This window comes from Aythya fuligula, chromosome 13 (assembly GCF_009819795.1).
Source record: "Aythya fuligula isolate bAytFul2 chromosome 13, bAytFul2.pri, whole genome shotgun sequence".
NCBI lineage: Eukaryota > Metazoa > Chordata > Aves > Anseriformes > Anatidae > Aythya > Aythya fuligula.
Genome location: NC_045571.1, coordinates 14,663,685 through 14,804,354, shown reverse-complemented (window position 1 = coordinate 14,804,354; position 140,670 = coordinate 14,663,685). Strand labels below are relative to the sequence as shown.

The 140,670-nt window shown below is 45.0% G+C and overlaps 3 protein-coding genes across 9 annotated transcripts in view; 2 read left to right on the top strand and 1 right to left on the bottom strand.

Annotated features, from left to right (window-relative positions):
* The window catches only part of ATP11C (ATPase phospholipid transporting 11C), a 58,797-nt gene extending 13,227 nt beyond the window's left edge, over positions 1–45,570 (top strand). For 2 of the 7 annotated variants that reach the window (XM_032196314.1, XM_032196312.1), the window contains exons 2-31: positions 4,860–4,979; positions 6,634–6,723; positions 11,176–11,256; positions 12,288–12,395; positions 13,113–13,241; positions 15,505–15,608; positions 16,242–16,292; positions 17,130–17,194; positions 17,776–17,857; positions 18,228–18,378; positions 19,306–19,503; positions 20,848–21,009; positions 21,216–21,373; positions 21,961–22,032; positions 22,660–22,733; positions 23,438–23,541; positions 24,212–24,393; positions 25,430–25,693; positions 26,069–26,243; positions 27,402–27,504; positions 28,857–29,002; positions 29,955–30,014; positions 31,055–31,182; positions 33,515–33,650; positions 34,860–34,875; positions 35,395–35,460; positions 36,306–36,409; positions 37,323–37,476; positions 39,679–39,769; positions 42,008–42,110. In XM_032196314.1, the coding sequence (XP_032052205.1) occupies positions 4,860–4,979; positions 6,634–6,723; positions 11,176–11,256; positions 12,288–12,395; positions 13,113–13,241; positions 15,505–15,608; positions 16,242–16,292; positions 17,130–17,194; positions 17,776–17,857; positions 18,228–18,378; positions 19,306–19,503; positions 20,848–21,009; positions 21,216–21,373; positions 21,961–22,032; positions 22,660–22,733; positions 23,438–23,541; positions 24,212–24,393; positions 25,430–25,693; positions 26,069–26,243; positions 27,402–27,504; positions 28,857–29,002; positions 29,955–30,014; positions 31,055–31,182; positions 33,515–33,650; positions 34,860–34,875; positions 35,395–35,460; positions 36,306–36,409; positions 37,323–37,476; positions 39,679–39,769; positions 42,008–42,035 (3,402 nt within the window). In that variant the 3' untranslated portion in view covers positions 42,036–42,110. Of the gene's footprint in view, positions 1–4,859; positions 4,980–6,633; positions 6,724–11,175; positions 11,257–12,287; positions 12,396–13,112; positions 13,242–15,504; positions 15,609–16,241; positions 16,293–17,129; positions 17,195–17,775; positions 17,858–18,227; positions 18,379–19,305; positions 19,504–20,847; positions 21,010–21,215; positions 21,374–21,960; positions 22,033–22,659; positions 22,734–23,437; positions 23,542–24,211; positions 24,394–25,429; positions 25,694–26,068; positions 26,244–27,401; positions 27,505–28,856; positions 29,003–29,954; positions 30,015–31,054; positions 31,183–33,514; positions 33,651–34,859; positions 34,876–35,394; positions 35,461–36,305; positions 36,410–37,322; positions 37,477–39,678; positions 39,770–40,832; positions 40,929–42,007 lie in introns of those variants that run through there. The other 5 variants (XM_032196318.1, XM_032196317.1, XM_032196316.1 and 2 more) reach the window with 5 other exon arrangements.
* Positions 45,571–49,677: 4,107 nt separating this feature from the next.
* Positions 49,678–105,823, top strand: MCF2 (MCF.2 cell line derived transforming sequence). Its single transcript, XM_032196304.1, has 30 exons — positions 49,678–49,725; positions 61,229–61,297; positions 61,858–61,972; positions 66,486–66,576; positions 73,622–73,741; positions 74,810–74,926; positions 77,091–77,240; positions 80,022–80,146; positions 80,619–80,733; positions 81,111–81,230; positions 82,411–82,602; positions 83,724–83,915; positions 84,058–84,229; positions 87,188–87,276; positions 87,861–87,949; positions 88,180–88,246; positions 90,110–90,225; positions 90,340–90,409; positions 90,782–90,874; positions 91,193–91,285; positions 91,846–91,971; positions 92,785–93,006; positions 96,600–96,692; positions 97,683–97,761; positions 98,301–98,364; positions 98,627–98,733; positions 98,810–98,922; positions 99,202–99,314; positions 100,672–100,772; positions 105,592–105,823. The coding sequence occupies exons 2-30, from the start codon at positions 61,273–61,275 to the stop codon at positions 105,630–105,632; spliced, it is 3,210 nt and encodes a 1,069-aa protein (XP_032052195.1). The 5' UTR covers positions 49,678–49,725; positions 61,229–61,272; the 3' UTR covers positions 105,633–105,823.
* Positions 105,824–108,183: 2,360 nt separating this feature from the next.
* On the bottom strand, positions 108,184–122,260 carry F9 (coagulation factor IX). Its single transcript, XM_032196524.1, has 8 exons — positions 122,194–122,260; positions 119,076–119,239; positions 118,721–118,745; positions 116,604–116,717; positions 114,686–114,814; positions 112,841–113,079; positions 111,381–111,498; positions 108,184–108,731 (listed from the first exon to the last, which is right to left on the bottom strand). Exons 1-8 carry the CDS (start codon positions 122,258–122,260, stop codon positions 108,184–108,186), a joined length of 1,404 nt encoding a protein of 467 aa, XP_032052415.1.
* Positions 122,261–140,670: the final 18,410 nt, after the last annotated feature.

The window sequence follows — 140,670 nt, the reverse complement described above, 5'->3', positions numbered from 1 at the left end:
AAAAGTTTGGATTTCCTCCCTCCGCCCTTCTTAAATCTTTCAAGTAGCCTTTTCCCCTGTTCTCTCCACCCTGTGTTGCTCTCCGGGCTTTTCATGCTGGCTTTATCTGCAAAGTTAGCTTTTCTGGGAAACTCGGCCAGTTGGGCTCTGCTGTTCTCCAGCCCGTTGTCCTTGCTGAAGGTGGCAGTGACCTACCCATGGGTGCGTGCAGCAAGGCGGCACGTCCTTGGAGCAGAGAAGAGGCAGGAACGGGCTTGCCTGGCTGGGTCCCTTTGTGTCACTTGGCTGTGCACGGACTTTCATTAAGAAAAAGGCGATTTGAGTAGGTGATGCTCTGCTAGAGCACGCCTCGTCATTCCTGGTGGGGACAAAGGGCAGGGTTTGGGAGTCAAGCCCCGTCGCAGCATGGTTACGTGTTGACCACGCTGACCTCACTCATGGTCAAGGATTGTTGGTCCTTTCTCCATGCCTTTTGCTCCTGCGTGTTGTTCTGCTTGGTCTGGTGGTTGGCGGGACGGACCCACTGAGCACCCCTCTGGAGCTGGTTTGCCCCGTGCCGTCACTGTTCTCTCCCCGCTGAAAACATCCATAGGAGCTTTAGCCTTCGTGTTGAAAGGGCACTTGTTTAAACACCAGCATTTTGCTGTCCTATGGTACTGGCCATCCCTGCTCCCCTGAAGGACACCCAGCAGAAGTCACCTCACCAACAGTGAGCCCAGGCAGGCTGTGCCCTGCTCCCCTGGGCATCAACCAGAGCAAGCCCGCCCCGAGCTTTGCTAAGCTTCAGCTGACTTTCTTCTGGACCTATGGGCTCTCAGTGTTTGAAATGCAGCATTTTTTTTCCCCCGGGGACTGTTGAGGTTATCAGCTCTCTCCCGCAGATGTAGGGGAGGGTGCGATTGATTCGGATCGATGGAGTTCTCTCCATAAATCAGGAGGGCTGCCTAACATGTGGTCCGTGTGGGTAAGCAGAGCCTTCGCTGCTGAATTATTAAGCGTTGTGTCAAAGCATGGCTTGTACTCGCAGAGAAATGACTAAGTACAAAGAGTAATATAAAAATTGGCAAGGAGAATTTCAATTAAAAATACATCGGTTGGGCACCAGGACCGAGCGGGCGGGGGAGTCGGCGTGCTGAGCGACTTTTTTCAGGCTGCCTGACGGTTTGGGGAGGTTATGTTAAATTTGTGGAAGCTTTTTAAAATCGTACGTGTGTTTTTCTTGGTTCAGCGAATAAATGAAACAGAACAGGCTGTTTTGGGAATTGTTATTTTTGCTGTTGTTTGTTTTTTTTGTAAATCAGGTTGCCTTCTCCACTACTTCTGTGGTAAATGGAACAATACAGGAGAGATTAGACTTTAAACTATTCATGAGATCTAAGCCAAGTAATGTGATTTAATCTTTCTTCTGCATATATTTAATATAAGCTGTGATTTCATTCAAATGGTTGAGCTTTGTACTTGAACAGTATAATTATCTCAGGGTTTACCAGATGACTTTTTTTTTTTAATGCCTGTGGGTTTTGTTAGATCTGTTTCTGTGAGTTATTTGTCTTTACTCTGTGGCTTGAAGATATCTCCAGCACACATGAAAGGAATTCCTTTTGATTAATTTTTTGGTTGAGGTGCTTGCTGCCACTATAGTGGGGAAAAAAAAAACAAACAACACATTTGATTTACCACTTATTTTTCTGAACATGAGGAAAGCAGGCAGCAGAGCCACTCGTTTTCCCTTCTTGTTTTCTGTAGCCCATTTCCGTGAAGCACAAGCTCATCTTGTGCTGAACTGGGTTACTCCGTTAATTTTTACCCAGGTTTGCTCATTTTTGCCAAGGTTACCGTTGCCATGCCCTGTACTGGTGCTGCAGTAATGTCCACAAGTGTGGGGGACCTGGCAAAGAAGGGGCTCTCCTGGGTGCTGCTCCCGGCTCCCCCCGAGCCCGCCTGCCCTGTCGGAGTCACGGTTTGAGTGGGAAGGGCAGAAGAGAGGTGGGAGTTGCACAGATGGAGAGGGAAAGAGGTTCCAAGGGAGGCCTGCCCAAATTCAGGCTGAGGGTTTAGGGAGCGCTGGGAGCTGCAAACCTAATCCCTCTGGCTCGAGTTTGTGTTCTGAGTGCTTCAAGTCATAAATGCCGTTTGTTAATTAGCCGCATCCACAGACTATTGTAGCCCCAGCCATGCCCTGGACCATTGCCATCAGACAGTACCTGTTTCTAACTCATCCAAAAAAAAAAAAATGTGGTAGCAAAATGCCAAGCCTCAATTGACCTGTCATGGGCTTATTGACAGATAGATAGGCTTTTAGAATTTGGACAAGGTAAGAAAACAGCTATTGTCCCTGATGCCTTTTTTTTCAGAACTGCTGCTTATGGCAATACGTGGGCTTTCCATAACGTCAGTCAATCTCGGTTAAAATAGCCACTGTAAGGTACGGGCAGGTTGTGTTACAACAATATTTAGAAGAGAGATGCCCACCCGAATTCCCTATGGTGTGCTGCTGTGTGTGCTGCCCTGCATGCATGGCCGCTGCCCCAGGGCTGACAGCAAAGGTGAGCGGCCAGCTCGTGTTTATCCTAAGCATTTTTTGGCTCCGTTTTTTGGACTTGGTTAACTTAGTTAACACACCATAACTAGGATTTTGGATCTCCTCTGCTGCGGGGCATTGCACACTCCATATTCCATGTTTTCCATAGCTAAATACCAACAATCTTGCAGAGTAACTGCATTTGTAGATTTTTCCGGGGGAGTTTTCCCAGCCTCTGCTCCTTGTGCTCAGCCATTTGTTTGGCAAATCCTCACCTCTCTTGGGTTTCCCGGTGCTCTCCCAGCAGCGTGGGGCTGCTGCTGCAGCAGGCGAGGCAGGGAGCTCCTGGCTTTTGGTGAGGTTGCTGGTCCAGACGATGTGCTGTTTCCCCCAACCCCAGCATGTGGTGAGGGGAAGCTGGGAGGCTGGAGCTGAAGGCTCGCCCTGGCTGCCAGCCTGATCCCATTTTGGGAGTCCCTCTGTGTGGCAGAGGTGGGAGGCTGCCGGCTGCTTCTGCTCCTCTGCATCCTTTGCATTTTTGGCACCTGCCCTGGTAGGGCTGCAAAACAAACAGGATCAAGGGTTGGGAATGAATGGGAGTACAGACAACATCTGCTGGTGTTTCAGCAGCCCTGCCGCCTGATAATGCCCTTGGACTATGAACAGTGACAAATTCTTTCCTGCTCATGTTTTAAAATCCCCAAACCTAATTCTAAGAAAACCTCAGCCTGGTCTAATAAGGCCCCCTTTTTTCCCCCCCATTCCATATCCTCTTAACGGGTATTTTAAATTCACTTTATAATTTTAAGTCCAACCCCGCAAAACACACCCTGGTGTCAGTCTGGTGCTACTGCTGGGAGTCAGGGTGTCGGAAGGACAAAATACTTTGCTTGTAACCTGCATAACCACAGTTATGAACTGTGGTTATAACAGAACTATTTTAATCCCATTGTGTTGAGCCGTCTTGGTTTCGGCTGAAGCTACCTGTGAGCGGCTCTCTTGTGCTGTTTGCTGCTCCTCTCTCCATCACCTTATTTTAGCAGAAGGCCTTGAAGGCAGGCGATGCCCACCTGGGCAGAGGCATCCTGAGACAGGCAGGGCTGGGAGAGATGCCCCGGGGAGGGAGAGGCTGTAGGTATCTCTTGCCTTGCTCCAGGGATGTGTGTTTGTGCCACAGCGAGTCCTGCACCCCATGCACGGACACTGAGGTTTGGCATCAAGGTGTCTGTGGTGCACAGGCACTGCTTGGTGCTTGGCTTCCACGGATTCTTCCCTCGCCTGACCCGGATCTGCCAGGCTATAAATACTTCCCTTCCTGGTATTCTCTTATCTGTCCCCTGGCCACTGCTGAGCGAAGGGCCTGTCGTTAAGCCCCTGTGACACTGTGACAACAGGTTATCATTCCCTTGTGACATCTCATTCTGCTTTAAAAGCAAACCAAAAAACAACCACAAACCCAACACCAAACGAACTTACACAGGCAAAGCAAGCAGCAGGATTGCTCCTCCTGTGCTGTGTGACCCGGCAGCAGGGTGCACCAACAGCCAGGGGTGACCTGGAGATGCCCGGGTGTGCTGAGGCTGCCTCCAGCTTTGTGCCTTAATCCATTTTTCTTTTGGCCTTCACGGGGGTGATGCACATGGGGGCTGCGTGCTTGCTTTTGCCCCTGTGCAGAACAAATGATGCTGAAGTGATCGGCCGCTTGAGGAGACGAGCCATTAATTCTCCTGACGTTCTGTTGACATGACTGGCGTGTGTATAAAAATTAAAATGTATGCTTTTTCTTATAAAATAGGCTTTCCAGGCAGTGAGCTTGTGATGTGAAACTGTCTGCTTCATTATTTGTGTTTTTACTTTGGATGCAAAACCAGCAGAAATACACCTTTTTTTAAGTTCAGTCTGAAGTCTGTATGCCCAAGGGAGGCAGGGAGATGTTTCAGGCGGGCTTGAGGGTTTGGCAGGAGAAAAGCGCAAAGGAGGGTGCAGCTCCCACCTTCTGTGGGATCTTGGGGAGAAGCCTGGAGCCTGTTGAGCCCCAGAGCTAAAACTGCTTTTGTGCAGTCTGTGCTGGCATGAGGAAGGGTTTGATGTGTGCAGGAGGGGGTCTCCACACAGCCACGGGGGCTGGGGGTGGATGGCTGGCAGCAGTGGGGTTCCTGGGCTGCTGGCTCAGCTTTGCCTTGGTGTCTCTGAATTATTCTCTCGGTCTTCCTGCTTTTGATGGGGCAGAGAAGTGGATTGAAGAGCAACATGGTGAAGCTATAAGCTGTTAATATAAATATTAGATTTTTTTTTTTGAGACAGAAGCTAAATTTTCCCTTTCCCATTGCCCCAACAGTGTGCCGGGGAGGAGAAGCGGGTTGGTACGCGCACCGTGGTGGTTGGGCACCGGACAGTTTCGGAAACAGATGCATACGTGGCACAGAAGTTCTGCGATAACAGGATCGTCTCGTCCAAGGTGAGCTGTCTCTCTGCACGGGTGGGCAGCATGCGTGTGTTCCCTACACGTGTGCATCAGCCTGATCTTACTTTCCAGTTAAGTGCAGTACAGATTGTGAGATGACAGCAATTTAGGTTTGTGAAAGAGAGTGGGGATTATTTTGTAAATGGATAGATTCATGTGATTCACCTATTTTTTGTTTTGTGGCTTTTTTTTTTCTCTTCAACCAGGACAAAAATAACCATGCTTGGCTTATTCCTTTAGAAGAAAGGGGAAACATTCATGCTGTATTAATCTAGCTTTTGTTTATTGTGGAAAACTGTGATGACACCCGTCTGCCTTCTGCTTAGCTTTTTTCCATGACATTCATGAAGCTATTTCAAAAGATTTGAAGCCAATTCAAGTAAAATATCAAGCAAGTGGCATCCAATAGTGTCAACACAGCTGGATGCATGTTATGCTGCTTAGGAGTCATGATGCTCAGCATACTGCTAGGCTTCAGTTTTACTGTAGATGAGCTGAAAGGGTTTTCTTTCACTCCTTTTTTTTTATACAACTTGGACCTTGTTTGTTTTTTAAGACTCTATGCTGTGTGCATTTATATTGCAGGCAAGTTTGAAGTCTAAACACCCTTAACGTGTGTAGCATTCCCAGTGACTTTTCCTTGACATGCAAGAGAGTCCTTTGGAAAACACTTTCCAGTACTTCAGTTCTATTTCTGATAAACTGTTTGTTTTAGCACTAATTCTGTAGCTCTTCTCTGGTTTATTTTTTAGTATTGTCTTTTTTCATTTTTATTTGCTTGTCATGGACTGTTCTTACCTGACCAGTATCATTTTTTAATTAAATGAATGTTGGCCTTGAGACTTGGCTGCTTATTATTCATTGTTTATTCAAGGCACACTGAAAGATCACATATTAGACCTGTTATTTTCCACGCTGTTCTTCAATTCCATGTTTTCCAATGCAAATGATTCAGCAGCTGTCTTAAAATGATAACGAAGCACAGCCTAATAACAGATTTGTATGGGCAGCATGACTTTTTTCTGAGCAGAACAGCAACTCCAAGATTTAATTTGGAAAAAAATCTCTGCACTGTGCCTTACTTCTTTGTTAAATTGTGTCTCTTGAAATGCCTACGTAGAAGTTGCTTCCTGAAACAAATCCCATGGTGTTTATCTTCTTTTTCCTCTACTGTCTCCAGCTGAGTGGTTTGGGATATTTTAACAAAAGAGAAGCAGTTGACTACTTTAAAACAAACAAACAAAAAAGCCCCACATTATTGCAAAACACTTTCAACTGTGTAATGAGCTGGTGGAGAGAGCCAGAGTTTGCGGTGTGATGCTGGAGGTGGGAGCTGGAGCTCGGCTGCATCGCAGCACACAGCTGCACCAGTAGCAGCAGCTGCCTGGTGATGCTGGGACCTGCTGCCTTGCCTTGCTGGGAGGAAGAGGAGGCTGTGGCCCCAGCTGCAGTTTCAGGGAGATGACGGCAGCAGTTTGTGTACCTGCTGCCACCAGTTTGTTTCAGTTTAAAGAGAAAACTCATTTCCTGCTCTGTGCAGATACCTCCCATTTTGTAGTCTGCATCAAATGCTGTGTCTTGGTCTGTTTGTGTTGGCATCTGGTAAGCTGCAACATGCCCAACAGCTTCTGTTCCTCTCTCTCCACAGTACACAATCTGGAACTTCCTCCCGAAAAACCTTTTTGAGCAGTTTAGGAGAATTGCCAACTTCTACTTCCTTATCATCTTCCTCGTGCAGGTAAGATGCTAGGGTGGTTTTATTTGTATATTGTTTGTAAGCACAGATGGAACAGCAAGAATTGAGGTTCAAAACTTACTCTCTTGGTGTTTGTTTTTTTTTTGTTTTGTTTTGTTTTTAAATTGGAAGCTGTGTTATAATTCTGGTAAGCCGTTCAGCACATACTAACAATTAAATATTTGGGCCTGGCTGAGGCAGTGTTCGAATGACTGCCGAAATGATTTAAAAACCATTTAACTCTAACCATTAAGATCAGTCAACCAGTGAAAATATGTATGTTTAATGCTGCAGAATTAAGATCTAGTTTTTTATCACCTTTATTACTTCTGCTGCATAACAACGTGCATTTTCCCAGGTTATGTGATGTTCATACATCTTATTTATAGTGACTTTCAGGGCAGCCCAGGGCAGAGAGGCAGTACTCAACAGAATTTGGAAGAGGCATAGCATGTGCTTTGGGAATTTGGAGTTTCAGGATGCTATTCTCCACAGACAAAACAACAGATTTTATACACAGATGAGCCTTATCTCTCTGCTTTGTGGCTTTGCTAAGGAACAAATTCTAAGCAAACCTGAATATTTGTTTTTTGTTCTGTCATCCAAAAAGAAAAGCAGGCTGTCCAAATGCATTTGGGGGAAGAGGTGGAAAGTTTGGAAGAGTCACCACAGTGCTTTCACTCACCTCCTAAAATCCAATACTCAGACCCAAGGCTTAGTAGACAGCTTACTCTAGGACTAGAAACAGGCATCCGAACTCCTACCCCACCAACCTCAAAAACAGCACTGTAGAGCTACTGCAAACAGCCTGATCGTAGACGGCTTCTCCAGAATTTTGTTGATTCAGGTCTCAGGGTATCACTCTCTCTCCTGGTGTGCATGTTTAAAAGACCTCATTTTTTTTAACCTGACAGTAAAGAGTTATGGTTTACAGCCATTTCAGTGCCTGCCGCAGAAATGGGGGATCCTGAGGTAACGGCTGTGCGTGGCTCCTCCTGGCAGCGCTGCAGGAAGGCCAGCTCACCCTGGCATCAGCTGGCTCTCGGCCATCGCTTGATTTCACTGGCACTGCTCCCTTTTGTCAGAGTGAATTTGTAACTCGCCTTGTACTGAAGTGATGCCCTGGAGGCAGAATGCCCTTCTTGTGGAGATGGCCATTTAGTGACGCAGCATTGCATTTTGTCTGCTGACCCTCTGGTCGGTAAGAACACTGTATTCTTGATCCTGCTTACAGAGCTCCCTGTAGTTTAGCTGCTTGCCCATTTTAGACACGGATGCATGCAGGTGAAATAAAAGCCTTGCTCTTCCTCCTCGTTGTAATCCTGTGACCTGTGACTGCCTCTAAAATAAGGAAGCAATCCTCATGCTCCATTAGAGAGGGAAAAACAAACCCAACCAAACACACTCTGGCAGCACTCACCGCCCCATGAAGTAGCTAACAGCCCTTGGTAATCATTGTCCTGGAGCTGCTGGAGACTTCACTTACCCTAAGAAAAGCACTGAAGGTAATTCCACTCACATAAAATATCAAGGGTTATACCTTAGTAAAACGGCATCTATAGCTTAAATGTTGGTGTTTAAATTACTTAAAATTATTAGAATTGTCGCAAGTGCTGCGTTAAGGGTGCAGTATGGCAGCACTTGGGCTGTTCTCTGCACGGTGGATTTGTAGCTGAGCAGTGTGTGCCCAGTAAGCCCCGCTGGGCATCGCCTGCTGCATCTCCTCTACCTGCTGTGACTCCAAATACAGCTCTTGGTAGAGAGAGAGGAAGAGAAAGTACACACATTAAACCTAAGACGCTAATGAGTGCACTAACAGGGATATGAATAACTGTTCTGTTGCTCCATCTATTGCAACACTCAAAGGAAACGAAGTCAACTCCTGGAGGAGACAGATGGTCTGAAGTAAGTGTGGTCAAGGTGTATTTGTAGAGGGACCAAGCTGATAGCAATCACCTTATTTAGGAGGTGCCAGGGATAAAAAAAAAATAATAATAAAAAAAAGTGTTCTTTTAGATAGATAATGATGAATTCTGGATTGTGGTCTTCAGTATGGTAAACAATGAATTTGGGAGAAACTGTTAAGTAACAGAAGGATTTTGTCACTCTTAAGTGGATCCAAATTAAGCTGTTGAAGTCCTAAAGCATGTCAAAAATAGCTTCAAAGGAGTCTGCCTTTGATGTTTTGGCACGCTGCTCTTGTGTCCCTCTGCTTTCCACCAGCAGTGAGAGGCAGAAGAACCGTGTTGAGCCACAGGCTGCGTACAGAGTGCAGTAGCGATCTTCAAGTGTATAAATGAGTTATTCCAGGGACTCTACCCACTACTTGTGTTCATACCTCTGTAATACAGCATTTGTGTGGACAGTAATTGTACTGTTTGTTTAAATAAATACATACAGCTGCACCTTGTCTGGTGCAGAAAACTCCCATGGGGTAGCAGTGGGAGTCTCAGGAAGCCCAGGGCAGGTATCCTTTCCCTCTGCCTTGCTCTGCTTAGCTAAAAGTTCCTCTTGTGTTTACAAGATCTGTCCACTTCTAGTAAGATAAATTTTGGTTGACTGACCTGCACTTTGTGGTGCCTCTTCTAAGAGGCCATCTGGACGTGCAGGGCTTTGTGTGATGTGTCTGTGCAATGCTTTACACCATCCTCACTTGAAGTTCTCCAAAGTCTGGTATCCATTTGAGTGAAGCAGGGTGTTGTGTTCCTGGAAGTATTTGTTGTGTTTATCTTGGTTTGCCCTCCTTCTGCTTACCTGGCTACTTGTGATGTAGCTGTTCTCAGTTTGGGTCCAGTCCTGCAGGGTAAGAATACAACGTGCAGCATTTCAAAGAGTTAAAAAATTCCACATGGCTTCCTCCCAGCTGATAAGAGCGGTTCTGTGCTTAACGTGGCTTTTAACAGAGAGCCTAAAACAACAAACACGCAGATGCTGTTTGTGAGCGTGCCAGGGAAGCGCAAACAAACAGAGCACGACAAAGTCCCTTTGTGGGGACACAAAGCCTTTCTGCTGAGCTTCCCAGTCCCTTGTCGTCATAGCTCTCCGCATCTGCCCCTTATGCTCCCATCCTCTCTGGGGATGCCAGGAAAATGGCCAAATTTTTGTGCCCTGATTTAAAGGTGCCCCAGGGGAAACCCTTGGGGTCTGCCCTAGTGGCTTTGGTCCCCGCACAGTATTTTGAGTGACGCTGCAAGCATCACTGCTGGCAGTGCCTGCTGGCAGGGAGCTATGAGATGTGCACAGATGGATGGCTGCGTCTCGGCGCAGAAATTGTTGGGGCTGAATTCTCTGTTTGCTTTTGGGCTGCTGCCCTCCTGCTGCCAGAATGATGCATGCATGGAGCAGCTGGGGCAGGCACCTGATACCTGCCCTGGGCAACACCCTTGGGCTCACCTGCCATGAGGTGAAAGGCTTTTTGTGTTGTCGTTTGGGAGAGGACACCTTCATGATGAATCTTTTCAGTGGGCAAACAGTGCAGCTTTTCCTGCTCATACGTGAATCCCTCCTAATTATGAACCTCTTCTGCTGTTCTTCCCCTTCAGGCCAAGTCATGATGCAGTCAATAGAAACAGTGGTTTCCCACAGCCCAGAGGTTGTCTGAATGTTGAAGGGGCTCTGCTGGGCTTTGGTCTTAGGGAACTGTCTTTGCCACAGCGCTAGCTCAAGATACAACAAGCACTGCACCTAGCTCAAGGACTCCAACTATTGACCTGAAGGCCCTTGCGTGGTCTTTGTGCTGTTTAAATCATGCTCTTAACTCCACGTTTCAGAGCTCGAAGGCTAAATGTTAATTTCTGTTTTACTTAAGTATTCATGTGCCATTACACAATATATTTCCTTGGTAAATTGGGCTGGTGCATGTTGCTTTTAACCTCTCGGTGTCAGTGGTTCAAGAGGACTGGTACTGCCCTTCTGCTCACAACTGCCCGTGTTTTGGGGTTTGGTTGTTCCCCCCCTTCATGGCCAAAGAGGAGAAGTGGTCTTCCTGAGGTGTTTTTCTCTTCGCGCATTGCTGCTGCCTCTGCACCATCCTCCTTCCCTGCCTTTGTCCTCTCCAGCACACCCCATGGCAGGAGGAGACTTCTTTGCCTCAACACTTGAGTGGCTGCATTTTTGTAACCCATCACCAGCAACCCTTTCATCTAGCCTTTTACTTCCCATGAGGGTGAGGTCAAACTGAGATTTTAAACTACTTCTGAAAGACTTTTTCCCACGTGAGGACATCCCATGGCCTTCAGGAGAAGGTGTATCTGTCTTGAGATGGAGGAGAGCATCCTCAGGATGCCTTTGCTAGCCCTTCCTGTGTGCCCCTTCCTTCCCTCCTTCTGTGCTGGGGTGCGATAGTACACTTTATATCCAAGTGTGCCAAGCACCCTTTTACACCAGTGGCCAGAGCTTTTGCTTCTTCTGTTGCCTGAAAGCAAGTTGTCACCAGTATGTTCCTTCTGTCCGCAGGTGATAGTGGACACCCCAACCAGTCCGATAACCAGTGGCCTTCCTCTCTTCTTTGTCATCACCGTCACAGCCATCAAACAGGTAAAAGCAGTAATTTGGGGAGAGGAAGATTGCCTTCCTGTAGGGATGTTCTTGTGCTCTTTGGGACATACGATGGAGAAAAAGATGAATGTATATTTGAATATATTCAGAATATCATCAAAATGGGCTGATAAGTTTGGTAACCCCTTCAAGAGCTCAGATGTGTGTATTGGTCCTCTTCAAGAGAGACTGCACGCTGAATATGGATGCTGGTGTGTATTCTGTTTTGGCAATGTAAAACATCTCTATATATTGTTGAAAGCAAACTGTGGTGGATAGTAAAGGTTACCACTGTGGCTGCCTCTCTAGTTCTGCCTTTACTTGAATTTTTCTTCTCTTTTTAGAAATGTTCTCTGACTCTTTGCAGAATACAGAGACGTGCTCCAAATATAGCCTGTGCTCCGCTCCCTTGTTAGTAAATGGAAAAGACAGGTTCTGTTCAAACTCAGTCTTGAAACTATGTAGTCCTCTTTCTTGCAGTGCTGAGAGACCACTTTCCTCCCATCATATGCACATGTGCCATTTTAAATTTCCTACTCAGAAGTATTAAATAATAAAGTAAGTTTCTTCTGCAGGAGCCAGAAAGGGAGAGCGAGAGTAAAATCCATCTGCTTCAAGTATGAATGTTTTATTCTTTTAGTGAAGACAGAAGAGGAAGAGTCTTGTCCTGCGTTACCATAGTAGAAAGAGTCACAGGGTGCTAAGCGTGTTATTCATATTATCAGTATGTTCTTGCCAACACTGAGAATAATAGAAACATGTTACAGTAATTTAGCTGATCGTTGCATGCACTGCATATAGATTATTTTTATGTTATTTTAATCTGTTCCGAATCTGTCAAATATGCATATGAAGTTTTTAAAATAAATTGATTCAGTTTGAGCTGCTCTGGTTGATGTTTAGTCAGGCATGAAGGAGTTTTTAGGACTGTTAAACTTTTTTTTCTCTCTCTCTCCCTCTCTCTCCATCTCCTATTTCATTCGTTTACTTGCTCTGTTACAAGTTTGTGTTGCCTGTATTTATGTGCCTAGGGATATGAGGACTGGTTGAGACACAGAGCTGACAACGAAGTGAACAAGAGTACTGTCTTCATTGTTGAAAATGCAAAGCAAGTGCAGAAGGAGAGTGAAAAAATCAAGGTAATCGTTAGTAGAGAAGTCACATGTAGTTATGAGGGAAATGGATGGGGCACTAGGGTGGGTGATAGGCACTGGTGCCCGCAGGAGGGCTGTGCTGCATTCTTGCCGAGCTGCACAAAGTCTCTGGCTTTTGCACAAGATGCTCTGAGAGCCCTTCCCTGTTAATAAGTGAAGCTTCCTTTGTTTGACTGCTTTTGAGAGGCTGTCTTACAAAAGCTGTGCCAGGGCTGACAAATGACAGATCTGTCAGCGTTCTGCGTTTGTCTGGGACAGGCAGTCCTCTTCTATTTCCAACTCTCCCAAGGACACCAGGAAAGCACACTAGCTTTGACATAAATTTATCACCCAGCACTTCAGATTAGTGCAGAGTCTCTGGCTTCATCAAGATTGAGCAGAGAAATAAATAATAACCTCACTGCACGGGCAGTCTGTGTTGGTGCTGGGTGGGATTGACCTGTTGGGCTGTGGTCCAGTGCTGGGACACATGCCCACCCCGTGGGCATCGGGGCTGCCCAGCAGGCTGCTGGGATGCTCAGAGGGGAGCCCTGGGGGAACAAGCTGGGTTGTTGGAGTCATTGCGACTCCAATCATGATCTTGAACTCCCTGATGTCCCTTTTAGCCAAGGTGATTTCTTCTAGGCTTTGAGAGAAGCTAAATCTGTGAGTATCTAATAATAACTTAGAGGGCTTTTTGTTGAAATGTTTCTTTTCTTCCAGGTTGGAGACATCGTAGAAGTGAAAGCAGATGAGACCTTCCCCTGTGACTTGATATTTTTGGCCTCAAGTAGTGTTGATGGGACCTGTTACGTCACTACAGCGAGCCTGGATGGCGAGTCGAATTTCAAGGTGATGGGGATGGCTGGGTGGCGTGCAGGACTGGGGCTCTGGTGTGCTGGGGCAGCTGTGGCTGAAGCTAGTGCCTGTATGGGGTGTGTGTGTGTGAGAGAGAGTGAGATTAACTGGAAGATGCTCCCATATAACCTGTCCCCACGGCTGTGTGGCTATATTTAACATTTCCTCCCTCCGTCTGCTCATCAGTGAGTCAGCACTGAAGTGCTCTGTGGATTGTTTATTTTTCTTTTTTTTTTTAAACAGCTATTCTTGCTGGCGCTGCTCCAAGTTGATTCCATCGTTATCAAAACAAACACCAATAAAAAACCAATATCAATAAATAATAATATGACTTTGCCACATTACCGTCCATCCTGGGCAATGTCTTACTGCTCCCTGCTCCTATTGCATGTCACGAAGTCTGGTGCGTAGGTAATGCAGCAACCACAGCTGCTTCAGCATGTAGCTCCCTTTTCAGTACCTGCCAGCACTTCTCTTACTTAACTGAGCTATTTCAGTGACATCTGGGGCTTTCTGAGGCACTGTGTGTTGAGTCGTATGATTTGGGGAATTTTTCACCAGGGAGAAAAAAAGCCCCTTTGTTTTTTGGAGGTGAGGGTGGGAAGGGGATTTTTATATATATATTTTTTTGCTTTCCCCTTTACTGAACCAAGAAGTGAAATTAGATATTATTCTTGCTAAAGATGAATTTCTTCTTTATTGTGTTTTCTTCCTTTATTTTTTTCCCCTTCTCCAAGGGAAAGAAGTAACGACAAAAAGAGAATTACATTTGTCATAAGACATGAAAATTTGTTTTCACTTGTGTTTGATAAATATTTATACAGATATTAGCAACTGCAGTAGTAAGAGTGGAAGTTACTTTAAAATTTCATGATACATTGTGGCACACTCTGAAGTCAGTGGGAATTACCAGTGTTGATCTGACTGTGTGGGGTTTGCAGCTCATATCTTTATTGGCGGCTGTTAATTGGTACTGAAAAGTTTATGTAGGAGCTGGTGCAGTATTGACGTACCAGAGTGGTTATACTAGTAAGAGCTTTGAAGTGGCATGAGGCTAAAAATAGATATCCATATTAAATGGGCAGTTGCTTAGTAGTGTCAGGTGCATTATATGCATGAGTTAATGTAACTTTTTCAGTCTTGGCTTTTACTAACTTGACTCTTTAAGTGGAATGCTAAATTTCTATATTAAGCACTATATTTTTACTGGTTTGTGGATTCCTGTAGGTAAAGGGGAGCTATCCCGAGTTTCTTGACAAGGTGAAGATGGAAAATGAATTAAAATGTGCTAGGAGGGAATAGAAAAGCAAATGCTGTTTGGGGAAATATATCTAACATTAGGAACGAGGCTGTGCTGCAAAACTAGGGTAAGGGAAGCACACCCAGGTAGTCATAAAACCTCCTCTGAACTAATAGCTGCTGCCTGCCACGTTGTATGTTTTTCTGGTGTGTATTAGGCTGTGCATATGGGAAGGATGCCTTGTTACGTGAAACTGGGGCAGGGTTATAAAATGGGTTGTGGCAGGGCTCTGTCTTTGAAGCAAGAAGCTTCTGCCATACGTTATCTGAAAGAGCATGTGTTGTCCAAATAGGCTAAGGGACTGTGGATGTGAGGATTGAGGAATTGATTAGGAGGCTGTATCGCTCAGTAATTGCACAGTGTCCATGGTGACAGGAGCGTTGGATGCCCCTGTGCGGAGTTTTGCATGATTTGATATTGGGCATTGTATGAACAGTTCTGAATGGTTTCACAGAAGCTGCGATTTATAGCAGAGGTGTGGGTGTGCTTTCAGTATGAAAGCCCAGGCAGGTTCCCAAACAGGCATTAAGGTGGGCATCTGTAACGTCACGGCTACGTATGTAGCATGGCAGCTCCTCCTGCAATGCACGATGAGAGGAATACAAAGGCAATGAGCTGAGGAAGCTTTTTAATGACTTTGTTTATGAAGACGGATTAAGGCAGCCTGTCGTACAGCCTGCAGTGGTTTGGAGCTGCCAGCAGCTCCTATAAATAGCGCTCGCAGGCAGCGAGCTGATCCTCCACGGGCTTCCCAGCTAATTGCGAGCGACGAACCTTCGCAGTGCCTAGAAACAGCTTTGAGCCTGTCGATGCTGGGGCTGGCCTCTCATTACCTCTGGTGTCCTGAGGGCACCTGCATCCCCCTGGGGAGATGCAGAGATGCTGAGTGCAGGCCCTCCTGCAGCCTGAGCTGCATTGCTGGGGCTGCTGCTGAAAAGTGTGTGCTTCTCTTGCCAGACTCACTACGCGGTGCGGGATACCACCGTGCTCTGTACGGATGAAGCCATAGATGCCCTCACAGCCACGATTGAGTGTGAACAGCCGCAGCCAGACCTCTACAAGTGAGTGTGGGCATCCTCGCTGCTCCTCCTAGCCTGCTACCAAAGCCTCAACCACTTCTGTAAATATAAGTTAAAGCTCAATAAAGCGAGGGGTGTTTTCTTGTCAGAAAATGACAGGTTTCTGGAGGCAGCAATGAGCTATGGGGCTTCTTCTGGATGAGGGTGGCAAAGTCAACGCTGGGTTGCTTCAGGTCTCAGTTCCTTTGCAGCAAAGCCTCTCCGATGAAACACTCATCATGGTATAATGAGTTATATTTTTGTCAGCTCAGCTCTAGTAGTGGTGCATGCACCTATTTTTAGGCCAGCGTACCTTCCAAGTAAAATGCATTCCAGGATTAAGCTGTCTTGGTGGTTAAATCCTTTGAAGGAGGCTTGCTGCCATGTGTTTTATGCCGTGACTGAGATGAGCTGGGGGTGCCCAGGCACAGTCAGTCCCTGCTGTGCTGGGGATGGTAGTGGGGAGGCACCTGGGGTGGTGGGCTGTGGTTTGTCCCTTCTGAAGCCTTGACCTCTCAGGTGCATGAATTACCATGTTCCCGTCTCCTGATGATGGCATTTCAGTGTGTTTGTAGTGGCTCTTTTTAATGTTCAGATGTTTGTATTTCAAGTTCCTCATGTACTTTTTAATTGCAGATTTGTTGGAAGAATTATTATCTACAGAAGTAACCAAGAGCCCATAGCCAGGTTAGTCTTGCAGCTGTCTCCCCCCTCAAAGATAAGAGGCATTTACCCCAGATTTCAAGGATCTGAACTCCTGTTGCCATCACTAGTGAATGTCTTGTTTCTCTTTAGCTGTTCCAAATATCCCCTTTATTAAAGGAGACCTGTGATTAATCCCTCTGCTTGCTTGCTTCTGCCACCTGGTGATTCATGTGAGCCCACCTAGGGACTGGGGAAGCTTTCTGTAGCTGTGAGGGAGACCTGTAGACAGTCTCCAAGTGACAGCCCGTCAAGCCCCCAGGGAATGGCCCAGGACACAGGGGCGAGCTTTCCAGCATGAGTGCTCATGTGCTGGAAGAAAACCCACGATGCTCCTTAGCCACTGTAGTCCTGCCAGCAGCCTCCTAAAGAAAGAGAAGCAGCAGAGGGTCATGGGTGAGGCGTTCAAAGAGAAATAAAAACAGGAGTGGTAGCAAAATAAGGTCTCTTTGGTGCTATTGATAGGCTTTGCTCAAATTGATAGATTTTCTAAGATTTTAAAAACTGTTTTTTTTTTTTTTTTTATATATAATTACTAGAATGTGTTACATGTGAATGTTTTGTACTTGTTCCTCCAAAACTTCACTGAGAACACACTGTTAAATTTGGGACTCTGAGCACCAAGGATGGTCTACATAAGGTGAAATGGAAATAAAAGTACATACGTGGAAAAATAAGGAAAGTCTAATTTAACATACAAATCAAGTGATCACCTCTAAAAAAATCATGAGTTTAGCTTAATAGTTTATCTTTGTGTTTAAACAGCAAAGAAGTTTGAATGTTTTTTTAGTGATGTGCTGTTATAACTTCTTTTATGTTTAGGTCTTTGGGTCCTGAAAACTTGTTGCTGAAAGGTGCTACCCTCAAAAATACCAAGAAGATCTATGGTGAACATTTTTTTTTGTCATAGTTCTGATGAACATCTTCATTTGTCATTATCACTATGTCTAGAAAGAGAAAATACTTACCTGCAGCCTGTCTGCCAGGGTTCTACAGTTGCATTTATATGCCAGCTGCTTGAAAAGCTTCTAGGGTAAAATCTGGAGGTGCTGGTTCTATCTGCAGTGCTGCCATGCTATGCAGGTTGTGTTAATACACCTAAGCAAGCTTTTCTTTGTGCCTGAGTTACAAAGAAAAGGGACTTGTTTCCAAATCCTTTGCCAAACACTTTTGCTAGAATCACAGTCCTAGACACCAGTAATTTAGAATGAAGGCTGGTAGGGAAGACTGATATTTTTTCTAACTGTGTGTGACCCTTGGGCTGCTGGTCAGTGCTCAGGGATATGTGCAATTAACATTACTTAGCAGCCACTGAGCTTTCTGCAGCTGAGCAGCCCTTGGGTAATGTCGATTTCTTGAACTGGGAGTCAGGTTCCCATGTACACGCTGATGCCTCCGATGGCTCAGTGAAAGCTGGGTCCCTTCTGGCTTGTGAGTCCCTGATGAGCTCTGCTTTAATCCTCTGTAGGTGTGGCAGTCTATACTGGTATGGAAACAAAAATGGCTTTGAACTACCAAGGGAAATCTCAGAAACGCTCTGCTGTAGAAAAGTGAGTATTTATAGTAGGCAAAAATTGGTATAAGCTGTTGGGTTTTGTCATGGATGACTTGCACAAAAATAATCCCCTAATCTGCTGCTTTTTGTTTCAGATGCTCTCTGATTTTCCATGCAATCTGTGGATTTCATTAAACATATCTTTCAAGGAGCTGCATCATTTAGTAGCTTTTTTATTTAAAAAAAAAAAAAGAAAAGAAAAAGAAATGTTAAAATGTATGAATTGACCCTGAGTATCAGCACTGTCAAAAGCACTTGTTCTGCAATTCCCTTCTTAAGATTAAGGAAGTTCTGTTCCTGCTTATTTGCATGATTTTCTTTATAGAAATAGTTGCAAGAATTCTAAAAAGAAACCTATTTTTCAGATCTATCAACGCTTTCCTGATAGTGTATTTATGCATCCTATTGAGCAAAGCTACTGTGTGCACGACTCTGAAATATGTCTGGCAGAGTAATCCATTTAATGATGAGCCTTGGTACAATGAAAAGACTAAAAAAGAGAGAGAGACGTTCAAGGTAAATGGATTTGTGTTTCAGCACCTCCTCCAGCTTTATTTATTCTGACAGTTTTATTTAATCTGATCGTGTCTGCTGCCAACCCTGTGATGCCTGTTTGCTCTTCGGAAGTGCTGCCACTTACTGCGGTCTCTCCATGTTTGTGTTTGTCTCCTGTCTCAGTTACTACCTGCATCTCTCATACTTGTGCACTGCAATGCTTGCATGGAGCGGGGCACAGTGATGCTCATATCAAGGCTTGCTGCTAACCCTGCTTGTGCACTGGCATCCCCATCACCCTGGGGACAAGTGAATACATGCAGGCTACTGGCAGCAGGCGGATAACATCATTTCCACCATGCAGAGACATTATATAAATGCAGCAGCTGATTTAACCTGGATCCTTATCTGAACTTGAGCTATCTTTCAGCTTTGAGTAGATAAATTGAGGCCACGTCAGCCAGGTTTTTAAACTTGCTGAGACACAGGCAGCCAAGCCTGAAGGAGTGAGTGGGAGTGGGTGGAAGTCATCTGATTCAGTTGATTGTTGAGTAGGACTTCAGACATGTCACTGAATTGGTTGTACCCTTGACATAGCTTGACTGGTCTCAAAGCACTTGCTCCTGGTATCTGAGATGAGAATCAGTCTGTAACAGTATGTTCTGAAAAGGAATATATACCTGAATAAAATGGAGATTTGGTCACCTTGAAACAGTAAGATGTGTTCTTCTATTATACCCTCATATAGCTGTAGAAGGCAGCAAGATTTTCTACATTGAAGGAAAATAGAATTTGGCCATACCTTAACTGCACTCAGTTATTTTCAGGATTTTTTTGTCTATTTAACCTTTAAGGAAATCCTGTCTAAAACCTCAGATTTGTTGTTGTAAACTGTCTCATCCCTGAGTTATGCACAGACTGTATCTTCCTCTTGTCTCTCCATTGCAGGTGTTGCGGATGTTCACAGACTTCTTATCATTTATGGTCCTCTTCAATTTTATTATCCCAGTCTCCATGTATGTTACAGTAGAGATGCAGAAGTTCCTGGGTTCCTTCTTCATCTCTTGGGACAAGGAAATGTACGATGAAGAAATAAAAGAGGGAGCGTTGGTGAACACCTCAGACCTGAATGAAGAGCTTGGGCAGGTCAGAACGAGCTCTGTTTGCATCTGCTATGAGGAACATCATCTGTGTTGGCAGGGGAGCAGCTGGCATGGGGAGGAGGGCCACAAGGGTCCACTTCTGCTACCAGCATGCACACCATACATCATCCCGTCCTACCGTGGTGGGGCTGTGGTGGTCTTAATGTATCTCTTGGCTTCAGTGGTTGTGCATTGCTTACTCTCTCCAACTTGATGGTTCTCCCCACCACAGCTATTACGATGTTGCATTAAAAAAAAAAAAAAAAGAGATACAAAGCATTTGGAAAGTTGACCTAAGTCGAGCATTGCAGTGTTGGTTCATTACTTCTTATCAGTGCACCTTAAACAGAAATTAAAAGCCTTGCTGTATTTAATTAAGGCAGACGAAAATCACAGGCAGGAAGAAAATTGATTGCAGTTTTTATTCCAACACCACAATTCTTGATAGCTCTGAAAAACAATTCGTGGGCCACTGCCACTGGAGCTTGTAAGATTTTCCCTAATAAGAAACCTTGTTGTGGCAGTTGCTGGCTGTCCCAGCAGGGCAGAGCTTCAGCCAGTCTGGTGACACTTTCCATTTAACATGATTCTACTCGCTGCATGAAATGGATAAGGTTATAAATAGTGTATGAAGGAGTAGGAATTGGGTCACGCCAATTGTTTCCATACTGGGGAAAATCAGGCACAGTACTCTGCATGTCAGGGTGGCTTGCTTTCTCCGCTTCAATTAAAAATGAAAAATCCTCTGTGTCTTCAAGGATTAACAGAAATGACTGCCCAGTCATCTCTCTGGGCATGTAATGTACATGCAACCAGGCTGCTGCAGGCCTTGCTGGAGCAGTTAGAGAGCTGCTAGCTTCTCTCTCTTATCTGTGTCAGGAGAGGCTGAGTGTAGGGTATGTACAGTGCCTCCTGCTTTTTATTTTGCTTAAAAAAAAATATCAGTTTGGAGTAGCAATTACCTGCCTCATATACAGCACCAAAATGGAAGTCCCCCAAAGGAGGCAGCAGACCTGCAGCAGCAGCTGTATAAGCACTGGGAGCTGCAGCAAAGTAACCAATAAAGAGGATGAGGGAAAATTTAAGTCTTCAGGAGCTGCCACTTGTTTAATGGATGGGAAAACAAGGGAGGATGGAAACAGTAAAACCATACACTGGTGTAACCCCCATGCAGCACCTGCATGTTTTTGGATGCCAGGTCAGGAAAGCAGCAAAGTACTCTTCAGAATGGGTCCAGATGTATCAAAATGCCCCAACCTTTCCATCTGTGGGGCTGCTTCCCTGGTGAGGCTTTGGTGCAGCAGTGGAGGCAGGGAGTACAGCGAGGTGGGGGTCCCCTTGCTTCTAGGTGGAGTTCGTCTTCACAGACAAAACAGGAACCCTGACGGAGAACAGCATGGAGTTCATCGAGTGCTGCATAGACGGGCACAAGTACAAAGACTGCATTTCAGAGGTTGATGGCTTCTCCCAGACCGATGGGCCCCTCAAATACTATGGCAAAGCAGAAAAGGTAAGAAATCAGCTTGTTGATTAATGCTGGGGTTTTGTTGGCAGCTCCTGCCTGGATAAATGTGATCTATTACTGCTGACGTTTCAGGGGTGGGGGTTATTTTTGGTTTTAAAATACAAATGCACAATGATGGTAAGCAGCTGCTTTGAGTTGGACTGGGTGCGTGGCATGAAGCTGGTAACGAGCCCTTTCTCCATCCTGCCTAGAGCCGAGAAGAGCTGTTCCTGCGAGCCTTGTGCCTGTGCCACACCGTTCAAATCAAGGAAGCAGACCAGGTGGATGGGCTGATAGGACATCCTGAATGCAAACACACCTACATCTCCTCTTCCCCAGATGAAATCGCTTTGGTGAAAGGCGCAGAAAAGTAAGAATGTGAAGGTGTTTTTTTTCCTCTTCTGGGAAGCCACATGAGTATTTGAGTTGGAAAGAGCTCTCCAAAAAAGCAGAAGCTTACAAAGGGTCTTTGCTGAGCAGCTTTTCAGGAGGCCAAAGTTTACATTCACTGCTGAGAGCAGCCCCTAAAGCATGGCATTGCAGCCAGTTTGCTTCCTTTCTGTGCAGTGGCAAAATAATAAGATGGGCTACTTTTTGTGAAATGTGTGTTTCAATCCTTAGAAGATGTTGTTGTCAGCCCTGAGTTTTAGACTGAGGCTACTGCAGATGTGTACTAGCTTGTGGATGGTAAATCTGCTAGAGACCCAGGGGACCGCGTCCGGAGCCTCTTGGCATCTGTGCACTGAAGTGTCCAGCTCGCTGGGTTACAGGAGTGATGACAAAATGTCACAGCTGGCTCTGCAAGGAGCAAGCAAACGTCTGGCCAGGCTTTCTAGCTTGGGCTTGATAACTTTGTCTCTCCTCTGCAGTACAGAAAGTGAAATGAGAACGCAGTTAACGATTAATTTGTGCCAACGGGTGCTCTCACTGTTGTTCTGTCCTCTTGTTTATTGACAGGTATGGTTTCACTTTTCTAGGACTTGAAAATGATTTCATGAAAATACGAAACCAAAAGAATGAAACTGAAATGTAAGTGCCGTGGGGTCTGCCAAGTAATATTGCTGCTGGTAATTGAATGGATTCTGCTCAGCACCGGCTCCCATGTGGGTTAATTAACTTTGGTCAATGTGGCAAGCCGGGCAAGGTCAAAACTGCTCAGCAAGGATTGTAAGACCAGCTACCGACCTGCACAGACACTGCTCCTTCTTGAAAAGTGCAGGCTGAGAGGCTTGCTTGCAAAAACCTGCTGTTGGCTCTACAGAAGCCTTCATTCAGGTCCCTTGAGTGTGCCCAGTCCCTTGTGTGTCTCCTTCCCCAGTGCCTGACACCATAGGTGGTTCACCAGATTTGAGATTGGTTGCCGGCATTATGGATAGCAGCTGGACCTCCAAGCAGGGCATGGCTTAAGCTGTGTGACAAGGCTTCTTGTTCCCCCTCCCAAACTCAAAATAATTAGGTTTTATGCTTCGGTAACAGTTACTGTGATATCTGCAAGTATGTGAGCAACTGAGAGTGAATTACCTAATCCCAGTGCTCCCCTACAACTCGCCCCCACAATCAAAATTCACTTCTTATTCCGGGGAGTTGGCATTGAGTTGTCTTAAAGCTCACTTGGTTTTTTATTTTTTATTTATTTATTTTTTTTTTAATTGTAAGGTACCAGCTTCTCCATATATTGAACTTTGATCCTGTCCGTCGCCGTATGAGTGTCATTGTGAGGACCATCACAGGTACAGTTAAAAGGCATTTCTAGACTTGTGGACATGTGTGCACCTGTGCACAAATATAAAACCCATCCCCTTCATTCTTTTCTGAATGTGTGTAACACAGCGCACTGTAACCCAGCGAGTCTAAGCTCTTAGGTTCTCTGGACTGGTCTAGACACATTAATTCTGTTAGTAGGTCTGGCTTGGGATAATTTTGATTTCCTTCATAGGAGATGCTTGGAGCCAGCTGCAGATTAGGGGAGGGGACACAGACAGGGACCTTGTTTTTGCTTGCCTTGCCCCAGCTTGGTGATATAATTACAGGAGGAGGTCTGAGACCTTCACCTGAGTAGGATGGGTTTTCAGACAAAAATTCAAGGTTTATCCTTCTTAAATTTCAGTCCTGTAAGTTCTAGGACATGGGCTTTGTCCCATCCCCACAAAGGTTTCCGAGGCTTCTAAATAGGGAGAAATAAACTGCTTTGTCCAGCCTTCTGCAGAAAGTTTTCTCCGGGCAGGTAGTGGCATCGTGTAGTTTACCCAGAGGTCAAAGAAGGTTTTGTACAGGTGTCACACCACTTTTAGTAGTCAGCCAGGCTTCTAGCAGTTCCTTCTTTAGTCCTGACAGAATTCTTCCTCTGCATCGTTAGCTGGCTATTGAAGCCAGTGTCTGTTAAGTCTTTCTATGGCTTTTGAATGCGATAAACTATTTATAACTCTGCTTTTAGGAAAGCTACTTCTCTTCTGTAAAGGAGCAGATTCCTCTATTTTTCCAAGGGTGCAGCAAGAAGAAATCCAACAAACTAAAGTACATGTGGACCGCAATGCTATGGTAAGCACGCAGATGGAACTTGGCTGGCTTCTGGGGTCAGGAAAGCCTTATGCCAAAAATAGGGTTGTGACCTTGCTTTGGAGGGAAGTATTGAAAATCTGAGTGCCACTTCTTATTGTTTTGAAGCCTGGCTTCTTTCCTTTTTTGTTTCTTTGACTTCCATGTTTATTTGACTTTTGATATACTTATATGGGCTCGATTGCAGTTGTGTCCAAGCATCTCCAAAGCAAGTTAAAAATAGAAAATAACAATAGCAGACTTTTTTTCCTCTGGTGGGAGAAGTCTTTCAATCACTTGTGATTTGTATGCAAAGGTGGAAGAGGAGCATTTCCTGGGAGGCCTCTTTGGCAGAGGTGGTCGCACGTGGGAGCATGTCCCTTCCTTGGTCCTGGATGTGGGGACACTTGATTCCCACTTGCTGTGTTAGGTGCAGGATATCTGCTCTGTCTGCTGCGTTACGTGCATGTGAATGTACTCTGATGTGAGGAAGCTCCTGTATAAACATAGACAAATTGGTTTTCTGTCTTAAGCTAACAAAGCATCATTGCCGTCAGGTTCAGTACTCACTGAAAGTACTAACAGTGGGGAAAAGTACTGAGCCTAATGTGGGGAGCTTCAGAAAATATGGTTTTAGGGCATTTGTCCACTTTTTTTTTTCCCCTCCTGCAAGGATGGCTACCGAACACTTTGTGTGGCATTCAAAGAACTGAGTCAGAAGGAGTATGATAAAATAGACCGACAGCTTAATGAAGCAAAGATGGCTCTGCAGGACAGAGAAGAAAAGATGGCAAAGGTTTTTGAAGACACAGAAGCAGACATGCACTTGATTGGAGCAACTGCTGTAGAAGACAGGTAAAGAGCACCCAGACCAGGCACTGTTAGGCACTGTGGTACCCATGGTTTCTCCATGACTTTGTGTTGTGGTGCACCCACGATCTCTCACGTGAGCTGCAGTGAGGTTCCTGTGCAGCCTGGGATGGCTTTACCTGTGGTTACAGGACAGCCTGAGAGCCATGGGAATTAAAACCCAGAACAGTCTGTGATTGCTGAGCAGCGAGGCAGACGTTGGAAGTGTCCAGGGCAATTACTCTGTGGCACAACCCATTACACACTGCCCTAGTTGCTAAAATTGGCTAGTGTAGAAGTTAGGATTTATTAATGAAACCACAGAAGTACTTGCACTTCCAGAAAGTGAATGAATGCACGCAGTGTTAATTTGCATATCAAAACAAATTGAGTATAATGCAGTGAATTTTGGCTGCACTTTAAAGATTGGGATTGCCAAGTTCTAATCCTTATTCCTGTGGCAGTAGTCTGATTACCATGGGGACAATCAATTAACTTCTCTCTATCTTATGTTTCCTACCTGTAAAATAAGGATACCTGGGGGTGAGGGGGCTGAGGCAGTGTGGATTAAGTGGCAATGTAGGCTAAGCCTCTTTACACCCATGGAGTGTTGTATCTCAGAAACATATTTCTGAGGCTCCTGCCTGCCTGGGGCTTGCTGGAAAGGGCTTCACAGCCTCCTCTGAAGGTCTTGTTTGCTCTGCTGTCATGTTTTCTCAATTTACACCTAGTGGAGAGCTGCTCCAAGCTCTTTCTGCTTCTCTCTGAAAGTGTGAGATGTTTTTCACCGATGGTGCTTTTGCATGCTGGGTTGTGCACTAGCAGCTTTGAAGGTGGGTGCTTGTGGTCCGTCAGCACGCAGCTGTGGCTGATCCTCTCACCAGGTGGCCAGGACGTGGCCAGTGCTGAGAGTCCAGCTCTGTGACCTGGCCAGGGATCTCACTGGGGGCTCACTGGAATGCTACCAGCAGTACGGAGCTGCCCAGGGTCTGCCTTGCCTCCGAAGCAAATCTGATCAGTCTCGTTTCCTCTCCGTGTTCAGACTGCAAGAACAGTCAGCAGAGACGATTGAAGCTCTGCATGCTGCTGGCATGAAGGTGTGGGTGCTGACGGGAGACAAGATGGAAACGGCCAAGTCCACCTGCTACGCCTGCAGGCTCTTCCAGACCAGCACCGAGCTGCTGGAGCTGACGGTGAAAACAGTGGGGGAGAGCGAGAGAAAGGAGGACCGGCTCCATGAGCTACTGTTGGAGTACCACAAAAAGCTGATTCAGGATGTTCCCAAACACCGGGGTGGCCTGAAGAGGTGAGTGATGAGGAGGACCCAGCCTACACGCATTTGGATTATAGTACTGGGCACGGATGCAAACCTGATAGAGAAATTACAGCATGTTGTGGCACTGGGGATGCACTACTGGCACATGCTGCTGCTGGCTCCTTTGCGTTGTTCATTGTCTCTCGTATTAGTTGGTTTTGAATCTAATTATGCAGTTCCCTTAGTGAAGGGCGTGTATTAAATCCAAGCTTTTTAAGATTGCTAAGACCACCCCCCAAAAGGGTTGGGGAAAAGATTAATACAAGAGCAATTGCTTTCCTACTAAGATGTTGTAAGCACCTAGGTTGACTTCTTAAAGTGTAACTTTTTTCCCATAACGCAAATCTGTTCCTCATTGTGCTCTAGAAGCTGGACATTGAGTCAAGACTATGGACTGATTATAGATGGCTCAACGCTGTCGCTGATACTCAATCCTTCACAGGATTCCAGTTCTAGTAATTACAAAAACATATTTCTACAAATCTGCTTGAAGTGTACTGCAGTTCTCTGCTGCCGAATGGCTCCGTTGCAGAAAGCACAGGTATTTACTTTTTTCTAACCAACTGAAGCTGTCGTGAAGTGATATGACATGCCCTTAATCCGTTAGCAGGGCTTGACCTGATCTGTAGGTGGGCTTCAAAACCTGTTGTGAGAAATGTAAGTACAAAGTGCTGCCTCGTTCACCAGAAGGTGCTGAAAACATTGCAAACTAGTTCAGATCTGGTTTCTTGATTTGAGAGGTTGGCTGCCATCATAGAACTTCCTGCACTGAGTGGTAGATATCAAAGTTTAGGAAAAGGCTCCTGGAGGGGCATTGCAAAGCAGCATGTTATACCCTGGAGAGTAGGAAACAATGCAAATGGCACAGGAGTTCACCAATTTAAAATGCAGCAGTATTGCTGTAACGGTCTGACTTAGAGATTTGGCAGGAAGATGAAGCAAGTATGAAGAATTGTGAGGTAGCAGCAAACCTTCAACAAGTTGTAGCCAAGTACTCCTTTCCTTTTCTGAAAGGTATGGTTTTTTGGAAGTAGCCTTTAGATGTAAACTGTGATTATTTCTGTGTAATGGTGTGAGGCTACATTTCCTGCAGTGCTGCTTTAAATAAAACTTACTCATCTTAATCAGCTAGGACTTCTCCAGGCTATGTATAAGCCTTGTCTGAACTTCAGAGTGTTATGGAAACACCAGTCTTTCAAATACGAACATAACCCTGTCTTAAATATGCCTTCAGGAAGCCACAAACTCAAACCAATTAGAAATAAACAAAACCCGATTGTTCTTTTTTTCATTTCTAAATGTGTAGTCCATGATTTCCTCACACTGGCTGATGGTATCAAAAGGACGATAAACAGCATGTTTAGTCCTGTTCCGGGGCATGATTGACTCACTTCATTGTAAGAGAGCAGGATCTGGCAGGAGGGAAGGGGAGGACACTGCTGTGAGTGGTTCCTTTTTAAGCACTGTCCTTTGGCCCTTTAAGGCTTAGTCTTGGCTTTTGCTCTAGTTAGTGACTACAAAGGAAACAAGGAGGGATTTTTATTAATTTGAACTCCCTTGGTGTTATTTTGTTGCCACAGAAGTCAGGTTACTTGCTGAGGAGTGTTCTTGCAGATGAGGCAGCAGGGATCTCTTTAATAGTTTTCTTGTTTTCTCTGAAGTTTTTATTTCTTCTGCTATCCTTTTCTAAATTTTTTAGATTGTGCGAATGGTGAAGAACACAAAAGGGAGCCCAATAACACTATCAATAGGGGATGGTGCGAATGATGTTAGTATGATTTTGGAAGCACATGTGGGAATAGGTAAGACCGCTGATAACAAACATCTAACACCTACAACTTGTCTGCTGTCCCTCGGTGTTGCTGAGGTTTAGTGCTGAGGTACGGTCAGCATCTCTGCCGGGAGCTGAACTGATCCCACCGAAAAATGTGGGAAGTGCTGCTGCTTTCAGCAAGGTTTTGCTCCAGATAAGTACGTGGCATAATCATGGGTAAAAGTTGCTTACTGGTCAGAAGGAAAGGCATGTGTAGCAAACTGATGTGTGATTAATGGCAGCCATTGCAAATGCAGTACAGTAAACATCAGGCTTTAGTAGGGATAACTTGTAAGGGGAAAAGTAAAGAAGTATTAAAGACTTGGTTCTGTCTTGCATCTTCACATGACCCCGTTTACACCTCCTTCATTCCCAGTGGTGAAACACCTGAGTTTTTCTGCTGTCCTCTGCACAAACAAGGTTGATGCTAGCTTAAATGAAATACATAATTTCCGCTAGTCTTCTCTTCGCTATTAAATTCAGTGCTGAGAATTTCAGTGGGATTGTACCTGCTTATCTCAGCTGAGCTGAAGCTGGCCTTCATCCTTTACCTGGGTTTGCCTGGCAGTGCTGATCGCAGCTGCTAGCATCTCATGCATCTTGCAGGGGCTGATGCTCTGCTGTGTTGTCTGCCCTGTCCATATGACTGACATCATATGCAAACTGTCTAAATTTCCGCAGATTGTTTTCAGAGGTTCTGAAAGTACTGGATATTTTTTTTAATATTACTAAAAAGGGTATTGAAGAGGGTAAAGATAGAAGAGAAAGGATAGCCTCTTTATTTCTGGCTGTTGGAAATGGCATATTAGTTGTAGTTCATTTGAATGTGGTTTCTGAGCGAACAAAACTGGCTTTCTTGAGTTTTTCACTGAGGGGATTTCTGGGGAGGCTGAGCATCTGCAGTGAAATAACCAGACTGCTAGATGCAGACAAGCCCCTGGGGAAACCAATTAGGTATCTTTCATCGGATTTAGATAGTCTTCACCACATTCTCTTACATAGAAAATTGGATAGCAAACTAAATATAAATTAAAAACTCCAGAGGCACATCTGATTGTCCTAGAGCCAAGGCAATGCCAAGTCTTGAAGAGCTTTAGTGTTTTGCTCTCCTGGGGTGTCTGCCTGCCACTCTGTGCCTGCAGGCACAGTCCCCAAAATGCCACGAGTGGGCATGCACGGTGGATGCATGGAAGTGTTTGAAATGTAAAGTCCTTGTAGAAGCAAGAATGAAGTATGGCCTTTATCGTGGCTTGAGACAGACTGATGTGAAAAAACATGGGTAGCATTAGTCCAAATTCCAGTCCCCTATGGATTAATCCCTTGCAATTCTTCTGTCTTCAGGTATAAAAGGCAAAGAAGGACGGCAGGCTGCGAGAAACAGTGACTATGCTGTCCCAAAGTTTAAACACTTAAGAAAATTGCTACTAGCACATGGGCATTTGTATTATGTGAGAATAGCACACCTTGTACAGTATTTCTTCTATAAGGTAAGGATGTGTGTTCAGCTCATTTTGTTGTTTGTAATACAGGTTTCTTTAACAGTAGAAAAAAAACGGAAAAAGAAAAAACATGTATAGGATACTCTGCTGTGTTTACCTAGAAAAAGGGTGTGTGTCTCCCATGTGCCTGTTGTTTGAGCTATGTATAAGGGAATGCAAGGTTGTTACTTCTTCCAGTGTCTTCTGCAGATAGTAGAAGCTGGGATTAGTATAACATTTGATTGAACACAGTGGCCTGATGTTGTGCTTTAACCAGCAGGCAGCTAAGCACCTCACAGCCGTTCGCTCCCCCTGCCTTCCAGTGGGATGGGGGAGAGAATCAGAAGGAAAACAAAAGCAAAAGCTAATGGGTTGAGATAAAGACAGTTTAATAGGACAGAAAAGGATGAGAAATAATGATGATGGTGACGATAACGATAAGAGAATGTACAGAGCAAGTGATACACAAGGCAATTTCTCACCACCTACTGACTGATGCCCAGCCTTTTCCTGAGCAGCCTTTCCCCAGCCCCAGCCAGCCACCCCACATGAATTTTTCTGCATGACATCATATGGTAGGGAATATCCCCTTGGCCAGTACGGGTCAGCTGCCCTGGTTCTGTCCCATCCCAGCTCCTTATGTACCCCTGGCCTCCTCACTGGCAGGATGGTGTGAAGAGCTGAGGAGTCCATAACTCCGTGTAAGCACTGCTCTACAGCAACTAAGCCATCAGTGTGTTATCAGCATTATTCTCATCCTAAATCCAAAACACAGCAGCTACTAGGAGGAAAAGTAATTCGATCCCAGCCGAAACCAGGACACCTGCTTTACCTGATATCATAATATCAGGTATTATCATCTGATAATAGGGGAAAAATATTTGGATTTAGAATGAAAAGTCAAGCATTCACTGAATGCATAAATGCTTCCCTGCTAACCCTTCTTTTTTCATTTTTCTAGAACCTTTGCTTCATTTTACCACAATTTTTATACCAGTTCTTCTGTGGATTCTCACAGCAGGTAACTTCCAGTAATATATCTAAAAAGACAGGGAAAAAGCAAGTCACGTCATAAGGCTTTGTAGCAGAGATTTGACTTGTGAGCATCCTGTCTCTTCCTCTTCTTTCTTTAGGTGATAGTACAAATTGACCTTGCTCAGCACCATGTCTGCAGCATAATATTTTTAAACCTACAATTGAAAATAAATAAATTGGCTTGCTTTCTATTTCCATCCATGACCCATTTTTGTTGCTTAAACACGGATGGAAGCCTTCCCAAAGTAACAGGAGGGTGGCTTAGCTGGTTTGCCAACACCTAATTTTGCTACACTTAAGAGAAAAGTTTTTTGAAGACTTCCTGGTCTTTTTCTCTCTGCGGTATTTCTCTGTATTAAAGTTGTCTTTCAAAAGAAGGAACAGTTTGTTCTTTTATCAGAGCCTTTAAAGTAAGACACATGATGAGCGTCATCAAACACTTGCTTTGTCCAAATGAGTGTCAGAAGGATGGATTTCTGTGAGGTGTGGGCTTGGGTGTTTGGAGACAATTCTTTGGGTTTTGTGTTCACTTGTGTGCTTTTGTGTCTGCTTGGTCTTAAAAGCAATCATAGGAGATTATTCTCTGCATGTCTCAGCAGAAACACTTGCTTTAAAAAAAAAAAAAAGAGAGAAAAGAAAAATCATAGTCTAAAAAAAGTCTAGTCTTTAGAAAGTCACAGGAGACATCAAGTGTATTAATAGAAACGGCAGCACAAGAGCAGCTACAGAAAAGCTGCAATAAGGACTGTTTAATTATGCTTTTCTGGAGGTCAAGATGGGGCCCAGCCCAGGCAGGTATGGAGCTGCTGGCAGTGGGGCTGCCCTCGGTGGCCATAGGGTTCTGGCCACGCAACCTGTGGGTGCCTCGGCCCCGCTGGCATTGCATGGGGTGTGATTTGTGTCTGTGACAAAGGGGTGCCTCCATGGGTTATGTATGGAGGCAAGGGCTGGAAACTGTAAATCTGTTTATGGGGAGACTTTTAAAGCCAAGTTTCTGTCTCATTTTGCCCTTCTCCCTCTTCTCAGCCTCTGTATGATGCTGCTTACCTTACCATGTACAACATCTGCTTCACGTCACTACCTATCCTGGCTTACAGCCTCCTGGAGCAGCACATCAACATTGACACGCTGACCTCAGATCCACAATTGTATATGTAAGTAGCAAAGGACTGGGTAAGCCTTAGCACTGCTTCGTTGGCCACAGTTTAAGCTTTGTTGGTGCCTGAAACAATCCATCAGGGATCACTTGAGCTGGTTGGTGTGCCTGCCCTGTGATGGTGACAAGGTAGCCATGGAACTGCAGAAAAGATTTTTTTTTTATGTCCCCGCTGCTTACGTGTTTAATGCTTATTTCTATTTATGCCCTCTCACAGTATCTGGTCCAGTAAATTGCCCTTCTGTCTGCATTAAAAAAAAAAAAAAAAAAAGAGGGGGGGGTCTGTAGATGGAATTATTCCTCTATAGTAAAGCAAGTTGCAACTCTGGCCAGAGCATTCACTCACATTAGTTCTGAGCCAGGCGGTGTGAGCCAAGCCTATGATGGAGCATGCAATAGATGGAGGGAAAATCTATCTTTCAGGAGCAGAGAGATCTATTAATTTACAGGAAAGTGAATGCTCATGAAATACAACTCAAGCAGGTAGTTTCTCAGCTGGTCTGGATGGATATCCCCCAAAGGCCAAATCTCCATTTCAAAACGAGTTACCTGGGAGCCATGCTCTTTGTGCTCAGAGTTTCCTCCACATTGCAGGTGGAAAGTAGAGGTTAAGAGGAGACGATCTCTCCCTGCTTTACTGGCTTCTTTCTTTACTTCATTGCAACTGGGGGAGTCCCTGACCTCCCGCAGAACCTGAAATACTTCATGTCTTCCTCCCACCCCTGCCCATACACGCACATGAGTGCAGCCCTTCAGGGGATTTGAGTATTTCTGAAATAGCTACTCAGTTCTGATTGATTAAACTTCTGTGTTCCTCCACTCATATGGCAAAACACACGTATTTCTAAATAAATTTGTATTTGAATATTGTGCAGCATAGACCAATAACAGCAGCCCCCTGAGCATTCACCTGGTGAGCTGTCTGATCACTGGTGTATGTGAGTTGAGGGAAAACAGATTAATTGTGCAGTCAGATAGCTTCACTTTGAATATTCAGGACTATGCATGTGCTGCTGAATACAGAATGACTGCTGTGCCTCTGCTGTATGAAGTGCTGAGTTGCTGCAGTGCAGATCTCTAGTCTGAGGCACAGTAAAAAGTCTGTTTACGATGAGTGCTGCAGGCCATAAATGTGAATGCAAAACAGATTGCACTGAGGAGGCTCTTCGCATTTTCTCTCCTTGCAAAAATAGCTCTTGGTCTGATTTATCTGTGCTCCTTACTCATACCCAAATTACAGTATGTTTGAGAATATCATGCATAGGATTCCAGTAGTGTTTTGCTTTAGAAATTGCAATTACTGGAGCTCAGCATCACACCTGTTTACAGGGTGCATATTGCTGATAATAGATGTTTTGCTTGAACAGTTAAGGAAAAAAATAAAGAGGAGAGGATTTTTGGTTTTGCCATAAACATGTTTTCATCCCCCATCAGTCTTCAAGTTTTAAAGAAGGTCATCTGAAAATATAGTGATGCAAGAAGCTTTTTTAAGCATAAGCAGCGGTTTTCAACTATTTTGGGGAAAGACTTCTGGAACAGTATTTCCTTCTCATGTCTAGCAAGTGTCAGGCTGTTTGAGGTGTAGTCAAAAGCATAGGTCCCTGGGGTTGCTGCTGGAGACCTGCAGCAGGGACCAAAGGAACCAAGGCTGGATGTGGTCCTGGGTTTGCAGCTCCGTGGCTGTGACAGTGGCCTTGGAGCATGTCCTCACAGGGCCCTGTCAACGTGCATCAACCTGCTGCTGCTGCCTCCGTGCCAGATCTTATTCCTGTTCTCAGCCAAGAGCCTCCTGCTAAAACCCCCGTGCTAAAAACCCACGGTACAATTCGGGAGTTTATTTTCAGCCTGTACAGAACAACACCGCTTCCAGGAACAGCACTCACAGAGCTTTCCCAAAAAGTGAGTTTTCACATTCAACAAAAAGAGAGGGAAGCGTGCCACAAGTTCTTTGCATCTTATGCATTTCTTCTTCGACATAGCCCTGGTTTTGAAATTCAGCAGTTGTTAATTGTGGATAGGGGAGGCAGCAAGGTGTTTGTATGAGATGCTTGGGACTGCATTACAGCTGCTTGCTTCGTTTGGATGGGGTTGGATTTTTGTCTGCATTACCTAGAGAAGGATAAAAAAAAATATGCTGAGTGTCTTTTGATTTCTTATCAAAAGACCAGTATGTGCATATAGCAAATGTTTAAGTCCTGTGTACTGGCAGGTATTTGTGTTTTATCTTCTTGTCTTCTACAGCAAGGGCCTGCTCCAAACCCAGGGAAACCCTGGGCTTTGCAGCAGGACCTACATGATGGTGATTTTCTTGTTGCTTGTTTTCTTGGCAGGAAAGTTTCCGATAATGCAATGCTGCAGTGGAGGCCTTTCTTGTACTGGACCTTCCTGGGCGCCTTTGAAGGACTCGTGTTTTTCTTTGGGGTTTATTTTCTTTTTCAAAATTCGTCATTGGAAGATAACGGAAAGGTAACAACACCAAAAAAGAAAGAAAGATGAGTGTTTCTTTTGTGCCCTGCCTCTTTTATATGCCTGTCAGTGAATATCTACACGCTTAGTCTGTGCGCTGTGTCTCGAGTCTCGTCCAACGGTGTAGCATTGCTTATGGTGTGATTCTGCAGCAAATGCTTAAAACGAAACATTTTCCAAATCGCCATGGAAACAGTGTAGAGGTGGTTATGCTCTCTAGGCACAATAAGTAGTCTTACAAAAAACTTTTATTCCACCCTAGTGATGTCTCCAGCCTGTGCTTTGCACAGTGCACTTTCACCCCTCCATGTGGTCCCAGGAGTTGGCTGGGTGCAGGGCAGGACCTGCCAGTGAGGAAACCCTGCTCAGGCCACAAGGGACCAAAGTAGTGCCTGCACGAAGCCTGATCCAGCCCCCCGCTTACTGTTGCGAGGGGGAAGGCTGGTGCTGGCAGCTTGCTGCTGTGCCGAAGCCAGCACAAGTTAGCGCTGCCGTCAAAAGGGAGCAGGCTGCTCTCCTTGTCCCCGCTCTCTGCTTGTTCGTGCCTCTCACACTGGGACTGTTGTTTGCATCACCATGTGAGCGAGGTGTGCGAGCTGGCCCAGGCAAACTTGCATAGAAAGATGGGGAGGGGGAAAGAACTTAAGATTTTTTTGCTGGTTAGCTGAGAACAGAGCAAAGCATCGGTGCAGTGCAGCTGCCTTGCACGTGGTGGTCTGTGCTGTCTGGGGACGCCCTCCACTGAAGGGAGGTGTTAGCAGTTCTCAGCTGATGGAGAGCTTTACACCATCACTTGTGATCCTTGAAAACACCTTAGCTTTTTTTTTTTAGGGGACAACAGGTGGAGGAAAGCTGAGATTTGCATACCTTGCATCAGTGCCACCATTTATGGCCCTGGCTATGTGTAGTCACACACATGTACTGTAGATTCAGTGCCTTTCTGTATTTATAGCCATTCTGATTGCATTTGAATAAAACGTGTAAGCACTGCAGATGCCTTGAGAGGTCAAGTCCATGTGGCACTAAAATAAGACCTGTGGTTTTGTCCTGTTTTGTAAGCACTTATGCCTGTAAAGAACTGCTACCAGCAATTGCTCATAATATCCATGTATGTTTGATTGACTCCTTTTTCGCTCCTATTGACTTTAATTTTTTTGCATTTTTTAAAAACTTTTACATTTCACTTTCTGTTTTAATGTATGCATTCAGATCTTGACAGCCTTTGGTAAGCATCTGTCCCATTCATTGCCATCATTTGGATTTATATACAGTATCTGCTTTTCTTTGTTGTGCGTAGTCACTAGTATCTGCAAAATAAACCAGTGTATTCTCGTATGGAGAAGCACCCACTGGTGCGTCCTGCAAGTGGGACTGAAATGGCACGATAACCAGAGGTGCTGCGATAGTTCTGTGTCACGAGAAAGCAGAAACTGAGTAAATGACCAAGAAGTCATGAAATGCAGGTGGTCCAAATGACTTGTGTTCTCAGTCAACATTGCTGTTAGTAGGAGGTTGTACCTGTCACTGTCACGACACCGGGTCACTTGTCCGTGGTAGTGCATGGCACAGGGTTAGAGTAGCGGGCGGCTGGCGTGCTGAGCGCCCGGCGCGCGGCCCGAGTAGCAGTCGCGCCATCCCTCCTTCCCCTCCCTGTCCTTGCTTGCACCGTTGTCATTGTCGTCGTTTCTGTTCCTCTTCAACGAGGTGGACAGAGGCGCATGTGGCAACGCAACGTGTTTTCCAGGTGTTCGGAAATTGGACCTTCGGAACGATTGTTTTCACTGTGTTGGTGTTCACCGTCACTCTGAAGGTTAGCCTCCTTCTTCCCTTCTTCTTGCAGTCCTTTTTGAATGTTGTGTATATGGTGCAGTATAAAAGCGTTTACCCCATGGGGTGAATACGTTGAAGATGTATTTTATGAATATCTTTCCCCCCACACTTCATATCTTCTGTTCCTCCAGACAGGCAGGAATTTATAAGTGGCTTAGTGGCTGCTGTTCTTTGTGTAGCCTCTGGTCTGTGTGTGCTTATGACAAGTGCTTATGCTCTGGTAAATTATTTCCCTATGTTTTGCCCTCTTCTGAGAACTTCGGTTCGTTACAATTGACTTTTTTCCCCACGCTTAACGCCCCTTGGCTTTCAGCTCCAGAAAGAGGAAAGGAACAACTGAGTACTCGGGTCTGCCTGCCTTCTTTCAGATGCTGCTCAGCACCATAGGGATCACAAAAGCACATCTGTCAAACAATAACAGCCAAACTGCTTTGTTTCACGGAGCTTTCCAGAATGAACAGTTTGCATAAGGCCTTACAATAGGTCTTTTATGTTTGGTTCAGGACAGCAGGTGGTGACAGAAGGCAATTACAATTACTGCAACCTTTACACATTTGTTTCATGTAGCATCAGAGGTTGCATCAAACTTATTCTGTTAAAAAGTATCAACTGCAATTAGAAACTTGCTGCCTCCCTGTTGATGTTGTGCCAGTCTGTAGATATTGAAAGTGTTTCCCAGGTGTTCATACACAGAGAGGTAGCTGACTGGAAAACTTCAGCCGTACTCTGAAAGCGGACAAATTTTATATAAATATAATTGAATATGTTCTGCTTGTAATGCTTGTTCTGCCTGTTTATTTTTATTTTTAATTTTTATTTACACAGCTAGCATTAGATACTCGATTCTGGACGTGGATGAACCACTTTGTGATATGGGGCTCCCTTGCCTTCTATGTGTTTTTCTCGTTCTTTTGGGGAGGAGTCATTTGGCAAGTATCTTTTCTTTCAATGGTACTTTAGGGGAATGTCCATCACCTGCTTTGTGTTGGATGTGACTGCCATGTCTCCTCATTTGGGTTATCCAAAGATTTGGGGACAGCGGGGTGTTTGCAGCTGTGATAAGCACGTGTTAGTACTGATCATGGCGATTAATAGTGGTAGGCAGCACAGGTTTGCTTTTTTATGTCTTCAGATGGAATATTCTAGTGCTGTCATGGTGGGGTTTGTTCCTGGGGAGGGGAAGGGATGCTCTCTCCACACAGCACTGCTGGAAGAGGGCTGTTGTGTGACAAGATCTGTGCAGCAGCCTGGAGGCAGGTGGCACCCGCTTGCAGCCCAGGAGCTCGGTTCTGGCGAGAGGCAGTTTGCCTTTCTGCCCACAGGGGCATTTCTGGTGCTGAGGCTGCTGTCTTCACTGGGAGGTGCCAGTGTAAATATTTCAGCATCCATTTGTGCACGTGGGTGGGAAAGAAAGGAAAAAAAATTACGTTGGAAAAAACCTGGGGATAGGAAAGGGAAGAACAGACAGACTCAGAGCTATAGTGCCCGGCACTGTGGGGCAGCCGAGGGGGAGGTAAGCAGGAGAAAGCACAGGTCCAGCTGCTGCTGCAACAAGGAGGAACAGTGGCTTGGCCAACAAGTGAGGGAAAGAGGCAGTATGAAGATGGGAGAAACATAAGAGTAGTCCCAGGAGGCTGCTGGACAGTCCTCCAGAATTAGCACAGCTGAGGGCAGGAGATGGGTGGGGAGAGGAAGGGGCAGCCTGTCTCTGTGCAGGCTGTACCCATCTGCCTTGGGAAGGGAGGTATTACTGCAAACAGTTTGATCCCAGTCTGACCTAGTTGGGAAACTCGTTTGGCTGACAGTGTTAACCAGAATGTGTTTCTATCTTTTCTTTTTCAGGCCTTTCTTGAAGCAGCAAAGAATGTATTTTGTATTTGCCCATATGCTGACTTCTGTTTCCACGTGGCTGGCAATAATTCTCCTGATCTTTATCAGCCTTTTCCCAGAAATTCTTCTAATAGTTTTAAAAAATATAAAAGAGAAAAGTCATCAGGTAAGGAGCAAGGTGAAAATACTGTGTGATGTATCATAAAGGCCTCTTCGATTCTTAAGCACCAGATGAGCCTGTAATAGCACTGTGTGCCATTCACATCTCGAGGGAGGCTTGCTAGAGTCGCGTCTTGCTCTTTCACATGCCAGAAATGTCAAGAAGCTCATCTAAAAATACAGCCTAGATCTCTAGTGTGGTGAGACTCAACCAGTGCCTTTCCTTAATTACCTAGGCTGGATGGAAAGCTTCTCTCTTATAAAAGTACTATAACCCTTTTCCAATCCAAACTGATCAACCAAACCACATTGTGTACTGACAAAAGCAACTTGATTTTAAGTCAAGACGTTCTCCTTGCATATGCCCTCCAGGTGCCAGCACCAGGGGAGCGATTCAGGCAGGTCTTGTCACATCTGCCCATCTCCCTAATAACTGGGGGCCAGTGCAGCAGTGTGAGATTACAGTGTCCAGCTCTCCTCAGTAGTGCTCAGGGTTACTCTACACAGAGCGTGACCCCATGGAGACAGTCCCTGTCCCTTGCCATGTGCTTGCCCAGAGGTGACGAGCATCCCTGCAGCATCGTCCTCCTGGGCAGCGCCTGCTCCCTGGCCGTGCTCTGCCACCTGTCGCTCTGTCTGCCTCGCCTCCCTCCTGCAGTGCCTCTCTTCCCTCCTGCGATTTTAGCAAGTTTTGCAGCAGGTCAGCAAGCGGCGAGCTGCCAGCCACTCCTGCCCTCTTGCCATCAGCTTTGTGTTTTCTCAAGCAGCAATGGAGTACAGCCTGTCGATGCAGCCCAAGGGGCAGGAGGCAGCAGTGTGCACTGTCACTGCTCGTTTTGGCCTGGGTGTCTCCATTGCTGCAAGCTGATGGCACAGCAGAGGTGACTCCTTTGCCAGCTGTACCCTGAACTGGCTCCACTGTCCCCGCAGGGCTATGCAGAGCTGATTTTATCTATCTTGGGCAGGGCTCTGTGTCACACAAAAACACTGGGTGATTTTTCAAATACTCAGGTGCAGAACAGGCTTCTCTCCTGAAGCTGGTAGGTCCTGTGAGGTTTCAGTGCACTTTCTTCACCTGGGATAGCCTGTTATTTTTGGTACTCATATACTTTTTAATAGAGCTAATCTTTTCTAAATATCCAATGAAGTAGTAAGTTTTTTTTTCCCCCATAACCCTTGAAGTACAAGCTTGGCAAAGTATCAGTGAATTAAAACATGTGTCTGCAAGAATGAAAAAAAACCCACCACCCAAACCATTAAATTTGAAAGCAATACAGATCGTAAAATAAGTATAGCTAAATTCTTCCCATTTCCATGTTATTTCTTCCTTGTAAGCATGACTTAATAGTTTCTGGATTGACACCCTGATTAGGGAGGATAGAAATGATTTGCTCTCAGCTCTAGTCATAGGGCAGTTTGAGCCCACTGTCCCTGAAGGGAAACCTGGGGGTTACTAAACCCCAGCTCAATCTACCCAAGAGGAGACCCATTTTTGCTTCCAGCTCTTGGCCAGAAGATCCATTCTCGCATTTAATGCTCGCTTTCAAGTGCGCTTTAAATGCGTTAAAAACAGCTCTTGTGAAATCGTTTAGCAAATCAACACCAAGTGTCAACTAGAAAAGTCTCTTCGTATGTGCATTCTAAACTAAATGCAGGCTGAGCCTTATTGAAAAGTACATTTCAAGTTAAGAGCTTTATGAAATGCCTGGAGCAGATACCAGCTCTAGATGTCCGTGCTGGCTGTCAGACATTGAAGTCAGCCACCCAGTTTTTCAAAGGCAATCAAGACTAGGTAGAGGATTTTAAATTGAGATCCTTTTTGAGAATCCTAAGCTTAATATTGGAAAAGATAGATACAAGTTTCCCAAGGGGAGCGTTACATACAAAACCAGATCAGTGTCCTTGTTTAGCTGCCTGAACACCCAGCTTGACAGCTCAGGCTCCCCTTGGGAAGGAAAAGATGGACCGAGGCCAGGCCAATAGGAGCTTGCCCTTGACCTGTATGGGACTGAGTTTCTGTATGACACAACACAGCAGCTCTGTTCAGTTTTTATTAAATTTTCTGTGTGGATTTGTTTTGTTTTGTTTTTGTTGTTTTGTTTTTTTTTTTTTTTTTTTAACTGCAAGGCACGTTCTTATTTTCTTTGGTTTCTGTCTTTCTCTCTCTCTTGTACTGCAATTTTCTGTCTTTTGTGCTGTTGTGAACTAGGTAACGAAGCGCCTTCCTTCCTCAGGAACATCCACTATCTTCATGCTTTCTCAAACTTCCAGCAATCACAGCTTTTCTTGGAGCGAATAAGGTGATTTCCTTTCTGAGTCAGTACGTGTTGCTTGCTCTCCTGCTTTTTCCTTCTTCTAATGCATAACTGCTAAAAACTGGTGTTTAGATTTGCTCACCCAGCAAGAGCCTGCTTCCCTCTACCCCCCGTTGCTTTAATTTCAATCTTTTGCTTAAATGTTTTGTCTGTCTCTGCCCCTTTGGCCTCCTGCTGTTCAGATGCTCAGGTCCAGCTGCACACCTGGTGGCTGAGCTGCTCATGCTCAGCACCTGTGACATGGGTGCAGGTGATGCTTTTGTGCCCGGTGTCCCTTTAGGTGCTCAGGGGAATTCAGGCAGGTATCAGTCGTGATGCTGGGGTTTCTACCAGGTCCTCAGCTGGGGTGAATTGTTCCTGTTCATGGAAATTGGTGCTGCTGCATAATTTTGTCTAGTCATGGATCTGTCTCCCAATTTCTCCCTCCCCTCTGTAGGTTTGTTTTAGTGGGCTAGATACAAATTGCACTGAAGTGTAGAACAAAGTGGACTCAATTCTGATCATCCTACTGGATGACCTTGCAAACAGCCAGGTTGTTTGTTGGATATGCTTGTTGGATAGTGTAGGAGCTGCTCGGGCACCCTTCTTGCCCAGCAGACAGTTCCTGCTGACGCTACAGCTGCCCTTTGGGCAAGCACGTAAGCCTTAGCACTCACACCACAAGTGGCTGAGGTGGCTCACCCCAGTGCTAAGTGCCTTGGATACATGCCCATAGGGCTTGGTTTCCCTGGTATCACTCATTGTTTTAAAAAATACTGGTTCTAAGGAGAGCGAAGATGTTTCCCTCTCGAAAGCACCTCTAACATAAACCTCCAAGCCTGAAGGTAAACATTTTGGGAAGCAGAGCTCTTTGCCGAGTGCCATCTGTGCCTCTTGCACTGAAAAACCCAGCCAGTATTGATCATGGTGGTATTCAGGGAGTGTGTATTGTTACATCCCCTGTGGTATGATTTAGTTGCCTGTAAAAAGATGTGTGTGTTTCTTGTTGGACCACTAGGTAGGTTAAAGTGTTGCATGTGCTACAAGTATTTTTGCCTCGCTGTTGCAGAGCAGTAGGAAGGCACCTGATTCATTGTCGTCCAGACCTTCTGCCAGACCACTCCTTTTAAGAACATTCTCAGATGAGTCTAATGTGTTGTAACAGGTACCCTGTCCTAAGGAGTTGGGATGGTTTTAAAAGGTGTTGATTAACCAAATGTAACTTCCCAAATCAATTAAACTGTGGTTCTTGTAATCTTCTTGATTATTGGTGTGGGGCACCTGTCTTTGTGAAATGGGGATGCAATACTTGGGAGGCATTTTAATGTGGGGACATTTCCTATCTAGTGTTTGCAGAAGCCCATACACGCAAAGATGCACTCAATCTGAAATACTTTGCTGTATTCAAAACAAATCCTTCAGTATAACTGATATTTTGGTCTAGCATTAACAGCACAAGAATACAGGTGGTGAATTGTGCTGACTGGCTATAAAAGCTAGCACTGATGTGCTTGCAATGAAGTATTCAAGTCTAAGCCATTAAAATGATTCCCAGATTGCATCTGAATAGTACAAAAATCCAATTTTCTAGGGCGCATGCTGTCGTCAGATAGAAATAAGTAAATTTTAATTCATCTTAATAGATTGAAACTAAACACGTGTACTCGTCTGTTTGTCAATGTAGCGTATGGCAGGCATGTCTCTGTGTCTGTATGCATATACATACACTGGGAACATCCTGGTACAAGCTTATTTGATTCTAAACATCGTAGTAAGCCAAAAGCTGTCTTCTTGCTACAGAAAAAAATTAAAAGTGCCGAAATGAATTCACAACGTAGCTTTTAGCTGAGATGTTACAGAGCTGTGTGGTGTCAGCTGCAAGCATTAAAATGCAGATTTTCTGTGGCCCCCACCTGCTTGCAGAGAATCCAATCTCATCATCAGAGTGGCAGGGAAAGCGGCCGAGGGCGGCAGCCCACAGCTGGGCTTCATGCCCTGCACGGGCGCTGCCACGGCAGGCAGCAGGTGGTGCTCGCCGCCCTGCGGGGCTGGGCTCTGCACCGTGATTTATTGTCCTGGTGTTCACCCCCCTGTTGTGAATGGAGTTTGGCACTTTTATCCTACTCTAATCATTCTTCCTCTCCCATAAACTTTTTTTCTTTCTAAAAATAACGATGCAAAAAGGGTTATGATTTTGGCAATGTAACAATTGCAATGCGTGTGTTTTCCTTCTGATTTTTGCAGACTGGCCCATTTGATCTGCCTATGTTAGTGTCATACAAACGTATAGAGAATGGCTATGTGAAGACTGAAGATGCTGTTACTAATTCGGCAGAAAGATATCCCCTCAGGATACTTTAAAATGCTCCATGCAAACAGTGCATATTGTCATCCTGTAGGAAAAAAACAACAAGCAAACAAAACCACGTGTTTTTTAACGTAACAGTTCCGTTTAATATTACCAAGTATGTAAGCAGCCATGCTGATGAAGCAGTAGCCAGGCACTGGCCGCGGTACCTGTTTGTCTTTGGTCTTGTTGCTTCTTCCTTCCCTTCCTCCTCCCCCCCGGCCCCCCCCAACAAAAAAAAAATAATCTGCCAAATCAGAAGACTATGGTAATTGGAGACTGGGAAAGCATCTTCTGGAATTGTTCTAAAACAGCATGATCAAAGTGCAAGAGAGAAATGCCTCCCTACGTCACATGGGGGCTTCCTCTCACTGCTGCAGATCTGCCTGGGAGCAGCAGAGAGTTGCTGAAGTCTCTTGCTTCGCCTGACCAAAGAAGTAGCACAGACTGTAACCCAATAACAGCCCTGGCTGGCTCCCCGAAGGTGCAGGGGAGAGCCCGCTCCCCCAGCGCAGAAGCCAGATGCATCCCTGCAAGCATCTTGCCTGGTGCCGCGAGGGCTGCCCCCTCCTGGCGTTGGGTGGCCAGATGCATGTGGCAGAAATACTTGAAGACTCGGGAAAAATCACCGCTGGCAGCGCAGTGTTCAGTCACACGTCCCTCCGGGATGGTTGGAAGCAATCAGTGACCCATAAGCAGCGGCAGCGTGCAGACAGTGTGGTGCTGGGCGTCCTCCTGTGTTGGTTTGCTCTGTGCTGGTGGGTTTACTCCTGGTGGCAAGTGAAGTCAGGATGGTTTTCCCTTGTTTTGGAAATGTACCAGGACTGTTCATGGAGTAAGGAAACTTTCCTGGGGAGGGAAGAACCTTGAAGGCTCAGCTGTGCCGGACTTCCAGCCCAGGTTTGCCCTGGCTCCTGTGGCTGTGCTTGCGTTACTGCAGCGTGCAGTTGGTGAAACACTTGGAAGGTCTGAGTGACAGCGCAGTCCTTGGCCAGTCCCAGGGAGCTGGATGGTGCCTGTGAACTCGCAGGCATAAAACTGCATCTTGAGTTATTTGCACTAAGAAAACAGAAGTTGGTTTTAAAAATAAAAGTACATTAATCTGATTTCATTTTACACTTCATTTGGTTTTCGATTGGCATGTTCTTTTTCAATCTACCTTTAGCAAGGTAGTGGGAACTTTTCTTTAAGTTTGCGCAGCAGAAGCAAGATGCCTGACTCTCAATTTTCTCTGACACTTCATATGTGGAAAAAGCAGCTTTTTCATCGTGTTGAGTCATAAGCAGTCACGGAGCACCCTGCGTGCCACCGCCCGACGTGTGAAGGTCCTCCCTCGTGCTGCCTTCCCCTTGCCCTGTGGGCACAGCCTGCGGCCGGAGGCTTGCGCAGAAATACTGTGATACACACTCACATCTACCTTCAGGAGCAACGAGCTCTACACTGCAGCTGGGTTTTTACCTCCTGCTATGTCTCTTAGGTTTAGTTTTGCTTCCGTGCAAGGGAACAACAAACTGGGGCTAGATCAAACATTCCCTTCATCAAATTTTGCTAAAGAGTGGACTGTTAATTCTCTGAAGAGTCTCTTGCTCTCTGGCTGCAAAATTCATCTTTTTCAAAAAAATTCAAGCAGGATCCAGATAGGCTGCAGGCACATCTGCCATATGTGACGAGGACATTGTGGTGGCCCTACCTGTGTGGGAGGGGATAGGGATGGAAGGAGCAGAGGGACGGGCAGAGTCCCTGTGGCTGCCCTTGAACCATCCCACACAGCAGGGGCCTGCGGACAGGACTGCTGTATTATATGCTCTGCACTGGCCTCAACGCAAGTGGTGTCTGTCACCTTGTGAGCAACCGCAGCTCGACTCCTTGCGGCATGCAAGTAAGGAGCTGCGCTTCCAGCATGTGTCCCATGGGCAAAGCTTTTTTTCTTTTTCCTTTTTCTAGCTCACCTCACGGACCTAGAATTCAACTTGCAGACCTTGCCCGATTCTCAACTTTAACTGCTAAAAGGTGGTGCCTACAGATCAAGTATGCGATGAATACAATGAAGATGCGCTCTTTATGCCAAATCTAACCTTTCTACCTAAATATACAGTTGCTGACTTGTGTTTACATAACCTTTAAAACGCAGGCGCTAAACCGCGCAATTCCTGTGATTCAAAACCATTCCAAGCCCCAGTTGTCCCAAGCCTGACAACCTGCTTCTCAGTTTGTTTTCTGTTGTATTCTACTTCTAGGGTCAAATTCTGTTCCTGTGAGATTCAGCTGGAGGTCTCGCTGTTGATGTTAGTGGGAACGGAGCGAAGCTTGCCATGTATGTGCAATGTGTGACCTGTCTGAATAAAGCCACTGAAACAGGCTGATTGCTGCAGCCTGTGTTAAGCTGAAGCCTTCTAGGAATCAAATCTTCCCATTTCCAAGTATCCAGTCTCAGTATGGAGCAAGCCATAGCTGTAGCTGTAAATTCAACCCCAAGGCATGTACGCTGAAAAGCGGGGTGGTATTAAAATGTCAGGAATAGCAGCTCCTTTGGGGAAAAGCAGGTTTTCTTGGGCTTGGATTTCCAGCTAGGGCATGGATGTAGTTCCAGGACTGCTGTGCTGCTATGGGCCAGAAGAGCTGCCCCTCCTTGTTCAGCAGCAGCAGAAGTGAAATTTCTGTTGCTGTGGATGCATCATGAAATCAGGGGGAATGGGACACACGTGCTGGAGTCACAGAAGGAGAGAAAAGGCAGTGATACTAAGCGTAAGGTATCAGCCATCAGGCTGGGGGCAGTGGCAGTAATCTGACAGCAATGCTGTGATTGTTGTTCATATGCCATAACACAAGCTGCACTGTTACAGTGCTCGTTAGTGAGCTAAAAGGTCAGTACAGGCTTATCGGTGGGGAAACTTGAAGGAAAAGGCTGGGGTTTTTCATAGTAATCCACTGAAGTTTAATCACTGTCTAGTGACACTGAAAGATAAGCAAAGTAATTAAGATTCCCTCCAAAAATGTAATGTGATAATGGGAAAACTCGCTGTATTCATAGCTACTTTTCAAAAAACTAATCCTAATTGTTATGAGAATATTATAAATGACTTGGAATTGCATACAGGCTTAAATTTGAATTCGGGTACACACAGTTGAAAAACTTACCTAATACTGCACTATTCATCCAATTTCCCAGCTATGGATTTTTTTAAAAAAAAAACAAAAAACAAACAACACAACATATAGTATATAGAAAGTGTAAATTATATACAGGCAATGAGAAGATACATTTTCAGCTTCTTGCAAAAAAGGACTGCAACCTTACATTTTTTTCACTTAAATGCAATTTTATACATTTATGTTGCTTTATATAAAGGAAATTGAATGTGAATGTTACCTTTTATGAATGCAACTTGCTCTTTTTTCATTATGAAAACTTTTGTTTGAAGTAATCAATAAACTTTGGTATGTTGTTCTGATTAATAAATATCTGTTGTGTCTTGTCTCCTTGGATGCTCCTACACCTGTCTTGCAATGATCTATACGTGGGCTTTTACAAGTGGGGCTGTGGGCATTTTCAGTGTGGGGTAGCCGGTGCCAGCTGCCACACATATCTGGCAATTTTCCTGAACAATAATCTGTCAAATTAGGAAAACAAGTCCCATGAATTAAGTGAATAAATTGATTTAACTTTTTAGAAGAGTTAAACTCAGAGCTGTATCTGACCAGAACATTTAGGGTAAAAAATAAAATGCAGGTCCATGTGTCCAGCTTCCATATACATGTATGCATGATTTTTTCTTAATGCTGTGCATTGGTTCTGTGTGTCATGGCTAACCTGTACCAAGCTGCTTTTTTTTTTTTTTTAGTTGAAAGACTAGAAACACATAAATGAGGCTTATTCTATGGTTGGTAAGGTGCCTGGAGCTGGTGAAGTGCAGGCCACATATTTGCATTGCTGAGATTCCAACAGTATAATGAAAAGTGAGTCTCTCAGTGCTTGTGTAAGACATGAAAAACATATACTTTATTTCTTTAGGATGTCTGATTCAAACTGAAACGTTCATAATGAAAACTGACAGTCAATTTGATAAATTCAGTTTTGGCTGCTTTAATTTCTGCAGCTCCCATGAGCCGCTGTAGGACAGATGGCTGTGCTATTTAAAACAAACTATAACCTTTAAGAAGAAGCTTGTACCACTGGAAACTAGATACACGCATCAAGACTCTTAATAGCTTATGTGGAGTGATGGTGAAAATCAGCTGAAGGACTGGGAGGCTTTGAGCTGGCAGTCCCGGCTGACGGGACACAGCAGTCAGCGTAAGCACTGTGGTTCAGAGCTGCTTCAGAAAGCTCCAAATTTGCATTTAAAACAGCTGTGTACCACCTCACATTCAAAAGGAGAAGCAATGCAGCTTTGTAAGATGGTTTTCAGCAAGGACAGCCACTTTCTTAGGGGTCAGGCTGCTGACAGGAGGGCAGGTGGGCCGGGGTGGCAGCAGGGACCTCTGCTCGGCTTGCTGCTAACGTCTTCAGGTGTCTGGAGGTAACCTGCTAAGCTGGAAAATACGCTGTGGCCTGGAGAAAGGGCGTGTGTGCACCTGTGAGTGTGCTTCCGTCCAAAAACGGGTTAGAGAAATAAACAAGGTAGGTCTGGCTTAGGCAGAAAAAAAGTGAGAGTAGGAGAGCACGGGGGAGTCCCTTCTGTATTTCACACTGAGGCAGCAGGTGAAGTAAATCCCATCCTGATGAAAGCAGTGGCAGGCTCAAACTGGCGTCAGAGGGGCCAGGGTCTCTCCTGGCTGGGGAGGCTCCAAATGGCATTTAGCTAGCTCAGGTTTTCCAGTTCCCAGCACCACCCTAAAACATTAAATCTGTTCCATCCCGTTTTGGCCACTGGAGTCGGGGCGTGGAAGATGAAGCGGCTGGGCTCGTGGCTAAGCGTGGGGCTTTGCAGTGCAGGCAGGTCTCGTAGATCAGACGTGTGGGCGAGGAGAGACTCAGCAGGGGAATTGCAGGCACAAAGCTGCTGAGGCTGATGTGGCGGAGCAGAGCAAAGGTGCCTGTAGCAGCCTGCCAGATGGCGCGGCAGAAGAAACTGGGATTTGGCCAAGCCAGGGGAATATGTTGCAGCAACGGCGATCTGGAAGGATGAGAGCGGGGCTGGGCAGCAGTGCCTGTAGCTTTGAGATATGTGCAGCCGCAGGACCGCGTGTGAGACCTGAACAGAGGTCTGACCTGAGGGTGACAAGTTAGATTACCCCGTTTAACCAGAAGCTATTTCTTGAAGAAGATACTAGGAGGCTAGATGGGCTCTTGGCCACCCAAGGCTGAAGGTGACCGAGGTGTGCTTCTCAGGGCTTATAGGGAAGCCTCTAAGCAGGTGACTTCTCCAAGCGGATCTGGGGCTGGAGCAGCTGCAGCCGGGCGTACTGCCCCAGCCATTGCTTTCTGCACAGCCAAGCCATGAGGTGTGTGAGCAGCAGCTTTCAGGAGGGGCAGAAATACAACCTATGGTTTTCCCCAAATTAGAATAAAAATAGAGGCTGGGGAGAAATAACTGATAAGTCTATTCAGAACAATCTCAAAGAGATCATATCACCACGAGGACTCATGCCTGTGGTTGCCTAAAACTAAGCATACGTGTTTGACTAAGCAGACGCTTTTGAAAGGCAATTTCTAAAAAACAAATAGTGGTACCACTCCCAGCAAAAACTGCCTTTATGAGATACAATGTTTTTTGTTTGTTTGTTTGTTGTTTTGTTTTGCTTTTTCCCCAGCAGCTGAACTGGAATTAACGAAATAACTGGGAATTCTCCCTACACCTCCCAAAAATTGGGGGATAAGGAAGAGCACCCACATGGAACAAAACTCTGCCAGGATTTCCCTTCTGGTGAGAGCTCCCCCTCTCCAAAGGAGCCTTTCCTTCACACACAGCCATGTACACATGTATGTGCTGCTCAGGGTGATGAATGTTGTTATGAGGTCTGGGGAGGAAAATCCTTGAAAAGGAAACGCCAGTGTTTCTGGCTGTCATTGTTTCCTTTTTATCTTCTCATTGTTCCCTCTGTCTCAGCTTATTGTTCCTGGGACAGGCTGAGGGAGCAGGGGTTGAAGAGAAGGCTGCGGGCAGACCTTGTTGGAGCCTTTCAGTACCTAAAGGGGCCTACAGGAAGGCTGGGGAGGGACTCTTTGTCAGGGAGTGCAGTGATAGGACACAGAGTAAAGGAGCACTACAAGAGGGGAGATTTAGATTAGATATTAGAAAGAAAACATTTACTATGAGGGTGGTGGGGCACTGGCACCAGCTGCCCAGAGCAGCTGTGGATGCCCCATCCCTGGGAGCGTTCAAGCCAAGGTTGCACGGAGGGCATCCGGGTGCAGTGGGAGGTGTCCCTGCCCGTGGCAGGGGGTTGGAACTGGGTGGGCTTGGAGGTCCCTTCCAACCCAAACCAGGTCCTGTGATCTGTGTGGATGGGCCTCGGTTCTGCACGAGCTGTTGCAGTTTGAGGAAAACTGCATTTCTGTGGTGCGAATAAAAGAGGAATGCAGCATGTCTGTCATACCATGCCTGTAGCCTGGCACACGGCTATTTTATAACCACGTTTAGTGCTGTGCACGAGCTGGTTTTTTCTTGATGAGTAACTGCACATGAACTCTCCCTCTTTGTGCAGGACATGCTTTATGACCGAAGAGAAAACTGTTCAGACTGTGAAACCTGAGAATCTGCTGTGACAGACGAGGAGCACTGACCGAATGGGTAGTTTTTCCTTGAAAAATTCTGCATCAGTGCAAGAAGAGACAAGGTCTGCCAAAAAGACGGTGTTTTTCACATTACCATGGTTAGGCCTTGGGTCCTAAATTAATAGCCCTGACTGCTGAAGTGTTGGAAAAAGGCTGCTATTATAGTAAGGAGCATAATTAAAAGGTTGTTTTGGAAAAACAGGAACATCCACTTCTCTGCGCTGGCTTCCTGGGCAGCTCTGGCTGCTGCTGAGAATGAGCTGGCATCGTTTGAACCTCGGCATCGGGGAGCTGAGGAGCGATGGGTCAGGCTGGCCTTGGCTGAAGGCTGGCCAGCTTTGGCCATGGGATAGTTTAGCATGGTTCTCAGATACTGTTGAAGGAATTCGCTAGAATGCTTCTTGCAGAGGATGAAAACACTTTTTTTTTTTTCTTTTTTTTTTTTTTTTTTGGGGGGGTGTCAATGAAAACCCGATGTATGGCTTTGTCAATGCCACCAGGCAATGCCGAGCTAGGACTGGAGGGACTCGGGGAACCCAGCGGCGGCTTGGGCGCCCCTCGCATGGAGTGGGGGGGGGCACCGGGCGGCAGCCGCCGCCTCAACCGGGCGCTGGCAGCGGGGGGGCGGGCACGGGGCGGGCGGAGGCGGCTCCCCCATTCCCCAGCCCCGCCTCGGCGGCGGCGGCGGCGGCGGCAGCAGCACGGGTCCGGGCCCGGGGCGGCGGCGGCGGAGCGCGGCCGGCGGCGGAGCCCTGCCGCGGGGCATGGCCCTGGCCCCGGCCCCGGCCCCGGCGCCGGCCCCGGCCGGCCCCCCGCCGGGGGGCACCTCGGCGGGGGAGATGGAGCGCTACTACTGCCTGCTGCGGGCCGCCGCGCTGCTGGAGGCCGCCGCCGCCGGTGAGTCCCCCAGCGGGGACCGGGAGGGGGCACGGGGAAGGGCTCCCGGGGGGTGGCAGTGATCCGAGTGTCCGGGCTGGGGACGGGGCTGGGGGAGCCCGTCGGTGCCTGCCGGCTGTCCCGTGCCGTGCCGGGCTGTGCCCTGCCCGCTCGAGGGTCCCGGGGTTCCCCTCGGAGTTGCCCCCCGCCGCTGTGCTCAGCCCGGGAGCCCGGAGGCAGCCGGGGGCGCTGGGGCCAGGCGTGGGGGGAGCGAGCGGAGCCCACAGGTGCCCAGCTCCTCACCTCGGGGAACTCCCGAGCCGCTCTCAGGCTGTGCGGGCACGGTGCCGGTGGGGTTTGTAGCGCGATTGCTTATTGAGGGCTCTGGGCGTTTTTTTTTTTGGCGGATTGCATTAGCGGTGTGGAATGGCCTCGTTTTTTTTTTTTTTTTTTTTAAAAAAAAAGGAGAGAGTGTTTCACGCTGTGCTGCCGACATCCCTTTTTGTTACTGGGAAACGTCGCTCCAAATGAATCCAAGAGGTTTTGGTAAGCAGTAGGGTGTTTGTCGGTGGTCTAAAACTAAAGAAGCCTTCCCTGCAAAGCCGCGTGCCAGCCTGGTGTCTGCGATGTGCCCTTTCCTAGTTTCCGAAGTAGAAAAGCGGTGGGTGTGTGTAAAGCGTGTGCGGCTGTCAGACAGCCCCTCTCCCTCATCCCCGGGTCTTCCCACATCGCTTCATCGCGGCAGTGCTGGGGATGCCCGGAGCTGTGGTGCTGCCGCTGTGGTTATATGGCTGCACACCCCGAATGCAGCGCGCTGATGAGAAGCAAACGCAATCCGATCTGCTACCCCGGGGCTGTAAGCTGCTCTTGTGCCTCAACAATGTTTCCTTTGATGGACAATGATCTGCTCATAAACTGTTTGGAGCCTTGACTTTTTTGTTGTTGTTGTTATTTTGTGTGTTTGTGGGGAGAACTGTTTTTTTTGCAGCGAGGCCCTTAATAACCTGGGGAAGGCGGTGGCATCCCGGGTGACTCCGTCACCACCAGAGGATGCGTACCTTGTCGGAAGGCGAAGGTGCTCATTATTCCTTATTAGCTCACAGCTGGCAGCGCGCTTGGAGCCACGCCAGGCACAAGAAAGACACACTGACCCAAAAAAGCTTGCAGTCTTAATCCTGGTTTCCTTGGCCTCCGTGCAAAGCGCATTTTAGGGAGCGGGAGGAATTTATCAGGGTGCAGTCACGGGTGGGGACTTATCAGACCATCACCTGCTTCTGGTGACGCTGCCTGCCCTCTGTGCCTTCACTGGTCCTGTTGTTCGTCCACACCTGCAAACAGTAGGGAGGTGCAGAAAGAGGTGAGCATGGTCAGGTAGCAAAGGATGCTGCTTGAATATGTGTGGTTTAAAAAAAAACAAACAACAAACGAGCAAAAAAATTGTTCCTCCTTGCACTAGTGTCAGAACAGGGATGGAGACGTGGATGGTGAGCATGTTCTAGGAGAGATGTTATGGAAAACGGGTGAAAGCAGGCACCGGGTTTCTTGTGAGCGTGAGCCTTGTCTTCTAACCCCTCTTGGCAGATGACCTTTGTACAATGCTCGCACAAAATCAAAATATCTCCACAGAAGCACAAAGGCACACTTGTGTGGTTATAGCTGCGGGATCTGGACACATGATTTGGGATATACATAGATTCTTAAAATGAAACAAAAAAATGAGTAAGGTTCTCCAAATCGTGACATAATAAATAGGTTTTTTCCTTCATTGCTGATTCTGAGCATTCAGCCCGATCTGGGGTCATGCTTTTCTCTGGGGTCATGCAGTTTCTCTTTGCACATCAGTACAGGAAACTTGTTGGGTGTTTCTAGTACAAGGTGATTTTCCCCTATGCTTGCCTCACAGTGGGATTTACGCCTATGTGCATTCCAAGACTTTTATAGCTACTCCGACCTTCAAAAAGGCTTGGACTCCCTCAGAAAGGCTTGGGAACAGGGGACCAGCACCCTCTGAGAGCTGCACGCTGTTATGGTCCAAGCCTCTCCAGGTGCTGCAGCCACAGGGGGACCCCAGGGGAATAGTAGCGGGGGAGCGTCGGTAGTATGTGGGATGTGCTTCCTCTTCATAAGTCACACTTGCTACAACTGCAGTTTAATCGTTTATCATTCATTTACAGTGACAAAAGCGAAGTGACAGCAGGGCTGTGTGGGAGGGAAGGAACTGAAGTGTAAAATACGGTGGGGGAAAGAAAGTCTTCCAAAATGCTGGCTTCGCCAGGGAGCTGCAGGATGCTTAGAGACGCGTCGCTTCCCCGGAGCTCCTGGGGACAGGGTCACACAGGAGCACGGAGCTCAGACATCACCGCCACGGGACTTGGAACAGGGCCTGACTGTTGGTTTTGGCAAGTGGGGCTTGTAGGGCAGTCTGGGAGCCAGGAGTCAAGCGAGTGCCCTCAGCCTCCTGCTGCGAGCGGGCCGCTTCGTGCTGCTGCGTGTCGCAGCAAAGGTGGTCGCTTCGGCACGCGTGGCAATCGCAGCTTGGCTCCCACGCCGCTCCTCTCCCTGTTTGCTCGGCTGCCAAAAGCCTCAATCGTCTCATCTGACAGCTTCCCCAGCGCAGCCAAATTGAAGGCCGTTGCAAATTGGGGGGCAGAGGAGCAGGAGTGAGAGGACCGGCGTGCAGATTGCCGTGTTGTGGTGGAAGCGGCGGGGTGGGGCTGCCCTGGCTCCCGAGCCCCTTTCCTCCCAGGCGATGCTAGGCTTGGTTTTGCAGCGCGGCTGAGTCAGGAGCTCTGGCTGACGGCAGCTCCCGGGGCAGAGTTGTAGTTCCCTGGGAAGCTGCGCTGGCTGGGCCACCTGCAAGGTGCAATTATCCATCTGCTGCTGCCTGGACGTCTGTCCGAGGGCTGGGTGCTGTGAGCCAGGCTGCAAGCGCTGGCAGCGTGCTCCCCACCTCCACTTCCATGCCATTGACTTCTTCCTGCCCCAGGAAAGCAGCTGGCTGGATTTGGATATGTGCTTTTGCTCATCGGTGGAAAGACAAAATTACATGTTTTCATTTTCAGCTCAGGAAAATTGGTTTTAGTTTCCTTAACTTTGCAGCAGACTTTCCAGGTTCTGCCATTGTGGGAACCTGGCTGTGCAATTTAGTTTCCTGGCTACGTGGGCAGTGAAAGGAAATAAATTGTTCCAGTGACTTCAGCGAACTTAAATCTGGGTTTCTAAGCAGGTATCCTTGGGCCCAAGGATTTACTGCAATTACACGTGTGATGAGTTACTTTGTGCACGAGGCTGGAATTTGGCTTGGAAAAAAACAACACTTCAGTGGTATTGAATGATGATGTGAAAGCTATTGACGTGTGCATGCTTTTATTTGGCTCGGCTTTTGAAGTCCTTTGTGCTGAAAGTGATCTGGTTTGGAGGCTGGTGGCACTGGCTGGGAAGGTGCCTTCTGACGGCAGATGCTGAACATTGCTGGGCACAGCTGGCAAGCGCACCACAGAGCTGATGTGCAAAACACCTGTGAGCTCGTCCCAGAGCCTGCCATAAATAAGAAAGGACTGAAAGTGGGAATAGCAGAGAATTAAAAGTACATAGAGGTTCGTAAGTATTAGAAATTCAAGAAACTAGATTTTCTCAACTCCCACACTGAGTTTGAATCCGCACGGGTGGGCGTTGAGAAACTTTTATTACATTTCTTGCAATAGATGCAAATTCATGGATAGTTGAGCTGGCTTTTTTCTTTCCCAATTTTTGCTTAGTTAGGGGTGAGATGAGAAGCAGGTTGCCTGCTCGGATGTGAGCAGGTCAGAGCATCCAGTATCCCGCTCCTCGCGTTAGGAGATTAGCCGCAACAATAACAGGAGATAGTTTGTAAGCCTTGCTGTCGTTTAGTTTTCTCTAGGCTAGCCTTTTCTGAGCGAAGCTCCTGCAGTTTGCCTGCTGTCCCCTCTAGGTTGGGAGAGACTCACCCATGAGAAACCCCTTGGTCACCAGTGTGCAGGGATGCCCCAAACATTTCAGGCTGAGCATCCTCCTCCTCGCTGGCAGCACGGCTTGATGTCAGCTACCAGCAACCTCTTTGTTCACTCTGGTTCCCAAAACTGTATCAGAGGACAGCGTTCCTGTGTGTGCCAGGTCCTTGGGTAGCTGCACCTTGCCTGAGAGCCTCAGATGGCTGCAGCCTGTCCTCAAAGCCATGGCCGTGGTCAGCAGGAATGAGGTTTTGCTGGTTTCCTATGTTAATGAGCGGCTGTAGCCAGGATGTGTGGGTGTCCGGATGGACAGCGTCCCCTGCCAGAGGGCTGCCCAGGGCTCAGTGTTACAGGATCCTTGGTGCTGCTCTGCACAGGGTGGCCTCCACACAGCCCTGCCGAGCACCTCCTACGGTAAGGTGATGATTCAGCTCCTCCCGTAAGGATCAGCAGCAGGGACATTCCTTGCGGGTCGGCACGCTGCCTGCATGCTGGTCCACAAGCCTCAGCTGTGCTGTCTTAATATTATCTCCCTATTTGTTACCTTTATTTATTTCCCAGCATTTTCTTTTACATTTTTATGCTTACCATCAGTCTGTCTAAATCTCAGCCTTTTGAAAGGTCATTGGAGTTTTACAAAAGCTTCCCTTTTTTTTTTCTTTTCTTTTTTTTTTTTTTTCCTTTTTTTTTTTTTTTTTTCCACTGTATGGTTTCTTAGATACTGGTAACTGCAGATGCTTCCAGGTTTGGGTGGTAGGGATCTGTGCCTGAGCTGAAGCATTGTCTGCAGATAAACCCTGGAAGGCCCTGGAGAAGAAGCGCAGCCACTAGGTCAGGAGAGAGGACCATCTGGTGCTGTATCCTGCCTCCTACACTCTGCCGGGGTGGGTGCTTAGGGAAAGATAAAGGAACAAACTTGCAAATGGAGCAAGCCTTTCCTTAAAAAAAAAAATCCTCCCCAGTCTGGCAAAAGATAATTTAAGGCATCCTTGAACCAGGCAGGGTGACCAAGGCATCCCACATAGCAGTGCACTAACCCTGCTGGGGCTTTGTAAGGCTTTTGGAATCCCTGGGCGGTTTTGTTGTGCTCCTGCCAGATGTCACTGCCTCAGCTCCCCACCTGTGAGATGAGACAACCCTTCTGGTGAGGTCTGTCCCGTCTGCCACCCCGCGGGCTCGGAAGCGAGTGTCTCACCCCATAGCTCTGCCAGCTGTGCGCTCTGTGCCATCCCACTGCTGGTGCTGGACACGTGCCGGTGTGTGGCTCCTTCCTGTGTCAAACCTGTGGGAGCCACGTGGATTGAGAAGCTCTCTGGGGATTAGTTGCCTGCAAATTGTTTTATAATGTAGAAGGGGTTTTGCAAGAGTGTCTGCTGTGTCAGGGTTTTACTGTTAGGCTCACATGTGACATGGAGATTTGCCACCAATAGCCTTATCAACAGGACTAGCCGAGGAGATGAATCTATCACATCTTACAGAAAAATAGGCATTTAAAAATCTTATCTAACTGCTAATCTTTCCCTCCAAATGACAATCTGGTTTCCGCTGGCTCTAATTAAGAAGCAGGCAGCTGTGGGCTGCAGGCCCTTGCCCAGGGACACGGATGCTCCTGTGCTGCCCGCGGCTGCTGCAGGACACGAGCTGTCCCCACGCAGGGTGTTGGTGCTGCTGGACAGCGGGGCTTGCAGCAGTCAAGGGTGTTGAAGCCTTCTGCCGTAACTATTCTAATGGGTCTTTTGGGTCTCTCGCTTGGCAAGGGAAATGGCTGCACTGCTTGGAAACTGCTGGATGTTTGTGGTTTTAGCACAGCAGCAGAAACTGCTGTACTTCCAGCTACGTGACTAGAGGTGGATTTGGGCCATGTGGCTCCCCCGTTACAGTAACGGTGCCTCGACTGCGCACCGCTCGCCCCCAGCAGCTTCCCTGGAAGTCCTCGTGCAAGAGCATATGTGTGTCAGGGCAGGTCACGAGAGCAGCTGGATGTGTTCTGGTGCTTACAAAGCTGCGTGCTGTCAGAATTGACTAGGGGTTACCTATATAGCTAATGCAAAGTATCTTTGATTACTTGCAAACGCAGAAGAGGACCGCAGCAGTTCTCACACTTTGCTGAGTCCAGCCACTAAGTTCCTTTTGCAACTGAATTTCTGGGCTGCGGAGAGAAGGAAGTTTGATGCAGGCTCTGCTTTATTGCAGGGTGTTCAGCACATGGGGAAGAGTTCCCGCAGGTCTCAACCTGTGGTCAGGCGGTTACCCCGGGTGTAAAGGTGTAGTTCCGCCATCCAGCTGTTACGCTGCACGTGCTCTGCAGCTCTGAGGTCTTTGGTGGAACTGAGTGGAAACGTGTCTTGCTAGCGGGCTCCTCTGCTCTTTTGCCCTGTGAATTTTGGAGGCCCCTTGGTGTGTGACCCACAAGCCCTGTGGGCCCGCTTGCCGCAGACCTGGTTATGGAGAATGGTGCCTTGGCCTCAGGTCCCAGGGGAGGAGCCACAAACGTTTGGTGGAATTCACATCTGACCCCGAGAGCTTTGGTTTTCTGATGTACCCAGAAGCTGGTCCCATGAAACACTCGCCTGTTGATGCCGGTTTTTGTATGGACACGAACTCCTACATCAGCCAGCAGGATGGAGGCTGCAGCCTTTCCATTCCTGTCGCCAGCCACGCTTGTGACCCTTTGGCAGTGCCGAGTCTTGGTAGTGTGTGGCCACAGCCTGCCTGCTCCTGTCTGCAAACAAGGAACTTGAGCAGGGGGAGACACGATTTACTCCCAGCTACCGAAGAATTTCATCTCAAAACCAGGAAGGAGCCTCGGGACCTTGGCTGTCAGTCCTCTGCTCAGACCTGGTCCTGCAAATAAGCCTTTTGTAAATACAATGGGCCTTGTGTTCCGAGGAGTACAATGTCCTATTCTTCAGAATATGTTCTTTAACAGAGACATTGTGCTAAACAGCACGAGCAGAACCACCAACTTTATGCTGGCTGGCCCGTGGCCAGGAGCCCTGGCTGCCGGGTGTGTTAGGTTCAGCCTCGTGCAGGTGCTGCTCCTCGGGGGGGACGGTGGCAGTCGGGATCCTTCTCCAGGGGTAAGCTGGCTGGGGAAGCTGCCGGGAGAACTCCTCGTGCAAGCGTCTTGTTCACAGTAGGGCAGTTTGCAAGCAGGATAAAGTGGTATTCTTTTTTTTTTTTTTTTCCTTAATAACTCCCTCTACCTTGCTTTCTGGACGTGATGTGCTGGTGGAGAGAACGGTGATGGTTCTTGTCGTGTGTTGGATTGGATTCAAGATCTTTTCAAATTACTCCGTGAGAAAGCCGAGAGCGGCTCAGCAGCTTGCTGCTGGGGCGATGGAGACTCGGGTTTCCTGCAGCAAAAGGAGGCTCTGTCCACTGCTGTGGCATGGATTTTTTCCGTTCTTCCTGGTGGAGCTCTTAGCTTTTGCAGGTGATTATATTTCAAGCGAAACTTCTGCTTATCCAGAGTGAGTGCCCTGAGCGATGGGCTGCAGGCTTGCTCCTTTTGGGTGCTTCTTTATAGGAGTGGGGTAAAACAATCCGGACTGAGTTAGAGGGACAAATTGCAGGCTGGTGCTTTGGTCTTTCTGCCTGGATGTAGGACTGTGTTTCAGTTCTTTGCCCCTGTGAATATTTAATTTTGCAAAGAGGAAAAAAATTCAACAGGAAAAGCTGAAAGGGTGTTCATTGCACTGCACTGATTAATACTTGGGGTAAAATTTGAAGCCGGTGGGGTGTCCTTTGGCAGTTGCAGGCTGATGGCCCCAGTTAACCTAGAGAGTCACCACGAGGCGTGGACATAGGTTACAAATGTGCTCATTTACAGGCTCCCTTGACACCAAATAACCGCTTCTTCTTTGGATCCAGGCATCCAAATGGACAAAAACCAGAGAACAAGCAGATCATGGAGAAGCTCAACGTGATCCTTTACGCTTTTTTTGGTGTGGTTCGGTTTTGTTTCCTAGGCTACGGCAGCAACCCTCAAATGAAGAGCTATTATTCTTCATTCACAACAAAGCCGTCTCCAAGTGTATTTTATAGTTGCAAACAGTGTTTGGCCGGTGTTGTAAAATGTAAGGCACTATTACATCAACTTGGCAGATGTGTTGCACAGCTGCTGTTAGCAGATGCAGTGAGCCTGCAAAGTTTAGAATAGAAAAGAAAACAAGTTGCCAGAGAGCAAAGCACTTCAGAGTTTAATTGAGTCTCTTGGCTGCTGTGTTTTGTGAGTGAACTTGGACTCAGACGATAGCCACCCTCTCTCTGAACCTCACTGCAGACTTCTACTATATGCAAGCACGCCTCTGTGCTCAAATCACCTCGAAAGGGAAGACCTCTAAGAATAAGCATTAGCCTTACACCTGCAGTCTGTGTGCTGGCTGTGAGGTGCTGTGCTATGGAGAGGATCCAGCAAAATATCCTGGTCAGCGTAAACCAAGTGATGGGGACAGGATAGAGCCAGCAGGTTCCCTGCATAGCCCACATGAGTTTTCCTCCAAAGGGCAGAGAGCTCTGCATTTCCCCCTTGTCCTGCTTGGCTTCACCCATCCTCTGAAACTCCGTGTCATGGTGACAGTCTGCTCTGCAGAGTAGGACCTTTCAGTTATGTGCCTCTGAACGTAGTAGTTGCAGCAGCGTTTTATAAACACCCACCTTAGAGCCTATATAAAAAAATGTTATTACACCGTTATGGCCATTTATCACCTAGGAGCTGTTTGTTTTCAGTAAGACCCTAAAAGCCGAGGTCACACCAGCTGTGCAGCTGTAGTTTGTGAAGTGCTCTGGGGTGCAGTAATGCGAGGGGTTCAGGCATGATTTGCTAACGGCCCTGCTCTGTCCTGCACTAACTGGTGGCCACAAAGCCTCTTTTTGAGAGAAACAAGTGGACTTGTATGAAACCTTGACATCTTCCACCTCGTGTGGGCTGGCTGAGCTGTTCATAGCCAGTGCTAGGCAGTACCCTGTGGTCTTGTCTGTACTGTCCCAAGAGGGTCTGTCAATTAAGAAATCAGCAGTTTGCTAATGAACATCAACTGAAGCCTTGTTTGAGAGGCAGATATCTTTGTTGCCCTTTGTTGCCTTTCACCGCTCTTTTTCCAGGGATGAATATTTGATGACAAAGGTCGCTCTTTTGTATAGGATGGTAACATCCAATTGATGTGTTGTAGGCACAGCAACGTGCTTGCAAACCCAATGCCAGCGCTTGCTTTTCCTTCATGTTTGTCCAGGAAGCTGGATTTGATGACAAATGCAGACCAAGCACAGGGATGAATTGGCCCAGGAGAGGTTCCAGTGAGAATACAATCAGCCTGCTGTGCTCTGACCTTACCAAAGGGCAATGCTCCTGCTCCTCTGGCCTGCGTTGAAGCCTCGTGCCCGCAGGAGATGGGGAGGGTTTGTCAGGGAAATGCTCCCCGAGCCTTCGCTGCCTGAAGCAAAGTTCTCCCGCCCAGTTCTTCCTCAAATGGGTTATTTTGGGTGCTCAACTTGAGACTGCCCGGAAGGACCTGATTTCTCTGAAGGTGCTGAGTGCCCCCTTCCAAAAATGTGGTCCCTTGAAAAGCAAGGAACTCAGATTTGTGAGGATGCTGTAGGAATCTGGGTCTCCACCTCCATGCTGAAGTCAAGAACGAAGCCTTCTGTGGACAAAGAATGTTTGGGAGCAAAATCCTTGCTGGAAACCCCGATGCTCAAAGTGGTCACTCCTGAGCATGGTACAGCCCCTGTCCTATGGTGCTTTGCACGTCAAAACCAAAAATGGTCCGTGCATTAACCTCCTTTTTTCAACCTGTTTACTGGACACCTATTAATAAGCCGGCATTTCCCTTCCATATCACTACAGAACAGCAGACAAAAGTGGCATTATTGTAAACTTCGAACTGTCTTTGGTTTTACTGTTGTGCATGCGAGTCATACGAGGGCATTATATTACCAGCAAAACTTTGCCCGGCTTCCCCATGGCTGCATCTTCAGGAAAGCAAACATGAGGTCTGGGCCGCTGGGGTGAGCTGGCTTTAGGGAAAGGCTTTACTGAGCGGGAAACGTCCACGTTGCTGCTGAACAGCCCCACTCCTCCTTGATGTTGTGAAGACAAATGTGTGTGCACAGCCTTGGGGCTTTTGTCTTCTGTTTTCAAAGACTGAAATGTTTATTATTATATATTCCATGTGTTGGAGCTTATTAACTTATTCATGTGATTTTTATCAGTTAGAAAGTTTTGACATGGAAAACAAATTAACAAATAGAGAAGAAAGTGATCACCCCTGTTTGTCCTCCAGTTAGGTGAGGCAGTTATTTAAGGGAGAGCTATTTGAAGTATCCTTGCGGAACAAACTTCTTCCTTACCAGTTCTGAGGCCTGTTAAAATCAAGAACGTTGCTGCGAATGCCAGCCCTTAATGAACAAAAATAATATTTTTATCTACAAGAGAAGAAATAACAATGCACACGTAAAAGGAGAGCAGCAGGTGGCTGGCGTGGATGGCAGAAGGCAGAGTACTGTGCACTCAGGGCTGTCATGGTGCGGCTAACAAAACACTTGAAAAATCCTTAGATAAAGTACAAGTGACCAGAAGGCTTTTGGGAAAAAGTAAAATAGAATAAATATTGATTATGGTGAAGTGTTCTGAAGAATTGTCCTGTCTGATTTAGAACAGCCAACAGATTGCTCCCTAGGACTGACTCCGTAAAACAATCAGTGTTTAAAATGTAATTATCAGAAAGCAAAATGACCTTAATCTGTATAGATGTGTTTCAAAACATCTATTTGCAGGAACAAGGATGTTTAATTTTTAGCTATCTTTCCATTTATAGATAATCTAGAATGATGTCCACCAGCTATAGGCTCCCATTGTGTTCAGTGAGTCTGCTTTATGTTTGCTTTTCCCAGTGAAAGGTAAAATTATATATATTGTTCTGATGTGCATCATTGCCACTGAAATGGTAACAGCGTGCTAAATATGGTATTAAAACAACCCCTCCCATTATTTAATTAAAAAGAAATCTAATTGCGAGCATAAGAACAACAGCCTTTCCTTTCCAGTGTGTGTGGCCCCAAGCCAGCTGAACACAGCCGGGCTGATTTCGGAAGCTTATTTACTCAGAATTAAAGACAATATGAAACCCCAAATTTGTTCGCAGTGCAGCAGTCCTGGCTGTTGCTGTTCCCAGCAGAAACCTCAGCCCATTATACTGCCAAGGCTGGAAAGCACTGAAGGAGTTTGCAAAATGGGGGCAAAATTTCTAACTGCAAAACATAAAAGTTACATTAGAAATACACTGGTGAGGGGAGAAGACTCCCGCTCCCCAGGAGTTCTCCCTGAGTACACCTGATAGAACACATTTACTAATGACTTAGGGCATTTGCCCTGTTAGCTCTCCGGTGTTGCTATTGATTCTATATGTTCTTTGTTACTAGCTTTCACAGATAGTTCAGGGAAGGTGCGCTGGGTTTGAGTCCCGCCTTTGAGTTGACACATTGCTAAATGTGTTTGCTTTGGAGTTTTGCTTCCTTTTTGACTGCTGCTTTATTTATTTTTTTTTTTCCAGAAACTGCAATACCCATCTGTGCAAAGGACATCAGTGATGATTTGATGAAACAGTTTGCTTTCCTTTCTGGTGTGTACGATGAACTTTTCCATGTTCTCTCTCTATGTGGTAATTAAATACTCCAGATGAACCGTTTGGCAAAATGATACTCCATACGGGATGTTATCCATCAAGTAGTCTCCATTGCCACTAGAAATGTTGTTAATAAAACATTGGGGTGGTTTGAAAGAGCATATTAAATTTCTCTCTCAAGACATGCTGTAAAATATTCTTACCTTCAAAACACTCAACGCATTAACAATCATTTTGCAATGAAATGTGTAAGTTCAAGAATAGATTGTTTGGATTTTCCTTGGGACTTCTTTTCTTTCTCATGTAAAGTATGCTCAGTAAATAAAGGAAATATCTGCTACTTGGTAGTTTTGCTTCTGCCACCTGTGTATGTGTGTTGTGCTTGAAATCAGTGCCAGAATCTGACCTATTTTGGCTTTTCTGGTGGTATAAAAAGCCTCTGTAAAAAGGACAGGCTAATGGGTTTGGGGTGGTTTTTGACCTGAATTATGCACCTGGTTGTTGGTGCTGCCCTCCTAGAAAACACATCCAAGGAAGCGTTCTTGTCTTCATTCCAGGTGGCCGAGGGAAGGATAAGGCTTGGATTATCACCTTCCCCGACAACTCTCGGTTCAACGATGTGCCCGAGGAGACTGTAACTAAAGTCTTAACGTACCTCACGTCAGTCCCAAGGTATGTGGCTCCCTTCCAGCTCTCACCTGTGATGCGCAGTGTCGGTCTGACCAGGGTCGGGCATGGGATCTTCAGTGCAACACCACACGTGAGGGCAAGGGATGTCTTCAGCTCCCAGAGCAAGGGAAAAAACAAGCAATTAATTGCAAGTTCTTGAAGTGTCCAAGTGTGATATTTAACGTGTCGGTATCTGCAGAGTCAAAATGGACATCATCCCTATTACTTGTCAGCCTGCATGTATCATAAATTCAGTTTATTAAGTTTCTAATTAGCAGCAAGCTTTCCCTAAGCTTTGACATGTGTCATCACTTAAATACGCCAGGTCTCTGCAGAGTAATATTTTGACGTCTACAAATAGAGAGTCATTACTGTGGAAAAAGAGAAATGTAACCAGAGGAAGAGAATAATTACAGGAACAAAACCATTTGGGGTCCCAATTATACACGATCGCTCAGCAGCGTGCTGCAGCTCCATTATGCTCCTGTATCTCAGGGTTAAGCAGCTGGCAATCTGTCTGTACCACATGCAGGGCTGTGTACTTAGATTAATGGCCCTCCCATTTCTTGCTGCTGAGACTGGTGACTCAGTTACCTGGCATGTGTAATTTCATTGAATAATGCCTGTTTTGGCAAATTTATTCTTTCAGGGAGAGCAGGTTAACAGCAGCTAGATGGGAGCTTTCCATCAGCAGCTGCTTTGGAAGAAGCACTATGTTTTGCCACCTCTGCAGGAATAAAAAGGGCCCCCAGTTCCTCCATCCTCTCTTTTGACCAACTGTGAAATTCTGTAGGCTCCTGGGTCAAGCTCGTGGCTTGCGTGCACGTGGTGGTGGGCACAGGCCAGAGGGGGCTCTCCCCTCCACACACTTTGGCAGCAGCTCACCTTCTTGCTGTGCAGGTTGCCCATGTCCATGTGTGCGTGCTTCTCAGCTCTGCTTGGTTTCTTCAGGGCTTTTTATTCCATGTGACTGTAAACAGCCCAGCATTAGCATGATTAGCAGTCTTGCTGTCCCTGTAATAGGTCAAACTCAATCAAGAAACTAATGAGAGCTGCAAGCTTGCTGGTGATTCAAACATGCTCAGCATGTTATTTGCAAAACCACTTTAATCATGCTTCTGTGGTCTTCCTACCACCATAGCAGCCTGCTCCGATGCCCGACCGTCTGAACAATATGTGCATTTTAACACTTTGGAGTCTGAAAGGCAGTGGTGTCAGGGAGCAAGGAGAAGCATCACAGCAGTGATGTTGAAAGGGCTACAAGGCACGTGTCAGCTCTGCTACCCTGGGTACATGTCCCTCAGCAGCATCACAGCATGGCACTGGGGCTCAGGTTTTGGGCCAGAAGTTCCCTAAAGAAGAGAGATACTTGACGTGCATGTCAGAGTCAGCTGTAGATGCACTGACACCTCCCTGCTGCATACCTATGGACAGGCATACGTTTATCAAAACCACACACACGCTGCCTTTCCTATGCAATCAGTAGCAAGGACTGTGAGTTGTCCTGCTGAAACTGGTTTGAGGGAATCACATGGAACGCTAGGCCTATAGTGTTTTGGGGACCTGAATTTCACAAAGTACTTTTTTCCTGGAGACGACTGTAGGTAAAGCAGATGGCTGCTGTAAGCTATTCACTCAGCAAGGTGAGCACGTTAATGATAGATCCAGGAGGAAGCTGAGTCTTGTAGGCAAGCTAATTTTAATTTGGGATTCCTGAGAACCATACTGCAGGACGGGGTTGTGTGGAAGAGCTGCACAGAAAAATAAGTAGGGTGTCCCCATATTCAGCGACCCGTGCACCCCAGTCAAAATGCTCGTGGTGGGCTGCGTGCCGCGGGGCTGCCCGCTGGCACTCAGGTAGGCTTTGTTGAATAGCACTGCAGGGTGGCATGCTGGAAGGAGAAGTACAGGAGAGTGGCAGATCCTGATCTTTGCAGAAAGGAGACCCTGACGGGGATCTCAACTCTACAGTTTTTTAGGTATTTAGACAAACTTTGCCTATTTCACATAATCACATTGGAGTAAAGTGATTTACAGCCCTGGCTGGTGACACGAAGTAGTGAAACAGCGATAATTCAGAGTGCTGGGGAATACTCAGATCTCACCAGCAGCCTCCCGGCCCTGTGAAAAAGCTCACAGCTGCAGAGTCAGGGATCCGATTTCAAGTCCTCCTGCAAAACATCACAAGTCTTTATTTTTAGTCTGGTGAGTCCTGCAACATGTACAAAATTAGGGGTAAGGAAAAAAGTGACAAGAAGCACCTGGAGAGAACTAAGTCTTGATCCAGTGATCTGTCTCCATCTTTCTGCTGCCAGACGCAAATGAACTTGCCCCTTGCAAGCAATTGTGAGAACACATTGATTTATTTTTATTGTCGGTCTGAAAGGTACATTGCGGGACTGGAAATCTGATAAACCTACAAGGCCTAATTACAAGTAGTCATAGACTAGTTCCACTTCCCCCAACATAAATTAAAAATTTCCCATAGTAGATTTCAAGGGTTTTGTACAGCTTGAAACTTTCTTTTTTTGTGACTGTAATGAAACCAATAAAGTTAAATTTACTTGCTGAGAGGCTACTCTCTGAATGTAACCTTGTCCTGAGTAAATAACGTACTTAGGCATACTCTTACAAACTGATAATGCTTTACAATCTGGCTGCTTTCTCTAAATTGCTTGGGTTCTGGGTTTTTCTTTGGGATTTATTATAATGACAGCAGTGTGTAAATGCTGTATTTTACTCAATTGCAGCCTGTTGTGTAATATCATGAGGAGTTGGGAACTTAATTCTCCTTGGACAGAGACCTGCCTTGTAAAGTTTTAGGGTATGTTGAAAAAACAACCAGTTTTATCCTCATTATCAAAATGATCCTCATATAAAAAGATCATTTTGACCCCCTCCCAGCACCACTGTTGTTAAATTCTTGGTGGGGGTTTGCTGGCAAGTCACAGAGCTGACATAAATGTGCAGAGTCTTCTAATGCTGCCGAGACTATTTTGACTAAAAAAGGCTGAAAAGTTATGCCCAATTCCAGATGACAATGCATAAATTCACCTCAGACTTTATTATATTCAGAAGTTTTGTTTATGACCCATGTGTAAAACAGATTTCATTTTCTTTGCTCTTTTCTGGTATGCCTCAATGACAATACATAAATAGGCATGAAACCTTTGCTCTTTGAGTATGGCATTACAGATCCATAAGGTATATTTGTAGGACAGGTTGGGAGCTGGATGCCTCTTTGTATTTCATCTAATTGCTGTTGTGGGCCAAAAAGGATTTTTTTCATTGTTGCTGTCAGCACCACAGCTAATTTTTTTCAAATGTATTTGTAAAAGGTGTGGCTAGAGTAGTAAGATGTGCACTGAATGAATACTCCTGCACTGGCTTTAAGCGTCTTTTCTCTGCATTGGAGTTGCCAAGTATTGTCTGCCATGTGATACTTGTGAGTAATCCCTCGTGTTTGCACTTGCCAAACTCCAGGGCTGCTGAAGCCAGTGCTTGTGGCAGGCTGCTCGCGTGGGGTCGTGCCCGGTGCCAGCAGCCAGCACAGCTCTCAGGATGAGCACAGGTACCGGAGCTTCTCTGTGGCACTGAGGTGCCCCAGTGGGGTGGCACGGGACACAGCTATCCTGTTTCAGCATCTGCCAAATAAATATTGTAAATATGGCCTAAGCATCCTGTAAATACACTCCCATCAGAGGGCTTGGTTACAAGGTGGTGTACCTTTACCTGCGTACAACACAACTCCGGTTTGCAGCTCTGGCTGTCCTTTGTGTGTCTGCTGTTGGAGTTGTAACCAGATAGCCTGATGAGGGCCTGTTTGAGTTAGAGGCAGGGTGTATTTGAGTTATTGACTCCTGTGCATTAGGTAACCTGACAGGATGCAGATCCCCTGGGCTGCTTGCTTACTTGATTAGCAAGACTGGGGATTTCAAATCGACTTGGAGAATTTGGGTGTCAAAAAGGGTGTCATGAAGCCTGCACTTGCAAAATGAACCAGGGCTCAGTGAGTGCCGGCGACACCCCAGAGGGCTGTTTGACCGTCAGCTCCCTGTCTCCATCCAGCCTGGCACAGCCCTTCCCTGGGGCTGCTGTCGCCTGTGCCGCCTTGTACCAAAATAAACCAGGGGGCTTCGCTTGGTTGCTGTAACCCAGGCAGGTGGGTAGCAAGCTCCCTCAGAGGGAGGAGCTCAGTGATGAGGGCAGGGACGTGTAACCTGGGCTGATCACCTGGCACTGTCTCCTGTGGCTCCCACCGGAGTGCCAATAGTGTTGTCCGTGTCAGAGGTGATGCTTAGCCCTGGGCTTCCCAAATTTCTTGCTGGAGTCTGGTCTAGGAAATATTTTTGAATGGATTTGACAACTGCAGAAATGTCAAAACGGGCTTTTTTTTTTTTTTTTTTTTCTTTTTTTTTTGTTATTTGGTATGGGGGTGGAGGGGAGGAAGGGCAGGGAAGAGAGTCACATTCCCTCAAAATGTTATCTGGCTGCTTGGTGTTTTCTTATTTCATAGTCAACATGAGCCTGACACCAAATTTATCCTAATCCTGGATAGAAGATTGGACACATGGACATCTGTCAAAATGACTCTCCAAAAAATAGCAGTAAGTCCTCTTTAATGATAGTTTCTTTTAGTGTTCTAAGTCATCGTTCCCATTACATATCACTTACATATCACAGAAAACATCAGGAATCAGGAACAATGATGCTCATGCTTTGTCTCTAGGTAGTATTCTGCTTTATGGCCCTCAAATTAATTCAGTCGTGGCTCTGTGCCTCATTTGAATGCGTAAATGGGCTGTTTGAGCATTAACTGATTCATTTGCTTGTTTTTGTACTTCCTCTTAGCGGTCCAAATGTGCTTTGTGCCATTTTGATGGGTGGAGAATTTGGCTTCATATATGTCCTTTCTAGACACTGTTTATTAGTGTGACTATATTTTACCTAATTGTCGGTGACTGAAAGTGTTAGATTCTTAAAACAGGCTTCACAATCATTTGTTTGTGGGCATGGGTGGAAAAAAAAAATCTGTCTTGAAATGTATGTATGCATTCATATTTTTAAATATCTTTTACAAGTGTTTATGTACTATCCATCATTACAGTCTGAGCATAACTCAAAAGTAAGGTTTTTACAGCTCAACAATGCATTGTGTCTTCAGAAAATACAGCGTGGTATTGCAGTAGTGTATGCATGTGTAGGAAAGTCACTGTTATGGGTGCACAAATATATAGGAACTAACTGATAAATGCTTTTCCACCTGGACCATGCCACGTAGGTAAGTTGATGACAATTTTATGGGTGTATTGTTATTGCCTTTGTTTCTTCCTGTAACTATCGAACAGTTACATGCATTGATCCATCTGACAGAGAATTAAGTCAACAATATGTACTGAGAAAGAGGGCTCTTACCTGATTCTGCTTAGATCTAGTAAAGTTAGATCTCCTCCTAATTTAAGAATTTGGTATTGGTCCGGCTGAACTTGGCATTAAAGATATTTGAGCTTTAATGACATTTTGCCATAGGCAATGCTCATAGGCATCCAGTGGAAGGAAGAGAGGATTATCCATTGCCTTTTTGCAGGGTGCATAAAATACTGCTGTCAATATTTGGGGCACTGATTTTTTTCCCCTCAACTTTACAAAGTGAATTTCCACGTATGGTAACCATTAGAGAAACAGCAGCATTTGAAAAGGAATTCTTTAAAGGGATCATCAAAATTCAGTTCTGCTGCCAGTGCTTGAACCAGTACTAGTACTAAGAGCTTCCTTTAAGGATGATGTAGGTGCTTTGCATAGTTTGGAAGTTTCAAATATGAAAAAATCCTGTCTGTCCTAATTTGTAGCTTCTACAGAAATGTCATTCCTTCTGTGTTTAATAAGAAAATATAATAATTGTGTGACCTTTGAGCACACACCCTGTTTGTGTGCCTGTGTCCACACAGGGAAGTGACTTTGTAGTATCAGGGCTGTCCGTGTAAATAATGTGGAGGAGCTCTGTACAAAGGGGAATGAGAAGCAGGAAATCTGTGCTTGGTAAATCTTAAGACTTGGGAATCTTGCCTTAAAACATAGAGGGTCCAGCCCTAGAAGGCTGTCCTTGTCTGCAGGAGGTCTTTTGCTAGACTTGCCTTTATAACACAAAAGTTTAGATCTTGATTTATTTCCAGTCATAAATCATAGCCCATCCTGCAATAGAAAAATATTTTTTTTCCTGATCTTTGTACAAATTTAGAATAGAGAAGTGCAAATGTGCTGCATTTGGAATACAGTGCCCTATTTTTTCAGTGTAAGAAAATGCAATTGCAGCTCTGCAGTCATGCATCTGATCCAGATTTTTTTTTTTTTTTTTTTTTTTTTTTTTTTTTTTAGATCAGAACACAGATTTTTGTTTAACTCCTTGTGTATGTTGCTGTTCCCTCTCAGAGCTATGCTAACAACGTGGGCAAAACAGGCTCCTGCTTGTCCTGTTGGCTTTGGCAAGCGAGACCCCAGTGCCAGGGTCAAGCCTCGGCTTTTGCCATGGGCTTTTCCTCCGCACGCAAAATACAGAACAACTTTTGCATGCACATTTCAGCTCACAGTAGGGGAAAAAAAAAAGGGAGGGAGGGAGAGGATAAAAAAAAAAAAAAAAAAAAAAGCGACTAGCTGTAGACTCAGTGCTCAGGCTCAGCCCTGGCAGAAAGGAGCCGGCCCCGCAGAGCGGCTGATTTTGGGCATTCCACCTTAAACCGAAGCCGGCGCTGGGGAGCGGAGCGGCGCGGAGCGGGGCTGCCAGCCGGGGGCTGCGGGAGCGCCGGGAGGGAGCCTCCGCAGCTCTGCCCGGGGCATCCCGCCCGCTGCAGCCGCTGCTCCGCCGCGGGCCCGGGGCCATGGCCGAGGCGAGCCCCGCACGGGGCGTGCGGAGAGCCCGCAGGACTGCGGTAAGGCTCCGCCCGGCGCTGCGCTGCGGCAAGGAAAAAGAGGGGAGCCGGGGACGGCCCCGCCGCAGGGCGGCTGGCTGGGGAGAGGGGAGCCGCCGGGGGAGCCTCGGGCTCCGGGCTGGGTGCCCCGCGATCCCGCAGGGCTGCCGCGGAGAGGGGTCTGCCCGCTCTGCAAAAGGAGCACTGCGCAGCCCGAGGCCCTCCCTGCTCGCACCGGCAGCTTTGGGGGTTAATTCTGCAGCCCGCTGCAATCGAGGCGGCTGAAGGCGGTGGGGTTTTCCTTCTGGCTCTCCGGGAGGGTAGAGCTCGGATGAGGTGTACCTGGCGTTTTGTTGTGTTGGTGTTTCCCGCGAGGGGCAGGAGAAAGGCATGGACTTGAGCATCCCTGGAAGGACCACCGGCGTCAATTTCCGTTGCTCGGGACCGAACTTACAGATGCTACTTTTTTCGTTAGGCCTATTGATTTCCAGCCTCACACGTAGCCCTGGGAACTGCAAAGAATATTCTCTGCAAAACAAATGCCTAAAATTAGGAAAAATCATATTGGCTATGTTGAGATGAGATATTCACTAAGGAGTTAACAACTGCGATGCTCTCAGGGTATGCCCTTTCTTGTGCTGCCTTAGCCCAGTTGTCTGCCTTGATTGTAGCAGGGCTATCGGTGTGGTTGTAGTTGAGCATGCATTTAAACAAGTTGCTGAACTGGGGCCTTAAGGCACGCACATCTGCATCCTCAGGACAGGAGGAATTTTTCTGAACACATTCTTTGGTCAGTGAATTAATAGCAGTGAAATGTTGCCAAGTGCCCGATTTAGTGGAATCGTGCCGATAGTTTTCTGTCTTCCCTAGTATGCTGCAGAGGAATGCCAGAGGGCAAAAGGTTTAGAGGGTTCTCTTAGGTAGTTTATTATGCACGAGATTCTTTATAGCATTATAAAAAATAAGATGAAACAATGCAAGGTTAAGGACCCTTCTGTCTGCTTTCTGCAGTATGTTATGGGGAAAGGTTTTTTTTTTTTTTTTTTTTTTTTTTATTCCTCACCCCAGCATTAACTTTAGTATTATTAGAGCTCAGTTTGCAGGTAACTGCTCTAGACTTCATTCCTTAGATGAACTGGAATTGTAGTAGTGATTAAAAATATATAGTCCCTTCAGGAATGTTATCCAGGGCATTACTGGTCTGTCTATCCATATTTTTAATTTTCATCCTTTATCTTGAGTCTGCAAGAAGGCACAGGACATGGGTTAATTGCTAGCTGTCTTTCAGCAAGATTATATTTTTGCTCACTTGTTTTTTCCATGCTGGAAATACATTAGGTATGATTTTCAAAGCTGTATTTCTTGTTTTTTAGCTACTTATGAAATCAAGGTCAGGACTTAGAGGTATAAGATCAGCTAAAAATTCCCCGAGTGCTTTCTAAACTAAATGGAAATCACGTAACCTGTCCTGGAAACACAGCTACCTCTGAGGTAAAGCATATCAAGCAGCAAAAGGGGTACAGCTGTGCATGCATGGGCCATAAAGTCATGTTGGAGCAGAATTTGCCCCTGTAGCGGAGATGACAGAAGGACGTGAGTGTCAGGTTATGGGCCCTTCTTGTATGTTGCACACAGCGTGCTGGCATCCTGCAGTCATGAAGCCAAAGGCGTCCAAAGGCACCTTTGCTCTCAGAAGGGTGTTTAATGCCCTATGCCTGTTGTACTATAGTTTTGGCAGGCCCATCTCTGCATGAAGTGCCAAGCAGGGCTGAAGGGGACTGGTCCTCCTGGGGGATAAGGAGATGAGGCCAAGGGAGGATGCATCTGTGGCTGGTTTTTCTTCTCAGAGATATTCCTGACAGTTTTTTTTCAATAAGCTAGGAGCCTAAAGTTCAGAGACCTGAACGCTCTTTTGTGTTCCTGAGCTAGAAACAGTGACTGTCCTCAGACTCTGCGAGACTTCACCACTGGAGTCACCTATAAGGGACTGATGACCATACAGAAGGACCTAAAAGTACATCCTCCAGGCTCCTTTAAAGCACTGTAAGACCGCTGGCCTCATAAGGCTTTGGCTCAAATCAGTTTGGACAATTAATGTCAGGGCCTGTCATGGAACAGAAATGTCCGCTCTTTCAGGATTTGCAGCTCCTGGTGGCTCCTTGGTGATATCTTTGAAATCTTGTTGGTGGCTACTGCTCTTGTCCTGTCTGGAGAGGAATGCCCGTTGGGAAATCACCAGGCTGTAAAATGCAGAAAATGGGGGCTCGAGGGCAGAAGGGAAGGAATGCCACGATATCCTTGCAGTTCTGCAGGGATGTTGTTGCCACAAACACAGGTTGACAAGCCTCTTCCTTGGGACTTCCTTGTGCCAGGGGGTGTGCTGGAGCGAGAAGAGTGTCAAGGACCAGCCAGACCAGCCACAGACCTGGACAGAGCAATAGCAGCATTTACTGGGTCCAGCGGGCAGCCAGCGCAGTGGGGTGGGAGAGGCAGCCAACTTCTCAGGGACACGCTGGAGGATAAGTGTTGAGCTTGCCAAAACTTTCCAGTGAAATATTCATGCTGTAAATTTTCAGTCCATTCAAAACGTTTACAAGGCCGTGCCATTTCTGGTGGTGCTTTCCTCAGTGAAGTTTTTCTGCATCCCATATAGAGATTTTTCTCAATCTCAATGTGAGGAACCACTCCAGGTCCTTGGACATATCCAAGGGATATCCAGTGCCCTGGGGATGATTTTCTCCCCGGTTATATGGGAAGCTCCAGTTTAAAAATCCCAGGCTGAGCAGGGTCTCAGAGGTGTGGCCCTCCTCAGACAGAGCTGTGTCCTCTAGTGGGGCCTGTCTGTGGTGGTCTTGCAGCAGAGCTGATCCTCCTTTCAGAGGTAAGGAAATAGGCACTGACGCAGGGAGCCGAACCTGCATCTCCTGCAGCCTCTCAGCCACACTTCCTTAGACGAGACCTGTCTCCCAGCTGCAACGGGCAGACCACGTTGAGATCTCAGGCCATCTGCAGGCTTGACAGGGGTGAGCACAGGTTGCTCGGCTTTCCTGTGCTGCAACCATCACTGCTTGGGGGGGCTGGCAGCCATTTCAGAAACGCTGTGTGCTCGCCGAGTGCTGTGTGGCAGGGGTACAGCACCCAGGGCCTGGAGCCAGCACAAACTTCTCCGGTATTTAATGCTTTACTCTTCATTCTAATGCCAAGTCTTTGTCCCTGGCACAGTTCTCATTGACTTCCAAAGGGTAATAATTTGGTGCTTCATTCACATTCATTCATTTATAGTTTTTCTGCTCCTACTCAAAATAGCTGCAGATCAATGTAATGAATCTAAGTGGCTTATTTGATCCTAAAAGTCACTGTTTCTAAGTAGAGTTGTGAGCAATCCACAACCTGACCTTTCCTACAAAAGAAAACGTAGTGCGTGAGTTATAGTGCAGTTCATGGATAGCAGATCTCAACTGTAAATCATGGCTTTTTTGAACACACTAGTGCATGTTTATGGTAACAACCCTTGTTTTGAAGGCATAGATTAAGTGTCCTGCAGTGCGAAATACCTAAATATGTGCAGTACTCTTGCCCATGGTGTAGGCACTGCTGTCGCATCTGGTGTGTAGTTGCAGTTGGAGAGCAGGAGATGGGGAATTGCCTATATGGTCTTGCTCTTGGCATGCACACGTTGCACTTGTGCAGTGTGTGTGGGGGCTTACAGAGTGCCCTTTCATGAGATTTAGCTGTTTATCTGCTCAAGGAAAACTTTTCATATGAACATACAGGATGAGAACTCTGATATCATTTAGTGCCCAATGGATTACGTTTGCACCTTAATATGTGAGGATCTAACAGCTTTAGTGCTCTTAAGTAGGTTTGAATGAAAAAATAAATGAGGAGGAACATATTGAGAAATCTAACCTGGCCTGGCTGGATCTCAGAGAAAATTGTACATCTTAATTAACTCAGCTCTTCGCATCATGTGCTTATCCATTATTTAATGATGTGACTCCTAGTTTCTTAAAAATTCTTTTTCATTCTCAAGCACCCTTTTCACAGATCTATTTAAAAAAGCACCTGCCAACCATATGCTTGAAAATGTTGCTAGCAACATAGACAGGAAATTCCGAAATTTTACCACAAATGAAATGGTGCCCGATAATGAGCAGGGACAAGCAGGGTATGCTTGGTGCAGCTATGGGGTGATTATTGAAGTTGGAAATAAATTTTGCATTCCCAATTTGTCTGTCATTTCCCTTGAAATTTCAGACCTCTGTTCTCTTCTAAGTCATAATTTCACTCCCTAAGTTATAATGCTCACTGCAATATGTAGTTTTGGAGTGTATTATCAGCAGCCCTTCAAGGTGCATGGCTGATCAACTGCTTGTTCCAAAGGGAAGTGGGACTGCATAGTCCTCCTGCAGTGAAATCCTGTATCTCTAAACCACTTACAGTGTCTCCCTCTCATTTGGAAAATACATAGCTGTGAGCCTGCAGGAGAATTGCTGACATGCAGTGGGATTGCAGCCCAGCAGGCAAGCTCTTGAGCTGGCCCAACATCAGTAGATGTCATGTTACACCTGCCTTAGGAAACACATAGTCCAACCTAGCATAGACAAGAATCAGAAAAAGCTGTCAGGGGCAAACAGAAAAAAAGAATCCTAAGTTGTGAATAATTTCTCATCTTTTAAAGGTGTTCAAAAGCAGTTGTTGGATGTGCTGAATGCCCAGGTTGAATGTCATCTCTGTTTTCTTGCAGGCGTCGTTCCCAGGGAACCTGCACTTAGTGATGGTTCTTCGTCCCACGGGGTTTTTCCAGCGCACCTTCACTGACATTGGATTTCGGTTTAGTCAGGAGGATTTTCTGCTCAAGTTACCGGTATGAGTGTGCAGAGGCATTTTGCCTGTGTGTGATTGGTGGCTGCCTTTGTGCCTTGGGCCAGCTCTGCAGGCACTGACTTGAAGAGTACCTGGAGCATCTCTGCCAGTAGTGCCTACTACTACCAAATGTCTCCTGTAGTGTTTTTGTGTTTACTTGTGCTCGGTTTATTCACTGCAGAGCATGTCAGTGGTAGTAGTAGGTGGTGGGCTCACCAGCCCATCCTCACCCCTCAAAGAGGGTGCATGCCTCCATAAAAGATAAAGCCAGGCTCAGGATTTTTTTTGTTGTCTGAAACATCAAGACACACATCCAGAGAAGCTTTTGCTATGAATTCCACCCGTAACCATCATTTTCATCGCAGTGTAAACACCATACCAACTTTGTGTTGCTATTTGTTTCTAAAATAGCAACTGAAATGGTTTCATGTTCTGAAGTCAAAGTTTCCAAGACTTCTAAAGCCACCTCGTTTAATAGACATAGTAAGAATAACTTAGGGAAGAAAAGTACTTTTATGGAATGTAAGGCTAACACAATTACAAACCCAAAAAGCAAACAAATGTTTTCCTTTAGGAAATAATACAATTTTTACAAACTGCATTTTTCAATCTAGAGTGATTGTCACTTCCACAGTTTTGGAAATTCATGACTTATCACAAGAAAGAATAAGACACAGAAACTCATATTAAAAACTGTGTTTTTAGGTGAAGTTGGCCAGTGCTTTGTGATGTAGTAATATCTGTGTATTTTTCCAGATTACTGGTTATCTCTTGAAAAAAACTGTATTTCTTCTGCTTTCAGCTCTGATGGGCAGTTAGGTACTGCAGCATCTCACTGTACTTTTCATTTAAGGAAGAAAGCACCTGGGAGATCAGGGTTTGCTTACAAAAATGGTCACGTGTGTAAAATAAAAGCTGCGTTAAACCATAAGCATAAGAAGAAAGCCATGCTGTAGAACAATATATAGAGCAAACCCAATTTGTAGATACATCAAATATTTCTAAGCTTGCTTTGTATATTGCCTAGGTGGAAGTGATCAGCCAGCTCATGATGTTGCTTTGTTTGTAGGTGGTTATGCTGAGCTCAGTTAGTGATCTGCTGACATACATTGATGAACAGCAGCTGACCCCAGAGTTCGGAGGCACCCTGGAATACTGCCACAGCGAGTGGGTCATCTTCAGGACTGTACGTACCGGGGCTCAGGACTGGGTGCTTGGGCATTGGGGATCCACTGATCCTTCTGACCATGCTAAACATTTCCTATAAGGCAATGAGCATTGCATAGCTAAAAGTAACCCCTGGAGCAATTATGTTTCCTTGATAAGATTTACAGAGGTGTCAGGCGGAGTTAAGACTCTTAATGGATTTATAGGGGAATTGGGTGGTGAACTCCCCTAGGCTCCTTTTGAAGCGGCTACTGAAAGATGTCATCTTAAATCTTTATTAACTTTCCCTTAATGGCAGATACAAAATAGGCTTTTTTTATAATGGTTGCTTCATGTGATTAATACCACAAATGTGTTTGGGATCTAGGGCAGTAAGAATGCTGTCTGCATACTGAATTCAGACACCCCTCTCCCTCTTTTTTTCCTTTGCAAGAATTTTCCTTTAATGTTGCCAGGATGTTTGTGGAATCGGTCATTTAATTCCCTGAGCTGCATCTTGCCATGCATTTCTGTCCTTCCTCTACGTTCTTAGTTTTTACTGTGAGTTTGTCTATCAGATTAATGGCAGGTTGAGTTCCCAGTTACCTTTACTGGTAATAAAATAGCAATGAAGATAACTACTAGACTAATCCTTGTGCCCCGTGTCCTGCAGCAACAGGATGTACATCTCAGCATGAAGACAAAAGCCCAAGACATTGTTGCTGGAATGGTTCAAGTTAGTGCTTCTGCCATTAACTTTTTGCCAATTTGCACTGACGCATTGCCACTTTCATGATTTTTTAAGATTTTTGGCTCTTAGTTTTGTTCTTTTGCACAATGTGTTACAGTGACAATGACATAGCTCTCACACTTTGAGACAGAAGTGACAAAATGAATGACAAAAATGCTAGGGTTAATCTAAGAAAAAGATGAGCTTCTAGAACATATCTGTGTGTGTTAAGATAAGTGTCCGTATTAAAAACATCTTCTAAAATGTCCTTATAAGGTGCTCATAAAACATTTCCTGAAATTTCCAAGGGAAATACATGCTGTTTAAATGGAACACAAATGCAGTCACTTATGTTTGAGTATATTATCCTGTTCCTAAAAGTAGAGACAAAGCTGTTTGTTTGTTCCTGATGGACAGGGTTTCAAGTCCGGGGTGACCATTTGTTTTTGTAGCCGTGCCACTTGTCATGTAGCATGGCTATGGAAGGTGGGTCTCACGCAGCACCCTCCAGGCATGCCACAAAACAGTAATTTTTTGCCAGCTGAGCAGGAGATGGGTAGCTCCTCACTGATGTAACCGTCTGGTAGCAGCTGAGGCAACGAGAGGTTTCGCCCTCTCCTTTTAGTGTAACCAGTGGGAAGATCAGAGCAAAGAACGGGACTGGGAGCGCCCCACCTCGCCCTGCAGCGTGGGATCTGGCTGGCGTGCACAGCTCCCAGCAGCACTCATTTCCATCCCAATGTCAGTGTCTGCAGTTTGTCTCCAGTGCACGGCTTAGCTCCCTGCTGCTGGGGCTGCAGCTCACCAGGAGCTGGGGTTGCACAGTGCCAAATGGGGATGGGTCTCACCAGGGGGCCAGGGCAGCTCTGCCATCATAACAGCACGTAGCTGTGGCAAGTCTGTGCCCATGCCTGAAGGAAAGCTGGGGTTAGTTGTTTGGACAGATGTCCCTTGTCTTCTTGGTGTAGCTGCGGATGAGGTGGCTGTGATGTAACCTGCTATTTTGGCTTGCAGAGCTGGAAACATCCATCAGCAGGAAGCCAAAGGCATCCCCTAAGTCCTTCTGTCTGCAGGTGGTTCCAGGTGTGGGTTAACCAGAGGAGAATGATGGTAGAAAAGGAATTTGTAAGACAGATCCTATGGTGGCTTCTGCCACAAACCTCTAAAGCATGGTAGGAAAAATCTCACAGTGCACAAGAACAGGCAGCAGAAAAAGCATGGGTTATTTGTCCCCAATATTAATTTAAGTCCCCGCTGTGGATTCAGACTGTGTTAAAAGCCATCTGGCCGTGTGTTGGTGGCCACTAGCTAGCACACCACAGCACAGAACAGATGCATCAGCAGTGGACCTCCCACCCACCTCTTCAAGAGCAGGCTGCTAGACTCACTGGCAGCCTTGGCTCTTAGTGCACTCTTAGCGAGCTGTAGGAATATCCCAAATGCCGAGCTGATTGCAGTTATTGTCTCCCACCAGGCAATAGAGAGCTTTGCGCTAACTGTGAAGGAAATTGCACAGATGTTACAATCTTTTGGCACGGAGCTGGCAGAGACCGAACTACCAGATGACATGTATTCAATTGAGCGCATCCTGGCCCTGCGCACTGAAAAGTACTACCAGCTCAAGGTATGTCTCATCACAAGCTCAGCCGCTGTTTGCATAGCACGAAGGAATTTCTGGGGCTGGACTGCCTCTGTGTTTGATGCCCGCTCCTCCATCCCTCCCAAGCATGTGTCTGTGTTGAGAGACAAAATAAAACAGCATGACTGTCTGTGTATTATACATGCATTTGTCATGCATTCAAGTAAATTACCATCCAGAAAGCAGATGCCTCCTTACTTGATACAGAAAACGATGTCTAAAATGTGCTGCTCCTCTGGGGTTTGCTTGCCCCTCTGGCAGCAAGGCAGCTGGGAGGCTTCATTGCTTGCCCCAGCTGGGGTTCCCTCCGCTTCATTCCCACTGCTGAAGAAAGTTTCAAGCAGAGACCATGAGCAGGTCTAGAGGAATGATTTGTCCCCAGCTCCCTCCACCTTCACGCAGGGCTGCACACTTACTGTGTGTTGCTTCCCCAGGGGGACTTAAGGAAACTGTTTGAGAGCATGCAAGGTGAAGATTTCTTGTGAGGGTACAGTACAGAGCACTCCTGACGTGACCCCTGTGAGCCTTCATGTTTCATATTAAACAACATTTTTTCTTTAATATTTTAAGATTTTTTTTCAACTATTTTGACTGATTAAATTTTTATAGGATTTAGTGGAAGCTGTAGAGCAGCCAGCTGCTGCTATCACGCTGTTGTTTTTGCTGCTCCTGCATCTTTCTGGGGACAGCATAGGCACGTCCCCAAGCCCTCACTTCAAAATGATTCTTGTGCTAATAGCAGTGCTGTGCAGTTGAAGAATGAGGTCCTCTGCTTTATGGCAGGATGCGTTCACATAAATCAAATAAGTGTATCTGTTTTCATTTATAATCATTTGTCGTCCAAGTGACAGTGATTTCCCAGGAGGCTACCAGTTAGAAATATGCAAAATGACATCCGAAGGGTTCTGTGTGTAGGTACGTATGTATGGGCATGCACATACGTACAGGAAGTGAGATTATAGCTAATGAGAGGTCCTTTATTTCTTCTTTGGAAACGAACAGAGTTGTCATAAAACAGCTGCTACATATGTTGGTGTATGACTGACTTAGACTTTGTGCTTAGGATTATGTCCAAAGTGTAGGGAGGAAATATGGATTACACAATTTAGTCCTGTATATAAACAAATCAGTAATATATACTTTTCTCTGTGGTGAAATAAAACATGTCATGTGTATTCATTTGCATATAAAGCACAGCAGTGCTCAATACAAAGCATCTGTTGCTTTTAATGCCTCATCTATTAATTTAAAATATCAAAAACATTCTTTGGCTTCCAACTAAAATCAGTTCCATTGACTTTTTTTTTTCTTTTTTTGTTCCTTCTAAGACCATGAAAGATGAAAGCAGATGAGAAACTGCACAGATTGTGGTGACAGCAAGACATGGGATCTTTGTATTTCTCTTTACAACCAAAAGATTGGTACAGCTGATTCCTGAATTCAAATAATGAGTAGATCAGGATAATTTATGTAGCTGTGATACTGAACAGAAGCTAGTTGAAAACACAATGAAGAACTGACAGAAATTAATTAAACAGAGTAACTGAAAAATTAACCTCTTTAATATACTGAATGGGACAAAATCATGTTAGCACCTGTTTGAGAGTTCAGCTACTTTGTCTGACATATAATGAAAGGCTTTGAATCAAAAGCAGAATTTTGGTGTCTGAGAGTGAGGTGTAACACAATGAAATAGCAGCTACCCATGGTCTAAAGAATACTGTGCAACTCCTCTTTTGAGTCTGCTGTGCATGGTAGTGTCAAAAAGATTAGTTGTTTTTCCTTGCAGTCATCTTCCATGAAGTTTTAGTGACAGGGATGGAAACTGTCAGTGGACACTTCATATGCAGGAGAGGAGAATCTCCTGTGGCCATGGCCATCTACTCCTGGGCTGCTGTGTTCGGAAGAAGGCTTTGCTGACCTGAAGATGCTCGTAGGTTTAGGTTGCTGTGAGCAATCTGGGGCAGGCAGAAGTTTAAGTAAGACGGTGCTTTCTGAATCTTCTCCCAAAAATTGTTTTGCCATTGTTTCTCTTGCAATAGAAATCTGGTCATTGTCTGGGATGGACTCTTTCTCCTCCAGGAAGTGGCACTCTCTTTCAGTGGTTGTTCCAGCTCAGTTCATCAGCCACATCTATTTTCTGCTTCCTTCTCATCTCTGCGTATGGTCTCTTCTTTCTGAAAATAATTGAATAAATTGTCACGTGTTTGCTTTGGGGCTGTGCTCATGGCAGGACAGACAGAGTGCCTCATCTGATACTGATGAACACACTACATTTTTGAATTTTCTCTAAGCGTAGGTTGCATTGAAAGTGCTGATTTGCCTCTCTACATACAGGCTCTGTCTCTGTCCCGGCATTACACCACTGTGGGATGCTATTCTAGCAACCTCCTATGAAGACCTAGGTGGAAAAGCACATTCCTAACCTGCAGAAATACTTTCTTGAAAACATGAACCTGTAGATAGATAAACCGTCCTGCTCACCAAGACAGACTGGTAGTAATGCTGCCCTCTGGCATCTTGAATCATTTTATGGCTTCATGTTTTTATGCATGCCAATTCCCAGCCAGCATGGTGACGAGTTCATAGTTTAGCCTCCCCCAGCTCCAAGGTTTAAGGAAGCTAAAATGTTTGCTGGGAGTCCTTTGGTCTGATGGATACCAGTGCTCTGCTTTATGTCAGGGAAATGTAGGCAAGAGCAATGTGAAATGACTTACCCTTACCTCACAGAAATAACCTGAGCCAGAAATGTTTTGCATTATACAGGAAGATATTACAGCAGTCACAAAAGAAGGAAACTTGCTTTTAAGCAGTTTAGAAGAGCCTGAGGTGGGTGAATGCAGTCAGGACCAGCACCGCGAGAGGCCTGGGGACTGGGAGACTGTGAATCGGTGAGTGCAGCATGTTGCTAATTTGCCTTGTTTTTCAATGGAAACACTCAATTTATTTGAATACAGATGTGTTGCTTAGGTAGCCTATCAAAAAGGTACAGACAGAAATACCAGAGTTTTGCTCCAGACCCACTGAATTGCTGGATAACTTCTGTCAAGCACCTTGGACTTAATCTGATATTTTTTTGAATTTATATGATGGGGCTGATGGGTAGATGAAGGGTTCTCCCATGCAAGGCTCTCGGATATTATTCTGATAAAACAGAGATGGCAACAACGTCTTCACCCAGATACTGTTGTCTGCAGAGGTGATTTCATGAAAAGTCTCTGAGATCTTCACAAGCCATATATGCATGTCTGTTGATTTCTCCTGAGAGATGGAGTCCTGAATAGATGATCTTCTTATGGTTTGTCCATCTGTTTGTCCTCTTTTTACAAGCTGTTCTAATCCTGTCCTTTTTCTGTACTCAAGGCTACTTGGTCAGTTGCGTGAGATGGAGACTGCATTTGATGGTTTCTGGGAAAAGCATCAGTTAAAAATGGAGCAATATTTACAACTATGGAAGTTTGAGCAAAGTTTTCAAGAGGTATGATCAGATGCACTACTTCTGTTGGCAGAAGTAGTTGGGGAAGAAAAGGAGGGGAAAAGGGAGATATTTTTTTTTTTGGCTTTTTATTTTGAGTGTTTAATTTATGCTGCTGCTCCTTGCATCTGAATAGCAGAGCTAGCTAACTTGGGAAAACCACTGTGCTTCTTCATTCAGAGCTAATTTAGGTATCACTGCCCTGCAGTCACATAGATTTAGCTGACAGAAGCATCTTTGAATTTAGAAATTAGCTCTTGGACACTAGTTTTATTACTGGATTTAACAGTCAGCTAAAGTGTGATTAATTTTGGTCTGAGAATGATCTTCTGTCTATGCTTTGTATAATTTTGCAGCAGTCTTTTTTTTTTCATGTCTAGGTCAAGAATGCCATTGAATTTTTAATGGGTCAGCAGGCGGAACTGCCCGACACTGGAGACAGTGTCTCACAAGTGAAACAGAGGCTCAAGGACTTGAGTCATTTTGATGGTATGGCTCAGGTGAGACAATCTACCACTGAAAGATACACTAATGAAACAAAAGAGGCACATTCTATGTTTGTGGTAGGTGTTTTTCTAAAACAACCTGATTCTGGTGTAATTTGTTGGTAAGTGGCTGCAAGACAGGATTGATTTCATGTCTCTCTGTTCTGCACAGCAACACTGTGATCACGCTGAAAACCAGGAACAGGGTATTTAATTATCACAGTTAAAATAAATTGCTGAGCCACCACGAAAATCCAGAGCAGATAAATGTCTGAACATAGGGGAGGCGTGGGAGTTAATGAGCTGGAAGAAGAATTATTTATATGTTAAGTGCTTTTAGCAGTGCTAATAGGCAGACTTGTTACCAGGCACATGGAGAGGCAAAAAAGTTGCTATCTTGAAGTGTCTGCAATTTGAACGTAACATATGGATGGAGGCTAAGAGATGTAGCAGAGAGAACGGTGAAGTGAGATGATTCACAGGCGCCAAACTGAGGATGTGACTTCTGCAAAAGGTGGTGCTTGGCAAGCGGGCCAGGGCAGTGAGAATGTGAGGGATTTGGGCACAACCCCCAGAGGTTCCTTTGAAAATGGGAGTCATGGGAGAGGAGGTGTCTAAGACTTTTGGCCATTTGGAAGAAATTTTATTGAGAGAGTGAGGAGGAACAAAAGGCCTGGCAGACAGTGTGCAACAGGGAAGCAGCCTCAGCAGAAAGCCAAGCCTGGTGAAGACGTAACCATTACGCTGACCAGGAAGTGCAGACAAGACAGCATGTTCTTTGCATCAAGCTTTGCTGTAAAGAACCTGGTTTGTTTTCACCACAAACCCTAGCTGCTCAAATTCCCTTTCATGCTTATGAGCATATTGTGCCTAAACTGGACATCAGCTACATTTTTTTTAGAATGCAGTTCCTGGAAATGGCAGCTATACGTTGCCAGCAGCCATTTGCAGCATTGCTGGCTTGGTGAAATACTGTCGTCTTCTTCATCCTCCTTTTGGATAGCAAAAGTTTTTTTTTCCCAGATGATGGGTGCCATTTTATCCTGCATAAGCCACCCATTCTGGCTACTCCTAATGGCAGTCATCTCCATGCGTACCTGAAATCTGGTAAGAAGAGCAAGTGCATGTTGTTATATGTAGGTATTTTGGCATTACTTCAGTAAGTGTGCAATCTATTCTCTTCCTTTCACTAAAGGATCTGATAGGGAAGGCTCAGGTTGTGATACTACATGGACACCAGCTAGCAGCAAATCATCACTACGCACTCAACTTAATCTGCCAGCAATGCAACGAGCTGCGGCACCATTCTGATGTCTTGTCTGATGAAATCAAAAGGAAGCAGATGCGACTGCAGAAGACCTTGGATCTTCATACCCGCCTTCAGCAGGTAGAGCTCAGAGATTTGGTGCCCTGGGAAGTGGATGGTTAGCATCTGAAATTTGCAACTTCACTTCAGCAGTTCAGGAAAGTGTTCCTCCACTGTGAGGCTGACAAGTGCTTTGCTCCTCTCTAAGTTAGCAAACAGGTGTCTGCTGGTCCTATGAATTGTCAGTAGAAAGATGTGAGCATCTCCAGAGGGCAATTCAGAACGCCAAAAATTAGCTTTCATGGAGCATTGGTGTATCAATTGACTTTCAAGGTTTCCATACCCAGTGCAATAGAGGTAATGTTTTCAGATAAACTCTCTCTTTTTTATTAACAATTTATTAAGAATGAACACAGCTGACTGTAAACTAAGATGACAGATAGGTAGATAGACACAGCTGCTGCGTGCTAGTGTGGAAGTGGAGTCATGTGGCTCCAGCACTCTTTGATATCTTAATCAGCATAAAAAATTCATTTAAGGAAATTAATGCTAATTAGGCCAGAAGGCACACAGCTGTAGTATGCTTAAGGCCACTGAGAGAAGCAGTGAAGTTTGACCCTGTTCCATTTCACTGTTTAGGGTGATTAAGGAACTTGTTTTTTTTTTTTTTTTTCCTGTGTTCTTCACTTTAACGTTGCATTAATCTGCAGGGATTTGTTGGCAGCCTCTCTGCTGCAGGGCGGTGTCCTCTCCTGGGTTCCTTGCGCTCCCAGTTGGTGCTGGTGGTCCTGCTGGAGCACAGTGTGGCTCCTGCTGCCTGCCTGCTAACAGCCCTTGCACTGGGAGTCCTCTGTAGTTCCTGGATGCATCATCTTCTCCACACCAGTGTGTGCCACTGTGCAAGGGCTGGCTGAACCCCAAGCCTGGCATTCATCTGGTACCTGCATGTGTTACTGTGATGGTTTTACCTTGCTAGGCAGCTGAACTCCTACACACACCACCACAGTTACATTACATGTAGAACTGTAGACCAGTTTAAAATCCCTATTTTTTCTTTTAAACATGAATGATTTTGACTATTATGAGTATTTATGAGTACCGATCATCTCCATGTTGAAGATGGAGATCCAGTAAATGATACTTTTCACAAGTACCTTGGTTTAGTATGGGCTCACAGTCTCACTCCCTGTGTTTGCCCCCAGGCCCTGCAGTGCTGTGATGAGGGTGCCTACCTGCTTGCCAACCAGCAGATGGACAAGTGCCAGTCTAAAGAAGGTGCTCAGAAAGCTCTCCAGGACATAGAAAGATTTCTAGAAAGCTCTTCATCATACTTAAACTATGATCCCCAAGCACTACAATATGACTTTGAGTCAGTCTTAACACCTGAATTAAAGGTAAGCAACCCCCCCCAAATTCCTCATTACATAAGTAAAAAGTAAGATTAGACTGTGTTGTCGGTTTTATAGTTCTATGTTTTGGGTCAAAGTGCATAATAACAGTAGTTATGTGATCACAGAAATCTTTTTCACTCTACAGTGCCAGATACAGTCAGTGCAGGTCAAACTTGAAAATGTTCGAAGCATGTTTGAGAATCGGCAGTCTTGCTTCAAGAAGCTGTTGGATAAACACGTGCGTCCTGTCCAGTTAGTAGCCCCTCGGCCAGAAAATCCTCCACGATCAAAATCACCATTATTCTCTCCTAAACATGGTAAAATATCTCCAAGTTTATGGTGTTTTCAGATAGTAATTTTGCTTTCAGCTAGGAAGAGTAACGCAACTTGATGAGCCAACCAGCCCTTGCTCTGGCAGATACAGAGTTTTGCAATAAGAAATGTATGAGATCATCTATTATCTTTCAAATGTTTGTGTTCAGCTTTCCATTTCTGTGTGAGGAATGAGATGTGGAACCCAAATATTGAATGGATGGGCTAGTTGGTCATGAGCCGCTCTGTGCCGTTGTGCTAGCTTCATTTGCACTTCCTAGCCACAAGAAGGGCTTGAGCAGTTTCTCAGATGCTGCTTGTTTTTCCAAACCGTGAAGTATCAGAGCTTCCAAAATTCTTAGGATATTTTATTTTTTTTTGTATGAGATGACCACGCAGAAAGGAGAAAGATGAGTAGATAAAATGAATGCGATGTTTTTTGCGCTCCGTGTGTAGAAATGCATCATGCACATTTTGCAGCTCAGGTTGGCTCAGGTATTTGTTGCTTGGTATTTGTTTTCACTTTCTACTCAGTGAAAAAAGGCAGCTGTAAGCAGTGCATCTTCTGCTTTCTGAGCATCTTACTGGTATGAACTGGGAAATTAGTACTGCAGGGCAAAAAGAGAAAAAGTAGTATAAATTCTTTAGCCTATTCTGTAGCCTAAAGCCTATTTATATACCTATTCTCAGTGACAATCTCCATAATTGTCTTGAGCTGGAACTGACATAAAATTAGACTGATGTTTGCAGAGGAGCCTGGAGAAATGAGAAGCTCAAATCTCATGAACATAAATGAGAAGCTGGATGCTTAACTCCCTTTGATTCTTTGAGAATGTCTTCCTTAAATCCCAATTATGGAATAGTTAATACCCATAAAGGTACCAATTCTGATTGAACTGATGTCACTGGATGTTCTGCCTTGATTTTGTTAATGGGATGTGGCACAATATTAGCTTTAATTGATAACATTAAAATTTCCATCCTTAACAGCCCTGTACGTATCAGAATTCAGAAGTATTTTAAAGTAATGTTCACATATTTTAAATCAGGGATATGCTAAGTTATTAGGGGACATTAGCTTAGGTGATCTGATGGCATAAAACTGTTAAACACTGGTGATTTGCTGCAATACAAATATGTTTATGATTAATTAATAAATATCGGTTATGGTGGATTGTGGTAGGTGCTATGAAAACAGTAAAAGTGGTTCCAATTCAGGGAGCTACTAAGGAAAATAACCATGCTGGTGGAGGGGTAGAAACGAAAGTAGATGGAGTGGGATGGAGCACAGGCCAGTGCAGCAAATCAATCCCAGATTTTCTTTTTCCCCAGCCAATACCACATTCCCTACCCTCTGAACCCCTTTCAAACAGGAAAAAAGTTCCAAGTCTTTAAACTAAAATGTTGCCTTAACAGAACTTTTTCAGCTTTCTAAACACAAGAAAGTATTAAGGAGAAATCTGTGATTTAAATATTAGGGGTAAATGGATGGCCACCTCCATGGGATGCTGTGAGGCCATCATTACTTGGCTGATCTTATTTAATACACCTTTATGCAACGCTTGCTTTTTTAGCACAGGCACTCAATCACCTGCAAAGCACAGGTATCCTCCATTAATCATATTCCTGAAAGAAGTGATGAAATATGTTGAAATGAGCATAGCCAGCAAGAGGGGAAAGACAAAAGGCCCTTCTCTGCATAAATCATGCCAAGAGGGCTTTTTAATAAGGCCTCCGTTTGACACAGAACATCAAAAGGCTGCAGTCCTGCTGGTGTGATGTGCAGTGTCAAAGATGCATGCTGGGCTCCACCGGGAGTGCTTTGAGATGTGTGAGTTTTATGAGTTTTATGGCATGGATTGAAACCAAACCACGTCTGAGCGTGTTACAGCCGTCCTCTTTTCCTTTCTTTTTATTCTTTTTTTTTTTTTTTTTTTTTTTTTTCTGAGGACAGACACTTCCTCTTTCATGTTTGCCATGGATTTGAAGCCCTAGCTGCTACGTGTGGTTCTAAGTTTGGAACCTATTTTTTCTGGGGGGAGAAAAAAAAGAAATAAACCCACCCCACCTTGAGCCATAAAACATAGTGAGGTGTGTGGCAGGGGTATGGCAGGCTGCAGCAAAGCCCGAGCGCTGTAGTAAAGTCCCTCTGTTGCAGGAGGAGCTCCCCAGCCAGCAAAACAGAGCTGCAGCTGATGGGTCTCTCATCTGCCCTGTTTATCCATGCTCCCGGTGGGTGTCTCCCAGTAGGACCCCTGGCAAATCCGGGCTTCTTTTGGGTCTTTGGGTCTGTGGTGGGACACATCCCACACACATCTCCGACCTGCTCTCCAGCGGTCCGCTCCTTCTGCATTCAGCATGCTCACAAGTGGGGGTCTAAAGCCCTGTTGGTGTGATGATACGTAATGGTTTGTATTTAACCAGCACAATCCGAAGCTTGGGTGCCTGCTGCCCACTTCAATTTGCATTACACTGTGTTTATTTCATTCACTGCATCTTTTGCTCATTGCTTTGCAAATGTGGCTCTTCTGCATCAGCATTGTTCAAACAGTTTATATCAGCTGAGCATCTCATCCTCTGTTAATAAAAGGACTTTAATACAGTATCCCACTAGGTGGTATTCTGGTAGTTGATTTGATTTTATCATTATCACTCACAAAAGCTTCACAGACTTCGTTAGATGTTGATTACAGTGTTCCCTTTTGGTAAAAATGTACAGTTTGTTTCTTCTGATTAGATTTTACTTTATGGCCTTTATGTCTATCCACGTGACCTGTGTTATTTGGTATTCAGTATCATTGTTTGAGATACCCTTTGCCTTGTCACTTTGCTTGTAGTATTAGCTAACTAATCATTTGTTCCTAAAATGTATCCCATTTTTCTTTGTGACTTACTAGTTTCTCTGTGAATCATCTCCATCGCTATAAAAGTACCTTATGGAATTCTTATTTTCTCTACCCAAGGTGTGGATTTTAATTCCAGTTTGAAATTTTCATTTGACCTCTCTCTCCCTGGGAAGAAAACATCAAGAAAAACTCCAAGTTCTCGCAAGGTAAAAATTATTAGTGAAATCTGAACGAGTTTCATAGATTAAGATCCCAGTTGAAATCCTTCTAAAAATTGAGCTCACACTTTGGATTTGAAGCTTTTTTTTTTTTTTCCTTAATATTCTTTTTTTGTTTGTTTTTAAATAATATTTACACTTTCATATCCCTGGGGTTTATTTTGATTTGTCCAGCATCTTAGATCTTCTTGGATTGTTTTTCCAAGTCACAGATATTGATCTCCTGTGTGCTATTGCCTGCATTTGCATAACAGTGATGTCTGTCTGGAAAACTCCGCATCTAGAAATATTTCCCCTGTGGAACCTGTTCCCTGGTCTCTGCATGAGTGAATGTTGCCAGTATGTCCAGATTTTATGTAGCAGAGTAATTTCTAGGAATATTTGGCTACCCAGTATAGGCTATGCCCTTTTAAAGTTCTGTGGCACAAAGGATTTCTTAAAAGGCAGTGTATTTCATCCTTCCCCCCCCAAAGTTCCTATACATCAAGGGCTGGGCTCATCCTGCCCCTGCAGTGACTTCTCTGCAGCTTTTTCTAGTGCATCCCATTTCTTTTATCCCATTTCTTTTCCAGATTGAAGTAATGCATGACTATCAGGAAAAAAGGAATTCTTTACAATCGTTTATTTCAGACAGTGATGACAACTTAGATATACTAAAAGGGTAAGCTTTCACCCTGTTTAAATCACTCAAAATGATGGCTATTTGTGGCCAGCTCATGCACCATCCATCTGGTCCTGGATGTCACCTCTTGCCCTTTTGCCTATTCTGCTGTCCCCACATTGGTTGTTAATGAGATCACAGTATGTTTTGGGCTTGTTTAACTGCAGATTGCTTGTGCTTTTTTTTACAGGCATAGAAATAATATACTTCTATTTTTTTCTTTGCTATAGCCATGTCATAAATGAGCTTATAGAAACGGAGAGAGTTTATGTAGAGGAGCTATTCACTGTTCTGACGGTGAGTGACTTCTTCAAATTGCTCACTACTGTTCCCTGGTGATTTGTACAAAAGGGCACCTGCCACTCTGTCATACTAAGCAAAAATGTGATGGGACAGGTTTCTACCAAACTGTCAGATCCCCAGCCAGTCATGAATTTTCAAGTTTTCTCCCATTTATTTCTGAGTTGGAGGCATCTGCAGGAACAGTTGGTGTCGGGATGAACTTTTCATCTAGAATAAGGAAGAAGCCTTCTGTTTGTACACAAATGCAGTGGTAATTAGTTTTATCAGTGCTTGTAAAAATGTACAAAAAGCTGGTATTTTTAACTGCTCCCTGATTTCTTTTACCTTTTGGAGACAAAAGAAAGAAAGTTGTATTTTATCTTTGAAAGGTTTTTTTCTCAATGCTGTGAGATTTGTGAATGTATAAAGCACATTTCTTAGTTTAGAAACCAGATTAAAATTTCTTGTACCGCCGTTTTAGACACTTGTACTTTATTCCACAATGACACTTGCTGATGACCAAAACAAATCTCTGTTAATTACCTCTTCTCCCTTACATTCCTCTGATTCAACAGCAAACAACATGTAAATCTGTTCAACTGCAGGTAATTGTACATAATTGCCCTGCACTGATTGTTTTTTATTTTGTTAAACCACACTTGATGTGATAAAGCAGTTGGCAGGTATGCAGATTTATTGCTGTGTTCATCAAGTCCAGATAGAAAAAAAAATTACAGGTAGACTTAACTTTTCTGAAAATAGCATTTCCTTTAAAGAGTGAAGCCTCATTGCAGTGGTTAAATATAAATGACTGACTGCTTTTCCAGATATTTATCTTCTACTGCACTCTTAATCAACTGCAGAATGCCTGCTTAGTAGAGGGAGTACTGATTCCAACCATAATTAGGATAAGAGATTAATTAGAAAAGTCAAAGAAGATACGCTGTACATACTAAATAAATTTTTGCAAACATACGCTACTTGTGTGAAATTGACCTCACTTCTGTGCAGCACTTGGTGACTAGCATTATCTGCCTGAGCTGGAGCCGATAGCTTCTTGATGTTTTCTTTGCAGAGACAGTCCTGAGCTCTGGCTCTGCCTCCCCCCTGTTCTTCATGTCGGATATTTACCACATCTGGTACCTGTTTTTGCATTGGTGTAGTAATGTGATTTTCCTGCAGGGAGCTTTGTGTTGTTTCCTAGTTCCGCCCAGCAGTCAGTAGTGTAATAATGTCCCTTACAGCTCTTCCCTGGTACGTAGCAGAGGCTCATTTTTTGGGAGGCTGTGATTTCAAGAGGCAGGTGGAGCGAGAGGACAGGAATCCTGAGGCAGCAAGAATCAAAGAACAGTGAGATCCTGGTGTTCAGTGTGTCTTGTGCTAAAGCAAAAACTCATTGATTTTGGTATAGGATCTCAAGCCATCTCTGCTTTGTAACAAATCACCTTGTAAACCAGATCTCGTGAGAGTGTCTGTAACTGCACATTCTGTACAAACACGATGTCACTTGTGTCCCATGGTCATAACAGCAGAAGCATTTAACCCAGACAAGTATTCCTTCAGGACCTCTCTCCTGCAGTCAGGCTGTAGTGAGCAGAAAGTGGCAATAGTTTGCCTTTTGTGAACAGAGAGCATCTCTGCGGTGTTTTCCCACCCTATGGGAGCCCTTCCCCAGCTCGTCCACAGCCCACAAATGCCCATGGACTGAGGCGTGATGTGCTAAAAGACAGGCATTTAGAGAGACAAACAAACAAACAAAACAAACAAACAAAAACAGAAATAAAAGGGATGTTGAATCTTGAAACAAAGTATATTTTATTGAAAGTCTGCTCACAAGGCCTTAAAAATGTAGTGATGAACCTTTTTTGCCTCCTGCAGGGCTACAGAGCAGAGATGGACAACCCTGCCATGGTCATTCTCTTGCCTCCCATCTTGAGGAACAGGAAGGATGTCCTTTTTGGAAACATGCCTGAGATATATGACTTCCACAACAAGTATGATGCTGGCTCTGTTCCCCCTCTTTGCCACACTGATTTCTTATAATGCTTAAATACCCAAGTAGTACCTTGCTCACAGCTGCATTTTGTCTCTTCCCCTGTCTCTTGCAGAATTTTCCTGCACAGTTTGGAAAGCTGCCTGGGAGCACCCGAGAGAGTGGGATTTTGTTTCCTAGACAGGGTTGGTGACTCATTTTCACATATAAGGCAGACTTTAAGGCCAATGTTTCTGCTGTGCTTTGCACTCTGCAACATCTCAGCTGTGTCAGCTGAGTGAGGTGCTTTTGATATGTAATACCAACAGCAAGGCAGGGAATGCAACTGTGTGGACAGCAGCAGATGGGGGAAAGCAGCAGTCACGGCTACACCGTGGCTTGCTGTGAGGAGACTTCTGGTTCCCAGCAGTGGTTCTTTTACCCAAACTCTGTGACTTTCAGATGTTACAGTTGGCAGCAGAGATAAAAGCAAATTTGCAGTTTGGGTGTTTACCCTCTTTAGCTGCCTGGCAGATTTGCATGCATGACTCTAACTTGCATTTTGGTTTTCCTTACAGCGAGAGGATTTTCAGATGTATGAGAAATACTGTCAGAACAAGCCCCGCTCGGAGTCCCTGTGGAGGCAGTGCTCTGAAAGCACCTTCTTCCAGGTGAGCTATTGGTTCCTATCAAGGCAGGCATCATCCTGGGACACTTGTCCTAAACGCTGTCCTCAGCATTGCACTGTTTTTGCAGCATATTCTGTTTACCATTGCATGGAAGCCTGACAAAAATAGCAGTTGGAGTTTCTTGTACACAAACAATTTAAAGCACAACCATTCATTATATTATTTTACATGTTTTTGTGAAATTTCTTTAGGAAATTTTGACATGAAACCTGTGAAGTCCTCAATCTATATCACTCATGCTGTTGGAATAAGTACTTATAGTTAGCACCTGACTTACTTAATCTGAGTCCTTTGTTCCAGGAGTGCCAAAGAAAATTAGAGCACAAACTCGGGCTGGATTCCTATTTGCTCAAGCCAGTGCAGCGCCTGACAAAATACCAGTTACTTCTGAAGGTATTTCATAAGTTGTTTGTGAAAAGACGTTGGGAGATAGATCTATTTTCCATTTTATTTTTCAATTAAAGGTTATCTGTAAATCAGCACCAAGCCTTAGATTAAATATTGCATAACTTGGCCCTCCATTGTGACATTCAGTGAGGATGAAAATCGCATACCTGAAAAAGGAATGTGTGCTTTTAACAAGTCATTTTTATGGGGAGAAGGACTGAATCTGTTCAGAGATGCAGAATGACAGAAGCATTTGTAAGAAAAATGAACCAGAGGTGATTGTAAGAGCATGATGAATGAAATACACTATACCAATGTGTCTTCTGCTTGGGTTGTTGCAACTCCCATAATCTTTAATGCATTCATCCTTGTCAAGCTTCACCTCCCTCACAGATATGTTCCACACCTCATACTGACTGTTGCTTAGAATGAGTCTTTCTGGTGACATATGAAAAAAGAAACTCAGGGAGTGCAGCTTGCTCTTGGGCATTGGAAACTTCATGCGAGATGGAAAAACGTGTGCTTTGTTCAAGTGCAAACATGTGCTCTTGCATTTCTATTTTCAGGAGTTGCTAAAGTACAGCACGAGCTGTGATGGAGTTCAGGAACTTCAAGAAGCTCTGGTTGCAATGTTGGATTTGCTAAAGTCAGTCAATGACTCTATGCATCAGATTTCAATAACAGGATATGATGTGAGTAGATTTGGGTAATAAGAAACCTTGTACAATGCTGGATGATGTACTGGAAATGGATAGTGTCCCAGAATGTATGAGCTAAAAACTACTTTAGAACAGTTACAAAGTGAATAGCATCAGGAAGCTCTTACAGGTGACAGTCTTCCATTTGATTTCAGGATTTTGGAAACTATTTGCATCCAAACAACACATGGAGTTGCATGGTGCCCACACTTGCCACCTTGTGGTTCCTGAGAGCATTTTTCCATCATCCACCTTAGTTCTCTAATGGCTCACCTTATGATTTAGCCAGGGTATCTTCATAGCATTTCTCATTCAACATTTAATTAAATACTCCCTGAGGCTGATGTTGATCCTTACCCATTGAGGTGATTGTCTTCCCTAGAGCTTCAAGGAAGGACGAGGGTATGGCTGAGCTGCCGGTCCCAGTCCTGTCCTCCTTGAAGAGCCCTTTTCTTCCCATTCTCCAAGACCTCTGTTTAGGCCCAACTCTCATCTGTCCCCTCCCACAAAATTAGTTTGTCCAGAGCGCTTGACCTGGACTTTTGTAGGAGCTGCCAAATTTTCTTAGTTTCCTATTTCTTTCAATTATTGACTTGTATTTCTTTGCAAAGACTAGCTGTAGGCTTGTGTCTGAGACCTCTTCTTCCCCCCTGGCACCACGCCACTGCTCCCAAAAGATCATCTGATCCTTCCAGGAAGACCTATTCTTAGAGTGGTGTGCCTTGGAACAGGGCTGGCCTTATTGCCCTTCATTGCTTGGACAATCCTCTTATTGATTTCTTTTTTTTCTCTCCATATTTTCACCAGGGCGACTTGAGTGAACTAGGGAAAGTATTAATGCAAGGATCTTTCAGTGTTTGGACGGGACATCGAAAAGGTCCAACAAAAATGAAGGATCTTGCCAGGTTCAAGCCAATGCAGAGGCATCTCTTCCTGTACGAGAAAGCTTTGGTCTTCTGCAAGAAGCGAGAGGATCATGGAGATGGATATGATAAAACTTCATCTTACAGTTTTAAGCATTTTTTGAAAGTAAGGACTTTCTCGTTGGGACCATGGCCATGTGTGTTGTAAGCTGATAATTTTATGAACCCAGAAAGTATTTTTTCTCTAACACGGTGTTTGGTTTCTTCTGTAAAGGACTATATTGCCCCAGATGGAAGTGACTTTGAAAGGCTGGTGGTTTTAATAAGCTGTGAGGACTTCTGTAGCTGAAGCAGCAGCTGGGGAGCACATGGGCTGAGTGGGATATGTGATGGCATCTGCCAGGGAAGCAGTGCTGTGTGCGTGTCCCAGGGATGGGAACATGCCTTTCTCCCTCCCCTACTCCACTTTCCAGGTCTGGGAGTGAGGTCAGGAAACTGAGGGGCCTGACAGGGTGTCCTGACATTGTCCCCAGCCGCCTGGGACAGTAAGGGGGCACGTCATGCCCCCAGTCTCCAAGGAGGCCCCTTGGGCTGGCATCCTCCTGTTGCATAGCCAGCAGGAGCCTGACTACTGCTGAGCCCTGTCCCCCAGCCAGGAGGATGGGGATCACTCATCTTCCTCTCCCACACCCTTCTCCTTCAGCAAGTCCTAGCTGCAGCTAAAGTACAATTATTAGACAAAGAGAATAGTCTCTGGCAAAATATGAGCAACATAAACAACTGTCCCAAGTGTATAAATGCCAACTATTATCAATAAAAATCACAAACTGCTCCTCTGAAAGAGACCTTTTGGCATATTGTGTGTGATGAGCCCTTCTAACATGAGCATTTTGTCTCAGTACTCTGCCTTATTTTTCTTGATAAATAAAGGAACAATGTAGGTGTATGAGAGAGTGGAAAAGTGGGCATTCAGAGGCTGAGCCTTCAGGCTGAGATGCTGCGGGTCCCTTGACCTCCATGGAGTCTGGGGAGAGGGATGCTAGGAGTAGTCAAATACCTTCAAAGGTGTTAAAGTTCAGCTCCAGTGCCCATCACAAATTGTGTATTAAAAACAAGTCCCAGGCCATATGTTTAGGTACTTAAATGTTTTTCCCAAACAGCATCACTTTCTTTCTGGGGAGCTTGCTTTCCCTGTAGTACTTGTTTTGCCAAGTGATTCCAAGTGAGTCCAGGCGATTTGGCCAGTGTTTATCTAGCTCATTTTTCAGCTGTTTGGGTTGCCAAGCTGAGAAGTTGGGGTTAGAGAATACATGGATGCTGCAGGGTTACATGTATGTCTCCCGACACATGCATTTGCTGACCTGAGGGCAAAGTCATGTTTCTGAAACTTGATATTTGTTTGATTGGTAATAGTATCAGGGAATTATTTTTAATTGCAAGAATGTTTTGCAGAGATTCAGCATGAAATAAAGCTGTTTCACAGAAGTTGTGTAACTGGCCATCTGTAAAAACAAACAAACAAACAACAAAACAAAAAAACACACACAAAAAAAACCAACAACAAAACAAAAAAAACAAAACTTCCCCAAAACAAGCATGCAAATAAACAAAACCCCCCAGGATAGCATTTTACATGCTATATAAAATAGCCAGAAGCAAATATCTCTTCAGCTGAGATTCCCTAACTTAGAACATGCAGGTTCATAACTTGCTACAGTGCGAAGTAGATCGGTCTGCCTTTTGTCACAGTGGAAGCTGATGCAGATGAATGCCATCCCAGAGCTTTAAGCTCTAACCCACCTCAATCTGCATTGCAGTGAACCACAGCCGAAGGGACAGTAAATCCTGCTCAGGGGGAGGAAAAAGAACTCTAAAATACACCAATATGAATGAACAGACCTTAAATATATCTATTCCTGGCACTTTCCTTCACATCCTTGAGGTAGATAATCTGAAATTTCTCATATCTTGATGCCTGGGCAATTTTAGAGCAGGCACCGTATGAATCACCAAGCCAAAAGAGCTGCACAGAACTGAAAATTGCAGCATCTGGATAAGGTGCTCTCTAGGCTGCCCTTTCAACATCTTAGTGTTGCATTTTCTTAAAGTCAGAACAGAGCCTGATCTGGCTTTCTGCAGCATTACAGCACTATACTGCAGGGGCCAAAATTTTTCAAAAATTTCATACCCTCATAACAAGACTATTCTGCAGGTTTTAACGTATTCATTTTAAGATAGAAATGGATATGTGGAAAACTGTAAATGTGTGAACAGGCTCTGGCTTTAGTCACACTCTTGCAATCAATCTCAGTCCTGAGCATCAGTGCAGATCTCTAGACTTCTGTGAAACCTGAATGTGCAGGACTGGGATGAGAGAGAGAGCTGCAAGGCAAAGAGGGACAAGGAAATACTGATTGCTATTCAGTGCCCTTCCTTTATAAATCTGGAAGCAAAAGCTTTCTCACAAGTTCAGAAGAGCCCTGTTATTTATACCAGTGAAGAAATGAGGAAAGCTAATTAGCAACTTGCTTCCTTTTTCCTGAGGCTGTTCATAGTCACTAAAAATGGGTACCAGCATTTGAAAAAGTAAGTAGTAACAAAGCGTTTGCCTAGGTGAACCCATCTGTAAATGTTCCAGCCTTTCAGACAAAAAGCTCTGAGTCTGCACATTAACAAACAGGAACAGCAGTGTTTAACAGATGTTCTTTCTAAGGCTTTATTTATATTTATACTGGATTTACCTAATATAGTCTGGGTGAATAATTTGTGATATATGATACCATTATTATTAGATTTGTTTTAAAACATTTGAGTGGGATACTTAGCTTTTTCTAGACCATCTGTTAATCAGTGATAAGTTGCTAGCAAGCTATGCTTTAAACAAGAAGCAGGTTTATGTAATATTGGGAATTAAGGTATTTTTCAGCTTACAAAGCCAATGGGGCAGTAAATGCATGGCATACTTAGCAGATGGGTCAGAGGTCTCCTGTTACCAAAGAATTTCTTGGTCTCTAATCATAGTTTGAGCTACTGTTTCAGTTGGGTCACATTGTGCAGGTCTTGAATTGTTTGTGCCTTTGGCACTTCCATTCAAATAATCAAAAGTGGGCTGTGATAATGGGTACCTACATACAGCAGCATTCAGCCACATCTAGCTTGAAATCTGCCTGCTTCCTCAATGCCAGATTTATGGCAGATCAGTCTGCATATCCAAAAATTAATCCTTCTTTAGAAAACCTGGGAATAATGTGTCAACTACATTGAAAGGTCAGAGATAAAAGACATTGAACTGAAATTCCTGAAGGAGCTAAAGACTTCACATATGTTTTTTAAAGATCAATGAAAGAATGAAATACCGAATTCAGCAAGTAAATAAAGAATAATGCAGCACAAATAAAGTATGTGGTAAAATAATGCACCATGTGTTTATAAAGCTTCATATACCTCTTCTGAGAAATTTTATGCTGAAAGAGGTATGACATGCCTTTTCAGTTCCATGGATTCCTGAATGAAAAGTCCCCTCAGGTTTATTGGATGATATAAGAAAAATTTTGCAAATACAGCAAGCTGATGGAACATCGGGGGGGGGGGGGGATAAGTCAGATAATGACTTTGAGTTGCTACTGAAATTAAAGTTGATGAAAAGTGTTAAATTGGATGAAAATAGATTTGTTTAACATGTTGCAAGATGTCTGGATTCATAAGTAAGAGGAAAAGATTTGTAGCATGTGTAATTTTTTTTTTCTTTTTTCTTTGCAGATGAATGCAGTTGGAATAACTGAGAATGTGAAAGGAGATCATCGAAAATTTGAAATCTGGTATAGTGGACGAGAAGAAGTATACGTTGTGCAGGTTTGTAGTTTCAAGAATCTCAATATTTGTGCATCCTTGTAATAGTGTTACAGAAACATCTCTCTTTGATCTTTATGTGATGTAAGATTATCAGACGTTTAGCTTGTATTTCTTCTTCCTTTTTCACCATGCCTGTGTTTACAGAGTTGTCCAAGTGGCTGCCCCTCAGTGTCCAGGCCAGGACTGCAAAAGTTATCTTAAAGTGGAGACAGAATTGCTCCTTGGAAATAGAGCCTTTTATTCCAGATGAAATCTCAAATAGGCCAGTAGTTGAAAAAAAACAAAAAACACTTTACTGTGCTTAACAGCTTACATGAATTGAGCTGGGAAATGGGCCTCATTCTTTAATGAATACAACCACATGTTCCACTACAATTAGATGTCAGAACTACTCCCAGAGCGAAAGCATGGCCTCTGTGGTGCTATTTCCAGTAGTATTTCAACTCATCTACAAAATAGGAGCCTGATTGGCCTAATTTCTTTCTGTTTATTTTTTTCCCTTTTGTAGCATTTTGAATAGAAATTTATGAAGGTGAAACGTTTGCCTAATGAGGTGTTCACAGGAAACCTGTTATGAAAATATTGGTGGTTGACATTTTTTTGAGTTAGTTGTCTGCCCAGCTTTTTTTCCTCCATGTTACAACACAGTAGCCAACTTAAATTCATAAAGCAGATGTATGTAGCAGAGTATGCAGATATTCAAAAGGCAGGTCTAACCCTTTGGATGTTTTTAAGAAGAGACAAGATACAAGCTCAAATGTGCTTTTGCCTGCACTTCTTGTGTTGTAGTGATGTCTCCACCATTTTCACTGTGTTGCCTGGATGTAGTGGGGGTCATCGATTTTTAAAGATTGAGAGTGTTTTAAATTTAATGGTGGCTTTGGATGAAAGAAGATTTCAGATAGTTGCAGCATTGAAAAGTGAAATTCTATTCATACGATATAATGGTGATTCATAATTCAAAATTCAGACAATTTTCTTTTTTTCCAGGCTCAAACAGTAGATCTGAAGATGGCGTGGTTAAATGAAATAAGAAAAATTTTGTTCAAGCAGCAGGAGCTTATAAAAGGTACATTTGACCAATTTCTCTGTGGCATTCACTCTGCAGCAGACTTTTCCCATTTTCACATTACTAATCTTCAAATCCACTAATTCTCACCAGAGAATTGATTTTCAGAAGAAGCCTAGTAGCAGAATACTGGAGTGAGGTCTTATATTACAGGGAAATAACATAAGTTAGAGCTGTAAAGGCCAGGTACTCACGTAGAAATGAGTTACAGAAGTACATCTTTTTGTCGTTACCATGGGAGGTTATTTCACATTTGTTCTCATAGGCTTAATTCAACAAGATACATAGCAGATGCCTTGTTTTAAGCATATTATAGTCCCATAGACTTCAGTGGCATGCTTGCTATTGGATTTGTGCTAACATACCATCTTAATCATAAGTCAGTCTGTGCTTCACAATAGTGTCTAGGTCTGGTTCTCTCTAAACAATAATCACTAGAGTTCTGCAAAAGGTCTTGCTTTTAAAATAATGCTTCAAGTGTGATGGCTGCTAATAAAAAAAAAAAAAAGATGTTAAACTGGTGTCTGACCTCCCTGCAGTGGAGAAGCAGCAACCTGGCTCATGCACGGACCAGCTCCACCTCTCCTCCCAGCTGAGTGACGGGTGAGTCCCAGAAACAGCCCCAGGTGGGCAGCACCATGGAGCACTTGTTGGGCAGCGTGACCTGAGCTGCAGCTTGTTTTTACCTACCCTAAAAAGTCAAAACTGGTCACTAAGATCCTTTACATTTATAAAAGCATATGTTAGAAAGTACCCTTATTATTTATAACCCTGTTCTACAAAGCCTCATGGAGTTTGATTTAATTTACAAATTAAAACTCAGATCGATGTATTCTACTTTTTATTTATTTTTTTAATCTTTCAGAAAGCAGCAGAGAGCCTCCATAAGCTCAGAAGAGAATGACTCGGAGCGCACCAGCCCGGTGCCACTGGACAGTGTGCTCCTGTCTCCCCAGAGCAAGCCCCACAGAAGTATGGCATCCCCCTTCCTTTGGGGTGCTTTGCAGGCTCTGGGGTACCCCAACCTGAGCTGCATGCTATCTTGCAGGCTGGCCAGGAATGTCACAGTCCCTGGAAATCTGTGAGGGGCTAGAGGAGTGGTCCGGTAACCAGTACCTGTCCAATTGCTCGGACACCGAGGAGGAGGAAGGGAACCAGCTGGTTAGTACAGAAGTGCAGTAGCACCAAAGCTGGAGGTGCTGCTGATTTTGGTTGTCTTGCTTTGCTAAGCTTCACTGGATAATGGGTGTATCTTCTCCATGTCTCAGTTTTTCCATATCTCAATTTGGAGAATGAGGAGATGTCTCAGCCACAGTTTCTTGAAATAATTTTAATTAAGGTAGCTGTTAGTGCTCTATCGTGTTCCCTGCGGCAGTCAGAAATAATAGCTGCGTGATATCAAATGTAGCTCAGTAAGATATTTTTTTCTTTTTACTACAGTCTCCAGGAAGATATAAAGCTCTTGCAGATTGCAAGAAGAGAGGATCAGAGGACCTGCTGGTGAAAAATGGGGATGAAATCCAGCTTTTGCATGAAGATGGTGAGGGACAGTGGTAGGTATTTTAGGATTACTTTGCCTTATCTCTACAAGCCTGGAAGGCAGTGACATGCAGCCTCGCCTGCCTGATTGTGGACTCCTTGCAGCTTCTGATTAGGTTTCAGTCTATTCCAGAAAGCTAGAGAATTCATTCCCTTGCCAAGGCTAGAGGCCATACTCACTGGTTTAGCCTTGGAAAACATGTCTAGACTTCCCTTGCCATGGGTGTCTGGGTGAGCCTTGTTGTATTAACTTCTTAACAACCCCAGTCATATTCTTCTAGCTCAGAATGATGATTTGAGTGAGAACTCTGTCCACTGACTGCCTTCCCCAGCTCAGCTGTTGGCTTTGTTCATCTGGGTTTATTAATAGCAATATTGAGTAATTACGAGACAATTTCTTCCCTCAAACGGCTGTATTGAACCAGTGCTAACTGGTTAATGGCTGCAGACTATTTTTCAGTTGTATTTAAAGCTGTGGCTTGCAGGATAGCAATTCACAGCTGGTTCTCTCCTTATAGCTGGGAGCATTGCCTGGGAAATTACCATAGCCGTGTCTTGCCTGTTGAACCATTAGTTTCACTGTCTCAGAGGGCAGCATGCCCTCTTCTGATTTTTCCAGCAATTTGGCTGAGATTCCTGCCTGTTGTTCTTTTTCAGGCTGATTTCTGACTAGCTCTCTTCAGCCAGCCCTGCACATTCTCCCTGAGGCCTGAGTGCAAGAGTGCAGCACACCACTGTTTTTTTCTGGAGATGGAAGGGCAATATCAGCAGTTACTTGAATCAGATTTGTGCAGGGCCTAGCCTGTAAATGCACAGATACAACTGCCCCATGGAGGATTCCTGGCCAATAACTACAGAACCTTACACTTCATGGGAAATTCAGTTTGTTGTTAGCAAATAGAAGATATAAAGCATCTCAGTTTTGGTGAATGCTCACCACCTCTCATGGCAGTTTTGGCCAGTGCCAGGCAAAGATTTCTTGTACCAAGCTTTTTTCTTAGCACAAATTTCACTATATGAGTAGGAAAGTAATTGTCCTTGGCTTCATCAGCAGCCAGTGAAGGGAAACAGGTGTCTCTGGGGAATGATGCAGGTTCCAGGTAGGGTAACTCATGCTCTGGAGAGACTGTTCCCCTCCATTAACTAGAGAGGGGCCCAAGGCAACCATGTTCCCGAGGTAGGTTTTTTAATTAGGTGCCTAAATTTAGTGGGGAGGAATACTTAAATGCATGCACAGCTTCTGTTACAGTGCTCCCCTGGTTTGAACAAATTGTTGGTTGCACTGACAGTGGTGAAAAGCATGCCCAGTGCTGAAACAAAAATGTTGGTGGCGTGGTTTGTTTCTTTTACTAATACCATTGTTGTTCAAAGGCTGGTGAAAAACCTAAACAGAAGAAAAGAAGGCTGGATTCCCGTCCACAGTCTGCAGATAGTAGTCGGTGACTGTAGATTTCGGAATGCCAAAGTCGCAGGTATCATATAATACGCATAGCAAAAATAGCTGAAAACTCGATTCAGGTCTCTTAAGCCATTTGTATTATACTTGATGTATTAAATCTGGCTGTATATGCCTCTGCAGGTTAAAAAAAAAAAAAAAAAAAAAAAAAAAAGCAGCTACTCCATAAAGCCTGCAAAAAGTAAAAGTAGTAAATTAAGTTCCTGCTCTTTTTTTTTTTTTTTTTTCTTCTGTTTTTGTTAGCACCTTAAAAACTTCCTGTGACTTTGGGCACTAGTAAATTAAAAAGGAGCACTTAAAATGTAGGTTTCATTGCAAGAGCACTGGGTAGAAGATCTAGGAGAAGAAATGGAGTCTGATCAAGGATTCCTGTGACTGTTTCTGCTTTCTTGTTGCTGTAGCTCAAACCCCATGTGAATAGGATGTACCTAGTAAAAAACACCTTGTGCTGCAAAAGACGCCGTGGCCTGATCCTAAGCACGTGAATTGCAATGCTTTGGTTCTGCACCAGGCCAAGCCTCACTCTTGCACTCACTGCTGACTGCTGCAGGCCTGCTTGTTAATCCATTGTTAGAATAAACTTTATAACAGGTTACCAGGTTTTAGCAAAAGGCTTTAGTCTTAAAAAAGTCTTTAATCTGTGTTTCTCTTTTTCTAGTCATAAATGTACACATAGAAATAGAAGCATAGCAGAAAATGCCTTAAGAGCAGCCTGTCACCCTTGCCATGTATTCGGTATCATCACTCCATGCTTTTTCATCATCATGCTGGAAGTAGGGGGCTGGTGGTTGTGGCTCAGAAAATACAGAGAAAACCCACACAGATTCAGTCCGTTAAAAAAAAAAAAAAAAAAAAAAAAAGAAACCACCAGGTATGACCATGTGAAATATGTTTTGAGTAGATTTATTGTTAAATACTTATTTTTTTTGGTAAAAATTTCCTATTTTGATGAATATGAACAAGGCCTTCTGAAAGGCTTAAAATTCTAGTCAGCCCTTATCACAAAACACTGATGGCTTTCCAGTATTTTTCAGAAAAATCCTTGCTATGCAGGAAGTTATTTTTTATCTCATTTTCTTTAGGGCAGTCAAATTTCACAGACTTCTTTCTGATTTTACATCTGGGACAGTTTGTAGTGGCCTAACAGCTGCCCCACACAGGTGAGAGGAAGGCTGTCTGTTGCTTCCCACTGGTCCCAAACCACAACCTATGCGTGAGGTTTCTCCAACCCTAAAAGCACCCTGAACATGGGATGCCAGTAGACTTTGAACTTTGGTTTGTTTTGCCAGGGGTCACATCCCCCAGTTCCTAGAGACTTGCGGCTCCAAGCTAGTTTACAGAATCACTGAGTACAAAGTGAGAAGAATTCCACAAGACAAAACCCCAGAAAGCTGCTGCTGTAAGTCTCACACCGCTGCCCAGATGCTTTGAAGCTGTGTCGCCAGGGTCTGGTGGCAGTGCAGAGGCATTCGATTTTCCCTGTTCAGATTAACTTCGATCTTACACTCTGGTGCTGATTGTGTATGCAGTCTCTAGGCATGGTTCTAATTTTACATGCACTTCAGGCAACATTGTAGGATGATGTAGGATGTTTTCTCTCCGTTTCCTAGAGCTATTCCTAGAGCTTTTCAGTGACGTGTCCTTACGGCCGTCATGCACCTTGCACTCTGAAAACTGATTCTGTGGCAGCACCTTTGTATTTAGCAATGCCATTCCCTTTGTGGATTGATCATTTTATGCTGTGGGTGACTTCGCAGAACTAACTGCTCAGGGAAGTGGTGTGCATTGGGCTGTTTTCTGCTTCTTCAGAAGATGGAGCTCTTGCTCCAGTGCTGCAAGAAGATCTTCTAGTCGGTCTTTCTTAGAGCAAAGACAGGCCAATCCTGATATAGTAGAGACAAAATTTGGCAGCCGAAGAATAAAGTAGGGGTAGGAGAGCATACTGTAACCTTCAGATTTTCTCAGCTGGCTGTGTAGAAGTGCTGTTTGGCATGTCAGGGAGTAACCTTGATAAAGGTGGTGTGGGGTCCCTAGGATCTCAAAGCATGTGGGGCAGCCCCAGCCCTTCATGGGGCTGGTGCTTCTGGTAGTGCTCGGTTCCCAGTCCCCACAGTCAATAACAAACTTATCTCCCATCACAGAATTTCACAGTCAGCATGGAGAAGAATCGGAGGTCTATTTTTTCAGTGCCAAGTCTTTAAATGAATAGATTAAATGATTCCCTTACCTTAATGTTTTTTCTTTGATTTACACTGTGGCTGTTACCAAAACCTCCCACCCAGTATAGCTAATTTTACTCATGCTTACATACTATTCCTCTCACTTCCTGCCAGTTGGTCCAATGCAGGACTATTACAAAGCATAATGAAGTTATAGAGAACTTTTCTGCCCATTTGAAGTTATCTGATAAGTATTTGGTAAATGTCCTACTATGCTGCCATTGTCAGCTTTGCAAATACACCGTCCTCCTGCACCAGGCCTGCCAAGGAAGATCTTCTGTGCAAGGGAGAATTTCAAACATCCATATGAATCCTGACAACGCAGATGATTTTCTTGCTTTACTTACCTGGTTGCATAGTTATTTTGCCTTATGGATGAGTGGTTCCTATTGACAATGCCATGTCACGGTTTTTCATCATTTTCATCTAAATCTTCTATTGCAAAGGTGAGATGGAAAACCTCATTAAACTTTGTGTAAATCTTGGCCTGGACCTAACTCAGAAGGCTTTGAGGTCATTTTGAAAAACAGTTTTCCCCTCTGTCATGCCTCTAGCTATAATTTCTGAGATTAGTCCTTGCTTCTGTCTTCTGAATAGATTTATTTTGTTTCCTGTGCAATCTATGGTGTGTTTTTTTAATGTGCATGCCATAGAAACAGTTCTGTATTGCAGGTGATAATACGTAAAACTCAGAGAAAGTCTGGGGAGAACTCTGCTCAGAAAAAGCAGTATTAAGAAAATAGTTACTGCTGAAATTTAACCATGTGTTGCTAGTTTAAGATGCCTTGCTGAAGTGGTCAGGTATCACCTGGTTAACTGACTTGACTTTGGTATGAATTAAGAAGAAGTAGTCCCTTGTGTAAGACACATTCTTTTAAAGGTCAAGGCTGTGGTGTTAGTATCCAAACTTCTCTTCCACGGCAGGGCAGGAAACAAAAAATCTCTGCAAGTTCCCAGGTTGCTAACATGCCAAAGATCACCTGCTCCTGTGATTTACAGAACTGACAGCACCTGTGTCACTGAAGGACAAATCACATCACCTCCCAGCTGTGCTGCAGCACCCAGTTCAGCAAACTGAAAGCTGGGAGAGCAGATGATGAGGTCCTTGCCAAAACCTAAAGCAGATGTGTGACGTTTTCATCTCAGTGACACAGTGTTCACTGCAGGAGCACCACAGCTCCCCTCCCATGGAGGCTAAGCTTTTGCTTTGCTCTTCTTTTCTCTCAGCAGTGGTAAACAAATGCAAGCAGAGGAAGTGTTTTATTCACTCCAGAATTTTCATGTCAGAGCAAAATGAGGCCAATAAATTTTCAGCCTTTTTCATCTGACCTTTAAAATCAGGACAGAGAGAAGGGCAGGTTTCTGATTTTCACTCACTGCATGAACGTTGCATGAGACAGTTCTTTTAGAAGAGAGCATGAAATAGAGCAGCCCAAATTAAAAAAAATAATAATAAAAAAATAAAAAGATTCAAGTGAAGAACATAAACAGTGATAAATGCCTCTACTTATTAGACTATATATAAAAAATAAATATTGCTGCAACTTCTAAGTCCTTATAAACAGCAGAAAAAGTTATATGGCAGAATTTGATTTGAGCCCAAAATGAAGGAGCATTCAGAGCTGTGATGGGAGAATGCTCTGTTGCCAGGGCAAATGCACACACCCGCTTGTTTCAAGGAGGGTGCAGGCAGCAGCAATGCCCTCACTCTGTGGTGTGCTGTAGGTGTGGCCAGGTTCCTGCTCCTGTGTTACATGCCAGACCCTCTTCCAGTTTTATTCAACATCCCACTTGCCAGATCATCTCTTCCAAGCCTTAAGGGCATCCCTGGGCGTGTGTGTGTGCGTGTGTGCGGGTGCTCTTCATGCAAAGCAGAGCAAAGCTTTCCCTCACTTCTAGCACCCAAAGGACTGAGTTCCATGCATGCTGTGCCCTGGCTGGCTGGGGCACTGGGACCATTCTCTTGATTATGGTGAGCTTGAGGCAACCCTTTACCTGGTGTCTTGGGCCACGTGGGTTTAATTAGCCTCATCAGAATATTGTACATGGCTGAACTCTTGAGTTCTTGCAAGCTGGCATAGGCATGCTAGCTGAAAAGTGCAAGTCTTGTGTAAGTTCTGTTTAAAATGCCACTTGTAGTTTTGCAGATGTAGCACAGCTGTTTGCACTGTTACTCATGCACTTTAATTATTGCAGCCGCAGGCTTTATGTGAGCAGAATTATTATGCAGGGTCCATTAAAGATAATGCTGATTTTTTGCCTTTGAAACATAAAACAGGGTCTACTTTCACAACTTGTGATGCCAGCCAGCTTCATAGAACAGCTATTTTGTAACTGTGTAGAAAGCCATTTTGAGCCTGACAAAATAAGGAGTCTAGAGAAGATAACCTCTGACCATGCTGTGATAATCAAGCGATAGGTTATGGAAACGAGTCAAACCCTGTGGTCCTGCCTCAGGCAAGGCTCTCACTGAAGGTAATGGGCGTTCAGCTTTTAGGGAGAACCACAGGAGTGTACTGTTTTTAATGTTATACAAATGTTACGTGATTACAGGGAACAATGTATTTCTTGGAATAAGATGCTTTAATATTAACATCATTCTTCATTACTTTATAGATGCTGCCCTGTGTAACACAAGAAAGTTTAGTTCCCCTTGAATTAAGGGTGAACTAGTAGCATCCTGATTTTGATGCTCTTGGAAGCTTTCAACTAAGTGTTACAGAGAAATAGCACAGTAGTTGGAGTTGTCCAGTACTATTCATCACATTCACAGAGCTCCACAGCTTCATCTGCACTGAACGGGACCGGGGTCCTAAGCAGCTTCTCATAGTCATAAAGGAAGCCATTCTCTGCTCTTTTTTTTTTTTTCCTTTTTTTTTTTTTTTTTTATCTCACTATGGAAAATACAGTATTTTATTATTTTTACCTGCTGTTTTTTCATGGCATCCATCACGTTTCATCAGAGAAGTACACTACGGTTTCCTGACACTTGGTTTAGATGCTTGAAATTTCCTCTACAGGTTGAAGGCTTTATCTACTTACTAGCTGACAACTGCTGAAGTTGATTTCAAATCAAACAGTTGAGTTTTGGTAAACCAAAAACAAACAAAAACCATCAAAGAGCTGTATGTCCTGCTTAATTGATTTTATGGATGGATTTTTCATAAATATCTATTTCAGCTATGTGAATGTAATGTTCTGTAAGAGCATCATCTGGCTGACTCACATGCGAAGATGCAATAATGCTAAAGATCCTTTTTTTGCACTTAGGGTCTGAATCCAGCCCATTGCAGTCAGTCCCACTGATTTCAGTGAGGTTTGGATCAGGTCAAACTGACAACTCAGGGTTGTCGCCAATCGCTTAGGGTCCCAAAGTGTCCCAAAACTGAAACCTGTATCAAGCAAGTGTTGAAGTTTACATTTAATGTATGTACTTTTGGAACACGTGCCATAAATCAAAGTTAAATGTCCATGTTTGCACTAAGGATGTTCTTGTGACAAGACTACTTTTCAGCATCTTTAACAGTAATGCATCAGTTGAATTTTCAGGAAAGAAAAAGAATATTGAACACTCAATTTAATTTTGTGTTTCTTTGTCTAGATTTGCTTTTGTAGATGATAAGTACAGGTGGTTTGACTTTTAAGCAGATGTGTGCAAAGAGCATCTGACTATGTTGAGAACAGGGTTAATAGTATGCATGCGGTAGTGGACTTGCTCTGTCCTGTCAAAACAAAATGTTTTATACCACGGACTGAAGGGGGACCTTTGTGATCTGACTTTGATTTGTGAACCATGAATTCTTAGCTGCAGTACCAAGTTGTTAAGTTCAAACATACTGGGTTTTTTTCTGGTGACCACTTTTGTACAGAGGACTTGTTGAACTGCTTCCTGGCTGTTGCTGCCCGGGGGTTCCCTGCCACGCTGCCACACCACCGTGGGCATCTCTGCAGTGTGGGTGGCCAGCATTGTGGGCAACCCCCATACACCGCCAAAAACGAGACCAGCTGAGTCTGAGCTGAACAACGCTGCAAGACCTAGAAAGATCCCAGTATTCTTCAGCCACTGGAAATCAAGCCAGGGAGGTTTTAAGTCACTGAAGTTTATTTCTGTCTGTTTTAAAGCTGGTCATGATGCACTTGTTAGGTGGAAAAGTAGGATTCTCTGAAGTTATGGGGGCTGTTTATAGTGGTAACAATTCTTGTGGTAACAGTACACATTTTGAGGTACAACTGTAAATACTTGTCTCAAGCATAGCACACATTGCATATTAAATGGTTTTAATCTTTTTGTCTTCCATAGTTTTAAATCTAAGCTTTTATTAATTTATGAGATTGATTAGTTCTGCAAATCTGAATGTACAGTCTGAGATTTTTAACATTTGAAACTTTGCACATGACATGGTATGTTACCTTAAGTATGCTGTTGAACTAGGCTCTTCATGTACATGTTATTATAAATTACAGTAGGGAATTTTCTGACTGCAAGTTTAAATGAACTATATTGTATATGTACCTGTAAAAAATGTGTTAAATCTATATTTAAAGATTAAAAAGTTGTTAAATAAATTCATACGAGAATATGCAGTTTGTTCCAAAGACACCTCTGCTACAATTCTGAAAAAGAAAAAAATCTCAGTGTTGGTTTTATTTAATTTCTTTGGAGTAAATATAACATTCGCACAAATGTTTTGATTTTAAAATAAGTAGTGGCAGATGATCTGGTTAACTCCTTGCTGGATGTGGTGGCAAGAAGACTGAAGTGGCGGCTGCTGCAGTCCTGCCTTGGCTCAGGCTGTCTCCATCACTGTCCTGCCCTGCGTCCTATCCTGGGTACTGGCTGCAGTGGGACCGTGGGGGGCACCGGAAGGCAGTGACAGCCCCTTTAGGGGTGAGGGATGTGGAAAGGGAGGGGGGCTTGGTGCCCGTGCTGCAGCCCCAGGCTGTGTGTCAGCTGTGGGCACGCAGGGCTTGGGGATCTACCTGACCTCAGCAGTGTCGGTGTGTTCAGAAATGCAGTCACGGGTGATTAAAAAGGCTTTTTATTTCCCTGTTACCACATTTACACTGAGTTTTCTCAACTGTTGCCTTCAAAGAGCAGAAATTAGTTCATTTAGAAATGATTATTAAAACGCAATGATTTCTGAAAAACAGGCAGCGATGGCTGCGGCCTCCACCTAACCAGTCCATCCACCAGGAATGTCGCCTGGGTTAGGTAAGCCTCGTGTTTTCCTTTATCCACTTCACGTACTTGGAGACCTTGGTGTAGATGCCGTATTTGCCCGGCTTAGCACACTCCTCACCCCAGCTGGTGACCCCCGTCAGAAACCAGGTGCCCTCGATCTCGGTGGCGTGGGGACCCCCGCTGTCCCCTCCGCAGGTGTCCCTGCCACCGGCCGAGAAGCCCGCGCAGAACATGTTCTGCTGGATGGAGGTGGAGGTGCTCTTCAGGCAGGTCAGCCGGTCAACGAAGGGCACCGTGAGGACCTGGAGGACGACAGCGGGCCTGCCACGGTAGAGGGTGCTGCCCCAGCCGCTCACCGTGCCCTGCCCGTGCTTCAGCAGCATGTTGGTGAACTCCCGGCTGCCGATGCAGATGGGGGTGACGTAGCTGTTGAAGGTGAGGGGCTGGTCCAGCTCCAGCAGGGCGATGTCGTTGTGGTGCTTGTTGACAGAGGCGTTGTACGTGGGGTGTGGGAGAATTTTCACCACCTTACGCCTCTGCTCGGTGCTGTCGTCCTCCTTCGTGTTGTATTCACCTGCAGAGAAAAATGGGCTTGGGCTGGTCCCCCCAGTAGTGTGAGGGTGCTGCAGGATGCGTGCAGGCCCTGGCCAAGCTGACATTGTGACAGTGCTGTCATGATACAATAGCACCCCAGCCTAGCACAGGGGGGATGAGCTCTGTACACCCTAGCCCTGGGGGGCCTCACGCAGCAGCACCTACTGAGTCCCCACAGCTGCTGGATGTGGCACTGGACACGCAGCGGCTGAGCAAGCACCAAATCCCCTCTGCATGTGGCAGCAACCGTGGCTGCGAGACCCACAGCACCTCACAGTACAGACGGGCTAGGGGCCTTTGCTGAGGTTTGTAGCAGCGTGGCTGTTCTCGGGATTTAGCACTTCCACAGGAGTGCAAGGCACGTGTTACCCTGGCATCCAAGGGGAAAGCCTCTAGAATTAAAAATCTGTGTTTAAAAACATCACTGATTTGTGGAAAGGAACCTGATCATCCCTTTTCCAAACCCACAGAGTACCCTACACCATGGCAGGGCAGCACAGGACTCAGGGATGGCATCAGCAGCCAGCCCCAAACGCCAGCCCCGTGATTAAGTTGCCAACAGCTGATTGCATCCCTTCCCAGCCCTGTGACAACAGGTAGAGGGAGAGGGAAGCTCTGGGGGCTCTGGCTGGTGGCTGGGCTGTGCCTGGAGCTGAGTCCCTGCCTTGCCCACGACCTGGTGATGCCGAGGGCTGCAAGCAGGATGGCTTCTCCTGCAGCCCAAGAGGCGCAGGGTGCATTTAACCCCCGCCGCAGTACTTCCACACGCTTTGCTGTAATCTCCAGAATATACGATCTCCTCTAAACAATATCTGCAGCGCCCCTGGCCCTGGCTGTGTCCTGTGTCTGCTGCATCTGCCTGTGAGGAGCAGCGAGGACCCTGCCGAGAGAGGTGAGGCAGCTTTCTGTGTTCACGGGGAGGCTGTCGCCTGGTGAAGGCGGTTTTGGCGGCTGGTGCTGCTGCTGTGCTCTCTGAAAGTGTTTTTTTTTTTTTTTTTTTTTTTTTTTTTTTCAGCAGAGTGTGAATGTCAGCTTCCTTGCAGGCTGTGTTTCTAGAGTGTAAGTGCAAGACAGAAGTGGGGGAGAGTTTGAGAGGTTTGTTTTTTTTTGTGTGTGTGCTACAGCTGCTTACTATTGCTGGGGACCTGGAAATATGCTTCAGTTATGACAGTGTAGAGACAAAGAAGGACAAGGGATTGGAATACTTCTTCCACCCCCTGCTATTGTTTTTGGGCCTCCCAGGATGCTACAAACAAAGCTGAACACCTAGCATGAATGGAGGTGAATGATTCAGATATTATCCATATATTGTATGAACACAAATTGAACCAGCCCTGTAAAACTGTGTTTTGCTTTCTTGACTTGCTGCCTGCCCCAAACCTTGCCCTGGAGATGCTGCTGTGCTGCAGAGCAGTGTGCAGGTAGTGTGAGTGGGGCTGGCTGGGAGCGGATCCTGAACAGAGAGGGGTGTGCTGTGTGTGAGCAAGCTGGAAAGGGGAGGCTGTTTGCATGCAGATGCTGCAGATGCAAAACCTCTGTCTAGCAGAAACGTACTTTTCTGGGGGATGGTTCTTGTTGCGTGGGGAATTTTGTACTTTCTCATGTTTGTGGGTTTGTGCTGGGCTCTCAAGCAGAGCTGCCTGAAAGTCAGTAGCAAAAACAAGCTGTGTACCTCATCCTGTCAGTGCAGGGCAGGGGGTTCCCAGCCCTATGGCGAGCTGCTCTGCAGGCCAACCAGGCACAGCCAAGAGCTCAGCTGTGCCAATGTGGCAGAAGGTGCAGATGGAGCCCCCAAGATAAATTGATTTATGTAGATATGAACTCTGTGTTTCAAGGCTCAGGTAGAACCTCATTCTTATCAGTAATACATTTGATAGTGTTTAAACAGAAAGTGAAATACTTTCCCACCTCCTGCAAACGTTGCCCGTAGCTATTACCAACTCTATCAGTGTGCCTCCTATACTAGGTATTCATAGAGGGGAGAAACAATTTGGGAAGACGATTCTGGCACAGCTGTGAAACATTGCACTGCACCACTTTGCCAAGGCCCTGCACTGAATTATCAGCAGGCAGCCTGTAGCAGCTGGGTACAAGAATCACAGGGAAATACCATTTTTTCCAGCAAAGATACATTTGTTTTGCAAAGCTGTACCATTCCTTGCTGTGCGGTCTGGTCACGCTGCCCCTGCCTAACTCCCCAGAGAGCCTGCTGGAAAAGCACGCTTGCCCACATGCCAGCCTGGGTTCTCTACTTTATTCCATAATTCTATTTACTTCTAAAAGAGTTAAGAGCAAAAGCAGTTTGCAAGGAGTTAGTCAGGCTGCTAGTGCCACTCTTGCACCATCCACACTAAACTGTTCTCTGAGAGTCGAGTGGAAATTCGGCATGACCCCGGGAAGAGCAGAAATCCCTGCTGAGGTCCCGTGTGGGCAGCAGAGACCAACATACACCACCCTGGCTGATCGGCAGCATCTTCACTGGTGCCTAGTGGGCTTCTAGGCAGCCTTAGTTTCTCTCTGGCTCTCTGCAGTGAGGCTGAGCTGTTGCCAGATGGGCCAGCAGCCTGTGGTTCTGGTGCTGAGGCCTGTCTCTTGCCCATGCTGTCCCAATGCCGCCTGCAGTGCTCACCTGCCACGGCCGTGACGTTGTCCCCTGGCTGCAGGCAGTGTGCTGCTGTCACCACCCATTTCTCGTTGACGATGGACCCGCCACAGAAGCCCAAGCCTTCGCTGTCCACCAGATGAACCTGCGGGAGCAGAGGGAAACCACAGCTGTGGGGTTCATGCTAATCGGCAGGGGGGGGAAGAGGGAGATGCACAGCGTTGGTCTGGCTGTAGGGTGGGTTGCATTTAAATTGTACGGAGCCAGTGCTGCCCCAGCCACCTCACTGTGTGCCAGGCTTTGCTCCTCGAGGAGCCCCTATGCTCCCACCTCGGTGCTGTGCAGAAGTGCCCGATGCTGTCCTGCGCACGAGCTGATGTCCTGCTCTGCTTCTCCCTGCTCCAGGCTGCGGGGGGGGCAGATGGCCCAAACACACACCTCAGCTTAAAACATGGAGTTTCCCAAATCCATTCACTTCCATACCTACCGACCGGTGAAGCTGGGGGCAAGGTGCTGACTACCCATGCCACATGAGCACCTAGCTCCCCCGGGCACAAGCCAGGACATCCCTTACGCTGAAACTTCTCTAATTAAATCGATCAGCCACCTCGGCGGCCTGTCTGGAAACAGATTTCCCTTACGTTTCGCCCCTTCCCCGTGGCACTGCTCGTCCCCTGCAAGCTGCCCGGTGCCCCCCATGCCCTGGCATCATCGGCTGGTGGAGCTCCGAGCTCCAGCGCAGCGCCGGCCGCGGGAGGGCAGCACCGCACCCCTGCTGCGGGCACCCGGCTGGGGGGCAGCATTGCCCGGCTGCTCCTTGCCCGGCTTCCGAGACCCTTCTCGCAGCCCCAACCCCAGCGAGCAGGCATCAGCCCCTCTGCCCGAATCCCCCGCAGGCCAGGCTTCTTCATCTCGGCAAGCAGAGCTGTCCTGGGGGGTGCCCGGAGAGGTGGAGGTCTCCGTGAGCACAGCCAGCGCTCGCCAGGCTTGGTGGGCTGCTAGCGTGCACATTGACTTTCGTTGCAGGGTCTGATTTCTTATACTTAACTTTCTGGTTCTTCTCTTGGCTGAGCTGCACAAATGGGCCTCCCTGCATAAGCCACTTTCCTTTGCCATCAGCGCTGTCGGTCTATGCCAGGGTTTGCAATGGAACAGAATCAGAATATTGCACTTAAATGGTATTTCCCAACCGTTCAGTGTGGCTTCACTGAAAAATGAGCTGCATTTTTCCTTGCAAAGCTGTGCTCCCCAGAGGAAACTGCTTTGACTCTGACTTCTAGGGTAGGCCTCCAGCCATGCAAGTTTTGTTGCTGTGGCATGAAACCATGTACAAAAAGAAGCTGTATTCCTAGTAGACTTGAGATCTATTGCTAAACTATCCTCAAAGACAGGTTTCGAGTATGTCAAAGTAAGAAGATCCTGAGTTCAGAACTGCCTAGACAGAGCGACTGCTGGGGTTATGAGGGAGAGGCAGAAACAGCCAGTACCTGCCAGGGCACCTGACCCTTCATGCTGTCTGTTCCCCCGACCACCCGGGTGTCCGTCTTATTTATCGGTATGATTTTCTTGGTGGTGGCAGCGGTGGGGGTTTCCGTGATGTTGAGAGCCTCATCATGAATGTCATCCTCATCATTGGTGGTGATGTTCCAGTACTCGAAGGTGTTTATGGTTCGGGTGAGCTTTCTCTTCACATCAGGAGCTGTGATCCTTCCGCAGGGATATGGTACTGGGAGAGAAATGGACATGGTTATCCTTGGTTGTGTATCACACTGACAGTGACAGCAACTGAAGGAGCAGGGGAGGAGACAGATGCTGTCTCCTCCCAGCACCCTGTTTGGGGATGAGTGGGTGTGTAAATGAACTGACCAGGACCCAGAGCAGCAGTGCAATCAGTATGCAAGAGTAGCAAAAGCATAAAGGCTTCCCGGGCCTTAGACGTGAGTTCTGAACAGCTTTTAAAAAGAAGGAAGCTTGTGAGAGAGGGGATATGTTGGATGGGATGGTGCAGCTGTGCCTTTATTTAGTGGGATGCTGAGGAGCGTGCCCGGGAGGCTTTCTGTGCTGGGCAGCCTGGCTGTTTGGCTGACATTTCTACAGCAAGTTACTCCAGAACAATAAAAGTCCAGCTGGGAGAGGGCAGGAAATAATATCTGCCAATTGTACAGATAATCCTGCTTGGCACCAAGGTGAGGAAAACATTAATAAACTCATGCTAGGGCTGTAGATTTTCCTGTTAATGAAGACCTCATCTGTAAGCTCATTTTAGACGAGCTCTTCCCATTTCTCTCCTACGCAGTGTGTGCCGAATCCCTGCTGATAGTGGCAGTCAAAATAGTAAATAGCATCAGGCATTGTCTTTCATCTGAAAAGCTTTTGACAGCACTGTGCAAACAAACATTAGTGTAAAATCAGATGTAAGTGTGGCCTACAGAGATTTTGCATTTCCTTAAACAGTCCACTTTAGGAGTAGGGCTCAAATAAGTGCTCAGTGAGGGAAGACACTGTCATGAAACTAGGCTACAAAATGGGAGTTTCAAAGCCAACAAAAGCTAAGCTTCTGAAGAAATGGCAATTACCTAACCTGGAAGGTGATCTTGTTGCTAAAAGTAAACCTTTCTGGCCCATCGGAAGTGGGGCAACACAGGCCCTAGATCTCAATAATCTCCATTAGCAGAAAGCATTGCAAGTGTCTTGGGCTGAGAGTCTGATCCCTGAAAGTCAGGGGGGAATATGACAAGAACTAGTTATTCCTTAGCAACCTCAAGTACTGCATTTCTCCACCCTGTTTGGCTGCTTTCGTTTTGCTCCTTAGCACCACAAGTGACCCACACAGTGCAATTCCTGTTGAGGGTCTTTGTGTGTGTCTTCATGCTGACAGGAGGGCAGCACCACCAAAAAGCTCCACTTGTCTCTGCTGGACTCAAGTAGTTATGGGACACAGCACAGCTCACAGCAGAGAGACCTCCAGGACAATATTCAGGCAGAAAATTATTGATCCGTACCTGGAACTATAGAATAACCGCAAGTGCGAGATGTGCCCATGTGAGCAGCCCTCTGAAACAGGCATTTGCCTTGTGTGCAATAGTCTCAGACATGTAACCTCCTCTTTTACACCTAAGCTAAAAAAAGGAGGCTCGGATCACATCTTTCCAGTGTGACCCCACATCTGGCATTAGGAAAGTGCAGCATCAGGCTCTTTACGTTTGCTAAGCCAGAGAACAAGGTTGGCTTCCAACTGTATATAGCATTTCTGTGAGATTCATGTGTCTAAATCCAGGAGAAGACCTTAGAAACTTTAACCCAAATCTCTTAAAAATGCTTTAAAGTTTAACCTGCAGGTTCACAGGACTTTCCATCTTCCTGAAGTTTATAGCCAGCAGCGCAGGAGCATACGACTTTCTGCGGTGGATCATGCCTGCAAAAGTGCTTGCAGCCTCCATTTTTAATTGCACAAGTGAAGTCTGAAAGAAATTAAAAAGAAAATGTGAAACCTGTGACATATGACAGATCAGGGTCGTTGTACCTGGGCTTTTGGGCTCAGCCTATAGCTCACTCCAGTTGTTCTAGACTATGCAAAATGGATGCTTGTTTGCAAAGAGAATCCTCTTCTTTGCAAATGCCATCCCTGTTCATATTGACACAGGGCCAGGCACCTCTTTGAGAAGGCAGGATGAGGAAATGGCCACGGTCCTACGTGAGGTGTTTCTCAGCTCCGGCACAGCCTCTGACCTCCAGCAATCCCTGCGTGACAGACCGATGTGATTGGCGCTGCTCAGCCCTGCAGAGCTGCCTGAAATTTGGCAGCCTGACCCCCAAGGCCTGCTGCAAATATTTGGTTACGAGCCATGTGATTTCCCCACCATCATGTTCCCCTCCTCCCCTCTGCTTACGGAAATCCAACCGCGGCACAGGTGCCAGTGGAGAGCACTGCATATCCAGTGGGAGCGAAGCCTGAGCCCCAGGAAAGCTTTGTCTCGGGATTCTTGCTGGTCTCTGAATTTGAAACCTCAAGCAAAACCACATGCTCGTCCTGACATACCTACAAATCATTGCAGCCTGACGTGGAGGACCCATTTCAGCAGGACTTTTGATGCAATGATTCCCAGTGTTTGTAGGGCAACCTGAGGCTCAGTGAGAGTCCCAGCACGTTGGGTGTGCCTTCTCCCATCCCACCTCTCGCTCTGCTATGGGAACACCACCCCTTGGAAGTGGAAATCCACTAATCTGCAGGTACCCTATTAATTCTCAGGGAGTTTTCAAATAGCTTCACAGCAGATTAACTCCACTCCTACCTCCTCAAGGACACCTCCCTTCCTGTAGCCATTTTAATGCCATCATTTACTATTTTTACTGAGATCCTTTTCACGCCTCACTTCTAGTGCTATTTTTGCTCCTGTCTCACTTCCATGAGAAATCTGCAATGAGACTATTTAAATTTGATGCAGCTTTGAAATGCTCTTTTTAACGTACACTCCTCTCTTGCCAGAGCAGAAGCACAACTAGAAAGGGAATCTTTTATTAGTGCAGTGAGTCTAGCACAAAATGTGAGTTGCACAGCCCCTGATTATATTATAAATATAAGAGCTGAATATCCCTCTTGTTTAAATTATCATCTGTTTGGTTTTCATAAACTCCTCAACCCATCAGGAAAATATTTGCCTTTTGTTTGCCCGTAGACTCAAGGTTGCTGGTGATAATCATAATTATGAATTTAGCAGAGTGCCGTTGTGAGGAAGTTGTGCTAGTCCTACCCCCTCAGCACCTGGTGTGAGAACGGGAAGGAGGAGTGAAATCGTGGGGGCTGCACTGGGGCTGGTGTAAAACTCTTGCTTTCAGTGGGCGTGTGTCGTCCCTGGCTGATGAACAGCCCTGGAAAGGCTTGTGCTGGGGAGATAAAGGAAGGTCTGTGTCAACATGTGCTCTGGCAGCTGTAGCACACCGAACAGACCTTGAGCCTGAGTCTCTGCTGAGCCCTGCGTATGAGCAGGCATCGCGGGGCTTGGTGGAGGTGGAGCTGGGGCTCTGCTGGGGATGGGAGAGGAGGGACATATCTGTTCCTGTATCCCAAGGTGTGTCCCCCTGCTATCCCACTGCCAATGGGCTACATCTGCACATTCACACCGTGTCTCACAGCAAGGCAATGTGTGTCCAAACCAGCCCTCGAGTAGGATGAAAGTCTTTATGCCCGCTTTGATGAGGTGCGATTTCAAAAAGAGCAAAATAATCACAGGATAAGCCCCCCATACGTACCTATCTCACAATTCTTGCCTTCATACCCAGCTGGGCACCAGCATGTGTAGGAACTTACGGCATCCTCGCAAACAGCTCCATTTTTGCATGGATTGGGGTCACATTGATCTCCATCTTGGTGAGAAGACAGGAGAATTAACAAACGTGAGTGTCCACCACAGCCAGTGCCAGCCAAGCACTGGAGCCTTCTGTGTGCAAGCCTCCTGCTAAAGATGAGCAGAAGGCTGTGTGCCTTCCATCTTCATAATGGAAAATAAATCACATTCTGGCACACAAAAACATAATAGCCAGCATCAGCGCTAGGGTAACAGCAGCAGCAGTGCTTTACAGCAGGCCCAATTACATACACTGTCTCCTATGGGTTAATTCTGCTTGTTTCATCTCCCTAAAGACATCTTAGCAGGATTTCATGTCTTAGCTAGGTTGGACAGCTGAAGTTGGAAGACTTACTTCCTCAAGAGTGATTAGGATTTCCTAATCTGAATTGTTTTGACACTCCAGTCTTTCACAGAATCACAGAATTTCTAGGTTGGAAGAGACCTCAGGATCATCGAGTCCAACCTCTGACCTAACACTAACAAGTCCTCCACTAAACCTCCACTTTCCCTGCAGGTTGGGTCTGGAGACTTCTCGGTTTATTAGATCTGTGAGTCTAGGTCATTGCTCTTTCTTTCTAAATATTTTACTACTATTAACTGGTCTAGATTTTTCCTTACATGTCAAGGTTTTTATTTTCACAGCTGCCTACAGTTGGGTAACTGAGGCTAGAGTAAAAATGCCCAGTATTGCAAAGTTGGCGCTCCAACACTTTCAAAGAGTAAATCAGTAATGTTAAAACACAGGGAAAGGTGCTCTGAAATGGTGATGCAAAAGCAACGAGGAAGTGGAACATCCTGATGTGTTTGTGTCCCACCAGTAAGTGTGGCTGTTGCTGATGCCTTGAGGTACAGGCTGGAATGTAGAAGGCAGTTTGCAAACTAGGACAGAATGGTTTTGTCTTGCTTAAGGCATGTCGGAGTTTGCGTATAAGGTTTGGGTGGTGGCTGCTGTTGCTGCCAGGTGAGGACGATCGGGCTTTGGTACCCCAAGGTGGAAGTGGGTGAGCTCCTGTGGGCTGCACGTGCTGGGAGCAACAGCTTGTAAGCTGAACAGGTGCTCTGAATGACTGGGGAATAGATGGCATTCGTTATTTTTGGTGGGCTAATTGGTTACAGTGACAGGGAAACAAAAGCAGCGTTGAGTTTCATCAGGTAGTTTTTCAGAGGACAGTCCTAAAACGCAAATTCAATTAATTTATTTGTTTTATAGTCTGGACAGACTAATCTGAATTATTTAAGGCTTTATAGTGAGATGTTCTGGGCGCTTTGCCAGTGTACAAAGCAGTTCATTTACCAAAATGTCCTTAAAATTTGTTTCAGAGGTGTTAGTAGTCATTGAAATCTTTCTTGTAAGGGACCAAGGAGTCGTGGGGGACTGAGGTTGAAAGGGAAGAAAATAGATACCAGAAAGAAAATGGTGGAGAAGTAAAGGTTTGGGACCAATGATGTGAATTGCAAACAACTGTTTGCAATGCTGTTTGTGATCATGTTGAGGCTCTGCTTTAATCTGGCATTTCCAGGGATTCACACTGTGCTTGCATGAAGCTGTGCCATATCTGGAGACCTGTGCTTGAGAGCAGAGCATTTACTACTTGGAGGGGCAGGGGTGGGTTAATTACTAATGTCTTGTTCTACGCTGTGCTCTGGCTGACACTAGAAGCCCAGAATGTGAGCTGGGCTCGTTGGATCCAGCACTTCGTGCAAACTGGTTTTGTTCTGTGAGGTTTGGGCAGTTTGTTCAAAAAAACAAAACAAACAAACAAAAAAAAAACAAACAAACAACAAAAAAAAACCACCCCTGCTTGACATAGAAAAAGCTAAGTATTTTTTTTTCCTTGCAATTTGTGTGCAAATGAGACAAGCACAGGCTGGGTGGCTACAGCATTTAGGGCTTATGACTCTGACCAATTCTGTGATAAAACAATTTTGGAATTCTGAAACACATTTCAATAAGCACCTGCTACTTATGCACTGAGAGATGAATATTATGCAAGTGAACATGAAGAAAGCAGCTCTTACCAATGTAAGTCTTCCAAAACTCCATCTGCAAAGAAGAAGAAAAAATAAAATTTCACTCAATTTCTAATTCCTGGGCTAGAGTAGTAAAGGGACGACTCCAAAGCTAAAGCAAAAACCTTGAAGGAAAACAACTGTTTCAGTAGCCTTGGTAGTGACCAAGCTTCTAAAGCTTTTCCCCAGTCCAACAGATGGATCATGACTGAGAATCAAGGGGTGATGGATGCTACACCTGGCTCCTGCCCCTTTCCCCCTTGCTCTTTGCTCCTCCTTCTCCCTCTGTGCCTCGCCTGAACTGTTCATGCGAGTGAGGACTGGGGTGAAAAAGGTGTTGCCATTTTGCAGCAGAGATACTCACAGTTTTCTCTGTGTTTTCAAATACTTCTCGGGCTTCTTCAAAGCTGCATTTTTCTTCTATGCATTCTCGCTCCAGGTTCCCAGAAATAACCTCTTCCAGTCTGTTTGAATTGGCTCGCCTTTGCCTGTGCAGAACTGCACTTGCCTCTTTGTTCTCGATAAAGACTGCAATTTGAAAAGAAATTTAGGCTACAGAGGAGCACGCACCATGCGATGCAGCTGGGATGGTCTGTCAGGGCTCTGCTCTCCCAGAAAGCAAGCCCTTTTCATACGTTCATCCCCCACTGCCCCATGGCCAGGGACATTTCAGGAGTGTTATCATCTACTTGAGATTTCTTTGGTGTCAAACGTAACTGCAATCCAGGGGATCAGATCTGGGGAACCTGGAGTCAAAGCAGTCAATAGACAGAAATGGCTGATGGCGAGAGGGTGATTAGGAGCACTGAAGTTTGATGCTTAAAATACCCTGAAGCAGATGGTGTGAATACTTCCTATCATAGATGCACAGACTGGAATAAGCTATTCAAGAGGGGAGAATAATAGGCTTTTTCATGCTGCTGCTTAGTGAGGTCTTGTTTGAACACAGAAATTATCCTACTTAAACTCTGTGCCCGTGTTGGCTGTAATAGGCCGTTTACCTCTGCAAGCAGCTGTGGCTCTTGAAAGCCTGGGGCCATGTGCTTCTCACTCTGCTTCTCACTCTTGCCCAAGTGCCCTGGCACCACTGTCCCTGTGGCTGTGCTGGCCAGAGGGTGACACAAGCCCTCCTCAGCACTTCAGGGGAAGGCAGCTGGGTCATGCAGGTGAGGAGTGTGTGCCCTGCTGACTCCAACCTGCTGTCCCTGGGTCAGAGGGGATGTCCAGGTGGCCACCAGCCTCCCTGTGGTGGCCACCAGCCTCCCTGTGGTTGCCACCTGGTGAAGGCTACAAGGACATGCAGTCCCATCGTGGTGCCACCACACGTTCTCCCAGCTGGCACTGGCCTTGCTCCCCAAGCTGGAGGAGGTGTTTCTGTGTCTGTAACCACTGGAGGATTTACCTGTCAGGTTATGAACCTCTGTAAACTTCTGCCCCACCTCCCAGAGACACCAGCCTCTGCTGAGCACTGTTTCCCCCTACCACCGCTCCAGAAAAGACATGAATTGCCCAGAATGGCTTACTGCTTTGTCTCTCCAGCCTCCCTTAGCACTCACAGCTGTGTCCCTTTTTGTCACCAGATGGCATGGCAGAGCAGCTCTTCTTGGAGTTGGTGGTGGCCTCCTGGGACATAGGTCTTTGTCTGTGAGCCATGTGCTGGAAGGGCTTTGGGCATGTATAGGTCATTGCTGCTCAGGCATAACTTCTGCTCTCAGTTGAGACCAGATCCCAGCCTCTCCAAAGCCACAGAGGTTAATTGGATTCTCATGAGCCCAGGAGGGGTTGCTTTATTTATACCATGCCACCAGCAGTATAATCCTGCCTTTCTCCTAGCACTTTCTTTGCCAGAGACTCTACTAATTGTTTTTGCAATGATTTTAATCATTATAAAGCAGGCTTGCACCTCTGCATTCCTCACGCTTTCAGTTTTTTTTTTTTTTTTTTTTTTTTTTTTTTTAAAAAAAAAGAAGGGGAATGCATTAAACTCTTGACCTTAATCTAATTGTTTGGCAGTAGATATTGATGGGTAAAACACTGGCCTCTGAAGAAGCCAGGCTTGGTTTAAACACTGCAGCCCCCATGGAGTAGTCTGCTGAAACCCAACCAGAGCCACAAGTCTTGGGTTTCATGTGTGGGACATGAAGGAAGGAGGAAGTTTCACTGGAGGAAACCCTTTTCCCTACAACGTGAGCATCAGCCTGAGCTGGGCAGAAAAGTCTGGAGTGAGAGGGACAGAGCAGCCCTGGTTCTGTGGCTCTGCTGGGCTCTCTGTGTGGTTAGCACTGGGGGAGCCAGGCATGGGCACAGCTGCACGCGGCCCAGCACGGTGTGATACTGCTGTGTTAGGCCTGCTCCTTCAGCTCTGCCCAGTGGGCTGTGCCAGGCATCTGCCCTAATTAACCCAGTTAATGTTGAGAACTTACTTTAATGAATGCAGCTTTACCTCCATCAGATCCCCCTAGGCTTTCTTGGTATCTTACTGATCCCACATGCTACTTTACAAGCCAAACTTGCTTTGAACTGAAGGTGGCAGGTCCCATGGGGTCATGGGCATTGCACTCACCCTGGCTGGAAGCGATCCTCACACCAAGCACACACTCATGTGTGACTTAGCAACTTCTAAGCCAGTGCTGGAGAGAGTGAGATGGGTTTCTGGGCCAAGGGGCTGGGGAAGAGACCTGCTCTGCCACGTGAATGTAGTGTTTTCTAGGAAATACCCCTGGGTGGATGACGGTGCTGATATACTTGAAAGTCTGCTCACTTTTTTTTTTTTTTTTTTTTTTTTTTTTTTTTTTTTTTTAAAGCTGTTACTTGCAATGCTTTAATGAAAGAAGAAAGACCTTGCACCAGACAAGTACTTGCACTGGATGCAAACCAGCCTCTGCTGGAAGTGTTGCTGCTACAGATAAATCACGCGACTGCCTGCATTACGATGTGCGATTGCCCACATCCATCAACTCCTCTGTCTTGTCTACAGTGTTGACTGCACCTTACAGCCTTTGTTAAATTCATGCTGGGTTTGGCTTTAAACGTTTCTCACATTGGCAAGCCCAATGACTGTTTTATAGATGCAAGTACTTGTTTGTATTCCGGGACAAAGCAATGGCGCACAGGGGCTGTGGATGTTACTCCACCAGTGACGTGCTTCCCATTTTTCCTTTTGCGTGTGTGTTCCAGAATGGCTGAATTGAGCTCTGAAAGCTTAAATGCTGTATGAATTTCAGAAAAATCTCATTCTTAAAATTAATCCCTGTGACACTTTGTGTAAAGTCAGCATAAAAGCTGTTATTTTATTCCTGATAAAAGAGTCAGAGCTTTAAATAGAGAAGATATCAAATGCTGCCGTCCCTCCGACCCCTTGTCTCTCACGAGACAGCACAAGTTGCTGCTGCGTCAAGTGACAAACTGTCCCCGAACCTGTAACTCCTCCCAGTCCCCCCAGCTAAAAGTGAAAGACTCCCTAGGTTTTTAAAAGAACCCACCTGTACTTTCGGCACCAAGAAAAGCTCCCAGAAGACAAATGGAGAGTAGGAGGGGGATTTTTGCCATCGTCCTCCCAGTGCCCAAACCTCTCGTTAACAAATTGTTCAGGTGGTGGAACTCGGTCAATAGTTCCAAAGTGCAAGCTCTTGTTTATTTACGCTGGGTAACCCTTTAATTTAAGGTCCCCAGATGTGCCGTTGCTGACACGTGAAATGGCAGCTGGGATGAGATTTGAAGAGGCACATCCACGTATAAGAAACCTGTTAGGTAACTGCAGTCCTTGGGGTCATCTTCTGCCCTATAGGATTGCTTGTTTGGAGGCTGAGCAAGACACAAGAATACGTTAACCCAGCCTCTGTGACCCTCTTCAGAGCACTGCATTTCCCACTCCTATCTAGGTGACATTACTGAAGAATTTCTCTTGGGAAAATACTGAACATTGTAAAAAAAAACAAAAAACAAAAAACAAAAAACAAAAAAAAACAACATTCACTTCTGGACAGGTCAAAATAAGCACACGCACCCCTTTACTCTTCTTCTTCCTTGAGGAGTTGTAGGGAAAGTAGGCTGAAGGCATTTGCTCCACTCTGGGAGCATTTCAGATTTCTGGATGTCAGAACTGAAATCCATCACTGCATCCATGCATGACAGAGGCATGGTGTCAGTACTATTGCCTTTTGGTGTTGAATTCACTCTAATACCACATTGAAAAGAAGAGCGGGGAGACGCTAGCACACCCTGATGGCTTATTAAAGCAGAAGAACCAGAGGAGAGAAGCTGGCAGGTCTCACTAGTTTCCAGCAAAGCAAGATGGATATTGTGCTATTGTCAACGCGAGAGAATCCCACAGTGCCTTTCCCAGCACCGCAAGCACTCGCAAACAGGCTGGCTGAGCTTGGTGAGAAGCAGAGGGCGTTCTGTGTTGGATGTGCTTGCGTCTCGCAGGCTGGAGAGCTATTAGTTGCTAAGAGGATACAATAGCCCTTGGGTAGTTGTTAGAGAGTTTGTGCTTATGAAACATAAATCCTGTGCGCTAAGTCCAAAATTTAAAAACGTTCCTTCGTGCCTTAAATGTGAGAGATATTTATGGTTGTGTGGGTATTTGGAGTTACTTCTGTATGCAGAAAGGGCAGCTGTAGGTAAATATGGGATGCTGAATTTGAGCTACAACCTTGTGAGATCTGTGCTGCCTGGATGGGAAAAAATCCTTTATTTTCCTTTTTCTTGAGTAAACAAAAGGTCTCGAAACCTATAATTCATCTTGTTTCCTCTTGCTCCATTTGAAATGATCTTTATTCATCACTGACAGCAGCTTTTGTTATCAAATTTCTGTGGCAGATAAATGAGTTTGCATGAGGTAATGTGCTATTGATGTAAATTGAATGCAAAGTGAAGAAGGTAATGATCATCTCTCATTTTCTGTGCATAAGAAAATGCAAATGTGAGAAAATAAATTGAGCTAAAATGCTGAAACAATACATCTCCTATCAATATAGAAGAGTGTAGAGAATGGCCTGCCATAACAAAGGATAATTAGAATCTCATTACTGTAAATATTTTACTTTAAAACATAGGTCAGTCAAATTATTTTTGTTTTATGGTGTATATTTTACGTGTAATAGTATTTGCAACATTATTGCTAATTAATCTTCACAGAAAATGCCAACATCATTAGAATAAATAAGGCTATTAATACAAATAATTTCTATTGTTTACTACTATTGCTGTCGACTTCTGGGGCACCAAACAGAAAGCAAAGTGTTCATTTTTATTTAGTTTGAAAAACAAATCCCCAGAGTTGTGATTGCCACAATGAGCACTTTGGAGATGAAAGCTTTGTTGTTTAGGTGGATGACATCAATTAAATACCTTATCTGGGTTTGTTTTGACTTGGTGTTCTATGTTCTCAAAAGAAGCCTATTGAAAATGCACAACCAAGTCATGCTCCTTCCTATTGAAAGGCTTTCTGTAGCAATGAGCTGTTAGGAAATGTCCCTTCTAGTCTGAGTTGTTAGGCTTTGGGCTATTTTTGGTTGAAACATCCTGGGTTTTTGTCAGAACAGAACCTTCCTGTGAATGTAGCTGCTGGGCATGTGATTATTTCAAAGTTGCACCTGCATCAAAATGTTCATTTTTGCATCAAAAACATAAAGTTTTCAGCTTGAATTTCTCATCCATTGGAAGTGACACGAGTCAGGAACACAGAAACAGCTCTGTCTGAGTAAAGCTGACACGAGTTTAAACTATTTCAGCTCTTCCCGAGTGGCATATTTTGATGAGAAATGCACTTTGCCCAGCGTGTCCCCACCAGGATGTTTAGGTTCAGCACCTGCCGAACTCCCTGGAACGCCTGCTGCCGTGCCTGGGCTGTGGGGAGCCCACGGTGCTGGCGTGGCTGAGGTAGCACAGCGCTTCACTTTTCTGCCTCCCTCTTCGTTTTTGGGTCTCATAGGCTTGTCTGTTGGAATTCAGGTTCTTTTTAGGTGTCCACAGTTGGAAAGGAAGAGGCAAAACTTTTCTTGGAAGGCAGCATGAACTTTTCTGGCCTGAAGAACTACCTACCCAAAATTGGTAGGGCTTGGTTTGAGGTACGTGTGCTGGGCTGGAAGATGCAGCAGTGCAGGGAGGTGCAGGAGCTGGCAGGGCTGCAGGGCATCATGTTCCCATCAGGGCCACCACCATGGGCCTAGGAACTGCCTATCTTCCAGAGAAGCTTTCTGCTGCAAAGCGAAATTAAGTTTATGAGAAGTCATAACAAGAAAGCTATTTCCATTTTGATCTGAGAGATTTTTTTATTTTTTATTTTTTTTTTAATGTGCTCTGGCTGCACTGATCAATAATGTTAAACAGCTTGATGGCTTGAGGATCTTGTTAAAGGATTGTTCATAATCTCACTTGTCTCCAAATGCACTCTTTTAAGCAAAAAATGCTCCCTCAAAACCTTAAGCAAATTACAATTTGCTTTTGCCCTCTAGACAGCTGTGGTAAGTAATCTTTCCTTAACCAACAGCAAACAAGCTATTTCTGAAATAACAGTGAAAGTAATGCTTGATCTTTATTTTCTTCCTTTATTTGATTAGTTTGAAGTCCCTGGCTTTTTCTAGAGCAATGATTGTGGGAAGTTATCCAAATACAGAGGCAGCACAGCCGTCAGGCCCTTTGCAGTGCCTATCATTATGTTGCAATGATTAATGTCCTGGAGAAAGTACCAGTTGTGTTAAATGTCCTGTAGCCACTGAAGATGCTAAGGTGCATTTGGACATCAACGGCATTAGCGATCTACCCCAGGTGAGGGTATTCCCTCGCATTTTGTAGCCACTGAAAATAAAATGTAGTCATTTTATGGCTAGAGACAATGTAGAGCTCTGTAATTACTTTTGGTTGTACAAAGTGAGAAACACAGTGAAGTATGATTTTGCCCTGTGGAAAGACCCTTACCCCAGTGTAAGGGTTTATCATGGCACCTCTGTAAACCCAGAGGAGAGGTTCAGCTTTTGCAGGTGGGGCATGACAGCCTTGTCCCCAAGGCAGTGGATCTGGGCTGGAGAGATTGCAGGTGCTGGGAGATGCTGCCCATGACTTTGCATGTGCTGTGAGAGGGGTGTTCAGGCAAAAGAAAAAGGTTGGATTTGGTGATGGCAACCAGCACTGACTGCTCTGTGTCAGCAGGAGCCTTTCTGAAAGCCACTTATCTATCTTAGGGTTTTTGGTTCATGTGCTGGACATTATTTTTCTGCTTTTATGTGGATGCTCCAATGCTTGTGCCAAGGAGAACAGACTTTCCTTGCTGAATTCCCTCCAGACACATCCATTGCAGTTAGCACTTAGGCTCTGTCCCTCACATTTTATTCAGTTTTTAATTAGGCTCCTGAACAGGAGCGCAGAGCAAACTCTGCTTTCATCTGGGAGATCCTGTGGCTGTGAAATATTTACTGGAAGTCAATAACTGTCAGAAAATAAATAAGTCCCTGACTCTACGTGAGTGTAAAAGTGCTTTGAAATAGTCTCATTCAAATAAAAGCTCCTCACATTGAGTGGCAGTAAGAAACAGCAACACAGGCAAAAAAAAATCCCAATGTAGAAGGTAAACACAATTACTAATTCATGAAGAAGCATGTTTCACAGTAACAGCTTTAATATATTTCTTTTCAGGTTGATTTAAAATAGGCAAGATTAAAAGGAAATTTGGATTTGGCTTGGTCATTGTCTTTTCAGAAAATGGAATGCAAGCATGGATCGATGTACCGTGCTGCTCAAGTTAGTCTAAATTTAGACTTCACCATCTCCACTTCATGCTCTGGATAAAGCAATGAAAGAGCTCTGAGGAGGAAGCAGCTCTTGCAGATTTTGATGGGTCAGCTAGATCACCAAGCTCCAACATCGTTGTGCAGGCCAAGAAATAAATTAAATATAAGTTTGAAAGCTGGCCTGCCACTGTCTTGGCATGAGATGATTCAAACCTTATAATAGGCTAGGCACACGTATAGAACAGAGGCTCATCCTGCCACAAGCTTGCTGACATGAATGTGAGCTCTGGAGATATCTTTCAAACGGATCTGTGCAAGGTGTTTCTCATTCCTCCAGTAAACCCATCAGTCCCATCTGCTGATGCTATCTGTATTGTGGTGTCCTAGAGAAATGTTTCTGGACCAGGACCCTGTTAACAGGGAGAGGTTAACTCCAGCTGATGGCATCCAGCCAAGCAGGGGGAGTTTGTTTCCTTCTGCACTCACAGGATTCATCCCATCTTGCTCTGATGCCTCTTGTTGGATGGGAGAGGTTCCTTTCCCTCTAGTTCTCCCTTTCTGTTGGCTCGAAAATGAGCCTTTATTGACATCTTATGCTATGTCAGACTTTATTTCTGAATAGTTAAAAAAAAAAAAAAAATAATGGGGTGAAATGAATCTCAGCCAGTGCAGCCAAGCCCACTGTAGTCTAAGATCTTGTACCTAACTCCATATTAAGCTTAAAGTAATAACTCTAATTGTTCTCCCTTTATACATTTTCTGGGTCAGTGCTTATGACTATGTCCTTGTTCATTTTCTTTGCCTTAACTTTTTTCCATCCAATGTTTCTATCTTCTTCTTGTAGTAGGACATCCTTGTGCCCTATTCGCCTTCTCCCTCTCCCCTTCTTTCTACTATCTTTATAATTTACTTTCTTCCCTTTTAGAATCCAAAATGTCTGCAGTGTTAACACCTAAGGGGATGACATGCAGAGTAGAGATAAGGATATTTCTAATTTGTGTATCCCTAGCTGGGACCACCAGCCACCTCTGTGAGCCATAGGTTCTCAAAGGAGCTGCAGGAATGTCCTGGGAATGTCAGAGGTGCTTGATGCGATGAACAGTTAAGTCTGAATTGGCCTTCCCAGTGAGTCTGACCTACTTCGTTTTTTTCTTCAGTTCCTGTGACCTAGTGCCCTGGTGTTAGCTCTCGCTAACGGTGTTCACTAATGCATGCTTGGAGCTCTGACTAGCCAGCTCTAAAAAACCCAACAGCTTTCTGTTGTGAAGGCTGAGTTAATTTGGAGGCAAATTCACTGAGAGGTTTAGACAAACTCTTCTGTACTACTTGGGCACTGTTTTGAAAACTCCAGGACAGTAGTTGTTCACCCAGTGGGTGCTTTGGAGGAGTGACTTTCACAGGTGTGCAGTGGAGTCACACTCTTGCAGGTGAAGGAACCTGCTGACATAAAGGTCTGCCATCAGTGTTTGCAGGTGTGTTTTCCAGTCTGCGGGTCAAAGAAGTCACAGAAACTTCTGCTCATCTTTCTTATATTTTAAATTCCTAACTTGCAGAACCAAATCTGGGACCACAGACTCTCTATAGTTTCAAGAGAGAGGTAATTCTAGGGGCTTAGAGAACCCAAAGATCAGAAACTGGAGATCTGGACAGGCTTTGGAGTGCCTGCCTCCCTAGGGAGTGTGTTCAACTAGCAAATGCCACCTCGGTGTCAATATGTGGTTGGTGCATGTACAGCTAATGTGTCCGGCCTGTGCTTTGTTCAGAAGCTGCTGGGAGCCTTGATAGCAAGAGGATGGATGGATGGACAGCAGGATGCAAAAGGGTAGATGAGGGCTGGAACCCAAGGTGATTTTACCGAATGCAGTGGTCTTCATCAGAATTGCACTGGTTGAACTTTTAGTGGAATTTGATAAATGAAACTTTACTGTAGATATCCTGAGAGTTTAGCTTTTAAAATAATGCCAAGTAATTTTAAAAAGGAGCATCACTGTCCTACCTTAGAAAAATTCTATGTCTTGGTGTGGTTAGTCCTCTTTGCAATTAAAGCTGTATGACTAATTATGAATATATTGTTTGAGTTGAAGCGTATTGTAAACTTCTTAAAGCAAGTGAAATGTCTTACGGGCATGGAAACACAACCAGTTAAAAGATGCTATGTCTAATATGTGACACACTCTTTCTAAATTAGGCTTATCTCTTTGAAAAAATGCATGAGTTCCACAGCTCAGGCTTAGATCATAATTTGAAACTGCAGAGGATTATTTTAGAAATCACAAAAAACATCTCCCAGGGGTTTTTGATGGGTGCTTCTTCACATCAGCTTTTTATCTTGAAAGCTGTGTCAAAGTCATGGAAACATGAAGAGCTCATGATGTGTAGCCTCCTGAAAAGCAGCACAGCTCCCAGCTATGAATCCTGCTTTGACAGGTAAGTGCCCCATACACTCTTCTGCAAATAAATATGGGCACAGGTGTTTCTCTTTAAGGCTTTGAGCTTTCCAGCTCAGGTTGCACAGTGCAAGCAATGCAGGGTAGGAACACGGTTCACCTTGCTCAACCTGCCCAAGTACCAACTAAGTCTTGAGCTTCTTGCAGACCAAGGGCCGGTTTCTGCCTACCCTTCATGGCAGCACAGCCTGATTAGCTGAAATTAGCTGCTTTGTTCACTGCAGTGTCTGAAGCGTGCTGAGAACTTCCCAGGCATAGAGAAGGGAGTGTGCATGCTCAGGGGGAGCTCCACAATGGGCACAGCAAACAGGGATTGGGGAAGCGGGACTATATACATCAACAACCTTAATTACTAGCAGCCTGATAAAAATCAATGGAGAGATGTACTCATAGAGCAAAGACTTCATGGGGGGGGGGGGGAGGTTGAAGTGCTAAAAGCCAATGAGTCTATTTGTGCCATGCTTCTCCAGGAGACCCTGGCAGTGCTCAGAGTCGCACCAATAGGGACAGCCTGTGTTGGGGCTAAGTTACCAAAATGGCACCTAAACCAGCACGTACCTGTGTTATCCCACACAGCTGCTGCTCTGCTCCCTTTAAGGAGATCTGTCAGCTCCCACTCTCTCATCTTTGGGAAAATGCAGGGCAACCCCTCCCTCCACTTCCCTTCCTCCCTTCTCTCCTCCCTTGTAAGTCTTCTCTCCTGCATTTCTCTAAGGCTATTGTAGTGCTACTCAAGTCAGCTTTAATCATAAGTGATCCTTAATCACAAGCAATCCTTTCAGTATTAATATAGTGGAAAACTCAGATGATGCTTCTGGTTGTTAGAGACGTTTCCACTGGTGCAAGGCCAGGAGACAATACTGCTGGATCAGCACCAAAGACAGTAACTGCCCAGGGTTGAGGGCAAGCAGAACTGTACCTCAGGCCTCCGTATTGTCTGTTCTGGGTTTAAAATACTCCCAGGAGGTGAATATGAGGAATGAAGCTCAGTGCTAGTAACTATTTTTGACCTATGCTCTGGCTGTGGGTAATTTACAACTTGCTTGAAAATCTGATCTGGGTTATGTCCAATGCACAGAAGTTTATTTCCAAGGCAGTTATTTATAGACTGCCTTCCTGGCTCTTGGGTTTCTTGGGGAAGTGTCTAAACATCAGTTCTGTGAGCAATCAGCATAAAATTATAATTTTCAATTCTAATGGTGAACAAACAGTTTAAGGAAAGTGCAATATTATCCAACAAATCCTTCCTTTCACTTAAAGCTTTGAGTCTTTAAATATTTATTAGCAGCATCTCTACTCTGCAGCAATGTTAAAAGGCTCAGCCCCATTGTAAGGAGGAAAACAATCCATTTGATTTAAAAATGAAGAGTGAATGCAGCTTCTAAAGAAGGCCTTCAAGCCAGATTACAGTGTTTGGAAGAATGATCAGCAGTTATGTCTTCCATGTAGCACAGCTAGAAAAACTCTTGGTTTTTGTTTCTTCCTTAAGCCTCCTTTGCCCTACAAATTTAGTGGTTTTCTGAGATGGCTGCATCCTATAGGAGCAATGGTGGTACATCTCTGGGCAGGTCCACCCAGTTGCTGCCCAAATTGAGTTTTTCACATACCTTTGTGAATGTGGGGTCCTTGGGTGCTTACAGGTCTATTTTAACTTCATTTTTTTTTTTCTTTTTTTTCTGTGCTTTAGCTATGTAGGAAACACCCTGCTGTAATCTCACAGGGTGCTACCTCGAGGTTTGGAATTTCTGAGGAAACATTATCTCACCATGCAGTGATTGAACTACCTGTAAAACTACTTCTTTTTGAAACAAACAAACAAACAAACAAACAAAAAAAAAAAACACAAAACTTAAAACCTTAAAAGAATAAAATAATAATAAAAAGTCTCTACACAGTAGTAAACAGTGGTGAAGAAAGATGTAAGTGGTTAGTGAATAGGACTTCACATTTAATCTGCATGAAGTTTCCAGCTGGAAAAGGACCACTTGGATGGTGGGTGCATGCGGAGCTGGCACTGCTTTGCCTGAGGAGGTGCAGTGATCTGCTGGGAAGAGGGGAGTGGTGAGAAACACTCATTTAAAATGCAAGTTCCCAATGAAAATTAGCTTATGATAGAAAGTGGTCTAATTTATAAATCTCTACAAGGTTATCTTCTGTAAAGGTTGTGAGGTTAATCATAGCTAGAAGGACCATGCTAGGTTGTTTTAATCACTGAGTAGTGAATGTTTAAGAAGTGATTCTTATGGGAAAATAGTGATTATTATTATTTTTGTACTCCACTAATGCACACAGGTTTCAATGGAGTTAAGAGCTCCACAGGGGCCAGGTGTACCAGTGTGCAGGGAGGGGAAAACTTTCCACCCATCCATGCAGAGGAACCCATGGGAGGGAGGAAGGAGTGATGGAGACGATGTGATAATCTGCCTATGACAGTGCAGTGAAGACAGTGCTAGAGCCGGGACAGACAGCTCTGGTTTTCTGGAGAGCTAACCCAGCCCCCTGACAGTTCTTTGGAGCTGATTCCATAATGATAAGACCAGCAGTATTCTTGGAGGGGCTGTACAATCAAACAGGGGGCGATGGTTTCCTGTCATGCATTAAAGCTACCCTATTTAACTGAATTCTCAGTGAAATTATCTAGGAGATGGAGCAATAAGAAAGCTTGATAAAAGGAGATATTATCTGCTAAATGAGGTAGAATGACCCCACAAGTGTGTAATTTCGTAGATAAGCAAATATAAGGCTACAGAATACACCTTGTCTTCAGCTGAGCCACTTAACTTGGTTTGTGCAGTGCATGTTCAACACTCTCTCTTGAGTCTGCTAGTTCAGCCTGTGAAGTTATTCCCTCTGTCTTATCTCAAGTAATAAGAAGTATCCTCTAAATGGCCTGGCTGCTCTCTCCCTGCTGCCAGAAGACAATAGATTCTTGGTAACTGAGTCCCAGACTGAAAGGTTTGCTGCAGTTAAGCTTTGTTGCAAAGATAAGGTGTCATCAAAACTGTGGATGGCAGAATGAAGGAAAACAAATTATCATGTCTGAAATCAAATGAGTTTTAATTAATGTCTCTAATCTGTCTAGTGAAAGTTCTAAATGCCATTTGTGTCTTCATTTTTGCTCTAAACGGTGACAAACCCATCAGAGGCAAACAAATTGCAATGTGTGCCACTAAAACTGAAACATACCAGAACTCTTTCTCTTTAGCTGGGGAAGGAATTTAAGCCTTCCAGAAGGTAATTTATTCAGAGTTAAATCTGAGTAACATCTTTTTTTTCCAGCACAGGCTCTGTAGAAACGTAAGCAAGTTGAGTTTAGTGCAGTCCTTTATTCTTCTTGTCTATAACTGTTTTCCCCTCTGGTTTCCTCTTAAAAACTACAAAACGCATACCCACAGAAAAAAACAAATCTACATCTTGTCAATACACACACCTTGCAGGCTGGAGATACTCTAAAAGATTGAGACAAGGTATTTTTGTTGTTGTTGTTTGGTTTTGTTTTGTTTTTAAGCTGAATTTTACATCCTCCAGGAGGAAAGGAATGGAGATACAAGAAAAAGAGAGTATAAAGAACCCAGAAATAAATCTGAGCTAGAATTTAGAAAAGAGTTCCTCACCTCAGAGCAATGGAAGAGATTGGGAATTGCCCAGCAGCAAGAGGGATGGGGAACAGCTGGAGAAAAAGTGGTCTAAAAAAGCTTAAAAGGAAAACCTGATAAAAGCAAGTGGATGGAACACCAAGCAACCTGAGATTGGGGCAGGCAGGGGACACGGTTGTATCTATGACCGCAAAGCAAAAGGTTTATCAAGGCTTTTTCATTCTGCTAATTAAATGAAGAGCATCTTGGGTGGAAAGACCCATTGCCAGTTCTAGAAGTGGTCCAGGTCCCTCAAGATGATCTGCAAAACGAAACAGAAGCAAAATGGGAACATCTCTCCTTGATTTTGCAGCTATCCCCAGAGACCCTCAGTCCTTTACTTCTGATCTTTCAGTGAAGCTGATTACATGTCTTTGAGGCCTTTGGTTCTCAGCTGTAGAAATAAAAGCTGAGTGAGCTGAGCTGGTTGCTGAATCACCTCTAGGAGGAGAAATAGCATTTTGGTGTGATCAAAAACTTATTCCAGTGGGGGTCCTTCTAAAGCATTTTGGCACAGAAGATATGTAAATGTTCTGCAGGATCTGACATATGTGATTAATGTTGAGCGTATCTCACTGTTGATGTATCCTTTCTAATAAAAGGAAGCTTAAAACTAAAAGAAGACCTCCTGAAATTAAGCCTATGCAGATCCGCACGTAACCATCACTTCTTTCCATTGTTGTTATCATCCTGTGAATTTGGTGCATCCCCATTCTGCTAACGCTTAACTGTGTGAACAATCTGTCAGAAACCTCAGCCATTTCTTCTTTTTTATACTGAGTGATGTTGTTGCAGATCTCTGTAGTCTTCTATCCTGTAGCCCCTGTGGTACACTTAGTAACAAAAAACAGCTAGTATTTTAAAACAAAAATGACTTTAGCTTTGCATGCTATATGCAGAGGGAAAGGGTTCTTTTTGTTGTTTTCTTTTTGTCTTTTTTTTTTTTTTTTTTTTTTTTTTTTTTTTTACCTGCTCCAAATAGGGATGCTTTTAAGTTGTTGGTGTTTATGCTTCAAGCAAATGCAAATAAAAGAGTGACTAAACTAGCTGAATTTTAGATGTATGCAGAGAATCACAAATTTTATAGACTGTTGATGCTATCTGAAAAGAAACTCAAGGAATTACAGACAGCTACAGATAAAATGTTTGTGTGGTTCTTGAGCATGAATAGTCTGGGAAGGAGATATTGGCCTCTGTGCTAATATAATTGCTCTATGAAGAGGCCAGCAGTACAAAAAGGGTTGTGGTTAATCAGGGTGCCCCTTGAGAAGATTTACCAAAACATTAGAAGGATCCGGATCAGTTAACATGCTTTATCATTGGAAACATGAGCAATTTGCTTAGATATTAAATAACAGCTTTGTGTTAGCCAAGGCAAATCTTAACTTTCCATACCTGGAGCAAGATGTTGCAAGGGGAACCTTTTCAGTGTAGCAGATAAAGCTCTAATGAGATCCAGAAAATTGAAGAGAAGCTACTTCACAGACAAAAGACATGTGACTAGTCACTGAAACAGTAACAAAGGTTACAGTCAAGCACTACTGCTGAAGATTCTTAAATATGTTTATCGTTAATGTATAATTCAGAAATGATGCATTGGAAGACCTATGGCCCTGTCAATGAAGTGACTGGAGGCTCAAAACAGCTTTGTTCACCCTGTACCAGGGAGGAGACCCAAAAGCCCCCTGAATTCAGTCCCACAGGCTGGCCCGCTTCTTGCCGAGCACCTGAAATTTGATGGTCTGGGGAAAATTGTGTGGCTTCAGCAGCTGCATTGAGACAGAAACCCATTTCACCATGGGGGTCTCCATGAAGGGTGGTAAGCATCTCTAGGAATCGGCAGGATCTAAGCTTTAGATAATATTTTTTATTTTTCCCATGACTTTGCACAGAGTGAAGAACCCAGGATGGTTTTAAAACAGGAGCTCTATTTCTTATTCAACATTCAGTCCTAAAAATTGATGGAAGCAGTGGCCATTAGAGCGGGTGAGAGTGAGTAAGGTGCCTCTGCCACTTCATTTAGTAAAGAAACTGAGTTGCCTCCCCTAGGCACTTGTCTTGCAGCTTGTGTGGCTGCAGATGGCTGCCACTTTGAAGGAAGCTTGTAATTTGAAAGCAACTCTGAATCATCCTGCCTGCCTTTCTTGGTATAACACTGCTTCACTTTGCTGCTCTGCAGAGCCTGCTGCTCACGGGCTTATCCTCTCGATTTGAACGCGACGCAAGCCATGCATCTGTGACTAACGGCAGGGAAAGATGAAGTCAAGTATTTTGGTCTACTGCCTCTACAGGAGGCAGCCCATTTAGCAGCTAGTTATCGTTTGATGCCCAGTGCTCCTACCAAAGCCTTCATTGTTAACATTGAGATGAAAGCCATGATGTATTTAACTATTGTGGGGCAAAGCTGTGTGTTTCTTGGGAATAATAGGTATGTGCAGGCTCAGCCCTAACTTGATCACTTGGAGTGATTCAAAGCAGATTTCTCTGAAATGCACAAAGGTTTCTCATTTCTACACCTCCATGAAAGAGACGCAGAAACCAGCCCTGAGGCCTTCGGGTAAGGTCCCAAAGGGACCCGCTGCCATTTCAGGGTAGCAGGGCTATCTGAGGAGTGGTGAAGGCAGGGTGCCTGCAGATTTCCCTCCCATGTGTTAGTTCATTTTCCATCTGTCCTTTCCCTCTTTGCTCCTTACCCAGCTTTGCCTGCTCATCCCTCATATGAGAAAGATTGAGCTGGGAGCTCCCCTTGTGCTGTCTCCGGTGCCGCTGCTGTGCCCTTGTGTGCAGTGTAGGAGGAGCAGGCGGCTCCCTCCCATGGAGCTGGAGGATGCATCTCCCTGTGAGCTCCTTCATCAACTGCATGAAACCAGTTCTTTGCCTGGTGGGAGCCAGATGGTGCTCTCTGAAAGTGTGCTGGGGCTGTTCAGAGAAACCAAGCTTGGTTGTGGAAGGAGACCTGAGGAAATCATCTAGACCAACATCTTGTTCAGAGCAGAGTCAGCATTGCATTTGCAAGTAGTTATTGTCCAAAACTGGCTGACAGCCTGTTGATGAAGGCCAGAACCAGTGCTTTTTCCTGTGCCCTCAGGGCACCTCTCCATTTGTTGGACTCCACATTTCTCTACCTTGTTCTGGCTGTCCTCTGTTAAATTGTCTGGGCACAGAACTCCATTCGTTTCCATGCCACATAACATCAAAGGACACTATCTGTACCAGGCTGGCTTCTTGTGCTGCAGATGGGAACTCTGATGGACATCTGATGGGACTTTGGTTTCTTAGGCTAAGTAATGTGACCTAAACCTGGATCAAAATGAGGGGAAGTTAAAGACCTGGGTAGGTTTTGGAGTGTTGTCTTCCAAAAGTTTGGGAAGTTTTCTAGGCTGTTTTTTTTAGTCTAGCTATAAGGAGAAAAGGTTGTTTTATTGTAGGTTAGATTTTAGCTAGTTTAGAAGTGAGAAAACCACTGGAATAAGAAAATGGAAGTCTAAACCACCCGGAGGATTGCTATATAAATTTGTCTATCAGCTACTGTTAAGTATCGAAGCTAAGTAATTGCCATATCTGCTTCCCCAGATGTGTTTTGACCTCTGGTTTAATTATCTTTCAAAAAATTGTCCATTCCTGAGTTTGCTTTTTTTTTTTTTTTTTTTTTTTTTTTTTTTCTCCTGAACAAACTGCTGCCAATATGCTTGGAAGAGATTATTTTAAAGGAAAAGCATTTTCACAAACAGATTTTGTGTTCGTTTTTCTTTCTGTTCCTGAGGGCTCTCTACCTATTTTTATTTCTGATGTTCCTTTATCATGCAGTGCAACCTAAGGCCCTGTTTACTGGGAAATGTTCTGAAAAGCCTAAAACTTTATATTTCTATAAATAAATATGTCTGCTTGAGTACTGTACTGTTCGAGTTGGAGTCCAGTTTTCAAGAGATTTTGGTCCAAGCTTGATTGTTGATGAACTTCTGTTCTGCCTTAACAGGGGTGAATACAGGAGTTAGACCTGCTGTTGTTTTCACATTGCAAAATCCCATGTGCAATGAGATTTGCCTTACTTTCTGCATCGTTCCACACCTCCTGGCTGGTTGTGAGGGAAATAGATTATGTTCTGTGGGGAGAGCTCTCTGATTCTGAATTGCAAGGTTAGCCATCAAGCTGGGAAGCGTCTCCATTACCTGTTATACAAAGCCTCATTTTACTGTCTGTGCTCCTAATCTGGCTGCACAGCTCTGACCCTAGGTGGCTACAGGCGATGCCTTTTGGAAACAAACAGCAAGGCAGGAGCAGATATAACTTTCTCCATTGATACCAAGACACAGGAAGAAGCTTGCGTTCTGAGTGCACAAAGTCCTGTGTCAAAAATCTTGTCTGTGTCCTCACTCTGCCGGGACAATGGAAACAAATGGTCTGGGCTGGCAGGCTGCAAAATCAGCACTGACAACCAAGAGGAGGAGGTGAAGCTCTTGGTGAAATGGCGCTGACAATTGCTGTTGCTGGCTTGTTTGCGTCTGTGGCTGCTGCAGCCACTGCCTGGAGGCCTTGGCCCCATCCTGAGCAGGCAGGAGCCAGAGTAAACAAGCAGCAATTTCTGTAATGAGTATCTTGATGTGGTGATGTCAAAATGATCATGCAGGACTGCGTCTCCCTGAATACTTGTCTTAAAGTACGCTGCTTGGTTCTTGGCTGGGCCTATTTTCAAAATGCCAGTAACAATCTCCTGGATAATCCTTTGCTGGATTTGTGCAGCTTCTTGGTATTTTATTTTGTTTTGTTTTTTATTCATCTGCCTTGTCAGATTCCTTTTTGGTCAGTGTACACATGAACCATGAAGTCACTGTGCAGGGGCACTGGCTTTTCCCTGAGCACCCTGGCTGGAAGAGCCATGCAGGCCCTGGCCAGACCCTGCACAGTGACCGCTCTCGCACTGCTCTGCAGCCCAGACCCAGCTGCGTGGAGCCAGCCAGGCCAGGCTGCAGCAGAATCACCATCGTCTTTGTTTCCCAGCAGTGAAATGTATTACTTCTCAGCTGATCTCTGCGAATCCTGAAATTCTCATTGGCTCCATGATGCCTGTCTTATTTGCTGAATAACTTTTGAATAACATTTTTCATCTGTATCCTCTTTTTTTTTTTTTTTTCTTTTTTTCTTTTTTTTTCCCCCTGCATTACAGGGAAAGGGCTTTGGACTCCATTCTGGCTTGCATCTTATGCACATTTTATCCCTCCATACTGAGGATATGTGTTGTCTCCTCTTGTCCCAACAAGAAAAGGGTCCATCCATCTTACTCTGAGACAGCCTCTTCATCTCCGAAGGGTGCAGGTTGAAACTTTGAGCATTGCCACATCAAAGACAATGTCAACTACTATTTGGCCTCTGCTATCCCCTTGATAGAGAGGAACGTTATCCTCTCTCTGTTTAGTTAAGAGGGAAAACTCATCTCATGGTAGTGGTAAAGTATTGAGATTGGCAGGTTTGCCCGATTTCATAGCCAGGCTTCCAAGAGCTCCTAGGCCTGGTGGGACAGCCATTCCTTACAGCAACAGGGCAAATCTGCAGCACTGTCAAGAGGCAGCTCTGAGCTGTTAATGCCTCTGGTGTGTTGTGTTCTGAGGCTGTCTGGAGAAGACATTCAGGTGCTGGGAGAAGCTGTTTGCCTGCTGTCAGTGCAGATCAAATAGAGGTCTGACTCCAGTAACGTATTAGTGACTGCTGGGGAGATCCACTCCTGCCTCAACCTACCCTCCATAAAAACACATTTGTGCATTCAGCAGCAGCATTTGGGCTGCTGCATCTCAGCGACCTAGTCAGTAAATAACATGTGGCACATGAAATGAGATAATGGTATTTTTATGTAGAAGAAAGACAAGCCAATCATTCATTCACAGTCATTTTTACTGTCTATTTTATTCTCTCTGATTCAAAAAAGCCTGTTTCCAGCACCTTTTTCCTCCATTAGAGGAGCTGACTTCAAAACCCATCTGCTATTCTCATACTTGAAAGGGAATAATGCCTTGCTCTATCAAATTCTTAAAGCAAATGTCTCTCTGCATCTCATTTCAGCACCTCTGAGTCTGGTTGCTTACCTTGGTATTTCTAAATGTAATAATTGTGCAGTGATGACCACAAAATAATTCCTTACCTCCACCAGGCACCACAGATAGGAGAAGAAACTGTCATCTCATCTTGGCCATCAAGAAAATGCAGTCTTGGTTGGTTTGGTTCTTGTCCAGACCCAAGAGGAAGAGGAAGATAACGTGATCTCAGGAACAATTCTCTAGGCAAAAAACTCCAATCCTGCTTATGCTACTTCCTGGAGTATTCAAAATATTAAGCTGCTAAGGGCAGACTTCCCAAGGGACTGTGATCACAGGTGATGCAAATGGCTGAAGAGTTCTGTTGGGTGTCTTTGGTCTCACCACAGCTCTTCAGGTGCCCACTGCACCTGGGGTTGTGTGCATTTGGTCTATCCTCTGCAAAAACTCAACCTTCTTGGTGAATACAAGGCAAAGGCATAATTCCCTTTCCAGGGCAAGGGAAAGCTAGTTGGTGGAGATGCCCTGCCAGCACTGAGCCAGAGGCACAGAAGAGTCAGGGTGTCCTGGTGGCACCAGAGGATGAGCAGAGGAGTTTTCTCTAGCATCTGAATGGTTGTACTGGTCAGAAAAAAACAGGATCATAGGTATTTATTAAAGCATTGAGAAGTGCTTTTCCCACAAGCCTATTGCATAATATTATGTGTCATTCCCAGATTCGTATATGCAGCCCACTGCTTTCCAAACTGCAGTGGAAGTTTTCCATGCACAGATGATTATATTTTTGCATTATCTGTAATGTAGCTTTCATCTCTTTAGCCTTTCAGATTTCACATCTTTATTTTAAAGATAGAGAATCTCTAGCATAGGGACACTCCTGATTTGATGAGAGCTGATGAATAGGCTAAGATAAACACTGCATAAATGTTTGTTTGAAGTAATGCACTTGCTAGCAGAGTGAATCAAAAGTCTATGTTGCATGATGGTAGCTGTCACTTTATTAGACTTCTTAATTTAGCATTGAAGCCATGCTTTATGGCCAGCTATTCCTTTTCTACTTTGCAATTTGTCATCTACAGCATATTGATTGTGCACCTAAAATATTTGCACATTTTCTCAAATGTAATTTGCAGCTAGAAATTTCAGTTGGCAGAATAGCACCAGCAAAATGGAAAGGTAGTGAAAGCCCTTGAATGCACTGGGGGATTCCAATGGCATGTGGGGTAGCTTCTGATGAGTGGCAATCAGACAGCTTTTTGGTGGATCATGTGGTATTTATTTGGAGATGTGAGAGAAAAATCAGAGCTAAAATGATGAGTTGCAGGTATCAATGATGTTTTGAGTTCCTGAGCAAATAGCCTTACTGTCGGAGTTCAGGGACTATGGACCACAGTGAAGCCAGGGATCAGTTGTAGATCCTCAAGGCAACTTTCTGGTTCACACTGTTTTTAGGAGGTCACCATGTTTTTTAGTGAGTGGATAGTTAGTCCACTTACTGGTGAAAAGATCTGTGCAGCTGTCCAAGGTTGGGGATTCAAAATTGTCAGACAACTTGAATGATAGCCTGACTCACCAGGATGAGTCAGGGCTTGTTCTGGGAGGAGAACAGTTATTTATTTATTTATTTATTTACTTATTTATTCTTTTTTTTTCTTTTTTTTTTTTTTTGGGGGGTGAAGGACTGGGTATCACCAAAGAGTTGTCTTTCTTCTCAGTGAAAACAACACCGTAACACAGGAAGAAGTAATGAACTTGCTCACAGAACTTGCACAGATGGGAAAAGTCACCCAGAAGAATTTCCTATTCTCTGCAAATTGGCCTAGAAATCTAGTCATCTCGGGAACTGCAACTGCTTGTCTCTTCTCTGGAGTCTTTATAATTCACTGCAGCAAATCTCTTGGGATGGTTTTCCTTGCATTCTCACTTGAACTGTGAAAGGTTGGACTAAGTATTTGCAAAAAGAGAGTGTCTTAGGGCAATGTTCTCTAACACACCAGCAGCTTTTCCAGATGTTGTTCTTTCTTGTTTTACCTGTTTTACTAGTATCTCTAGGCAACACTTTCTGGGCAACATATTGAAAACTGCCTTCAGCCTGATAAGAAAAATGAAATGAGAACTCTG

What these genes read in the sequence shown, in the direction of transcription:
- MCF2 (XM_032196304.1), top strand. Translation starts at nt 61,273, where the DNA reads ATGAAACAGTTTGCTTTCCTTTCTG. An exon ending in AAACTCCAAGTTCTCGCAAG is followed by an intron (nt 87,277 to 87,860) that starts GTAAAAATTATT and finishes TTTCTTTTCCAG; the next exon opens with ATTGAAGTAATGCATGACTA. An exon ending in GTTTTAAGCATTTTTTGAAA is followed by an intron (nt 93,007 to 96,599) that starts GTAAGGACTTTC and finishes TTTTCTTTGCAG; the next exon opens with ATGAATGCAGTTGGAATAAC.
- F9 (XM_032196524.1), bottom strand. Translation starts at nt 122,260, where the DNA reads ATGGCAAAAATCCCCCTCCTACTCTCCATTTGTCTTCTGGGAGCTTTT. An exon ending in TTGAAAACACAGAGAAAACT is followed by an intron (nt 118,746 to 119,075) that starts GTGAGTATCTCT and finishes TCTTCTTTGCAG; the next exon opens with ATGGAGTTTTGGAAGACTTA. An exon ending in AGGCAAGAATTGTGAGATAG is followed by an intron (nt 114,815 to 116,603) that starts GTACGTATGGGG and finishes AATTTCTTTCAG; the next exon opens with ACTTCACTTGTGCAATTAAA.